Source organism: Tinamus guttatus, unplaced genomic scaffold, assembly GCF_059628265.1.
Source record: "Tinamus guttatus ecotype Peru unplaced genomic scaffold, ASM5962826v1 Tinamus_guttatus_pri_ptg000035l, whole genome shotgun sequence".
NCBI classification, from domain to species: domain Eukaryota; kingdom Metazoa; phylum Chordata; class Aves; order Tinamiformes; family Tinamidae; genus Tinamus; species Tinamus guttatus.
Window position 1 is genome coordinate 9,902,154 of NW_028288569.1, and position 109,997 is coordinate 10,012,150.

Below are 109,997 nucleotides of genomic sequence, written 5' to 3' on the forward strand. Positions count from 1 at the left end.
TGCGGCCGCCACTGCCGGAGCGACGGTCGGCGCGTGCCTCGCTGGGAGCCTCGCTGCGTCCCGGCCCTCGGAGCGCGCCTCTGCTCCCGGCGCGGGGGCTCCGAGCCCGCGACCCCCGCTCTCGCAGCCCGCCGGGGCTCAGCCCCGCCGCAGCTGTCCCGGGCCGCGGCCCCTGCTCGGGGCTCGGCTCCTCTGCCCCGCCCGAGGCGGGGCCGTCTCTCTGGCCGTATCCGCGTCCGCGCCGCAGCATGAAGAGGTTCCTGGCGCTCTTCGGCAGGGGGCAGAGGGCGGCGCCGCCCGGCGGCGCTTCCCTGGCCTGCGTGGGCGCTCGCTACGAGCTTCGCGAGGAGGAGCTGAGCGAGCCGCACCGGGCGGCTGCCCGCGGAGACCTGGCTGCGCTGCGGCGGCTGCCGAGACGCGGCCTCGACGGGCGCGACAAGGCGAAGCGGTGAGGGGGGCGGCGCCGGCCGGGGCTTTGCCGGCACTTAGCGAGGGCCTGCTCAGGCGTGGAGGGCGCGTGTGCGCCGCTGGGGGAAGGCCGGGTGGCAGGCCCTGCCCCACCAGCACCGCCCAAGGCTGCTGTGCTGCTCTTGGAAAGCCCGTGTCCCCGGCGCGCGGCACTCAGTTGGCACGCAAGCGGTGCTGGCGCACGCTGGAGGGTCCCTTGGCGGAGGCTGGAGGTGGCCAAGCCAAGCCTTGGTCCTTGCCGGGCAGCGTGGGTGGTGCTGTTGGAGGCAGCGGGCGGTCGCGTGGGCAGAGGGATGGAGGGCAGCCGCTTGCGCCCGGCAGCGTGGGGCTGCGTGACCAGACTCGTGTGCCTGGGCGCGGGAGCCCCTTTGCAGGGAAGCAGGTGCAGAGCTGCGGGAAGCGGGAACTGTGTGGGGTGGGGGTGGCTGCTGCCATTGGTGCAGGAAGGAGCGACTCTTTGTAAGCTGGCTTTGTGTCTCCGGACAGCGGTGGCCCTAGGCCCGGGACAGAGGCAGGAGCGGTGGGTGCAGCTCGGCGTGTGTGTGCTTGTTAATGGAATGTGTTGCCTTTGTAGGACACCCCTGCATCTGGCTTGCGCTAATGGGCACTCGGAGATCGGGTCCTATTTAGTAGAGAAGAAGTGCAAGCTCGATGCGCGGGACAGCTACAAGAGATCTCCACTGCTGAAGGTACGTGGAGCACGGGAGAACTGTTGAGGGAGGGCTTCCAAGTTCCACCCCGAGCGCTGCGTCTCTGGGGTGATGCGTGACGTGGGGACAGGTGGAGACTGTGTTGTGATTGGCGCAGAATGGGCCCGCGTTGTCTCCTCTGGGAAAGCCGGGGTTGTTTTCTGAGGTTGGCCGGCTGTGGGAGCACTGAGGGATGGAAACGTAGTTGCTGGAAAGGCTTCCTTTTCTTTGCTGTGTTGCTTGCAGGCAGTGCAGTGCCAGCAAGAAGAATGCGTGGCCATTCTGCTGGCGCATGGTGCCAGGCCTAATGTTGCTGATGTTACCGGCAACACTGCCCTTCACCTGGCTGCCCTTGGTTGTAACACCTCTCTAGCAGGGCAGCTACTGGAGCACAATGCCCTTCTTGAGGCTCAGGATAAGGTAAGCGTAGAATGTGGGTGAGGCTGCTCTTGGAAGGAGAGAGTGGCTTCCCTTGCCTGTTTGGTTCTGACTGGGGGCGGTTTATGCTTGCAGATGGGCTGCACGCTCCTTGCCCTTGCTGTGTCCAGTCGTCACGGCGAGATGGTGGAGTTCCTGCTTCAAAAAGGAGCTAATGTGCACGCTCGAGACCAGTCTGCCAGGTGAAGGGCTTGTCCAAAGAGCGTGTCCGGAGGCCCCCTGCTTTCCCAGTTGTCCTGTGCTTCCATGTAGCTGCCTTTGCTTTGCTTTGCTTTTCCCACAGCTCTGGCTGTGGGAAAGGGGGAAGCAATTGTTGTGGGAGCAAATAGGGCTGAAAAGCATGCGAGTGAAATGTCTGTGTTGGCTCCTAGCTTTCCTCTCCTCTTTCGGGTGTTCTAGGACCCCTTTAATGCGGGCTGCTTCGACTGGGGACAGGAGCATCCTAGACATTCTTCTTCGCCACGGTGCTGATCTTTCCCAGAAAGATGTTGCTGGGTGGACGGCGGAGGAGTATGCTAGGACTTTTCGACATGCTCGGTAAGTGCTTGAGGTGACCGTTAGAGTTGTTAAGGCGTGTGAATGTCCGTGTTGGCTTATGGGCGCCCTTCTTAAGGTTTACTGATGTGTGGAGACGTCTGTAGAAGCAGGGCAAAAGGGCATGATGTGGTACCTATTGTGTCGAGTGTGAATTGGGACGGGTGTGCTCACATATGTGTAACTAGCCACCGTGTGTCACCTTGCCAGTTGGCTCTGAATAGGCGTAGCGTGGAGAAGCAATGGCTCGGTGTGTCCTAGAAGAGCCGTGTACAAGGATGCCGTTGGTTTTGGTGCCAACCTTCCTTTCTTCCTGTCCGTAGTGTTAGTGAAGAGCTGGCAGAGTGCGCGCAGAGAGCACGTGCAGGCGGCCCAGTAGGCCTGGCAGTACTCAGCTCGCCTCCCGGAGCAGGAGCTGCTGCCTTTGCATCGGGTGCCTGTGCTGCGGCCAGCGGAGGTAGGATCCTTGAGCGCGGAGGAACTGATGGGGCTCTGCGTGTGGCGTGCGCATGTGCATGTGTGTGTGGTGGGAGTAGCTGAGCACTTCATTAGCTTCCTATCCCGTCAGCGCCCCGCAGCGTTTGCTAACTGTCTGCTCCCCAAGCGTATTTGTCCCATGCTAGTATTTTGTTGAGGAAGCTTAGAGGAAGTGTAAGGGCAGTGTTGATTTTCTTTGCTAATGTCCTTTTAGGGGAGGGGGTTAGAATCCAGTAGGGCGCGAGATGTCCGGGGTTGTGGCCTGCTTTGTTCCTGCTGTCTTGCGTGACTGTTCCCCTGCAGTGTGGCCTGTAGAACTGCCTGTGTTAGTTGCTTGTGGGCAGTGTTGACTTCTGAAGGTCTGACATGCTAAGAATTAATCACGTCAATTAATATTTTCGCAGTGGGAGAGGAGCTTTCCCGCGAATGCTTTGTAAGGTGAGGCTTGAACAACGGCTTTCCGCCAATCCTTTCCCGTGCCTCAGAAGAGGAGAGCCTGGAGAGAGACACGGTCCTTTTTGTCTTCACTTTTCAAGCATTCAAGACATTGATGATGAGGAGAGTGAGGAGAACTCTATTCCTGCCTCCGAATTAGAAAGACGCCGTTTAGCTGCCAAGGTGAAGTGGCCCAAGAGGCAGAATTTCTCTGGAATGAGTGAGTGGTTTGGAGGGCTGAGCTGTGTGGATTTGAGCGAAAGGGCGTTTGCAGCGCGGTGGCTTTTCTCCTGCAAGGCTGTTTCCTGCCTGGCCCCCCTTCTCCTGCTGTGAGCTATTTCCTCCAAGCCTGGTAGCTGTGACAGGGCGTGCAGCAGCCTGGTGGTCTGGGGCAGAAGAGCACTAGGTGACAAGAGAAATGACCGCATAGTGTTGATGTGCGTGAGATTTCTAGAGAATAAAAGCTGATGAGCTCCTAGATTACCTGTTCCTTTGTCCTGCAGACCTTGCGCTCAGTTTCCAGGAACAAAGGGGTGATAGAGTTCTGACTGATACGGGAGAAAGGCATTTATTGTTCAAAGCGTGCTGAGATGCTTCATCCCCTGTCTCTCCTGTCCTCCTTGTGAGGTTCCTCAAGGGTCCTCAGCAGGGAGCTGCTGTAGTGGGTGTTTTTTCCTCCTGGCACATGCGAATGGCATTCCAGGCTCGCGTGTGACTGATCTCCCACTGCCCGTTTCCGCTCTGATGGTCTCTTTTTATTTTTGCTGTTTCTCCTGCAGAAGAGGTGTTTGGCACTGGGACTGTGCAGTGATTCTGAGGATTCCGAGGATGATGCTGGAAGGCACCCTGCAGTGCTGGAGATGCAGGCAAGATTTCCTTCTTCTCCTGGTCGCCCTCTTGTCAGTGAGCTTTGAGAGAGTGTCGCAGATGCCGTCTGCGAAGAGCTACTGCAGCACAGTGAGATGTGCTAGTGGTTTGAAGAGTGCCCGTGAGGAAAGGGAAGGAGGCTGGACTAAGGCTGTGGGAGGAGCAGGCAGCTGTTGCTTGTCCTGGGTGTAAAGAAGGGGGAGATGGGGAGCGTGCTCGTGTGTGTCGCCGTGTTGTTGAAGCTGGGGTCAGAGTGTGTCTAGGCCGTGCTTGTGAGGGGCAGTGCAGCATGTCTGTGATGCTGGGTATTGCCGTCTGCCCAAAGGCATTCCTGTGGGAAACCCGCAGGCCTTCCTTGCAGCAGACAAGAGAGAAGTCTCCTGTGTAGTTAGCCAGGGAAATGAAGTATTTAGCAAAGGGTGGGTGACCGGTGCAGAAGATGCTTCTTTCTGTTCTTTGCAACTCTTTCTTTTTTTTTTTTTTCCTGACCTCTGTTAGGAAGCATCACCCGAAAAGGATGGAGAGGGAGGTGCCGGTGGTCCTCAGGATAAAGATGCTGCAGGATCAGTGGCTGGTGAGAAAGGTGAGTTAGTAAACATGGATCCCGCTGTGTGTTTGCTCGTTGGGGCTTGCCTGATGGAGGAGAGCAGCAGAGTGAAGGAAGCACTCATGGTGTGCCATTCCTTATTTCCCTTGCAGATGTTTCCTTGGCAGCGGGAGCGAAGCAGGAGGAAGACGGAGACCCCCTCTTGGATTCTGAGGTGCTCTCTGTTGGTTTTTGTTGTTGCAGAGGAGCGGGGGAAAGGGTGTGTGTGCTCCTGCATACCTGAATGTAGGTGAATGTAGGCTCAGACCGTGTCCAGGCTGCACTTCTGAGGGCCTCTATTTCAGAGGAACAGCGTGTCTGTGACACTGGGTACTGCTGTGCGCTGAAACATCCTCCTAAGGGAGGAGTGCAGGCCTTGTAAAAGAAAAGTCAGAACATTTCCCCCTGTCCAAGTACAGAGAAGAGAAGTATGTTGCCAGGTGTCCTTTCCTGTGCAGCGGGTTCTTCTTTCTGTTTCTTCCAACTCTTTTGGCTGGCCTCTTTCAGGAGGAATCACCTGCACGGGATGGGGAGGAAACAGCGGGTGGTCCTCAAGTAGCAAATGCTGCAGCAGCCCTCCCTGATGTTAGAGGTGAGTTCAGAAGCGTTGCGCCCCTGTGCTTGTTTGCTCCTTGTGCTGAGTCAGTGAATGCCAGTGATGACCTGCTGGTGAGATGGGAAAGCCCCTAATTCTGCCCTTGCCAGCAAATGCCAGGGCAGAGGGAACGTCAGCTGAGGGAGATGTTGTGTGGTAGTGCTGGAGTGCAAGGAGCACTGTTTCTTGGTGACTCACTGCGCATGCGAGGATATTTTGTGTAGTGCTTTGAGGGTCCCTCCCTTGCGATGCGAACGGACTGTGGGTGCCAGATGCTGGAGTGCAAGTTTGGGAGAGCAGCTGCCCGCAAGGCTCCGTCCTCCAGGCCTCGGGCATTGCAGAGCCGCGTTTGGATGCTCGCTGCCCCTCTGTTGGGTGTTGGTTGTAGCTGTGTGAGCTGTCATGCTGGGCTTGGGCAGCTTGTGCTGCAAAGAAGGCAGGGGAAGGGGTGAGAACACAGTGGTGTGGCTGAGAGTGAGGATGCTCTTGAGTGACGCTGATTTATTTTCTTTTTAAAAACACTCTAGTAGAAGCATTATCTGTCCCTTGGCTGTGGGTGTTGCGTGATGGAGGAGAGCAGCAGAGTGAGAGAAGCACTCATGGTGTGTCCTTCCTTATTTCCCTTGCAGATGTTCCATCGGCAGCAGGAGCAGAGCCGGAGGAGGACAACGATTCTCCTTGGGATGCTGAGGTGCTTTCCATGGGGACACAGTGGTTTTCCTGTGGGGGGATCCTCTTAGGAGGTTGCTCTGGGTGTGGGCCCAGCACTGAGGAGGCTCTGCTCCTTCTTTGGCTACTCCTGCCATACGTTTGTTCCTGCGAACTAGAGCAGCTTATCTGTGTGCAAGCTGCTCCACGAGGTGCTGCCTTTCGGCTTCAATTGCAGGTACATCCGAACTTATATAGGGTGCCTGTGTGCGGAAGCGCGCTCCGTAGCCAATAGCGTTAACATTGCCTTATACGGGCACGTGCCCATCTCCCCTGCACGTGCCCATCTCCCCTGCACGTGCCCATCTCCCCTATTCTTTCCGCATAGCACGAGATCTTCCGACCGCCGTACCCTACATCTCCCCCTCCCCTAGACATCCTATGTCAACGTAAACGTCCCATGTTAACCCAAACATCCTATGTTAACCTAAACATCACTACTTTGAACGAATTAGGCACGACAAAACGGGCATGCCGCAAAAGATGCCTACTAACGCTATTATAGCTATTAATCCAAACCTCCATTACCAATCCCAATTGAACAATAACAGGATAACACACAAGTGCGGCGGCCTTTTCCCATCACGTCTACGAGGGTTTCGCTCCTCCGGCTTCCTCGTCTCCTCCAGACGGGCGTACGGGTTGCGAGGATGTCCCACAATTCGGTCCTGTAAGAGAAGACTTGCAGCCGCTATTAGTCTTAAGGTCCGGCCTCACCCATCTTGCCGGCACCCATTTGATTATTCCCTGCCGTCGCACAGCTGCATAACCCCTTCCCTGGGTTACCAGGTCCCAGCCGGGTTCCCAAACCGCCTGTTCCGGGAATCCGACCAGAACTGGAGGTCCGTCCTCCATAGCCGCGACCGCCCAATGTTTATCTATTGTCGTCTTGTTCTCGTCACCCCGGACAAAGTGGTTTAGCGAGTATAACGCTCGCATTAAAATTTCTGGTTGCTTCACCACGGGGATTCCTTGGGGATGTCCTTCCCCCTCCCCTAGAACCCTAATCTTCTCTTTGAGTGTTTGGTTCGCTCTCTCAACAATAGCCTGCCCCTGACTGTTGTATGGGATTCCATGTACCAGACGGATGCCCCACTTCTCGGCCCAGTCCTGTGTGGACTGAGCCGTGAAGCAAGAGCCGTTGTCTGTCTTGATGGTGTGTGGAACACCTACCCAGGCAATGACAGTAGTCCAGTGTTGCTGTGCGGCACGTGCAGTCACCTTGCGGTGCTGCGTAGCCATGATTATCCCACTGTGCGTATCCACCGTGACGGCCAGCCATAGTTGTGGCTTCAAGAGAGGGCAGAGGGTAAAGTCAGACTGCCATATTTGATTCGCCTGCAGCCCTCGTGGGTTGACTCCTGCTCCCCAAAGGCTTGACCGCTGGCAGTACGGGCAAGCTGCCACCACGTCTCTAGCCGCCACTAGTGGGATCCCGCAATGCTTTGCTAACGCTTTTGCTCCTATATGAGGGTACTCGTGCACCTCTCGGGCACGTGCAGCAGTCCAAACCCCTTTTGCAGCCTCATCAGCTTTCTGATTGCCTTCTTGGTAGTATCCCGCTAGGGAGTCATGGCTTCTTACATGCACAATGGAGGCCGTGGCCGTTCTATACTGTAACGCTTCCTCCAGCATGATTGCTGTTGGAGTTCCTGCCCATCTGGGGGCAGCCATGTTAAGCAGTAGATGTCCATTACCACGACCGGCCATCCTCGAGGGATCGCCGCGGGTAGTGGAAGCCCCGGCTGAAGAGCCCCCATGTCCCTCATTCTCTTATTTACCTCTCTTAAGTCGTGTAGCAATCTAAACTTACTTTTATCCTTCTTTAGAATGACAAAGATAGGCGTATTCCATGGGCTCAGGCTCGGCTCTAAATGTCCTTGATCTAATTCGCGTTGTATAATGGCCCGTGCGGCCACCAGCTTCTCTTGAGTTAAGGGCCACTGCTCTACCCACACCGGCTCCTCTGTTTTCCATTTCAAGGGAATGGCCTTGTTAGGGCTCAGCAGGTAAGCAGTGGCCCCTACGCTAAATTTGTCAGGCGAATGCCGAGTTGAGCCAATACGTCACGCCCGATTAGGGATTCCTGTATTGTCACTATGAATGGGCGGACAATCGCTTGCATGGGGGACCTTCCCGGGTCCTCTAATTCACACACCAGAGGCACAGCACTGCATCGCGCATCCGTTGTTCCCCCCACCCCATCTAGCAAACCCGCTGGGGATGCCGGCCAGGTGGCCGGCCAGTTGCTTTCTGGTATGCACGTTACATCTGCCCCTGTATCAATTAACATTGTGAGCTCTAATATCCTTGGGGTCACCAGCGGGGGGCCGTGAAGGCGCACCTTAACACGGGGTCTCTGCTGGCAGCCTAGGACCAGGGCCACCTGGCTTCGTTCTCCTCTTGTTGTCCTTGTCCTCCCTCCCCAGGGTGCCCCGTCGGATACGCCCTGGGGCTCTGCTTCCACCCTCCTTGGGGGGGGGCGCGCACTCGCAGAGAAGGGCGGCCCCCCCTCGCCCGGAGTTTCCCTGCGACCTCCGGCAGTCTCGGGCCCGATGCCCTTTGGCCGTCAGCTCCCCCACGGAGTCCCCCCCCCGGGAGGAGGAGTCGTCTGACCCCTCCCCCGCCTCCTCTCTCAACATCGACAAAGGCGCTGGCCGTCTCCCGGCGGCGCCATGAACCCTCTGGGGTGCCCTCCGAGGCGGTTCATCCTCTTCTGGAGGGTATTGAGGTCGCAGGAGCATCCCTGGAACCCAATCTCTGGGGTCGTCCACTACTATCGGCATCGGTGGGGCTGACGGGACTAGACGTTCCCCTTGATTTACGTGGCCACCACCTCCCGGATCGTGCTCAGTAGGGGACTGGTCTAACCGCCGCCCCGCGGCCTGCAGTTCCTCCCAAGGGTATGCAGGGGGCCTCCCCTCCCCCTCCTTGGCTGCCGGATAGACTTGTGGCGCTTCTTCCGCCCCCCCCATTCTCGGCTCTCCGGCCCCGGACTCCTTTCCACCGGCCTCTTCCCCTTCCCTGACCACGTGTCTCGGAGCCCCCGCAGTATCGGTCACGCCCTCTGCCTCCCACGCGGTTTCCCAGGACTCGCTCTCTTCCCGAGTTCTTTTTAAAAGTTGCCTGATAGTTCCCCAAGTCTTCAATTCTTTTGCCGATTTACTACTCATACTGTACTCCGCTAGTGCAGTAGTACAGTCTGCTCAATGCTGGGAAAACACAACATTCCCGGCATTGTGAATCGCCGCATCCTTTCAGGAGCCGCTCGATGCAGTTTCACAGAAACATCTCATTCCCGAGCACACACTAACACGACCTTCACTGTCGCGCCTCCATGGAGTTCTCGCCGCTTCCCGGCCGCCCCGTCTTTCAGGAGTCGCCCGCCGAATCACGTCGGGGTCACCACTTGCTGCCTTTCGGCTTCAATTGCCTCGTCGTTACCTCGAGCGAGCACGGGCGCCACCACCCAGGAACCCGGGCCAAATGAGCACAGACACCAATATGGTGAATGCAGCAAATGGCGTTTATTGCAGGTACATCCGAACTTATATAGGGTGCCTGTGTGCGGAAGCGCGCTCCGTAGCCAATAGCGTTAACATTGCCTTATACGGGCACGTGCCCATCTCCCCTGCACGTGCCCATCTCCCCTGCACGTGCCCATCTCCCCTATTCTTTCCGCATAGCACGAGATCTTCCGACCGCCGTACCCTACAACGAGGCTTGTGAGGAAGCCGGGTCTGGGAATGTCTGAGCTCTCATAGTAAGTGGCCCTTGCATGGGATTCATAGTGCAATACTGAAAGGTGCAGATTCTGGCTCTGCAAGTGCTTGCTGCGATTGCTGCTTCTTTGCCAAAGTATCCATTAAAAGGACAGTGTATGGAATCCTGCAGCCAACTAAAAAGGCCAACAGCAATAATGTGGGTTTTGTCTTGGAGCCCTTTTTTGGGTCAAAAAGTGCAAGGGGGGAAAGAGCAGGAATTGGACTAAGGTTTCTGAAAAGCAGGCAACTGTTGGTTTTCATTGGTACAAAGGAGGAGGGAAAGGGTGTGCGTGCTCCTGCATATGGGAATGCGGGTGAAGGCAGCTGAGGCTGTGCACAGGCTGCACTTGTAAGGGTCTCTTCAGAAGCAGAACAGCACATCCGTGTCATTGGGTACTGCTGTCTACTCAAACATCTTCTCAAGGGAGGAGTTGCAAGCCTCAAAGAAAGGAAGTCATAACATTTTCCCTGTGTGGGTACAGAGAAGTAGCTTGCAAGGTGTCAGTTGCCTGCGTAGGGAGTGCTTCTTTCTGTTCTTTGCAAGTCTTTTGGCTGGCCTCTTTCAGGATGAAGCTCCTGCAAGGGATGGAGAGGAGGCCGCTGATGGTCCTCAGGATACAGATGCTGCAGGAGCCACAGCTTGTGTGCGAGGTGAGTTAAAGCCCCCATTGAAGCCCACGTCTTGTTTGGTGGCTGTGAGCGCCAATGCATGGAAACGGTGACGTGACTGTGAGACGGGACAGCCCCGACTCTGCCCTTGCCAGCAAATGCCAGGGCAGAGGGAATGTCAGCCGAGGGAGACGTTGTGTGGTAGTGCTGGAGTGCAAGGAGCACTGTTTCTTGGTGACTTGCTGCACGTGCGAGGATATTTTGTGTAGTGCTTTGAGGGTCCCTCCTTTGCGATGCGAATGGAGGAGAGCAGCAGAGTGAGAGAAGCACTCATGGTGTGTCCTTCCTTATTTCCCTTGCAGATGTTCCATCGGCAGTAGGAGCAGAGCTGGAGGAGGACAACGATTCTCCTTGGGATTCTGAGGTGCTTTCCATGGGGGCAGAGTAGTTTTCCTGTGGGGGGATCCTCTTAGGAGGTTGCTCTGGGTGTGGGCCCAGCACTGAGGAGGCTCTGCTCCTTCTTTGGCTACTCCTGCCATACGTTTGTTCCTGCGAACTAGAGCAGCTTATCTGTGTGCAAGCTGCTCCACGAGGCTTGTGAGGAAGCAGGGTCTGGGAATGTCTCTGTGAGCTCTCATAGCAAGTGCCCTACTAGAAGTGCATGGTGCGTGCTCCAAGCTTTTTCTTCCTCTGTGTGTGACTATTTCATTAGGATAGTATTGGAGAGCTGGGTGAGGAGCTTGCTGATGCTCCCAAAAAGCAGTCGCTGCCAGAAACCTTGCTGGCAGCTGCCCCACGTTGTCACCAGGACATGGAGGAAGAGCAAGGGCAGCTGCAGAAGGAGTTGGCCAGGGTTAAAGGCAAGGTAGGCAAATGCCATAACAACTGTAATGATGGTAACAGCGCTGCTTTTCCCCCGTAAATGATGAGAAGGACAAGGCAGCATTCTGAGCACAGGTACAAGTGGGATGTGATCAAGTCATTAATTCTATGCTGCCGTAACCCATGAGGGCAGTGGAGCCTTGAGCAGAACGACATGCTCTTCTTCGTGTGCTGTGCTGTGCAGGCACTGTAGTTTGAGACGTGCAGAAAGCGCTCTTTTCCCTTGTCGGTCGGAGCCGGCTGCTTGCAGAAAATCGGGATGGGGACAGGAGAGGCCAGCAGGAAAGAGGGTGAAGCAAAAGGGTTCGGGAGATTTGAGTTGGGAGTCAAAGCAGTCAACTTGTGTGTATGATGCTGACGATGAAGCTGAGTACCATGGGTCCTGGTTTGACAGTTGCAGGAATCGGAAGAGCGGCGTCTTCAGGCTGAGCGGAGTGTTGAGGAGTTGAAGAGAGCCCTGGCAGAGAAGCAAAGCGAAGCAGTGGCCGCTTCCAAGCAAGAACAAGACCGTGCCTCCCTGCTATTCACCATAAGGCTCTTGAGGGAAAAAGCTGGACGGTGAGGAAGTGCCAGAGTGAAACAAGGCTTTGCTTTGTGGGCTGGTGTAAAGGCAACAGGATTACCTTGCTGCATCACAGCAACGGAATATGGGCCTTGGAGGGAGGCTTTAGCTTGAGATGTTGTTAGTCCACAGTGTGGAGTGGGTGTGTGTGCTCTTTGGGTTCCCATACTGAGCCCTATGTTTCCTTTGAAGGCTGGAGCTTGAAAAAACGGGGCTGGAGGTGACAGCGCGACAACAGACTGCGAAGATGGAAGCTCTTCAGAAGGAGCTGCACAGCTCTGCCTCTGTCAGCGACTCCTGCCCTTTCCTTTTCACGAGCTCCTGAGCCTACTTGTGTGTGTATGTGGGGCCAGCTAGAGAAGAGATTTTCCTGGGGAGCCCAGGGGAGAGCGTTTGTGGCAGTGTGCAGGCGATCGGCTGCTGGTTCCTTCCGAGGCTTTCTGGTCTTGGGCGTTTTCACGGGGTCCTGTGCTGCATCTTCCTTAAGCCTGTCTGAGGGGAGGCTTTGGCACTGCTGTGCTGCTTGGAATGTGTGCCACTCTCAGTGAGGAGAAACTGCTTAGGCTCTGCAGAATGACTTTGCTTTGGCACGCTGGTGCGTGCTGTTTTCTGTGAAGTGCTGAAGAGGAGTCCCTGTGGTATCATTTGCAGAACTGTGTGCGATGCTGGCTTGGAATTTGTAGGTGTCCCAGGTTCAGTGATTGAGAGCGGCTGGGAAAGGCGCTTTCATCTGCGGGCTGCGTGAAGCCAGGGATTTTGGTGCCTTCTCTAGCGAGCGAGGGTGCTCTGTGCCGTGCCGTGTCCCTGGAGTTGTTTCTAGTTAGGGCTGGTTTTAGTTTGGTTTACGATGGCGCGGCCTTTGAGTGTCCCATGGAAGGGGAAGCTCCTCTTGCCCGTGTTCATTGCTGCCTCTTCATACTCCGCATGGTTCTGTCTTTCTCCCTGAAGGGAATGGCTCAGGCAATGGTTGCTAACAATTTGGGAGTCTTCTCTGCATATCACAGAAATATTTGCAAGTGATGAGAGAGAGCAGGATCTGTAGTAGAAAATCAATGAGTGCAAGAAGGCATTTCTGTACTAAGCCTAAAGGTTGAGCAAGTAAGACCCAGGAGCCAGCGGGAAGGAGTGAAATATTTAGGGGACAAGGAAAGTTTGAATGAAGATCTTGAAACAGAGCTGAAAGTAAACGAGGGAGCTTTAAGAGAAACTGTTCTGCAATGCAATGCACAGCTGAACGTGAAGGACAGAGTGGTCAGTACTGTCCCCCAACCTGGAGCAGCCAAGGGAAAGCAAAGATAGATGAGGGGCAGAAATTGATTCATTCTGCTCACACTTGGGCTCCGCTCTTCAGGAACTTGAACATCATGAGGCATTGAGAAGCGTTGTTGAGCCAAGATAATTGTAATGACACCAAAAGAATGAAGTGAGGCCCCATGTGAGGCAAATGCTTTTGGTTCTGCTTGAGGGCCTGTGCAAGGTGAAGTAAGCAAATCAATGTATGATAAGACAAGAATCTATGAAGGAAAGATTGGCTCAGCTCAGCTCCTTTTGCTCAGCTCTTTTTATTTGTTGCACAAGTAGAAGATGTGCAGAACAAGGCAGGTCATCAGAGAGGAAGTAGTGAGGGCTGTCCAGGAGAGTATTAATGATCTTGCCAAGAACCTCAGCGCTGACCCTGAAAAGCAAGCCTACCTGAAGGAGGGGAGAGACAAGGGATCCCGTGCCAAATGTCCTGACTTAAGAGAAGGAGCCTTTCCATATGAGACTGACAAAGTAGAAAAAGAGGACAAGAGACCTCTCTTTTTTGTAAAGGAGTATAAAGAACAAGTAAAGATTTGTCAGTTCTTGAAATAATTGTACTTTTCTGAAGGCCCCAGGTATACGCTGCATGCGTGGGAATGCACCGTGCAGGGTTTGGTCTGCTTTGTGGTGTTTCTCTTGCAATTTTGGAGGGTTTTGGCAAAGAGGAGGAAAGGCTGCAATGCGAGCAGAGATCAGAGGATGATAGCCCAGTCTAAACTGTGGTTTAAAACTATTCAGGATTTTTCTTTTCATTTCTTCCACCTAATCCTTTTGGTGTCACAGCGGGCGAGTCATTTTATTTGATGTCCATCTGTTGCACTGGTGACACAAAGGAGTGTTTCAAAAGCAGGAAGCACCCAGTGTGCAAGAGCTGAGAAGAGGAGAGGCAGGGAAGTGAAGTGATTGGGGAAGGAGGGGAGAGTATGCTGAGGAAAACTGCTGCTAAGGAGGCCTGAGAGGAGGAGCGGGATCAAGCTGACTGTAGCTGAGTGGAGAGAGGCAAAGGAAGGGAAGGAGAAGAGCTGACAAGAGACTGTGGACAGAGTGCCAAGCAAAGGCCAAAGAGGGTTCTTTGGTCTTCTGATGAGAAAGGCTCAATTCTCCATAAGTTGGTATGGAAAGTGAAGAGCATCAGTATTGTGCAGGTGTTTGTTAATCTCTGTGTGTGTGGAGGGCTCTAAGGGGGCTGCAGTTGCTCAGGAAGCTGGTTTTGCTCACAGTCCTGAGCTTTTTCTTCCCCCTCTCCTGATGCGGTCCTATTTCTTCCTCTGAGGCTTGGCAAAAGATGACCCAAGCGAGAGAATGACTGCTTGGCAAATCAGTCCAAGTATCTGCCTACAAATGGACACGGTGCCCAAGTATGCACTGTGCTGCTCTGCAGAGTGTCATAGTAGTCATTTGGGGAGCTACTTCTAGGGACAGTTGTATAATGTAGCAGGAAAAAGCAAACGCACAGTGCATGGTGCACGGCTTTTCTTGCGATGCGTGTAATTATTTCATCAGGGCAGGGTCAGAGAGCTGGAGCAGGAGCTTGCCGATGCCCGCAGAAAGCAGGCGTTGTCCCAAGCCTCGCTGGAAGCTGCCACACGTGCTCGCCGGGAGCTGCAAGAAGAGAAAATGCAGTTGCAAAAGGAGTTGGACAGGGTTAAAGGCAAGGTAGGCAAAGGCTGTGACTACCCCGAGGACCCTGACAACCCGGTTTTCCCCTGTAACCAAGGAAAAAGCACAGGGCACTATTCTGAGAACAGGTGCCAGGGGGACGTGAGCAAGTCAGTCCATAAACCCTGTTGTAACCTGTGAGGTCGGTGAAAGCTTGAACCTAATGACCTGCGCCGCTTCCTGTGGTGTGTGGGGTCCTGTAGTTTGGGACCTGCAGAACCTGCTGTTTTCCCTTGCCAGTGAGCGCTGATACGGTGGTAGTTCTTAAGGCTGCTCCTAGGAAACCAAGATGGGGATGGGAGAGGCCAGTATGAAAGAGGACAAAGCAACAGGGCTTTTCAGAGGTGACCTGCGAGTGCAAGCAGGTGGCTTGACTGTATGAAGAGGAAGCTGAGTAGCGTGGGTCCTGGTTTGACAGTTGCAGGAGTTGGAAGAGCAACTTCTCCAGTCTGAGCAAAGTGTTCAGGATTTGAAGAGAGCCCTGTCAGAAAAGCAAAGGGAAGCATTGGCTCTTTCTCAGCAACTGCAAGAATGTGAGAAGGCCCGCTTGGAAATGGAGAGCCTAAAACTGCTGGAAGAAAAAGTGGAAAGGTAAGGAGTTGCCACAGTGAAGCCAGGCTGTGCTTTGTGGGATGGTGTAAAGGCAAGGGTGTAAAGGGTTAGCTTGCTGCTTGGCAGCTAGCAAATATGGGATTTGGAGGGAGGTTTTTGCTTGAGATGTTGTTAATCCACAGTTTGGAGTGGGTATCTGTGCTCTGTTGGGTTCCCATACTGAGACCTATGTTTCCTTTGAAGGCTCGAACTTGAGAATGGGAGGCTGGAAGGCAGAGCTCAACAACAGACAGCTAAATTCGAAGCTCTTCAGAAAGAGCTGCACAAGCTGCACAGCTCTGCCTCTGTAAGCTACTCCTAAGCTTTCATTTTCACAGGATCTGATATGAAGCCCTGGCTTTGTGGATCACAGTCGTGTGTGCAGTCAAATAACACCACGTGCATCTGAGCAGAGTGCTGGCATTTTCTTAAACATAGATGCACGTGGGTGCCTGCAGTCTGTGTTTATGTGCTGTTCCAAGAAGAACAGTACTTGGCCATTTTTAACTCATAGGAAGCCACGGGCTAAAAGAAGAGATGGCAAAGCTTAGCTGTTCCCAGCAGACAGAGAGCAGACCTCAGCTGTGCAGAGGCGCACTGGTGTGGCCAAAATACGTTATGTTTAGGTTCCCTCTGAAGCCTGAAGCAGCTCTGTAATGTAAGAGCAAAGAAGGGAAAGTGGAATCTGTGGTCCAAGCCTTTTCTTCCTGTGCATGTAACTATGTCCACAGGCCACGGCCAGACAACTGGAGCAGGAGCTTGCTGAGGCTCGTAGAAAGCAGCTGATGTCAGAAGCCTCTCTGGAAGCTGCCACCCGTGTTTGCAAGGACCTGGAGGAAGAGAAAGGACAGTTGCTAAAAGAGTTGGTCAGGCTTAAAGGCAAGGTAGGCAAAAAGAGTAACTACTTTAATGAGCCTGACAAGGTTGTTTTTCCCCTGCAAATGATGAACAAGCAGAGGGCAGTATTCTGAGAAGAGGTGCCAGGGGCACGTGAGCAAGTCAGTCACTACAGCCTGTCGTAACCCGTGAAGGCAGTGGAAGTTTGGACCAAATGACCTGCTCTTCCTCCTCCACCGGGCAGGGTGCTGCAGTGTGAAAGCTGCAGAAAGCAGCATCCCTCCTTGCTAGATGGGGGTCTGCACTGTCCACGTGAAGCAGCATCTCAGGCAGGTGTTCTGAATGGTCGCGCAGGCTGAGCCTGCACTGGGCCTCACGTCCACACGGGAGATCGAAGGGCCTCAAAGTGACTGACTTGCCTGGTGTAATAGCCCCGGTGCCTAAGGTTGGCAGGGTCTTTGCTGTGCGCTTCCTGTGTCCTCCCTTGGACAAAGGGGAGTGTAGTTCCTTGGAAAGGCCCTGACCAATCTGTGGCACGTACGGGTGTTCTTGCCTTTGTTTAGGCAAAGGAGGGTGTCCACTCCCGGAGAAACAGTGGAGATCCTGGCTTCTTGGCTTGGGGCCTTTTTGCATTCTCTGCCCTTTTCCTTCCCAAGAAGGAAGGAACCTGCATTCTGCTCTGACGTTTTGGGCCACTTGCTCTGTTTAGGGACTGTCTCTGCACCGTTTGTGTAAGAATAAGGTAGAGGTGCCTGCACAGTGTTGGAATTGCAGCCTCCCCGTTTGGCCATGGGTGGACTTTGCAACTAATGCTTCCCACGGAGGAGTGACCGCCCGGACGCCAGGAGCGTCACAAGTGCCAGAAGGAAGAGGATTGGTGTTGGGGCGGTTTTGGGGACTGCTTGTAGGAAGACAAGATGGGGATGGAAGAAAGAGGCTAGTAGGAAAGAGAGCAAAGCAAGAGGATTTGGGAGAGATGAGTTGGGAGTCAAAGCACTTGACTTGTCTGTATGCAAACGCAGCTGAGTACCGTGGGGGCTGGTTTGACAGTTGCAGGAGTCGGAAGAGCAGCGTCTTCAGACTGCGCGTTGCGTTGAGGAGTTGCAGGCGGCCCTGTCAGAAAAGCAGAGGGAAGCAATGTCTTCTTCGAAGCAACTGCAAGACCTTGTGGAAGCCTCCTTGGAAAGAGTTAGCCTAAAGCACCTGGAAGAACGAGTGGGGCGGTAAGGAAGTGGCACGGTGAAGCAAGGCTTTGCCTTCCGGGGTGGTGTAAAAGCAAGAGGAGGAGCTGGCTGCATCGCAGCAAGCCCATCCAGAATTTGGAGGGCCATTACTTCACAGTGCTGTCTCCCTGTGTTTCCTTTCAAGGCTTGAGCTTGAAAACGTGAGGCTGGAAGGCAGAAGTGACCAACACACGGCTCGAATTGAAGCCCTGCAGGAAGAACTGCACAGCTCTGCCACTGTAGGCTACTCCTAAGCTTTCTTCTTCCTGAGCTCCTGAGCCTAGCTGTGTGTGTATGTGGGGACTTGTGGGAAGAGATTTTCCTGGGGAGCCCAGGGGAACATCATTTCCGACAGTCCACAGGGGATCAACTCTAGTTTGTCCCTTTCCAAGGCCTTCTGGTGTTGAGAGTTTCCCTGGCTACTGTGCAGCCTTAGCACTGTGCGAGGAGAGGCTTTGACACTCATGTGCTGCTTGGAGCGTCTGCTGCTTTTTAGCAGTGCTGGTGCTTAAGCCCTCAGGCAGTAGCACTTGTTGCTGTCCTAAGAGCGAGTTAGCTCGTGGAATCGCTTTGGTGCCAAGCAAAGCCCAAAGCGGCATCCTCAGGCTGTGACAAGGGAGACTTCATTGCCAAAGCTCTGACACCTTTCCTGTTTACTGACTGTGGATTACTTGGCTCGAAGGCGTCATTCCATAAAGTAACTCCGAAAACTGCCGAAGGCCAAGGTGCAGCTGCTAAAGCAATGTCACAGGCCTAGGCAGTGTTGTGTGCTTGGGCCGAGTTAGGAGACAAGTCCTTAATGAAGGAGAACTGCTCCAGGGCTCAAACTGGGGGTAGATTGTAAAGGAGTAGTGAGATGGAGAAATGTTGGTGGCATTTCCCTTTGCTAATACCCCTTGAATGAGGTGCGAGCATGAGTCCGGAAAGCATCAGTGTGGCTTTTTTGTTCCATATGTTCATAAGAGCCTGGAAGATCTGCTCTCTGCCTTACGGACAAGGCACGTGCCTTTGAAAGAAGACAAATATCAGCAGGTACATCAAGAGTTGCTTGACTTCCCTCTTCCAGTCGATGATTTCTGCTGCCTACTGATTGCGGCTGATTCCCCTGAAGCTTTAAGTTAAGCTCTGCTGTCCACTGATGTGGATAGCTAAGTACCACCTGCTGGTGCCAGGGGGACAGAGGAAGCTGTTTCTCAGGCTCTTTTGCACCTTTCTCCCCAGAGCCCCTCGTAGCAGGTGGCCTTCAGTTTTGAGGGGTGCAGGGCAGGGCAATTGTGGCTGCCCCTAGGCTAGCATAGAGAGACATCCTGCAAGTTCTTTGTGAGGAACACCCTGTGCAGCTGGTGCTTACGCATGGCGTTACTGAGCTGTGTATGCCCTTTCTCCTTCCTGTGTGGAAAGTGTGAGAGTGAAGAAAAGGCAGAGAAGGAGGAGGCAGAGAAGAAACAAGCAGCAGAAGCCCAGCTGGAGGAAGCAGTGAAGAAAAGCATGGAACTGCAGAAAGAATGCAGCAGGTATGGCTTTTTAGCATTTAGCATTTTATCGGTTAAGCTGGGAGTCAAGGTTGCTTTAATTGACGCTGAGACAATGGTTTGTGAGCAACTTCAAGGGGAATGCTTTTTTTTTTTTTTTCCTATGGCTTTTCTAAGTCACTCCCTAAATGGCTGTGCAGGTCCAAGAGGCTTCTGGAGAAAGCTCTGAAGAAACTAAGGACCTACGAGAGGCGCGAGAGCGAGTCCCAGTTGAATTTACAGGAGAAACTGAAGGACGCACCTTCTGGAGGGGGCAGTGAAGAGGCCCTATTAAGAACAAAGGTGAGCTGTGGTCTGCTTGTTTCTGTGTGTTTGTTCTGGAAAGTTCTTGGAAAGAATCTGCCACGTTGATCCAGAGCGAATAGGGCTTCTTCCTCCATGGCTTAGAAAGCTGCTTTCTGGAGCGGTGTTGACGAAGTCAGGCAGCGCTGACTGTGAGGCAAGCCTGGAAGACCGCTGGCAGCCCCGCTGCATGCAGAACACCCCGCATGATGTATGTTCCTGAGGAAAGGAGAAGGAGGATTGTTGCAGATAGTTAGGGAACGGCGGCCGGAAGATATCGTGCTGTACGGAAAGATAGGGCCCCTAATAGCCAATAGTGTTTAGTCTATGGTGTAAGCAGACGGATGTGACGTTGTAAACCTAGCTATATAACACCTTGTTACCCATCAATAAACGCCATTTGCCGTCCACCACATTGGTGTCAACTAGCTGATAGCCCGAGTGGTTTGGGGGTGGTCGCCGTGCCGTCCCTGAACCAGGTCGCTGCAGCCGTTTGAACTGCAACAAGTGGTGCCGAAACCCGGGAACGTCATCGCCTGGATGAGCGAGCAGCGTGAGCAGCAGCCAGAGCAAGTGGACCACCCCGGCGAAGGGGACACTACCGAATCAACAAGGAGGATGGAAGCCCTCATAAAGGTCGTATCGCAATTACATAACTACTGGGGGATTGATTGTAAGCCAGAAGATTTTACTCTTGCAGTTACAAGGCTTTTGAAAATTAAGGCTATAGACCAGCCGGTGGATATTCTCCACCCTGAACTGTGGGACAAATGTACTAAGGCATTAGCTGAGGAGACAATGTTCTCAGGTTGTGGGAAAAACCTTAAGGCTTGGGGAAAAGTTGTACAAGCCTTACAGAAAGCTATGAAAGAGCAGGAGACTTGGGTAGCAGTAAAAGACTGTTTATTGGCCACGTCCAAAGTGGGAATCGGGACAACTGCGCAGACTTTGGACCCCCCAGATGATGGCAATTCTGCTGAGCCTAAAGGTCAGCAAGAGGGTGAAACATCCCCTCCATCCCCGAACCCCGCCCCGCTTACAGAAGAGCAGAAACAGCCGAAATCTGTTTGGAGCGAGCTAGCCGAGGAAGCTAGGAACATTGAAAAGAAGTCAGAGCATGGTGACGTCTGGGACAGGCCACCACCCTATGCCCATCAAAATGGCGCCGAGCCGCAGGGGGTAGGGCGGGGCGAGGGTGCCCCCGGCGCGAGTGAGGCGCCGGAAACCAATGGGAGTGACCGGACAGCTGAGGGCGGCCCGAGGGAGGGGCGAAGAAAAGACCCGAGGGAGGGGTCGAGAAGAAGTCCGAGTGAGGGGCGGAGAGAAGACCCGAGGGAGGGGTCTAGAGCAAGTCCGAGTGAGGGGCGAAGAGAAGACCCGAGGGAGGGGTCGAGAGCAAGTCCGAGTGAGGGGCGGAGAGAAGACCCGAGGGAGGGGTCGAGAAGAAGTCCGAGTGAGGGGCGGAGAGGAGGTCCGAGTGAGGGGCCTGGAGCGAGCCCGAGGGAGGGGCGGAGAACCGATCAGAGCGGACATTTCAAAAAACGCCGAAGCCCAACGAAAAAGTACCGGAGCCCGGAAGTGACCAGTCAGTCGAGTTCCGACTCCGGATCAGACACTAGTCAGGACGAGTGGCTCACAACCGATTCAAACTTAAGGAAGGAGAAAAAGAAGGTAAACATCCGAATTAAAGAAAAACCGGCGGGAACATTCATGATTAAGCATGTTGGAAAGGAAGAGCATCTGACCCCAATTCAGGTGGCTGTTACCTTCAAAATAAAACTAATCAAAATTGTGAGTTTCTGTTCACAGGACCGGATCATCGGACACCCCCGTAACCCGTACACCCCGGTGACAAGCGTCCCGCCCGAGCCTGCGAGTTCCACGCTGACCGAATCCAGAAAACAACAAAACAGCCTCCGCAAGAGGGGGCCGCGATGCCTTTGCGTTATCTTAATTTTGCAGCTTGTCACTATAGGACAGGTAGAGTCACACCAGCCCTTTAAATGGGGTACTTGAACAGATCGAACAATCTCGAGCAATTAGTACAAAAATAACTACAGGGCCACCAGTTTTCAGTGCCATGCCTTGCCAACTAGCATCCATTGAACCCTGTTCCAAACGCAGCTGGTACAAAAATTTGTTCACCGGTTCGCCGTGGTTAACCACCCTGATATCCACCTTGATAGGGCCGATCACAATGATCATGATGACGCTAATCTTTGGACCCTGTATATTGAATAAGCTCATGCCGTTTGTCAAGAATCGGCTAGAGAAGGTTAACATCATGTTAGTAGAACACCAACAACTGCTTTAAGAATATATCCACTCAGTATTACCCCCAAGTTATCCCAAGGTACACCCTGTTCCTACACCCTGGTATTACCTGTCATCCCCTACCTTCTACGCGCCGCCTTCTTTGTGCCTTATGTTTTATGTCAAGTTTATGATATGTAATTTTAAGATTGGTATAACTATAAGAATAGAATAAGATAGTAATAAGAATAAGATAGTTGTATTTTAGCTAGTTTTGTTATGCATAGGGAGGGGGGAAGTTGTTGCAGATAGTTAGGGAACGGCGGCCGGAAGATATCGTGCTGTACGGAAAGATAGGGCCCCTAATAGCCAATAGTGTTTAGTCTATGGTGTAAGCAGACGGATGTGACGTTGTAAACCTAGCTATATAACACCTTGTTACCCATCAATAAACGCCATTTACCGTCCACCACATTGGTGTCAACTAGCTGATAGCCCGAGTGGTTTGGGGGTGGTCGCCGTGCCGTCCCTGAACCAGGTCGCTGCAGCCGTTTGAACTGCAACAGAGGATATGTGGATATGTGATCTCCTGGGAGTGTATGAGTCGCTCCCTGAAGAAGAACCCTGGTGCTTTGGAACCTGTCCTCAGGGGTGCAAAACTCCTAGCCATTATTGGCTAGGGGACTGCTGGAGTTAACCTGAGAAGGGTGGGAAACTTGAGGTGGTCTTCTGAGACACCTTTAAAAGAGGTGGTTCTTTTAGCAGAGGAGCATGGCTTTCACTTGGTTTTAAAACTGAGTGAGCTGGTGACAAACAGTCTCAGCGCCCAGCCTGCCTGGTTTGCAAAGGACTGCGTATGCTTAAGCCTCTCTGCCTGTCCCTTGGCTGTGTGCAGGTGCATGAACTTTGCAACCGGCTCTCTGCAGAGCAGAGAAACTCGAGGCAGCTCAAGAGAGCAAACGAAGGTTTGCGAGAAGAGCTGACTTGCATGCATGGGAGCCAGGCAAAGCTGCGGAAGAGGAAGCGGCAGCTGGAAGAAGAGGTGGCTGCCCTCAGGTGCCATGTAGAGACCAGCGCGCCAGATCTCAGCCACATCAAAGACTATAAAAGAGGGATTGAAGAAAAGGCCGAGCGAGAACTAAGGAAAAAACTACGGGAAGTCAATCTCTTTTCTGCAGGTAACGTACTTGGCACTGGCATGCTCAGTCCATTTGTGCCTTGTCCTTCATCTCTTCTGCACCGCTGTCCTTTTTCAGTGTTTCCTGCTTGTGCTGGTCAGGGCTGTGGGCTCATGGGCTCTTTATATCTGGAGGAGTCTGTTGAAGGCCATGAGCTTGTGGAATGCTTGTCCTCAGCCATTTTGTGCATCATCATCTTTACGCACATTAGTCCCTGGAGAATCGGGGAACTGCATTAAGAGAAGGGGCTAGTGTCTTGGTGAGAGAGAGGTGACTTCTTAGTCCGAGCTTTGATTGGAAACCAAAATACATAAAGGTTGTGCTTAGAGCAGGTTTCTATCTGTGAACAGAAAGCGCTGTGTAACGTGGTGCTTCTGGCTTTGGCCGTGGATTCTTGAGGGCAGTGAGGAGGCGCCTGAGTAAGGCTGTGCTCTTCCAAGGGGGTGTGTGGAAACTGTCGTCGGGTGTCGGGGGAAAGTTGTTCTTCCCTGGAGGCTGAAATCACACAATCTGCTTCAGACACAGGCAGCCACCCTGGAGCAGGTGGAACAAAGAAGAGCCGCTGCTGAAGCTTCCCTGGTAGGGCAACTACAGCAGAAAATCAGGGATTTGGAAAATGAATTGGCTCTCAGCAGACGCCTGCAGCAAGGCAGAGTTATTGGAGGCCTTGCGGAAGCCGCTGCTGCCTACCCTCCTGAGCTGGACAGGAGCCACTCTTTGATGGTGAGCGCAGCGGGCAATGCTTCCTGTGTGGCAGAGCGACTGGAAGCTCGGATGGCTGAGGTAAGGCATTGGACATGCATGATGTGCTTGAATGAGCTGCCCACAGAGTATGAATGAGAAGGGTTCAGCTTTTAAGGGGAAAAGGAGCATGCATTCATGCCTAGTTCCAGGACACCCAGTCTGCTAGTGCGGACAGCATTGGTGACCCTCACAATTGGGCGAGCACAGTCCCCTGGATCACCCTGAGAGAATCTGTGAGGCAATGCTCAGAGCCTGCTGCAAGCTCAGCAATAGCTCTGGTCCGAGTGTGCCCCAGCCTTTGCAGTGTGTGTGGAGAGCACGTTCCTCACGGAATGGTGAGGTTTGTGGCCCGCGTGGCAAGAGCTGGAGAAGGGGGCAAATAATTCTTCACTGAATGCCATGATCCATTCCCTGCTTTGCACAGAGTGGAGGCAAGGGCAAGCTGTGCTCTTCACTGCTTTTTAATGCTGGGAAGGATTCAGGCAGCTCTAATTGTGACTCAATGCTGTGGTGCCCGCAACGTAGCAGGGTCCTATTGAAAGGAGATGCCTGCGGACTGTAGCTGTGGCCATGCCTGTAGTGTTCTGAAGCCGAGCTCCTCGGCTTTGGGCATTGTCTTGTGGGGTCTCAGAGGGGTGATCCAGATGACTGTCCTCGGGCACCCCTGTGCCTAAACAGTAAGTCGGCAGCGCTGCCATGAAAAAGGGTTGTCTAAAATGTGGCTGCTGCAGGGAAAGGCAGCTCGTTCTGGCCTGAATCCTTTGCTACTGAGTAAATTAAAGAGAGTTTTGGTTTGTAATGAGAAAAAAAAGCAGGCATCCCAAGTCGGATTACTCACTGTAAACAGTGTAAATATGCTGCTTGTGGCTTTGGGACTAGCGCTCTGGCCATGTGTGGTTATATCCCCTTGCATTTGCACGGATGGGCACAAGTGCCTTGGGTTGAATGTGTCTGCATTGTGAGCAGAGGTGCCTGTCTACTGGGATTAATGGGGTTGGTTCCTCTGGTTTGGGACCTCCTCCCTTTTCCTCCTGTAGCACTAACAGAAGGCCTTTTATTCCTCCTCCCACGCGGGGCTACCTCAGAAGTGGCTTTCTGGAGTGGGGACTGCCAAGAGTGGATATCTCGAGAGAAAGGAAGTCTGGGGAAACGTGCCCTCCAGATCTTGGCGGAGTGGTGTGTAGATGGCATTCAGCTGCATTCAAGTGAAGGTGTTCGTCCAATGCTCTATTTAATAAAGCTTGTAGCCTGGGACATCTCTGTTTTATTCCTGTCCCCTTCCTGACTTGGCCCGCCCTGCGCACGTACCTATTCCCTCTTCCTCCCGCTGCTTGTGCCTCTTACAGAATAGGAGCGGCGGGATTGCTGCCAAGGGGGGAACACTGGTCGGAGTCTGACCGCTTGCTGGCAGCGTGCAGCCTGTGTCCTTTTCCTCAGTGGAGGTTGAAAGCTCCGCTGGGTTTTTTAGACAGGGGCCTGGAGTTGGCTGCTCTGTTTGCCTCCTGCTGCCTTTTAGGACAAGGCTTCCCATGGCCTGGGCAGGAGGGAGGGGGAGAGCTGCTGCTAGCCATGCAAGGTTGCAAGGCCCCTGGGTCTGGAAGAGTATTTGCTCTGTGTGGAGTCTGTGAAGGCGAAAGGGCTGAAGAAATGTCTGTGCCCTGCAGCCTTCTTAGCAAGACTGACCTTCTGTTCAGTGATGGGCACTTGCTTTTCTCTCTGCAATGCAAAAGCAAGTGGAGAAAGTCTTTCACTTCAGCTTGTGGTGCCCTTTGGGAGACGGGCATGAACGCTTTGCATATGGTCCCCAGCGTGTTTTGATCCTGCAGAACATGAGTGAGAGCGAGGAGAAAAGCAGGACTGCAATTCAGCACTTGCATCTGGCCTAAGAGGAGCTGTTAATGGTGACAGTGCGGGTAGAGAGCAGTCCCCTTGGCTCCTGCCCTTCAGAGTGCTCCTGCACTGCCAGGGGGAGGCCGCTCTCAAAGATGGAGGGCAGGTGCTGCCAATGGCGGGAGGCTCCTGAGGCCTGGCCAACAGCAGCTGTCCCCCTTGCCTAGAAGCGGGCAAGAAGGACGATCATGGAGTCACAAACGGGTCGGCAGCAGCTCGAAGCCTGGCAAGCTGATGGAGCACAGCCTCCCAGAAGCCCTTTCCAAAGATGAGAAGGAACAAGAAAGTGTGTGGGGGTAGTCGGCAGGGATTCCCAAAGTGGGAAGCAAAACCCTGCTGTAAGATCACAAAGGCCTTTGTAAGAATCTCAGTTTACCTGAACTAAGGGTGGCTGGTCTGAACACACTTGATAAGGAGAGGTTTGCTGAGTGACAACAGTGCCACAAACTCCCAAGGATGTTCAAAGGCAGAAGATGTAGTAACGTCTGTGCTAATGTGTTATGAAAGCAAGCATGTTGGCTGCTTACCAGGCCATTTAAGGACTATGCAATACCAGAGGACATCACCTGTGCACATGTACGTATGTACATCACTCATATGTTTATTTATTAATCTATATATGATAACTTGGTGTTGGCTTTGTTTTGCTTGGTGCTGTTTTGATTTTAAACACCTGGTGTACGTAAATAGCTCCAAAACGTCTCAGTCTTCATAAAAATAAGCTAGTTTGAACTTTAAGAAGAAAGCTGGCCATCTGTATGCGAGGGCTGTGGAAGATGCATTTAGCAGCGGAAACCTTCAGAGCACTTCCCAGGGAACATTCACGGCTCTCTCCACAAGAGATCCCCACCACACAAGCCTGCTCCATCCTCCTCTTCATGTGCCTTTGAAATGTAGCTGGAGCAAGCACGCAGTACAAGCACTATCCACAGCAGCAGCCTAGGTGTATATAATACATTTAAAGCTTTCTGCCTCCTGACTTCTTTGCTAGCGTGTTCTACTGCTCTCCAGCAGAAGGCTTCTGGGCAGCGCTTTGTGATTAGCGCTCTGGACTTGCAGTGCTTGATGGCACATCCACTGTGAGGACGCAGCAAACCTTGCTGGGAGATGACTGGCATTTAGGAGACACCTGTAGCCTTAAGCTAAGACCAGGAACAATGTGGAGATGACAGCCTCCTGGTTGCTTCCTGTAATTCAACAGATCATAGAATCATGGAATGCTTAGGGTTGGAAGGGACCTCTAGAGATCATCTAGTCCAACCCCCCTGCATACGCAGGGTCACCTAGAGCATGTGGCACAGGACTGCATCCAAGCGGGTTTTGAAGATCTCCAGAGAAGGAGACTCCACAACCTCTCTGGGCAGCCTGTTCCAGTGCTCTGTCAACCTCACTGTTAAGAAATTTTTCCTTAAGTTCCTGTGGAACTTGTGGTGCTTCAGTTTGCGGCCATTTCCTCTAGTCCTATCAGTGGCCACCACTGAAAAGAGACCAGCACTATCCTCTGCACTCCCTCCCTTGAGGTAGTTGTAGACACTGATTAGATCCCCTCTCAGCCTTCTCTTCTCCAGGCTGAACAGGCCCAGCTCCCTCAGCCTCTCCTCGTAGGGCAGATGTTCCAGGCCCCTGATCATCCTTGTGGCCCTGCGCTGGACTCTCTCCAGCAGCTCCACATCCCTCTTGTACTGTGGAGCCCAGAACTGGACACAATACTCCAGATGCGGCCTCACCAGGGCTGAGTAGAGGGGCAGGATCACCTCCCTCGATCTGCTGGAGACGCTCTTCTTAATGCCCCCCAGGATCCCATTGGCCTTCTTGGCCACAAGAGCACACTGCTGCCTCATGGTCAACTTGTCATCCACCATGACACCCAGGTCTTTCTCCGCAGAGCTGCTCGCCAGAAGGTTGGTCCCCAGCCTATACTGGTGTCTAGGGTTATTCCTCCCCAGGTGCAGAACCTTGCACTTGGCCTTGTTGAATTTCATGAGGTTTTTCACCGCCCAGTTGTCCAGTCTTTCCAGGTCCCTCTGGATGGCAGCGCAGCCCTCTGGGGTATCGGCTACTCCTCCCAGTTTCGTGTCATCAGCAAATTTGCTGAGGGAGCACTCTGTGCCTTCATCCAGGTCATTGATGAATAAATTGAACAGGACTGGACCAAGGACTGGTCCCCTGGGGGACCCTGCTAGCTACAGGTCTCCAACTAGACTCTGCACCACTGATCACCACTCTCTGGGCCCTGCCATCCAGCCAGTTCCTAATCCACCTCACTGTCCACTCATCTATCCCACACTTCCGGAGCTTGCCCAGGAGGATATTGTGAGGGACGGTGTCAAAAGCCTTGGTGAAGTCGAGATAGACGACATCCACCGCTCTCTCCTCGTCTATCCAGCCGGTCATTTCATCATAGAAGGCTATCAGGTTAGTCAAGCAAGATTTCCCCTTGGTGAATCCATGCTGACTACTCTTGAGCACCTTCTTGTCCTCCATGTGCCTGGAGACAACGGCCGGTATGAGCCGTTCCATCACTTTTCTGGGGACGGAGGTGAGGCTCACTGGCCTGTAGTTGCCTGGGTCCTCCTTCTTGCCTTTTTTGAAGACTGGCGTGACATTGGCCTTCCAGTCTTCCGGCACCTCCCCTGTTCTCCAGGATCTTTCAAAGATGATGGAGAGCGGCTTAGATATGACCTCTGCCAGCTCACGCAGCACTCTGAGGTGCATCCCATCAGGACCCATGGATTTGTGGGTATCGAGGTTCCTTAGGTGCTCTCTGACCCAATCTTCCTCTACCCAGGGTAGGTCTTCCTCTCCACCAGCTTCTTCTCTTGTCCCTGGGGCCTGGGGCTCTAATGGGCTGCCCTTGGTAAACACCGAAGCAAAGAAGGCATTCAGCAACTCTGCTTTTTCTGTGTTATTTGTAACCAGGGTGCCCATCCCGTCTGCCAGCGGACCCACGTTTTCCCTGATTTTCCTTTTGCTGTTAATGTATTTAAAGAAATTTTTCTTGTTATTTTTACCGTCCCTTGCCAGATTGCGTTCCAACCGTGCCTTAGCTTTCCTTGCTGCATCTCTGCATTCCCTGACCAAGTTCCTGTATGTCGACTCCTTCACAACCTGTGTCAAAAAGTTATCGTCGACGCGCTGCAGGAACCTCCAGGACTGCTTGTGCCTGGCTGTGTTGTCCTTCCAGTTGATGTCGGGGTAGTTGAAGTCCCCCATGAGAACCAGGGCCTGTGACCGTGAGGCAATATCCAGCTGCCTACAGAAGGCCTCATCAACCTCCTCGTCTTGTCCAGGTGGCCTGTAGCAGACACCCACCACAGTGTCTCCCACATTAGCCTGCCCTCTAATCCTTACCCACAAACTCTCAACTCGCTCATCCTCCACTCCCAGGTTGAGCTCCATGCATTCCAGTTGCTCTCTCACATAAAGAGCAACTCCACCACCTCGCCTTCCCAGCCTGTCCTTCCTAAAGAGCACATAGCCTTCCATGGCAGCGCTCCAGTCGTGCGAGCTATCCCACCACGTCTCTGTGATACCAATAAGATCATGACGCTGGGACCGCACACACATCTCCAGTTCATCCTGCTTATTCCCCTTGCTTCGCGCATTGGTGTACAGGCATTTCAGGGAAGCAACAGAGGCCACAGGTTTCCCAGGAGGGGTGAAAGAGGACCCTCCGTGATCATTTCCTATCCTCCCTTCCCCACTAGCATACTCCCACTGGACGCCATCTGACCTAGGCTGCGCGGTACTGCTTGCCATGTCTGTGTGACACTCCCCTTCCCCCTTCTTGCCTAGTTTAAAGCCCTCCTAACCAGGTTGGCCAGCCTTTTGGCAAAGAGACGTGTGCCCCTCTTGCTGAGATGGGTCCCATCATTCCCCACTAGCTGGTGGTCATCAAACAGAGTCCCATGGTCACAGAAGCCAAAACCCTGTTGCCAAGCCCAGCGGCGCAGCCAGTTGTTAAGATGCCATATCCACCTTCTCTTCCTTGAATCCATTCCCCTCATTGACAGAATAGAGGAGAACACTACCTGGGCACCCGTACCTTTGATGGCCATCCCTAGGGCTCTGAAGTCCTGCTTGATATCCCTCATTTTCCCCATGGCATCATTAGCGCCCACATGAAACAATACTAGAGGATAATAGTCCGACTCCTGAACAATCCTTGGGAGCCTTTCTGTAACATCCTTTATTTTGGCCCCTGGCAAGCAGCAGACCTCTCTGGATGAGGGGTCCGGTCTACATATCGGTGCCTCCGTGCCCTGTAGCGTGGAGTCACCCACGACGATCACCCGCCGCTTCTTCCGGGTGCTCCTTTTCTCTTTAGGGGGAGCAGCCTTGCAGCATGGACCAGACTGCCTCTCTGGAGAGAGCCCCTAGATGGGCCTTGGTTCAAGGCCTCCTCTATCTGATCCACAAGTTCAGGGCCTCGTACCTGTTGAATGTGGTTACAGGTGGAGGTGAGGTGGGCCGTGGAGGGGATCTTCTGCCACCTCGAGTGGGGACCCGTTTCCATTGTTGATTGTCCCTGGATACTGTTAATTCTGCCCGCTCTGCCCTAGGGCAAGAGGGCACTGGATTTTCTGACGGAACTGGGGGGTTCTCAGGGTGGCTTTCCTGGGAAGACTGCAGGATGCAGCTCCACCAGTCTATTTCTCTTTCGCATTCCCTGATGGCCCTCAGGCCTTCTACCTCCTCCTTTAGCTCTGCCACCAGGCTGAGCAGGTCATCCACCTGCTCACACCTAAGGCGGACGGTGTTTTCGCCACTCCCTGGTAACGTGGAGAGGCTCAGACATTCCCCGCAGCCAGAAACCTGGACCGCTGCATGTTTCTGTGGCGGTTCCGTCTAGGTCGCCACAGTCTTCCTGGTGGAAGCTCTCTGCCGAGTGGAGACCATGGCTTTACCTGATCTCCCGCGCCAGATATTTGGACATCTGTCAGGGTTTGGCTCCAAAAATCTGGGAATGCTCAATGACTGTGTGAACAGTACACTCACACTGCTAGCTGCCCTTCAAAGTTAAAGAGCTAATTAGGAGTTAAAGAATGCGGTACGCAGGATGTCCCAGCAATGTGTGCAAGTTACAATGTGTGCGTTGACAAGCTACAAAAAAAAAAGTCCCAATTAGAAGAATCCCATTCATTTGGAACAGTAATGTACGTTGCAATTCAAGGATGGTTTCCAAGTAAGTGAGAAGTCAGTGCTTATCTGGTGGCCACTTCAGTTACATCCCCAAGAGAAAGATCTCTATCCTCCACACCAGAGAAGCCCCCTCTTCCACTGAGGGGGAACGAGGCTGCTCACGCTGGAGTCCTCATTTAGGAACTTGAGGTACAGGCTTCGAGTTCCATTGCACAGATCCCGGTTTCTGTCTGTATCACTATGGCAGGTAATACTTAACGGCTAACCGCACAGTATCAGCTATATACATGGCTTGTAAGGCAGTGTTGGACTTGCAACCTCACTGCAAAAAGAGAGGTGACCTTCCTTATCAGGGATAGTGACATCAGTAACAGAGCCTGTTTTGAGCGTGTTATTGGTATATATGGAGCACAAATAGCACTGTAATCCACAGCCAACTGCACGCTCCTTTGATCAAATACAAGCTTTGCTATTTTTCCTCCCGCTAAGGCATACAGCACACATGCAGAAGTGGAGGGAAAAAATCTTCATTTAATCATCTTATGGAAGTATTCTGCTGCTGCTCAGTAGCATAAGAGCACCTGGGCCCTTCTGGTGAACTTCTTCCTGCCTCGATTCTACAAGTAGTAAAATCCAGACTCTTCATGAAGGGCACATATCAATATACAAACTAACAGCTCCACCCTACTCATGCACTTCAAACATGTAATGGCAATCTATACAATGAGTGTGGTTGGGAATTATATTTTTTTGCATGGTTCTGCTTTTCTGCTCAGTTCAGTTGAGCAAATACCGTCAACCTGTAAATGGGGATTTTTGTGAAACGAAACATGACTTTCTACTAATGATAGTAACTGGCAGCGTTGGCAAATCTGCAACAAGTAGCAGATTTACAATCACAGGGCACCACTGAAAAAGAAAGTTGCGCGACAACCACACTAACAGCGACGGTGCTCTTTCTTGGGGAGCTGCAGCCCCTCCTCCGTGCGCTGCAGCCCCACGTCTAGGAGCCCTCTGTGGCGCGTGGCAGCGTCACCCCGCGGCGTCACCCCGCCGCCCTGTGACGCCCTCGCCGCGGCTGTTGCGCCTGGCGCCGTCGCCGCGCGGCCTCAGAGCTGCGGCCGCCACTGCCGGAGCGACGGTCGGCGCGTGCCTCGCTGGGAGCCTCGCTGCGTCCCGGCCCTCGGAGCGCGCCTCTGCTCCCGGCGCGGGGGCTCCGAGCCCGCGACCCCCGCTCCCGCAGCCCGCCGGGGCTCAGCCCCGCCGCAGCTGTCCCGGCCGCGGCCCCTGCTCGGGGCTCGGCTCCTCTGCCCCGCCCGAGGCGGGGCCGTCTCTCTGGCCGTGTCCGCGTCCGCGCCGCAGCATGAAGAGGTTCCTGGCGCTCTTCGGCAGGGGGCAGAGGGCGGCGCCGCCCGGCGGCGCTTCCCTGGCCTGCGTGGGCGCTCGCTACGAGCTTCGCGAGGAGGAGCTGAGCGAGCCGCACCGGGCGGCTGCCCGCGGAGACCTGGCTGCGCTGCGGCGGCTGCCGAGACGCGGCCTCGACGGGCGCGACAAGGCGAAGCGGTGAGGGGGGCGGCGCCGGCCGGGGCTTTGCCGGCTCTTAGCGAGGGCCTGCCCAGGCGTGGAGGGCGCGTGTGCGCCGGGGGGGGAAGGCCGGGTGGCAGGCCCTGCCCCACCAGCACCGCCCAAGGCTGCTGTGCTGCTCTTGGAAAGCCCGTGTCCCCGGCGCGCGGCACTCTGTTGGCACGCAAGCGGTGCTGGCGCACGCTGGAGGGTCCCTTGGCGGAGGCTGGAGGTGGCCAAGCCAAGCCTTGGTGGTCCTTGCCGGGCAGCGTGGGTGGTGCTGTTGGAGGCAGCGGGCGGTCGCGTGGGCAGAGGGATGGAGGGCAGCCGCTTGCGCCCGGCAGCGTGGGGCTGTGTGGCCAGACTCGTGTGCCTGGGCGCGGGAGCCCCTTTGCAGGGAAGCAGGTGCAGAGCTGCGGGAAGCGGGAACTGCGTGGGGTGGGGGTGGCTGCTGCCGTTGGTGCAGGAAGGAGCGACTCTTTGTAAGCTGGCTTTGTGTCTCCGGACAGCGGTGGCCCTAGGCCCGGGACAGAGGCAGGAGCGGTGGGTGCAGCTCGGCGTGTGTGTGCTTGTTAATGGAATGTGTTGCCTTTGTAGGACACCCCTGCATCTGGCTTGCACTAATGGGCACTCGGAGATCGTGTCCTATTTAGTAGAGAAGAAGTGCAAGCTCGATGCGCGGGACAGCTACAAGAGATCTCCACTGCTGAAGGTACGTGGAGCACGGGAGAACTGTTGAGGGAGGGCTTCCAAGTTCCACCCCGAGCGCTGCGTCTCTGGGGTGATGCGTGACGTGGGGACAGGTGGAGACTGTGTTGTGATTGGCGCAGAATGGGCCCGCGTTGCCTCCTCTGGGAAAGTCGGGGTTGTTTTCTGAGGTTGGCCGGCTGTGGGAGCACTGAGGGATGGAAACGTAGTTGCTGGAAAGGCTTCCTTTTCTTTGCTGTGTTGCTTGCAGGCAGTGCAGTGCCAGCAAGAAGAATGCGTGGCCATTCTGCTGGCGCATGGTGCCAGGCCTAATCTTGCTGATGTTACCGGCAACACTGCCCTTCACCTGGCTGTCCTTGGTCGTAGCACCTCTCTAGCAGGGCAGCTACTGGAGCACAATGCCCTTCTTGAGGCTCAGGATAAGGTAAGCGTAGAACGTGGGTGAGGCTGCTCTTGGAAAGAGAGAGTGGCTTCCCGTGCCTGTTTGGTTCTGACTGGGGGCGGTTTATGCTTGCAGATGGGCTGCACGCCCCTTGCCCTTGCTGTGTCCGGTCGTCACGGCGAGATGGTGGAGTTCCTGCTTCAAAAAGGAGCTAATGTGCACGCTCGAGACCAGTCTGCCAGGTGAAGGGCTTGTCCAAAGAGCGTGTCCGGAGGCCCCCTGCTTTCCCAGTTGTCCTGTGCTTCCATGTAGCTGCCTTTGCTTTGCTTTGCTTTTCCCACAGCTCTGGCTGTGGGAAAGGGGGAAGCAATTGTTGTGGGAGCAAATAGGGCTGAAAAGCATGCGAGTGAAATGTCTGTGTTGGCTCCTAGCTTTCCTCTCCTCTTTCGGGTGTTCTAGGACCCCTTTAATGCGGGCTGCTTCGACTGGGGACAGGAGCATCCTAGAAATTCTTCTTCGCCACGGTGCTGATCTTTCCCAGAAAGATGTTGCTGGGTGGACGGCGGAGGAGTATGCTAGGAGTTTTCGACATGCTCGGTAAGTGCTTGAGGTGACCGTTAGAGTTGTTAAGATGTGTGAATGTCCGTGTTGGCTTATGGGCGCCCTTGTTAAGGTTTACTGATGTGTGGAGACGTCTGTAGAAGCAGGGCAAAAGGGCATGATGTGGTACCTATTGTGTCGAGTGTGAATTGGGACAGGTGTGCTCACATATGTGTAACTAGCCACCGTGTGTCACCTTGCCAGTTGGCTCTGAGTAGGCGTAGCGTGGAGAAACAATGGCTCGGTGTGTCCTAGAAGAGCCGTGTACAAGGATGGCGTTGGTTTTGGTGCCAGTCCTTCCTTTCTTCCTGTCCGTAGTGTTAGTGAAGAGCTGGCAGAGTGCGCGCAGAGAGCACGTGCAGGCGACCCAGTAGGCCTGGCAGTACTCAGCTCGCCTCCCGGAGCAGGAGCTGCTGCCTTTACATCGGGTGCCTGTGCTGCGGCCAGCGGAGGTAGGATCCTTGAGCGCGGAGGAACTGATGGGGCTCTGCGTGTGGCGTGCGCGTGTGCACGTGTGTGTGGTGGGAGTAGCTGAGCACTTCATTAGCTTCCTATCCCGTCAGCGCCCCGCAGCGTTTGCTAACTGTCTGCTCCCCAAGCGTATTTGTCCCATGCTAGTATTTTGTTGAGGAAGCTTAGAGGAAATGTAAGGGCAGTGTTGATTTTCTTTGCTAATGTCCTTTGAGGGGAGGGGGTTAGAATTCAGCAGGGTGCGAGATGTCCGGGGTTGGGGCCTGCTGTTGTTCCTGCTGTCTTGCGTGACTGTTCCCCTGCAGCGTGGCCTGTAGAACTGCCTGTGTTAGTTGCTTGTGGGCAGTGTTGACTTCTGAAGGTCTGACATGCTAAGAATTAATCGTGTCAATTAATATTTTCGCAGTGGGAGAGGAGCTTTCCCGCGAATGCTTTGTAAGGTGAGGCTTGAACAACGGCTTTCCGCCAATCCTTTCCCGTGCCTCAGAAGAGGAGAGCCTGGAGAGAGACACAGTCCTTTTTGTCTTCACTTTTCAAGCATTCAAGACATTGATGATGAGGAGAGCGAGGAGAACTCTATTCCTGCCTCCGAATTAGAAAGACGCCGTTTAGCTGCCAAGGTGAAGTGGCCCAAGAGGCAGAATTTCTCTGGAATGAGTGAGTGGTTTGGAGGGCTGAGCTGTGTGGATTTGAGCGAAAGGGCGTTTGCAGTGCAGTGGCTTTTCTCCTGCAAGGCTGTCTCCTGCCTGGCCCCCCTTCTCCTGCTGTGAGCTATTTCCTCCAAGCCTGGTAGCTGTGACAGGGCGTGCAGCAGCCTGGTGGTCGGGGGCAGAAGAGCACTAGGTGACAAGAGAAATGACCGCATAGTGTTGATGTGCGTGAGATTTCTAGAGAATAAAAGCTGATGAGCTCCTAGATTACCTGTTCCTTTGTCCTGCAGACCTTGCGCTCAGTTTCCAGGAACAAAGGGGTGATAGAGTTCTGACTGATACGGGAGAAAGGCATTTATTGTTCAAAGCGTGCTGAGATGCTTCATCCCCTGGCTCTCCTGTCCTCCTTGTGAGGTTCCTCAAGGGTCCTCAGCAGGGAGCTGCTGTAGTGGGTGTTTTTTCCTCCTGGCACATGCGAATGGCATTCCAGGCTCGCGTGTGACTGATCTCCCACTGCCCGTTTCCCCTCTGATGGTCTCTTTTTATTTTTGCTGTTTCTCCTGCAGAAGAGGTGTTTGGCACTGGGACTGTGCAGTGATTCTGAGGATTCCGAGGATGATGCTGGAAGGCACCCTGCAGTGCTGGAGATGCAGGCAAGATTTCCTTCTTCTCCTGGTCGCCCTCTTGTCAGTGAGCTTTGAGAGAGTGTCGCAGATGCTGTCTGCGAAGAGCTACTGCAGCACAGTGAGATGTGCTAGTGGTTTGAAGAGTGCCCGTGAGGAAAGGGAAGGAGGCTGGACTAAGGCTGTGGGAGGAGCAGGCAGCTGTTGCTTGTCCTGGGTGTAAAGAAGGGGGAGATGGGGAGCGTGCTCGTGTGTGTCGCCGTGTTGTTGAAGCTGGGGTCAGAGTGTGTCTAGGCCGTGCTTGTGAGGGGCAGTGCAGCATGTCTGTGATGCTGGGTATTGCTGTCTGCCCAAAGGCATTCCTGTGGGAAACCTGCAGGCCTTCCTTGCAGCAGACAAGAGAGAAGTCTCCTGTGTAGTTAGCCAGGGATATGAAGTATTTAGCAAAGCATGGGTGACCGGTGCAGAAGATGCTTCTTTCTGTTCTTTGCAACTCTTTCTTTTTTTTTTTTTTCCTGACCTCTGTTAGGAAGCATCACCCGAAAAGGATGGAGAGGGAGGTGCCGGTGGTCCTCAGGATAAAGATGCTGCAGGATCAGTGGCTGGTGAGAAAGGTGAGTTAGTAAACATGGATCCCGCTGTGTGTTTGCTCGTTGGGGCTTGCCTGATGGAGGAGAGCAGCAGAGTGAAAGAAGCACTCATGGTGTGCCATTCCTTATTTCCCTTGCAGATGTTTCCTTGGCAGCGGGAGCGAAGCAGGAGGAAGACGGAGACCCCCTCTTGGATTCTGAGGTGCTCTCTGTTGGTTTTTGTTGTTGCAGAGGAGCGGGGGAAAGGGTGTGTGTGCTCCTGCATACCTGAATGTAGGTGAACGTAGGCTCAGACCGTGTCCAGGCTGCACTTCTGAGGGCCTCTATTTCAGAGGAACAGCGTGTCTGTGACACTGGGTACTGCTGTGCGCTGAAACATCCTCCTAAGGGAGGAGTGCAGGCCTTGTAAAAGAAAAGTCAGAACATTTTCCCCTGTCCAAGTACAGAGAAGAGAAGTACGTTGCCAGGTGTCCTTTCCTGTGCAGCGGGTTCTTCTTTCTGTTTCTTCCAACTCTTTTGGCTGGCCTCTTTCAGGAGGAATCACCTGCACGGGATGGGGAGGAAACAGCGGGTGGTCCTCAAGTAGCAAATGCTGCAGCAACCCTCCCTGATGTTAGAGGTGAGTTCAGAAGCGTTGCGCCCCTGTGCTTGTTTGCTCCTTGTGCTGAGTCAGTGAATGCCAGTGATGACCTACTGGTGAGATGGGAAAGCCCCTAATTCTGCCCTTGCCAGCAAATGCCAGGGCAGAGGGAACGTCAGCTGAGGGAGATGTTGTGTGGTAGTGCTGGAGTGCAAGGAGCACTGTTTCTTGGTGACTCACTGCGCATGCGAGGATATTTTGTGTAGTGCTTTGAGGGTCCCTCCTTTGTGATGCAAACGGACTGTGGGTGCCAGATGCTGGAGCGCGAGTTTGGGAGAGCAGCTGCCCACAAGGCTCCGTCCTCCAGGCCTCGGGCATTGCAGAGCCGCGTTTGGATGCTCGCTGCCCCTCTGTTGGGTGTTGGTTGTAGCTGTGTGAACTGTCATGCTGGGCTTGGGCAGCTTGTGCTGCAAAGAAGGCAGGGGAAGGGGTGAGAACACAGTGGTGTGGCTGAGAGTGAGGATGCTGAGAGTGAGTGACGCTGATTTATTTTCTTTTTTTAAAACACTCTAGTAGAAGCATTATCTGTCCCTTGGCTGTGGGTGTTGCGTGATGGAGGAGAGCAGCAGAGTGAGAGAAGCACTCATGGTGTGTCCTTCCTTATTTCCCTTGCAGATGTTCCATCGGCAGCAGGAGCAGAGCTGGAGGAGGACAAGGATTCTCCTTGGGATGCTGAGGTGCTTTCCATGGGGGACACAGTGGTTTTCCTGTGGGGGGATCCTCTTAGGAGGTTGCTCTGGGTGTGGGCCCAGCACTGAGGAGGCTCTGCTCCTTCTTTGGCTACTCCTGCCATATGTTTGTTCCTGCGAACTAGAGCAGCTTATCTGTGTGCAAGCTGCTCCATGAGGCTTGTGAGGAAGCAGGGTCTGGGAATGTCTGAGCTCTCATAGCAAGTGGCCCTTGCATGGGATTCATAGTGCAATACTGAAAGGTCCAGATTCTGGCTCTGCAAGTGCTTGCTGCGATTGCTGCTTCTTTGCCAAAGTATCCATTAAAAGGACAGTGTATGGAATCCTGCAGCCAACTAAGAAGGCCAACAGCAATAATGTGGGTTTTGTCTTGGAGCCCTTTTTTTGGGTCAAAAAGTGCAAGGGGGGAAAGAGCAGGAATTGGACTAAGGTTTCTGAAAAGCAGGCAACTGTTGGTTTTCATTGGTACAAAGGAGGAGGGAAAGGGTGTGCGTGCTCCTGCATATGGGAATGCAGGTGAAGGCAGCTGAGGCTGTGCACAGGCTGCACTTGTAAGGGTCTCTTCAGAAGCAGAACAGCACATCCGTGTCATTGGGTACTGCTGTCTACTCAAACATCTTCTCAAGGGAGGAGTTGCAAGCCTCAAAGAAAGGAAGTCATAACATTTTCCCTGTGTGGGTACAGAGAAGTAGCTTGCAAGGTGTCAGTTGCCTGCCTAGGGAGTGCTTCTTTCTGTTCTTTGCAAGTCTTTTGGCTGGCCTCTTTCAGGATGAAGCTCCTGCAAGGGATGGAGAGGAGGCCGCTGATGGTCCTCAGGATACAGATGCTGCAGGAGCCACAGCTTGTGTGCGAGGTGAGTTAAAGCCCACATTGAAGCCCACGTCTTGTTTGGTGGCTGTGAGCGCCAATGCATGGAAACGGTGACGTGACTGTGAGACGGGACAGCCCCGATTCTGCCCTTGCCAGCAAATGCCAGGGCAGAGGGAACGTCAACCGAGGGAGACATTGTGTGGTAGTGCTGGAGTGCAAGGAGCACTGTTTCTTGGTGACTTGCTGCACGTGCGAGGATATTTTGTGTAGTGCTTTGAGGGTCCCTCCTTTGCGATGCGAATGGAGGAGAGCAGCAGAGTGAGAGAAGCACTCATGGTGTGTCCTTCCTTATTTCCCTTGCAGATGTTCCATCGGCAGTAGGAGCAGAGCTGGAGGAGGACAACGATTCTCCTTGGGATTCTGAGGTGCTTTCCATGGGGGCAGAGTAGTTTTCCTGTGGGGGGATCCTCTTAGGAGGTTGCTCTGGGTGTGGGCCCAGCACTGAGGAGGCTCTGCTCCTTCTTTGGCTACTCCTGCCATACGTTTGTTCCTGCGAACTAGAGCAGCTTATCTGTGTGCAAGCTGCTCCACGAGGCTTGTGAGGAAGCAGGGTCTGGGAATGTCTCTGTGAGCTCTCATAGCAAGTGCCCTACTAGAAGTGCATGGTGCGTGCTCCAAGCTTTTTCTTCCTCTGTGTGTGACTATTTCATTAGGATAGTATTGGAGAGCTGGGTGAGGAGCTTGCTGATGCTCCCAAAAAGCAGTCGCTGCCAGAAACCTTGCTGGCAGCTGCCCCACGTTGTCACCAGGACATGGAGGAAGAGCAAGGGCAGCTGCAGAAGGAGTTGGCCAGGGTTAAAGGCAAGGTAGGCAAATGCCATAACAACTGTAATGATGGTAACAGCGCTGCTTTTCCCCCGTAAATGATGAGAAGGACAAGGCAGCATTCTGAGCACAGGTACAAGTGGGATGTGATCAAGTCATTAATTCTATGCTGCCGTAACCCATGAGGGCAGTGGAGCCTTGAGCAGAATGACATGCTCTTCTTCGTGTGCTGTGCTGTGCAGGCACTGTAGTTTGAGACGTGCAGAAAGCGCTCTTTTCCCTTGTCGGTCGGAGCCGGCTGCTTGCAGGAAATCGGGATGGGGACAGGAGAGGCCAGCAGGAAAGAGGGTGAAGCAAAAGGGTTCGGGAGATTTGAGTTGGGAGTCAAAGCAGTCAACTTGTGTGTATGATGCTGACGATGAAGCTGAGTACCATGGGTCCTGGTTTGACAGTTGCAGGAATCGGAAGAGCGGCGTCTTCAGGCTGAGCGGAGTGTTGAGGAGTTGAAGAGAGCCCTGGCAGAGAAGCAAAGCGAAGCAGTGGCCGCTTCCCAGCAAGAACAAGACCGTGCCTCCCTGCTATTCACCATAAGGCTCTTGAGGGAAAAAGCTGGACGGTGAGGAAGTGCCAGAGTGAAACAAGGCTTTGCTTTGTGGGCTGGTGTAAAGGCAACAGGATTACCTTGCTGCATCACAGCAACGGAATATGGGCCTTGGAGGGAGGCTTTAGCTTGAGATGTTGTTAGTCCACAGTGTGGAGTGGGTGTGTATGCTCTTTGGGTTCCCATACTGAGCCCTATGTTTCCTTTGAAGGCTGGAGCTTGAAAAAACGGGGCTGGAGGTGACAGCGCGACAACAGACTGCGAAGATGGAAGCTCTTCAGAAGGAGCTGCACAGCTCTGCCTCTGTAAGCGACTCCTGCCCTTTCCTTTTCACAAGCTCCTGAGCCTACTTGTGTGTGTATGTGGGGCCAGCTAGAGAAGAGATTTTCCTGGGGAGCCCAGGGGAGAGCGTTTGTGGCAGTGTGCAGGCGATCGGCTGCTGGTTCCTTCTGAGGCTTTCTGGTCTTGGGCGTTTTCACGGGGTCCTGTGCTGCATCTTCCTTAAGCCTGTCTGAGGGGAGGCTTTGGCACTGCTGTGCTGCTTGGAATGTGTGCCACTCTCAGTGAGGAGAAACTGCTTAGGCTCTGCAGAATGACTTTGCTTTGGCACGCTGGTGCGTGCTGTTTTCTGTGAAGTGCTGAAGAGGAGTCCCTGTGGTATCATTTGCAGAACTGTGTGCGATGCTGGCTTGGAATTTGTAGGTGTCCCAGGTTCAGTGATTGAGAGCGGCTGGGAAAGGCGCTTTCATCTGCGGGCTGCGTGAAGCCAGGGATTTTGGTGCCTTCTCTAGCGAGCGAGGGTGCTCTGTGCCGTGCCGTGTCCCTGGAGTTGTTTCTAGTTAGGGCTGGTTTTAGTTTGGTTTACGATGGCGCGGCCTTTGAGTGTCCCATGGAAGGGGAAGCTCCTCTTGCCCGTGTTCATTGCTGCCTCTTCATACTCTGCATGGTTCTGTCTTTCTCCCTGAAGGGAATGGCTCAGGCAATGGTTGCTAACAATTTGGGAGTCTTCTCTGCATATCACAGAAATATTTGCAAGTGATGAGAGAGAGCAGGATCTGTAGTAGAAAATCAATGAGTGCAAGAAGGCATTTCTGTACTAAGCCTAAAGGTTGAGCAAGTAAGACCCAGGAGCCAGCGGGAAGGAGTGAAATATTTAGGGGACAAGGAAAGTTTGAATGAAGATCTTGAAACAGAGCTGAAAGTAAACGAGGGAGCTTTAAGAGAAACTGTTCTGCAATGCAATGCACAGCTGAACGTGAAGGACAGAGTGGTCAGTACTGTCCCCCAACCTGGAGCAGCCAAGGGAAAGCAAAGATAGATGAGGGGCAGAAATTGATTCATTCTGCTCACACTTGGGCTCCGCTCTTCAGGAACTTGAACATCATGAGGCATTGAGAAGCGTTGTTGAGCCAAGATAATTGTAATGACACCAAAAGAATGAAGTGAGGCCCCATGTGAGGCAAATGCTTTTGGTTCTGCTTGAGGGCCTGTGCAAGCTGAAGTAAGCAAATCAATGTATGATAAGACAAGAATCTATGCAGGAAAGATTGGCTCAGCTCAGCTCCTTTTGCTCAGCTCTTTTTATTTGTTGCACAAGTAGAAGATGTGCAGAACAAGGCAGGTCATCGCAGAGGAAGTAGTGAGGGCTGCCCAGGAGAGTATTAATGATCTTGTCAAGAAACTCAGCGCTGACCCTGAAAAGCAAGCCTACCTGAAGGAGGGGAGAGACAAGGGATCTCGTGCCAAATGTCCTGACTTAAGAGAAGGAGCCTTTCCATATGAGACTGACAAAGTAGAAAAAGAGGACAAGAGACCTCTCTTTTTTGTAAAGGAGTATAAAGAACAAGTAAAGATTTGTCAGTTCTTGAAATAATTGTACTTTTCTGAAGGCCCCAGGTATACGCTGCATGCGTGGGAATGCACCGTGCAGGGTTTGGTCTGCTTTGTGGTGTTTCTCTTGCAATTTTGGAGGGTTTTGGCAAAGAGGAGGAAAGGCTGCAATGCGAGCAGAGATCAGAGGATGATAGCCCAGTCTAAACTGTGGTTTAAAACTATTCAGGATTTTTCTTTTCATTTCTTCCACCTAATCCTTTTGGTGTCACAGCGGGCGAGTCATTTTATTTGATGTCCATCTGTTGCACTGGTGACACAAAGGAGTGTTTCAAAAGCAGGAAGCACCCAGTGTGCAAGAGCTGAGAAGAGGAGAGGCAGGGAAGTGAAGTGATTGGGGAAGGAGGGGAGAGTATGCTGAGGAAAACTGCTGCTAAGGAGGCCTGAGGGGAGGAGCGGGATCAAGCTGACTGTAGCTGAGTGGAGAGAGGCAAAGGAAGGGAAGGAGAAGAGCTGACAAGAGACTGTGGACAGAGTGCCAAGCAAAGGCCAAAGAGGGTTCTTTGGTCTTCTGATGAGAAAGGCTCAATTCTCCATAAGTTGGTATGGAAAGTGAAGAGCATCAGTATTGTGCAGGTGTTTGTTAATCTCTGTGTGTGTGGAGGGCTCTAAGGGGGCTGCAGTTGCTCAGGAAGCTGATTTTGCTCACAGTCCTGAGCTTTTTCTTCCCCCTCTCCTGATGCGGTCCTATTTCTTCCTCTGAGGCTTGGCAAAAGATGACCCAAGCGAGAGAATGACTGCTTGGCAAATCAGTCCAAGTATCTGCCTACAAATGGACACGGTGCCCAAGTATGCACTGTGCTGCTCTGCAGAGTGTCATAGTAGTCATTTGGGGAGCTACTTCTAGAGACAGTTGTATAATGTAGCAGGAAAAAGCAAACGCACAGTGCATGGTGCACGGCTTTTCTTGCGATGCGTGTAATTATTTCATCAGGGCAGGGTCAGAGAGCTGGAGCAGGAGCTTGCCGATGCCCGCAGAAAGCAGGCGCTCTCCCAAGCCTCGCTGGAAGCTGCCACACGTGCTCGCCGGGAGCTGCAAGAAGAGAAAATGCAGTTGCAAAAGGAGTTGGACAGGGTTAAAGGCAAGGTAGGCAAAGGCTGTGACTACCCCGAGGACCCTGACAACCCGGTTTTCCCCTGTAACCAAGGAAAAAGCACAGGGCACAATTCTGAGAACAGGTGCCGGGGGACGTGAGCAAGTCAGTCCATAAACCCTGTTGTAACCTGTGAGGTCGGTGAAAGCTTGAACCTAATGACCTGCGCCGCTTCCTGTGGTGTGTGGGGTCCTGTAGTTTGGGACCTGCAGAACCTGCTGTTTTCCCTTGCCAGTGGGCGCTGATATGGTGGTAGTTCTTAAGGCTGCTCCTAGGAAACCAAGATGGGGATGGGAGAGGCCAGTATGAAAGAGGACAAAGCAACAGGGCTTTTCAGAGGTGACCTGCGAGTGCAAGCAGGTGGCTTGACTGTATGAAGAGGAAGCTGAGTAGCGTGGGTCCTGGTTTGACAGTTGCAGGAGTTGGAAGAGCAACTTCTCCAATCTGAGCAAAGTGTTCAGGATTTGAAGAGAGCCCTGTCAGAAAAGCAAAGGGAAGCATTGGCTCTTTCTCAGCAACTGCAAGAATGTGAGAAGGCCCGCTTGGAAATGGAGAGCCTAAAACTGCTGGAAGAAAAAGTGGAAAGGTAAGGAGTTGCCACAGTGAAGCCAGGCTGTGCTTTGTGGGATGGTGTAAAGGCAAGGGTGTAAAGGGTTAGCTTGCTGCTTGGCAGCTAGCAAATATGGGATTTGGAGGGAGGTTTTTGCTTGAGATGTTGTTAATCCACAGTTTGGAGTGGGTATCTGTGCTCTGTTGGGTTCCCATACTGAGACCTATGTTTCCTTTGAAGGCTCGAACTTGAGAATGGGAGGCTGGAAGGCAGAGCTCAACAACAGACAGCTAAATTCGAAGCTCTTCAGAAAGAGCTGCACAAGCTGCACAGCTCTGCCTCTGTAAGCTGCTCCTAACCTTTCATTTTCACAGGATCTGATATGAAGCCCTGGCTTTGTGGATCACAGTCGTGTGTGCAGTCAAATAACACCACGTGCATCTGAGCAGAGTGCTGGCATTTTCTTAAACATAGATGCACGTGGGTGCCTGCAGTCTGTGTTTATGTGCTGTTCCAAGAAGAACAGTACTTGGCCATTTTTAACTCATAGGAAGCCACGGGCTAAAAGAAGAGATGGCAAAGCTTAACTGTTCCCAGCGGACAGAGAGCAGGCCTGAGCTGTGCAGAGGCGCACTGGTGTGGCCAAAATACGTTATGTTTAGGTTCCCTCTGAAGCCTGAAGCAGCTCTGTAATGTAAGAGCAAAGAAGGGAAAGTGGAATCTGTGGTCCAAGCCTTTTCTTCCTGTGCATGTAACTATGTCCACAGGCCACGGCCAGACAGCTGGAGCAGGAGCTTGCTGAGGCTCGTAGAAAGCAGCTGATGTCAGAAGCCTCTCTGGAAGCTGCCGCCCGTGTTTGCAAGGACCTGGAGGAAGAGAAAGGACAGTTGCTAAAAGAGTTGGACAGGCTTAAAGGCAAGGTAGGCAAAAAGAGTAACTACTTTAATGAGCCTGACAAGGTTGTTTTTCCCCTGCAAATGATGAACAAGCAGAGGGCAGTATTCTGAGAAGAGGTGCCAGGGGCACGTGAGCAAGTCAGTCACTACAGCCTGTCGTAACCCGTGAAGGCAGTGGAAGTTTGGACCAAATGACCTGCTCTTCCTCCTCCACCGGGCAGGGTGCTGCAGTGTGAAAGCTGCAGAAAGCAGCATCCCTCCTTGCTAGATGGGGGTCTGCACTGTCCATGTGAAGCAGCATCTCAGGCAGGTGCTCTGAATGGTCGCGCAGGCTGAGCCTGCACTGGGCCTCATGTCCACACAGGAGATCGAAGGGCCTCAAAGTGACTGACTTGCCTGGTGTAATAGCCCCAGTGCCTAAGGTTGGCAGGGTCTTTGCTGTGCGCTTCCTGTGTCCTCCCTTGGACAAAGGGGAGTGTAGTTCCTTGGAAAGGCCCTGACCAATCTGTGGCACGTACGGGTGTTCTTGCCTTTGTTTAGGCAAAGGAGGGTGTCCACTCCCGGAGAAACGGTGGAGATCCTGGCTTCTTGGCTTGGGGCCTTTTTGCATTCTCTGCCCTTTTCCTTCCCAAGAAGGAAGGAACCTGCATTCTGCTCTGAAGTTTTGGGCCACTTGCTCTGTTTAGGGACTGTCTCTGCACCATTTGTGTAAGAATAAGGTAGAGGTGCCTGCACAGTGTTGGAATTGCAGCCTCCCCATTTGGCCATGGGTGGACTTTGCAACTAATGCTTCCCACGGAGGAGTGACCGCCCGGACGCCAGGAGCGTCACAAGTCCCAGAAGGAAGAGGATTGGTGTTGGGGCGGTTTTGGGGACTGCTTGTAGGAAGACAAGATGGGGATGGAAGAAAGAGGCTAGTAGGAAAGAGAGCAAAACAAGAGGATTTGGGAGAGATGAGTTGGGAGTCAAAGCACTTGACTTGTCTGTATGCAAACGCAGCTGAGTACCGTGGGGGCTGGTTTGACAGTTGCAGGAGTCGGAAGAGCAGCGTCTTCAGACTGCGCGTTGCGTTGAGGAGTTGCAGGCGGCCCTGTCAGAAAAGCAGAGGGAAGCAATGTCTTCTTCGAAGCAACTGCAAGACCTTGTGGAAGCCTCCTTGGAAAGAGTTAGCCTAAAGCACCTGGAAGAACGAGTGGGGCGGTAAGGAAGTGGCACGGTGAAGCAAGGCTTTGCCTTCCGGGATGGTGTAAAAGCAAGAGGAAGAGCTGGCTGCATCGCAGCAAGCCCATCCAGAATTTGGAGGGCCGTTACTTCACAGTGCTGTCTCCCTGTGTTTCCTTTCAAGGCTTGAGCTTGAAAACGTGAGGCTGGAAGGCAGAAGTGACCAACACACGGCTCGAATTGAAGCCCTGCAGGAAGAACTGCACAGCTCTGCCACTGTAGGCTACTCCTAAGCTTTCTTCTTCCTGAGCTCCTGAGCCTAGCTGTGTGTGTATGTGGGGACTTTGTGGGAAGAGATTTTCCTGGGGAGCCCAGGGGAACATCATTTCCGACAGTCCACAGGGGATCAGCTCTAGTTTGTCCCTTTCCAAGGCCTTCTGGTGTTGAGAGTTTCCCTGGCTACTGTGCAGCCTTAGCACTGTGCGAGGAGAGGCTTTGACACTCATGTGCTGCTTTGAGCGTCTGCTGCTTTTTAGCAGTGCTGGTGCTTAAGCCCTCAGGCAGTAGCGCTTGTTGCTGTCCTAAGAGCGAGTTAGCTCGTGGAATCGCTTTGGTGCCAAGCAAAGCCCAAAGCGGCATCCTCAGGCTGTGACAAGGGAGACTTCATTGCCAAACCTCTGACACCTTTCCTGTTTCCTGGCTGTGGATTCCTTGGCTCGAAGGTGTCGTTCCATAAAGTAACTCCGAAAACTGCCGAAGGCCAAGGTGCAGCTGCTAAAGCAATGTCACAGGCCTAGGCAGTGTTGTGTGCTTGGGCCGAGTTAGGAGACAAGTCCTTAATGAAGGAGAACTGCTCCAGGGCTCAAACTGGGGGTAGATTGTAAAGGAGTAGTGAGATGGAGAAATGCTGGTGGCATTTCCCTTTGCTAATACCCCTTGAATGAGGTGCGAGCATGAGTCCGGAAAGCATCAGTGTGGCTTTTTTGTTCCATAGGTTCATAAGAGCCTGGAAGATCTGCTCTCTGCCTTACGGACAAGGCACGTGCCTTTGAAAGAAGACAAATATCAGCAGGTACATCAAGAGTTGCTTGACTTCCCTCTTCCAGTCGATGATTTCTGCTGCCTACTGATTGCGGCTGATTCCCCTGAAGCTTTAAGTTAAGCTCTGCTGTCCACTGATGTGGATAGCTAAGTACCACCTGCTGGTGCCAGGGGGACAGAGGAAGCTGTTTCTCAGGCTCTTTTGCACCTTTCTCCCCAGAGCCCCTCGTAGCAGGTGGCCTTCAGTTTTGAGGGGTGCAGGGCAGGGCAATTGTGGCTGCCCCTAGGCTAGCATAGAGAGACATCCTGCAAGTTCTTTGTGAGGAACACCCTGTGCAGCTGGTGCTTACGCATGGCGTTACTGAGCTGTGTATGCCCTTTCTCCTTCCTGTGTGGAAAGTGTGAGAGTGAAGAAAAGGCAGAGAAGGAGGAGGCAGAGAAGAAACAAGCAGCAGAAGCCCAGCTGGAGGAAGCAGTGAAGAAAAGCATGGAACTGCAGAAAGAATGCAGCAGGTATGGCTTTTTAGCATTTAGCATTTTATCGGTTAAGCTGGGAGTCAAGGTTGCTTTAATTGACGCTGAGACAATGGTTTGTGAGCAACTTCAAGGGGAATGCTTTCTTTTTTTTTTTTTTTTTTTCCTATGGCTTTTCTAAGTCACTCCCTAAATGGCTGTGCAGGTCCAAGAGGCTTCTGGAGAAAGCTCTGAAGAAACTAAGGACCTACGAGAGGCGCGAGAGCGAGTCCCAGTTGAATTTACAGGAGAAACTGAAGGACGCACCTTCTGGAGGGGGCAGCGAAGAGGCCCTATTAAGAACAAAGGTGAGCTGTGGTCTGCTTGTTTCTGTGTGTTTGTTCTGGAAAGTTCTTGGAAAGAATCTGCCACGTTGATCCAGAGCGAATAGGGCTTCTTCCTCCACGGCTTAGAAAGCTGCTTTCTGGAGCGGTGTTGACAAAGTCAGGCAGTGCTGACTGTGAGGCAAGCCTGGAAGACCGCTGGCAGCCCCGCTGCATGCAGAACACCCCGCATGATGTATGTTCCTGAGGAAAGGAGAAGGAGGATATGTGGATATGTGATCTCCTGGGAGTGTATGAGTCACTCCCTGAAGAAGAACCCTGGTGCTTTGGAACCTGTCCTCAGGGGTGCAAAACTCCTAGCCATTATTGGCTAGGGGACTGCTGGAGTTAACCTGAGAAGGGTGGGAAACTTGAGGTGGTCTTCTGAGACACCTTTAAAAGAGGTGGTTCTTTTAGCAGAGGAGCATGGCTTTCACTTGGTTTTAAAACTGAGTGAGCTGGTGACAAACAGTCTCAGCGCCCAGCCTGCCTGGTTTGCAAAGGACTGCGTATGCTTAAGCCTCTCTGCCTGTCCCTTGGCTGTGTGCAGGTGCATGAACTTTGCAACCGGCTCTCTGCAGAGCAGAGAAACTCGAGGCAGCTCAAGAAAGCAAACGAAGGTTTGCGAGAAGAGCTGACTTGCATGCATGGGAGCCAGGCAAAGCTGCGGAAGAGGAAGCGGCAGCTGGAAGAAGAGGTGGCTGCCCTCAGGTGCCATGTAGAGACCAGCACGCCAGATCTCAGCCACATCAAAGACTATAAAAGAGGGATTGAAGAAAAGGCCGAGCGAGAACTAAGGCAAAAACTACGGGAAGTCAATCTCTTTCTGCAGGTAACGTACTTGGCAATGGCATGCTCAGTCCATTTGTGCCTTGTCCTTCATCTCTTCTGTACTGCTGTCCTTTTTCAGTGTTTCCTGCTTGTGCTGGTCAGGGCTGTGGGCTCATGGGCTCTTTATATCTGGAGGAGTCTGTTGAAGGCCATGAGCTTGTGGAATGCTTGTCCTCAGCCATTTTGTGCATCATCATCTTTACGCACATTAGTCCCTGGAAAATCAGGGAACTGCATTAAGAGAAGGGGCTAGTGTCTTGGTGAGAGAGAGGTGACTTCTTAGTCTGAGCTTTGATTGGAAACCAAAATACATAAAAGATTGTGCTAAGAGCAGGTTTCCATCTGTGAACAGAAAGCGCTGTGTAACGTGGTGCTTCTGGCTTTGGCCGTGGATTCTTGAGGGCAGTGAGGAGGCGCCTGAGTAAGGCTGTGCTCTTCCAAGGGGGTGTGTGGAAACTGTCGTCGGGTGTCGGGGGAAAGTTCTTCTTCCCTGGAGGCTGAAATCACACAATCTGCTTCACACACAGGCAGCCACCCAGGAGCAGGTGGAACAAAGAAGAGCCGCTGCTGAAGCTTCCCTGGTAGGGCAACTACAGCAGAAAATCAGGGATTTGGAAAATGAATTGGCTCTCAGCAGATGCCTGCAGCAAGGCAGAGTTATTGGAGGCCTTGCGGAAGCCGCTGCTGCCTACCCTCCTGAGCTGGACAGGAGCCACTCTTTGATGGTGAGCGCAGCGGGCAATGCTTCCTGTGTGGCAGAGCGACTGGAAGCTCGGATGGCTGAGGTAAGGCATTGGACATGCATGATGTGCTTGAATGAGCTGCCCACAGAGTATGAATGAGAAGGGTTCAGCTTTTAAGGGGAAAAGGAGCACGCATTCATGCCTAGTTCCAGGACACCCAGTCTGCTAGTGCAAACAGCACTGATAACCCTCACAATTGGGCGAGCACAGTCCCCTGGATCACCCTGAGAGAATCTGTGAGGCAATGCTCAGAGCCTGCTGCAAGCTCAGCAATAGCTCTGGTCCGAGTGTGCCCCAGCCTTTGCAGTGTGTGTGGAGAGCACGTTCCTCACGGAATGGTGAGGTTTGTGGCCCGTGTGGCAAGAGTTGGAGAAGGGGGCGAATAATTCTTCACTGAATGCCATGATCCATTCCCTGCTTTGCACAGAGTGGAGGCAAGGGCAAGCTGTGCTCTTCACTGCTTTTTAATCCAGGGAAGGATTCAGGCAGCTCTAATTGTGACTCAGTGCTGTGGTGCCCGCAACGTAGCAGGGTCCTATTGAAAGGAGATGCCTGCAGACTGTAGCTGTGGCCATGCCTGTAGTGTTCTGAAGCCGAGCTCCTCGGCTTTGGGCATTGTCTTGTGGGGTCTCAGAGGGGTGATCCAGATGACTGTCCTCGGGCACCCCTGTGTCTAAACAGTAAGTCGGCAGCGCTGCCATGAAAAAGGGTTGTCTAAAATGTGGCTGCTGCAGGGAAAGGCAGCTCGTTCTGGCCTGAATCCTTTGCTACTGAGTAAATTAAAGAGAGTTTTGGTTTGTAATGAGAAAAAAAAGCGGGCATCCCAAGTCGGATTACTCGCTGTAAACAGTGTAAATATGCTGCTTGTGGCTTTGGGACTAGCGCTCTGGCCATGTGTGGTTATATCCCCTTGCATTTGCACGGATGGGCACAAGTGCCTTGGGTTGAATGTGTCTGCATTGTGAGCAGAGGTGCCTGTCTACTGGGATTAATGGGGTTGGTTCCTCTGGTTTGGGACCTCCTCCCTTTTCCTCCTGTAGCACTAACAGAAGGCCTTTTGTTCCCCCTCCCGCGCGCGGCTTCCTCAGAAGTGGCTTTCTGGAGTGGGGACTGCCAAGAGTGGATATCTCGAGAGAAAGGAAGTCTGGGGAAACGTGCCCTCCAGATCTTGGCGGAGTGGTGTGTAGATGGCATTCAGCTGCATTCAAGTGAAGGTGTTCTCGTCCAATACTCTATTTAATAAAGCTTGTAGCCTGGGACATCTCTGTTTTATTCTCGTCCCCTTCCTGACTTGGCCTGCCCTGCGCACGTACCTGTTCCCTCTTCCTCCCGCTACTTGTCCCTCTTACAGAATAGGAGCGGCGGGATTGCTGCCAAGGGGGGACCACTGGTCGGAGTCTGGCCGCTTGCTGGCAGCGTGCAGCCTGTGTCCTTTTCCTCAGTGGAGGTTGAAAGCTCCGCTGGGTTTTTTAGACAGGGGCCTGGAGTTGGCTGCTCTGTTTGCCTCCTGCTGCCTTTTAGGACAAGGCTTCCCATGGCCTGGGCAGGAGGGAGGGGGAGAGCTGCTGCTAGCCATGCAAGGTTGCAAGGCCCCTGGGTCTGGAAGGGTATTTGCTTTGTGTGGAGTCTGTGAAGACGAAAGGGCTGAAGAAATGTCTGTGCCCTGCAGCCTTCTTGGCAAGACTGACCTTCTGTTCAGTGATGGGCACTTGCTCTTCTCTCTGCAAAGCAAAAGCAAGTGGAGAAAGTCTGTCACTTCGGCTTGTGGTGCCCTTTGGTAGTCGGGCATGAACCCTTTGCATATGGTCCCCAGCGTGTTTTGATCCTGCAGAACATGAGTGAGAGCGAGGAGAAAAGCAGGACTGCAATTCAGCACTTGCATCTGGCCTAAGAGGAGCTCTTAATGGTTACAGTGCGGGGAGAGAGCAGTCCCCTTGGCTCCTGCCCTTCAGAGTGCTCCTGCACTGCCAGGGGGAGGCCGCTCTCAAAGATGGAGGGCACGTGCTGCCAATGGCGGGAGGCTCCTGAGGCCTGGCCAACAGCAGCTGTCCCCCTTGCCTAGAAGCGGGCAAGAAGGACGATCATGGAGTCGCAAACGGGTCGGCAGCAGCTCGAGGCCTGGCAAGCTGATGGAGCACAGCCTCCCAGAAGGCCTTTCCAAAGATGAGAAGGAACAAGAAAGTGTGTGGGGGTAGTCGGCAGGGATTCCCAAAGTGGAAAGCAAAACCCTGCTGTAAGATCACAAAGGCCTTTGCAAGAATCTCAGTTTACCTGATCTAAGGGTGGCTGGTCTTAATGCACTTGATAAGGAGAGGTATGCTGAGTGACAACAGTACCACAAACTCCCAAGGATGTTCAAAGGCAGAAGAAGATGTAGTAACGTCTGTGCTAATGTGTTATGAAAGCAAGCATGTTGGCTGCTTACCAGGCCATTTAAGGACTATGCAATACCAGAGGACATCACCTGTGCACATGTACGTATGTATATCACTCATATGTTTATTTATTAATCTATATATGATAACTTGGTGTTGGCTTTGTTTTGCTTGGTGCTGTTTTGATTTTAAACACCTGGTGTACGTAAATAGCTCCAAAACGTCTCAGTCTTCATAAAAATAAGCTAGTTTGAACTTTAAGAAGAAAGCTGGCCATCTGTATGCGAGGGCTGTGGAAGATGCATTTAGCAGCGGAAACCTTCAGAGCACTTCCCAGGGAACATTCACGGCTCTCTCCACAAGAGATCCCCACCACACAAGCCTGCTCCATCCTCCTCTTCATGTGCCTTTGAAATGTAGCTGGAGCAAGCACGCAGTACAAGCACTATCCACAGCAGCAGCCTAGGTGTATATAATACATTTAAAGCTTTCTGCCTCCTGACTTCTTTGCTAGAGTGTTCTACTGCTCTCCAGCAGAAGGCTTCTGGGCAGCGCTTTGTGATTAGCGCTCTGGACTTGCAGTGCTTGATGGCACATCCACTGTGAGGACGCAGCAAACCTTGCTGGGAGATGACTGGCATTTAGGAGACACCTGTAGCCTTAAGCTAAGACCAGGAACAATGTGGAGATGACAGCCTCCTGGTTGCTTCCTGTAATTCAACAGATCATAGAATCATGGAATGCTTAGGGTTGGAAGGGACCTCTAGAGATCATCTAGTCCAACCCCCCTGCATACGCAGGGTCACCTAGAGCATGTGGCACAGGACTGCATCCAAGCGGGTTTTGAAGATCTCCAGAGAAGGAGACTCCACAACCTCTCTGGGCAGCCTGTTCCAGTGCTCTGTCCACCTCACTGTTAAGAAATTTTTCCTTAAGTTCCTGTGGAACTTTTGGTGCTTCAGTTTGCGGCCATTTCCTCTAGTCCTATCAGTGGCCACCACTGAAAAGAGACCAGCACCATCCTCTGCACTCCCTCCCTTAAGGTAGTTATAGACACTGATTAGATCCCCTCTCAGCCTTCTCTTCTCCAGGCTGAACAGGCCCAGCTCCCTCAGCCTCTCCTCGTAGGGCAGATGTTCCAGGCCCCTGATCATCCTTGTGGCCCTGCGCTGGACTCTCTCCAGCAGCTCTACATCCCTCTTGTACTGTGGAGCCCAGAACTGGACACAATACTCCAGATGCGGCCTCACCAGGGCTGAGTAGAGGGGCAGGATCACCTCCCTCGACCTGCTGGAGACGCTCTTCTTAATGCACCCCAGGATCCCATTGGCCTTCTTGGCCACGAGGGCACACTGCGGCCTCATGGTCAACTTGTCATCCACCATGACACCCAGGTCTTTCTCCGCAGAGCTGCTCGCCAGAAGGTTGGTCCCCAGCCTATACTGGTGTCTAGGGTTATTCCTCCCCAGGTGCAGAACCTTGCACTTGGCCTTGTTGAATTTCATGAGGTTTTTCACTGCCCAGTTGTCCAGTCTGTCCAGGTCCCTCTGGATGGCAGCGCAGCCCTCTGGGGTATCGGCTACTCCTCCCAGTTTCGTGTCATCAGCAAACTTGCTGAGGGAGCACTCTGTGCCTTCATCCAGGTCATTGATGAATAAATTGAACAGGACTGGACCAAGGACTGGTCCCCTGGGGGACCCTGCTAGCTACAGGTCTCCAACTAGACTCTGCACCACTGATCACCACTCTCTGGGCCCTGCCATCCAGCCAGTTCCTAATCCACCTCACTGTCCACTCATCTATCCCACACTTCTGGAGCTTGCCCAGGAGGATATTGTGAGGGACGGTGTCAAAAGCCTTGGTGAAGTCGAGATAGACGACATCCACCGCTCTCTCCTCGTCTATCCAGCCGGTCATTTCATCATAGAAGGCTATCAGGTTAGTCAAGCAAGATTTCCCCTTGGTGAATCCATGCTGACTACTCTTGAGCACCTTCTTGTCCTCCATGTGCCTGGAGACAACGGCCGGTATGAGCCGTTCCATCACTTTTCTGGGGATGGAGGTGAGGCTCACTGGCCTGTAGTTGCCTGGGTCCTCCTTCTTGCCTTTTTTGAAGACTGGCGTGACATTGGCCTTCCAGTCTTCCGGCACCTCCCCTGTTCTCCAGGATCTTTCAAAGATGATGGAGAGCGGCTTAGATATGACCTCTGCCAGCTCACGCAGCACTCTGAGGTGCATCCCATCAGGACCCATGGATTTGTGGGTATCGAGGTTCCTTAGGTGCTCTCTGACCCAATCTTCCTCTACCCAGGGTAGGTCTTCCTCTCCACCAGCTTCTTCTCTTGTCCCTAGGGCCTGGGGCTCTAATGGGCTGCCCTTGGTAAACACCGAAGCAAAGAAGGCATTCAGCAACTCTGCTTTTTCTGTGTTATTAGTAACCAGGGTGCCCATCCCGTCTGCCAGCGGACCCACGTTTTCCCTGATTTTCCTTTTGCTGTTAATGTATTTAAAGAAATTTTTCTTGTTATTTTTACCGTCCCTTGCCAGATTGCGTTCCAACCGTGCCTTAGCTTTCCTTGCTGCATCTCTGCATTCCCTGACCAAGTTCCTGTATTTCTCCCAGGGGACCTGTCCTTTTTTCCACATTCTGTATACCGCTGCCTTCTGCTTGAGCATTGCCACAAGCTCCCTGCTCCTCCACACAGGTCTCCTGCCCCCTCTGCCTGCCTTCCTACACACAGGGATGCACTGTTGCTGGGCGTGGAGGAAATGCCGCTTGAAAACTAACCAGCTCTCTTGGGCCCCCCTGCCTGCTAGAGCTCTAGCCTATGGCATTCTACCGAGGAGGTCTCTGAAGAGGCTAAAGTTGGCCCTCCTGAAGTCCATGATTGCAAGGCTGCTTACAGCCCTGCCTCCTCCTCATTGAATCCTGAACTCCACCAACTCATGGTCACTGCAGCCGAGGCTACCCCCCACCTTAACATCTCCTGCTAGGCCCTCCCTATTTGATAGCACGAGGTCCAGTAGCCCACCTCTCCTCGTCGACTCCTCCACAACCTGTGTCAAAAAGTTATCGTCGACGCGCTGCAGGAACCTCCAGGACTGCTTGTGCCTGGCTGTGTTGTCCTTCCAGTTGATGTCGGGGTAGTTGAAGTCCCCCATGAGAACCAGGGCCTGTGACCGTGAGGCAATATCCAGCTGCCTACAGAAGGCCTCATCAACCTCCTCGTCTTGGTCAGGTGGCCTGTAGCAGACACCCACCACAGTGTCTCCCACATTAGCCTGCCCTCTAATCCTTACCCACAAACTCTCAACTCGCTCATCCTCCACTCCCAGGTTGAGCTCCATGCATTCCAGTTGCTCTCTCACATAAAGAGCAACTCCACCACCTCGCCTTCCCAGCCTGTCCTTCCTAAAGAGCACATAGCCTTCCATGGCAGCGCTCCAGTCGTGCGAGCTATCCCACCACGTCTCTGTGATACCAGTAAGATCATGACGCTGGGACCGCACACACATCTCCAGTTCATCCTGCTTATTCCCCTTGCTTCGCGCATTGGTGTACAGGCATTTCAGGGAAGCAACAGAGGCCACAGGTTTCCCAGGAGGGGTGAAAGAGGACCCTCCGTGATCATTTCCTATCCTCCCTTCCCCACTAGCATACTCCCACTGGACGCCATCTGACCTAGGCTGCGCGGTACTGCTTGCCATGTCTGTGTGACACTCCCCTTCCCCCTTCTTGCCCAGTTTAAAGCCCTCCTAACCAGGTTGGCCAGCCTTTTGGCAAAGAGACGTGTGCCCCTCTTGCTGAGATGGGTCCCATCATTCCCCACTAGCTGGTGGTCATCAAACAGAGTCCCATGGTCACAGAAGCCAAAACCCTGTTGCCAAGCCCAGCGGCGCAGCCAGTTGTTAAGATGCTATATCCACCTTCTCCTCCTTGAATCCATTCCCCTCATTGACAGAATAGAGGAGAACACTACCTGGGCACCCGTACCTTTGATGGCCATCCCTAGGGCTCTGAAGTCCTGCTTGATATCCCTCATTTTCCCCATGGCATCATTAGCGCCCACATGAAACAATACTAGAGGATAATAGTCTGACTCCTGAACAATCCTTGGGAGCCTTTCTGTAACATCCTTTATTTTGGCCCCTGGCAAGCAGCAGACCTCTCTGGATGAGGGGTCCGGTCTACATATCGGTGCCTCCGTGCCCTGTAGCGTGGAGTCACCCACGACGATCACCCGCCGCTTCTTCCGGGTGCTCCTTTTCTCTTTAGGGGGAGCAGCCTTGCAGCATGGACCAGACTGCCTCTCTGGAGAGAGCCCCCTAGATGGGCCTTGGTTCAAGGCCTCCTCTATCTGATCCACAAGTTCCAGGGCCTCGTACCTGTTGAATGTGGTTACAGGTGGAGGTGAGGTGGGCTGTGGAGGGGATCTTCTGCCACCTCGAGTGGGGACCCGTTTCCATTGTTGATTGTCCCTGGATACTGTTAATTCTGCCCCCTCTGCCCTAGGGCAAGAGGGCACTGGATTTTCTGACGGAACCGGGGGGTTCTCAGGGTGGCTTTCCTGGGAAGACTGCAGGATGCAGCTCCACCAGTCTATTTCTCTTTCGCATTCCCTGATGGCCCTCAGCCGTTCTACCTCCTCCTTTAGCTCCGCCACCAGGCCGAGCAGGTCATCCACCTGCTCACACCTAAGGCAGACAGTGTTTTCGCCACTCCCTGGTAACGTGGAGAGGCTCAGACATTCCCCGCAGCCAGAAACCTGGACCGCTGCATGTTTCTGTGGCGGTTCCGTCTGGGTCGCCACAGTCTTCCTGGTGGAAGCTCTCTGCCGAGTGGAGACTGTTGCAGTTCAAATGGCTGCAGCGACCTGGTTCAGGGACGGCACGGCGACCACCCCCAAGCCACTCGGGCTATCAGCTAGTTGACAGCAATGTGGTGGACGGCAAATGGCGTTTATTGATGGGAAACAAGGTGTTATATATCTAGGTTTACAACGTCACATCCGTCTGCTTACACCATAGACTAAACACTATTGGCTACTAGGGGTCCTATCTTTCCGTACAGCACGATATCTTCCGGCCGCCGTTCCCTAACTATCTGCAACAACTTCCCCCCTCCCTATGCATAACAAAACTAGCTAAAATACAACTATCTTATTCTTATTACTATCTTATTCTATTCTTACAGTTATACCAATCTTAAAATTACATATCATAAACTTGACATAAAACATAAGGCACAAAGAAGAAGGCGCGTAGAAGGTAGGGGATGACAGGTAATACCAGGGTGTAGGAATAGGGTGTACCTTGGGATAACTTGGGGGTAATACTGAGTGGATATATTCTTAAAGCAGTTGTTGGTGTTCTACTAACATGATGTTAACCTTCTCTAGCTGATTCTTGACAAACGGCATGAGCTTATTCAATATACAGGGTCCAAAGATTAGCGTCATCATGATCATTGTGATCGGCCCTATCAAGGTGGATATCAGGGTGGTTAACCACGGCGAACCGGTGAACAAATTTTTGTACCGGCTGCGTTTGGAACAGGGTTCAATGGGTGCTAGTTGGCAAGGCATGGCACTGAAAACTGGTGGCCCTGTAGTTATTTTTGTACTAATTGCTTGAGATTGTTCGATCTGTTCAAGTACCCCATTTAAAGGGCTGGTGTGACTCTACCTGTCCTATAGTGACAAGCTGCAAAATTAAGATAACGCAAAGGCATCGCGGCCCCCTCTTGCGGAGGCTGTTTTGTTGTTTTCTGGATTCGGTCAGCGTGGAACTCGCAGGCTCGGGCGGGATGCTTGCCACCGGGGTGTACGGGTTACGGGGGTGTCCGATGATCCGGTCCTGTGAACAGAAACTCACAATTTTCATTAGTTTTATTTTGAAGGTAACAGCCACCTGAATTGGGGTCAGATGCTCTTCCTTTGCAACATGCTTAATCATGAATGTTCCCGCCGGTTTTTCTTTAATTCGGATGTTTACCTTCTTTTTCTCCTTCCTTAAGTTTGAATCGGTTGTGAGCCACTCGTCCTGACTAGTGGCTGATCCGGAGTCGGAACTCGACTGACTGGTCACTTCCGGGCTCCGGTACTTTTTCGTTGGGCTTCGGCGTTTTTTGAAATGTCCGCTCTGATCGGTTCTCCGCCCCTCCCTCGGGCTCGCTCCAGGTCCCTCACTCGGACTTGCTCTCGACCCCTCCCTCGGGTCTTCTCTTTGTCCCTCGCTCGGACCTCCTCTCGACCCCTCACTCGGGTCTTCCCTTTGTCCCTCACTCGGACTTGCTCTCGACCCCTCACTCGGGTCTTCTCTTTGTCCCTCACTCGGACTTGCTCTCGACCCCTCACTCGGGTCTTCTCTTTGTCCCTCGCTCGGACCTCCTCTCGACCCCTCACTCGGGTCTTCTCTTTGTCCCTCACTCGGACTTGCTCTCGACCCCTCACTCGGGTCTTCCCTTTGTCCCTCGCTCGGACCTCCTCTCGACCCCTCCCTCGGGTCTTCTCTCCGCCCCTCACTCGGACTTGCTCTCGGCCCCTCCCTCGGGCCGCCCTCAGGTGTCCGGTTACTCCCATTGGTTTCCGGTTCCGGTTCCGGCGCCTCACTCGCGCCGGGGGCACCCTCGCCCCGCCCTTCCCCTTGTGGCTCGGCGCCATCTTGAGGGGCATAGGGTGGTGGCCTGGCCCAGACGTCATTATGCTCTGACTTCTTTTCAATGTTCCTGGCTTCCTCGGCTAGCTCGCTCCAAACAGATTTCGGCTGTTTCTGCTCCTCTGTAAGCGGGGCGGGGCTCGGGGATGGAGGGGATGTTTCACCCTCTTGCTGACCTTTAGGCTCAGCAGAATTGCCATCATCTGGGGGGTCCAAAGTCTGCGCAGTTGTCCCGATTCCCACTTTGTACGTGGCCAATAAACAGTCTTTTACTGCTACCCAAGTCTCCTGCTCTTTCATAGCTTTCTGTAAGGCTTGTACAACTTTTCCCCAAGCCTTAAGGTTTTTCCCACAACCTGAGAACATTGTCTCCTCAGCTAATGCCATAGTACATTTGTCCCACAGTTCAGGGTGGAGAATATCCACCGGCTGGTCTATAGCCTTAATTTTCAAAAGCCTTGTAACTGCAAGAGTAAAATCTTTTGGCTTACAATCAATCCCCCAGTACTTATGTAATTGCGATACGACCTTTATGAGGGCTTCCATCCTCCTTGTTGATTCGGTAGTGTCCCCTTCGCCGGGGTGGTCCACTTGCTCTGGCTGCTGCTCACGCTGCTCGCTCATCCAGGCGATGACGTTCCCGGGTTTCGGCACCACTTGTTGCAGTTCAAATGGCTGCAGCGACCTGGTTCAGGGACGGCACGGCGACCACCCCCAAGCCACTCGGGCTATCAGCTAGTTGACAGCAATGTGGTGGACGGCAAATGGCGTTTATTGATGGGAAACAAGGTGTTATATATCTAGGTTTACAACGTCACATCCGTCTGCTTACACCATAGACTAAACACTATTGGCTACTAGGGGTCCTATCTTTCCGTACAGCACGATATCTTCCGGCCGCCGTTCCCTAACTATCTGCAACAGGAGACCATGGCTTTACCTGATCTCCCGCGCCAGATATTTGGACATCTGTCAGGGTTCGACTCCAAAAATCTGGGAATGCTCAATGACTGTGTGAACAGTACACTCACACTGCTAGCTGCCCTTCAAAGTTAAAGAGCTAATTAGGAGTTAAAGAATGCGGTACGCAGGATGTCCCAGCAATGTGTGCAAGTTACAATGTGTGCGTTGACAAGCTACAAAAAAAAAAAGTCCCAATTAGAAGAATCCCATTCATTTGGAACAGTAATGTACGTTGCAATTCAAGGATGGTTTCCAAGTAAGTGAGAAGTCAGTGCTTATCTGGTGGCCACTTCAGTTACATCCCCAAGAGAAAGATCTCTATCCCCCACACCAGAGAAGCCCCCTCTTCCACTGAGGGGGAACGAGGCTGCTCACGCTGGAGTCCTCATTTAGGAACTTGAGGTACAGGCTTCGAGTTCCATTGCACAGATCCCGGTTTCTGTCTGTATCACTATGGCAGGTAATACTTAACGGCTAACCACACAGTATCAGCTATATACATGGCTTGTAAGGCAGTGCTGGACAGGAGCAGGTGCCATTAAAGACTTGCAACCTCACTGCAAAAAGAGAGGTGACCTTCCTTATCAGGGATAGTGACATCAGTAACAGAGCCTGTTTTGAGCGTGTTATTGGTATATATGGAGCACAAATAGCACTGTAATCCACAGCCAACTGCACGCTCCTTTGATCAAATACAAGCTTTGCTATTTTTCCTCCCGCTAAGGCATACAGCACACATGCAGAAGTGGAGGGAAAAAATCTTCATTTAATCATCTTATGGAAGTATTCTGCTGCTGCTGCTCAGTAGCATAAGAGCACCTGGGCCCTTCTGGTGAATTTCTTCCTGCCTCGATTCTACAAGTAGTAAAATCCAGACTCTTCATGAAGGGCACATATCAATATACAAACTAACAGCTCCACCCTACTCATGCACTTCAAACATGTAATGGCAATCTATACAATGAGTGTGGCTGGGAATTATATTTTTTTTGCATGGTTCTGCTTTTCTGCTCAGTTCAGTTGAGCAAATACCGTCAACCCGTAAATGGGGATTTTTGTGAAACGAAACATGACTTTCTACTAATGATAGTAACTGGCAGCGTTGGCAAATCTGCAACAAGTAGCAGATTTACAATCACAGGGCACCACTGAAAAAGAGAAAGAAAGTTGCACGACAACCACACTAACAGCGACGGTGCTCTTTCTTGGGGAGCTGCAGCCCCTCCTCCGTGCGCTGCAGCCCCACGTCTAGGAGCCCTCTGTGGCGCGTGGCAGCGTCACCCCGCGGCGTCACCCCGCCGCCCTGTGACGCCCTCGCCGCGGCTGTTGCGCCTGGCGCCGTCGCCGCGCGGCCTCAGAGCTGCGGCCGCCACTGCCGGAGCGACGGTCGGCGCGTGCCTCGCTGGGAGCCTCGCTGCGTCCCGGCCCTCGGAGCGCGCCTCTGCTCCCGGCGCGGGGGCTCCGAGCCCGCGACCCCCGCTCCCGCAGCCCGCCGGGGCTCAGCCCCGCCGCAGCTGTCCCGGCCGCGGCCCCTGCTCGGGGCTCGGCTCCTCTGCCCCGCCCGAGGCGGGGCCGTCTCTCTGGCCGTGTCCGCGTCCGCGCCGCAGCATGAAGAGGTTCCTGGCGCTCTTCGGCAGGGGGCAGAGGGCGGCGCCGCCCGGCGGCGCTTCCCTGGCCTGCGTGGGCGCTCGCTACGAGCTTCGCGAGGAGGAGCTGAGCGAGCCGCACCGGGCGGCTGCCCGCGGAGACCTGGCTGCGCTGCGGCGGCTGCCGAGACGCGGCCTCGACGGGCGCGACAAGGCGAAGCGGTGAGGGGGGCGGCGCCGGCCGGGGCTTTGCCGGCTCTTAGCGAGGGCCTGCCCAGGCGTGGAGGGCGCGTGTGCGCCGGGGGGGGAAGGCCGGGTGGCAGGCCCTGCCCCACCAGCACCGCCCAAGGCTGCTGTGCTGCTCTTGGAAAGCCCGTGTCCCCGGCGCGCGGCACTCTGTTGGCACGCAAGCGGTGCTGGCGCACGCTGGAGGGTCCCTTGGCGGAGGCTGGAGGTGGCCAAGCCAAGCCTTGGTGGTCCTTGCCGGGCAGCGTGGGTGGTGCTGTTGGAGGCAGCGGGCGGTCGCGTGGGCAGAGGGATGGAGGGCAGCCGCTTGCGCCCGGCAGCGTGGGGCTGTGTGGCCAGACTCGTGTGCCTGGGCGCGGGAGCCCCTTTGCAGGGAAGCAGGTGCAGAGCTGCGGGAAGCGGGAACTGCGTGGGGTGGGGGTGGCTGCTGCCGTTGGTGCAGGAAGGAGCGACTCTTTGTAAGCTGGCTTTGTGGCTCCGGACAGCGGTGGCCCTAGGCCCGGGACAGAGGCAGGAGCGGTGGGTGCAGCTCGGCGTGTGTGTGCTTGTTAATGGAATGTGTTGCCTTTGTAGGACACCCCTGCATCTGGCTTGCGCTAATGGGCACTCGGAGATCGTGTCCTATTTAGTAGAGAAGAAGTGCAAGCTCGATGCGCGGGACAGCTACAAGAGATCTCCACTGCTGAAGGTACGTGGAGCACGGGAGAACTGTTGAGGGAGGGCTTCCAAGTTCCACCCCGAGCGCTGCGTCTCTGGGGTGATGCGTGACGTGGGGACAGGTGGAGACTGTGTTGTGATTGGCGCAGAATGGGCCCGCGTTGTCTCCTCTGGGAAAGCCGGGGTTGTTTTCTGAGGTTGGCCGGCTGTGGGAGCACTGAGGGATGGAAACGTAGTTGCTGGAAAGGCTTCCTTTTCTTTGCTGTGTTGCTTGCAGGCAGTGCAGTGCCAGCAAGAAGAATGCGTGGCCATTCTGCTGGCGCATGGTGCCAGGCCTAATGTTGCTGATGTTACCGGCAACACTGCCCTTCACCTGGCTGCCCTTGGTTGTAACACCTCTCTAGCAGGGCAGCTACTGGAGCACAATGCCCTTCTTGAGGCTCAGGATAAGGTAAGCGTAGAACGTGGGTGAGGCTGCTCTTGGAAGGAGAGAGTGGCTTCCCTTGCCTGTTTGGTTCTGACTGGGGGCGGTTTATGCTTGCAGATGGGCTGCACGCCCCTTGCCCTTGCTGTGTCCAGTCGTCACGGCGAGATGGTGGAGTTCCTGCTTCAAAAAGGAGCTAATGTGCACGCTCGAGACCAGTCTGCCAGGTGAAGGGCTTGTCCAAAGAGCGTGTCCGGAGGCCCCCTGCTTTCCCAGTTGTCCTGTGCTTCCATGTAGCTGCCTTTGCTTTGCTTTGCTTTTCCCACAGCTCTGGCTGTGGGAAAGGGGGAAGCAATTGTTGTGGGAGCAAATAGGGCTGAAAAGCATGCGAGTGAAATGTCTGTGTTGGCTCCTAGCTTTCCTCTCCTCTTTTGGGTGTTCTAGGACCCCTTTAATGCGGGCTGCTTCGACTGGGGACAGGAGCATCCTAGAAATTCTTCTTCGCCACGGTGCTGATCTTTCCCAGAAAGATGTTGCTGGGTGGACGGCGGAGGAGTATGCTAGGACTTTTCGACATGCTCGGTAAGTGCTTGAGGTGACCGTTAGAGTTGTTAAGGTGTGTGAATGTCCGTGTTGGCTTATGGGCGCACTTGTTAAGGTTTACTGATGTGTGGAGACGTCTGTAGAAGCAGGGCAAAAGGGCATGATGTGGTACCTATTGTGTCGAGTGTGAATTGGGACGGGTGTGCTCACATATGTGTAACTAGCCACCGTGTGTCACCTTGCCAGTTGGCTCTGAGTAGGCGTAGCGTGGAGAAGCAATGGCTCGGTGTGTCCTAGAAGAGCCGTGTACAAGGATGGCGTTGGTTTTGGTGCCAGTCCTTCCTTTCTTCCTGTCCGTAGTGTTGGTGAAGAGCTGGCAGAGTGCGCGCAGAGAGCGCGTGCAGGCGGCCCAGTAGGCCTGGCAGTACTCAGCTCGCCTCCCGAAGCAGGAGCTGCTGCCTTTGCATCGAGTGCCTGTGCTGCGGCCAGCGGAGGTAGGATCCTTGAGCGCGGAGGAACTGATGGGGCTCTGCGTGTGGCGTGCGCGTGTGCATGTGTGTGTGGTGGGAGTAGCTGAGCACTTCATTAGCTTCCTATCCCGTCAGCGCCCCGCAGCGTTTGCTAACTGTCTGCTCCCCAAGCGTATTTGTCCCATGCTAGTATTTTGTTGAGGAAGCTTAGAGGAAATGTAAGGGCAGTGTTGATTTTCTTTGCTAATGTCCTTTGAGGGGAGGGGGTTAGAATTCAGCAGGGTGCGAGATGTCCGGGGTTGTGGCCTGCTTTGTTCCTGCTGTCTTGCGTGACTGTTCCCCTGCAGTGTGGCCTGTAGAAGTGCCTGTGTTAGTTGCTTGTGGGCAGTGTTGACTTCTGAAGGTCTGACATGCTAAGAATTAATCGTGTCAATTAATATTTTCGCAGTGGGAGAGGAGCTTTCCCGCGAATGCTTTGTAAGGTGAGGCTTGAACAACGGCTTTCCGCCAATCCTTTCCCGTGCCTCAGAAGAGGAGAGCCTGGAGAGAGACACGGTCCTTTTTGTCTTCACTTTTCAAGCATTCAAGACATTGATGATGAGGAGAGTGAGGAGAACTCTATTCCTGCCTCCGAATTAGAAAGACGCCGTTTAGCTGCCAAGGTGAAGTGGCCCAAGAGGCAGAATTTCTCTGGAATGAGTGAGTGGTTTGGAGGGCTGAGCTGTGTGGATTTGAGCGAAAGGGCGTTTGCAGTGCGGTGGCTTTTCTCCTGCAAGGCCGTCTCCTGCCTGGCCCCCCTTCTCCTGCTGTGAGCTATTTCCTCCAAGCCTGGTAGCTGTGACAGGGCGTGCAGCAGCTTGGTGGTCGGGGGCAGAAGAGCACTAGGTGACAAGAGAAATGACCGCATAGTGTTGATGTGCGTGAGATTTCTAGAGAATAAAAGCTGATGAGCTCCTAGATTACCTGTTCCTTTGTCCTGCAGACCTTGCGCTCAGTTTCCAGGAACAAAGGGGTGATAGAATTCTGACTGATACGGGAGAAAGGCATTTATTGTTCAAAGCGTGCTGAGATGCTTCATCCCCTGGCTCTCCTGTCCTCCTTGTGAGGTTCCTCAAGGGTCCTCAGCAGGGAGCTGCTGTAGTGGGTGTTTTTTCCTCCTGGCACATGCGAATGGCATTCCAGGCTCGCGTGTGACTGATCTCCCACTGCCCGTTTCCCCTCTGATGGTCTCTTTTTATTTTTGCTGTTTCTCCTGCAGAAGAGGTGTTTGGCACTGGGACTGTGCAGTGATTCTGAGGATTCCGAGGATGATGCTGGAAGGCACCCTGCAGTGCTGGAGATGCAGGCAAGATTTCCTTCTTCTCCTGGTCGCCCTCTTGTCAGTGAGCTTTGAGAGAGTGTCGCAGATGCCGTCTGCGAAGAGCTACTGCAGCACAGTGAGATGTGCTAGTGGTTTGAAGAGTGCCCGTGAGGAAAGGGAAGGAGGCTGGACTAAGGCTGTGGGAGGAGCAGGCAGCTGTTGCTTGTCCTGGGTGTAAAGAAGGGGGAGATGGGGAGCGTGCTCGTGTGTGTCGCCGTGTTGTTGAAGCTGGGGTCAGAGTGTGTCTAGGCCGTGCTTGTGAGGGGCAGAGCAGCATGTCTGTGATGCTGGGTATTGCTGTCTGCCCAAAGGCATTCCTGTGGGAAACCTGCAGGCCTTCCTTGCAGCAGACAAGAGAGAAGTCTCCTGTGTAGTTAGCCAGGGATATGAAGTATTTAGCAAAGCATGGGTGACCGGTGCAGAAGATGCTTCTTTCTGTTCTTTGCAACTCTTTCTTTTTTTTTTTTTTTCCTGACCTCTGTTAGGAAGCATCACCCGAAAAGGATGGAGAGGGAGGTGCCGGTGGTCCTCAGGATAAAGATGCTGCAGGATCAGTGGCTGGTGAGAAAGGTGAGTTAGTAAACATGGATCCCGCTGTGTGTTTGCTCGTTGGGGCTTGCCTGATGGAGGAGAGCAGCAGAGTGAAAGAAGCACTCATGGTGTGCCATTCCTTATTTCCCTTGCAGATGTTTCCTTGGCAGCGGGAGCGAAGCAGGAGGAAGATGGAGACCCCCTCTTGGATTCTGAGGTGCTCTCTGTTGGTTTTTGTTGTTGCAGAGGAGCGGGGGAAAGGGTGTGTGTGCTCCTGCATACCTGAATGTAGGTGAACGTAGGCTCAGACCGTGTCCAGGCTGCACTTCTGAGGGCCTCTATTTCAGAGGAACAGCGTGTCTGTGACACTGGGTACTGCTGTGCGCTGAAACATCCTCCTAAGGGAGGAGTGCAGGCCTTGTAAAAGAAAAGTCAGAACATTTTCCCCTGTCCAAGTACAGAGAAGAGAAGTACGTTGCCAGGTGTCCTTTCCTGTGCAGCGGGTTCTTCTTTCTGTTTCTTCCAACTCTTTTGGCTGGCCTCTTTCAGGAGGAATCACCTGCACGGGATGGGGAGGAAACAGCGGGTGGTCCTCAAGTAGCAAATGCTGCAGCAGCCCTCCCTGATGTTAGAGGTGAGTTCAGAAGCGTTGCGCCCCTGTGCTTGTTTGCTCCTTGTGCTGAGTCAGTGAATGCCAGTGATGACCTGCTGGTGAGATGGGAAAGCCCCTAATTCTGCCCTTGCCAGCAAATGCCAGGGCAGAGGGAACGTCAGCTGAGGGAGATGTTGTGTGGTAGTGCTGGAGTGCAAGGAGCACTGTTTCTTGGTGACTCACTGCGCATGCGAGGATATTTTGTGTAGTGCTTTGAGGGTCCCTCCCTTGCGATGCGAACGGACTGTGGGTGCCAGATGCTGGAGCGCGAGTTTGGGAGAGCAGCTGCCCGCAAGGCTCCGTCCTCCAGGCCTCGGGCATTGCAGAGCCGTGTTTGGATGCTCGCTGCCCCTCTGTTGGGTGTTGGTTGTAGCTGTGTGAACTGTCATGCTGGGCTTGGGCAGCTTGTGGTACAAAGAAGGGCAGGGGAAGGGGTGAGAACACAGTGGTGTGGCTGAGAGTGAGGATGCTCTTGAGTGACGCTGATTTATTTTCTTTTTTTAAAACACTCTAGTAGAAGCATTATCTGTCCCTTGGCTGTGGGTGTTGCGTGATGGAGGAGAGCAGCAGAGTGAGAGAAGCACTCATGGTGTGTTCTTCCTTATTTCCCTTGCAGATGTTCCATCGGCAGCAGGAGCAGAGCTGGAGGAGGACAAGGATTCTCCTTGGGATGCTGAGGTGCTTTCCATGGGGGGCACAGTGGTTTTCCTGTGGGGGGGATCCTCTTAGGAGGTTGCTCTGGGTGTGGGCCCAGCACTGAGGAGGCTCTGCTCCTTCTTTGGCTACTCCTGCCATATGTTTGTTCCTGCGAACTAGAGCAGCTTATCTGTGTGCAAGCTGCTCCACAAGGCTTGTGAGGAAGCAGGGTCTGGGAATGTCTGAGCTCTCATAGCAAGTGGCCCTTGCATGGGATTCATAGTGCAATACTGAAAGGTCCAGATTCTGGCTCTGCAAGTGCTTGCTGCGATTGCTGCTTCTTTGCCAAAGTATCCATTAAAAGGACAGTGTATGGAATCCTGCAGCCAACTAAGAAGGCCGACAGCAATAATGTGGGTTTTGTCTTGGAGCCCTTTTTTTGGGTCAAAAAGTGCAAGGGGGGAAAGAGCAGGAATTGGACTAAGGTTTCTGAAAAGCAGGCAACTGTTGGTTTTCATTGGTACAAAGGAGGAGGGAAAGGGTGTGCGTGCTCCTGCATATGGGAATGCGGGTGAAGGCAGCTGAGGCTGTGCACAGGCTGCACTTGTAAGGGTCTCTTCAGAAGCAGAACAGCACATCCGTGTCATTGGGTACTGCTGTCTACTCAAACATCTTCTCAAGGGAGGAGTTGCAAGCCTCAAAGAAAGGAAGTCATAACATTTTCCCTGTGTGGGTACAGAGAAGTAGCTTGCAAGGTGTCAGTTGCCTGCATAGGGAGTGCTTCTTTCTGTTCTTTGCAAGTCTTTTGGCTGGCCTCTTTCAGGATGAAGCTCCTGCAAGGGATGGAGAGGAGGCCGCTGATGGTCCTCAGGATACAGATGCTGCAGGAGCCACAGCTTGTGTGCGAGGTGAGTTAAAGCCCCCATTGAAGCCCACGTCTTGTTTGGTGGCTGTGAGCGCCAATGCATGGAAACGGTGACGTGACTGTGAGACGGGACAGCCCCGACTCTGCCCTTGCCAGCAAATGCCAGGGCAGAGGGAATGTCAGCCGAGGGAGACGTTGTGTGGTAGTGCTGGAGTGCAAGGAGCACTGTTTCTTGGTGACTTGCTGCACGTGCGAGGATATTTTGTGTAGTGCTTTGAGGGTCCCTCCTTTGCGATGCGAATGGAGGAGAGCAGCAGAGTGAGAGAAGCACTCATGGTGTGTCCTTCCTTATTTCCCTTGCAGATGTTCCATCGGCAGTAGGAGCAGAGCTGGAGGAGGACAACGATTCTCCTTGGGATTCTGAGGTGCTTTCCATGGGGGCAGAGTAGTTTTCCTGTGGGGGGATCCTCTTAGGAGGTTGCTCTGGGTGTGGGCCCAGCACTGAGGAGGCTCTGCTCCTTCTTTGGCTACTCCTGCCATACGTTTGTTCCTGCGAACTAGAGCAGCTTATCTGTGTGCAAGCTGCTCCACGAGGCTTGTGAGGAAGCAGGGTCTGGGAATGTCTCTGTGAGCTCTCATAGCAAGTGCCCTACTAGAAGTGCATGGTGCGTGCTCCAAGCTTTTTCTTCCTCTGTGTGTGACTATTTCATTAGGATAGTATTGGAGAGCTGGGTGAGGAGCTTGCTGATGCTCCCAAAAAGCAGTCGCTGCCAGAAACCTTGCTGGCAGCTGCCCCACGTTGTCACCAGGACATGGAGGAAGAGCAAGGGCAGCTGCAGAAGGAGTTGGCCAGGGTTAAAGGCAAGGTAGGCAAATGCCATAACAACTGTAATGATGGTAACAGCGCTGCTTTTCCCCCGTAAATGATGAGAAGGACAAGGCAGCATTCTGAGCACAGGTACAAGTGGGATGTGATCAAGTCATTAATTCTATGCTGCCGTAACCCATGAGGGCAGTGGAGCCTTGAGCAGAACGACATGCTCTTCTTCGTGTGCTGTGCTGTGCAGGCACTGTAGTTTGAGACGTGCAGAAAGCGCTCTTTTCCCTTGTCGGTCGGAGCCGGCTGCTTGCAGGAAATCGGGATGGGGACAGGAGAGGCCAGCAGGAAAGAGGGTGAAGCAAAAGGGTTCAGGAGATTTGAGTTGGGAGTCAAAGCAGTCAACTTGTGTGTATGATGCTGACGATGAAGCTGAGTACCATGGGTCCTGGTTTGACAGTTGCAGGAATCGGAAGAGCGGCGTCTTCAGGCTGAGCGGAGTGTTGAGGAGTTGAAGAGAGCCCTGGCAGAGAAGCAAAGCGAAGCAGTGGCCGCTTCCCAGCAAGAACAAGACCGTGCCTCCCTGCTATTCACCATAAGGCTCTTGAGGGAAAAAACTGGACGGTGAGGAAGTGCCAGAGTGAAACAAGGCTTTGCTTTGTGGGCTGGTGTAAAGGCAACAGGATTACCTTGCTGCATCACAGCAACGGAATATGGGCCTTGGAGGGAGGCTTTAGCTTGAGATGTTGTTAGTCCACAGTGTGGAGTGGGTGTGTATGCTCTTTGGGTTCCCATACTGAGCCCTATGTTTCCTTTGAAGGCTGGAGCTTGAAAAAACGGGGCTGGAGGTGACAGCGCGACAACAGACTGCGGAGATGGAAGCTCTTCAGAAGGAGCTGCACAGCTCTGCCTCTGTAAGCGACTCCTGCCCTTTCCTTTTCACGAGCTCCTGAGCCTACTTGTGTGTGTATGTGGGGCCAGCTAGAGAAGAGATTTTCCTGGGGAGCCCAGGGGAGAGCGTTTGTGGCAGTGTGCAGGCGATCGGCTGCTGGTTCCTTCCGAGGCTTTCTGGTCTTGGGCGTTTTCACGGGGTCCTGTGCTGCATCTTCCTTAAGCCTGTCTGAGGGGAGGCTTTGGCACTGCTGTGCTGCTTGGAATGTGTGCCGCTCTCAGTGAGGAGAAACTGCTTAGGCTCTGCAGAATGACTTTGCTTTGGCACGCTGGTGCGTGCTGTTTTCTGTGAAGTGCTGAAGAGGAGTCCCTGTGGTATCATTTGCAGAACTGTGTGCGATGCTCCCTTGGAATTTATAGGTGTCCCAGGTTCAGTGATTGAGAGCGGCTGGGAAAGGCGCTTTCATCTGCGGGCTGCGTGAAGCCAGGGATTTTGGTGCCTTCTCTAGCGAGCGAGGGTGCTCTGTGCCGTGCCGTGTCCCTGGAGTTGTTTCTAGTTAGGGCTGGTTTTAGTTTGGTTTACGATGGCGCGGCCTTTGAGTGTCCCATGGAAGGGGAAGCTCCTCTTGCCCGTGTTCATTGCTGCCTCTTCATACTCCGCATGGTTCTGTCTTTCTCCCTGAAGGGAATGGCTCAGGCAATGGTTGCTAACAATTTGGGAGTCTTCTCTGCATATCACAGAAATATTTGCAAGTGATGAGAGAGAGCAGGATCTGTAGTAGAAAATCAATGAGTGCAAGAAGGCATTTCTGTACTAAGCCTAAAGGTTGAGCAAGTAAGACCCAGGAGCCAGCGGGAAGGAGTGAAATATTTAGGGGACAAGGAAAGTTTGAATGAAGATCTTGAAACAGAGCTGAAAGTAAACGAGGGAGCTTTAAGAGAAACTGTTCTGCAATGCAATGCACAGCTGAACGTGAAGGACAGAGTGGTCAGTACTGTCCCCCAACCTGGAGCAGCCAAGGGAAAGCAAAGATAGATGAGGGGCAGAAATTGATTCATTCTGCTCACACTTGGGCTCCGCTCTTCAGGAACTTGAACATCATGAGGCATTGAGAAGCGTTGTTGAGCCAAGATAATTGTAATGACACCAAAAGAATGAAGTGAGGCCCCATGTGAGGCAAATGCTTTTGGTTCTGCTTGAGGGCCTGTGCAAGCTGAAGTAAGCAAATCAATGTATGATAAGACAAGAATCTATGCAGGAAAGATTGGCTCAGCTCAGCTCCTTTTGCTCAGCTCTTTTTATTTGTTGCACAAGTAGAAGATGTGCAGAACAAGGCAGGTCATCGCAGAGGAAGTAGTGAGGGCTGCCCAGGAGAGTATTAATGATCTTGTCAAGAAACTCAGCGCTGACCCTGAAAAGCAAGCCTACCTGAAGGAGGGGAGAGACAAGGGATCTCGTGCCAAATGTCCTGACTTAAGAGAAGGAGCCTTTCCATATGAGACTGACAAAGTAGAAAAAGAGGACAAGAGACCTCTCTTTTTTGTAAAGGAGTATAAAGAACAAGTAAAGATTTGTCAGTTCTTGAAATAATTGTACTTTTCTGAAGGCCCCAGGTATACGCTGCATGCGTGGGAATGCACCGTGCAGGGTTTGGTCTGCTTTGTGGTGTTTCTCTTGCAATTTTGGAGGGTTTTGGCAAAGAGGAGGAAAGGCTGCAATGCGAGCAGAGATCAGAGGATGATAGCCCAGTCTAAACTGTGGTCTAAAACTATTCAGGATTTTTCTTTTCATTTCTTCCACCTAATCCTTTTGGTGTCACAGCGGGCGAGTCATTTTATTTGATGTCCATCTGTTGCACTGGTGACACAAAGGAGTGTTTCAAAAGCAGGAAGCACCCAGTGTGCAAGAGCTGAGAAGAGGAGAGGCAGGGAAGTGAAGTGATTGGGGAAGGAGGGGAGAGTATGCTGAGGAAAACTGCTGCTAAGGAGGCCTGAGGGGAGGAGCGGGATCAAGCTGACTGTAGCTGAGTGGAGAGAGGCAAAGGAAGGGAAGGAGAAGAGCTGACAAGAGACTGTGGACAGAGTGCCAAGCAAAGGCCAAAGAGGGTTCTTTGGTCTTCTGATGAGAAAGGCTCAATTCTCCATAAGTTGGTATGGAAAGTGAAGAGCATCAGTATTGTGCAGGTGTTTGTTAATCTCTGTGTGTGTGGAGGGCTCTAAGGGGGCTGCAGTTGCTCAGGAAGCTGATTTTGCTCACAGTCCTGAGCTTTTTCTTCCCCCTCTCCTGATGCGGTCCTATTTCTTCCTCTGAGGCTTGGCAAAAGATGATCCAAGCGAGAGAATGACTGCTTGGCAAATCAGTCCAAGTATCTGCCTACAAATGGACACGGTGCCCAAGTATGCACTGTGCTGCTCTGCAGAGTGTCATAGTAGTCATTTGGGGAGCTACTTCTAGGGACAGTTGTATAATGTAGCAGGAAAAAGCAAACGCACAGTGCATGGTGCACGGCTTTTCTTGCAATGCATGTAATTATTTCATCAGGGCAGGGTCAGAGAGCTGGAGCAGGAGCTTGCCGATACCCGCAGAAAGCAGGCGCTGTCCCAAGCCTCGCTGGAAGCTGCCACACGTGCTCGCCGGGAGCTGCAAGAAGAGAAAATGCAGTTGCAAAAGGAGTTGGACAGGGTTAAAGGCAAGGTAGGCAAAGGCTGTGACTACCCCGAGGACCCTGACAACCCGGTTTTCCCCTGTAACCAAGGAAAAAGCACAGGGCACTATTCTGAGAACAGGTGCCAGGGGGACGTGAGCAAGTCAGTCCATAAACCCTGTTGTAACCTGTGAGGTCGGTGAAAGCTTGAACCTAATGACCTGCGCCGCTTCCTGTGGTGTGTGGGGTCCTGTAGTTTGGGACCTGCAGAACCTGCTGTTTTCCCTTGCCAGTGGGCGCTGATATGGTGGTAGTTCTTAAGGCTGCTCCTAGGAAACCAAGATGGGGATGGGAGAGGCCAGTATGAAAGAGGACAAAGCAACAGGGCTTTTCAGAGGTGACCTGCGAGTGCAAGCAGGTGGCTTGACTGTATGAAGAGGAAGCTGAGTAGCGTGGGTCCTGGTTTGACAGTTGCAGGAGTTGGAAGAGCAACTTCTCCAATCTGAGCAAAGTGTTCAGGATTTGAAGAGAGCCCTGTCAGAAAAGCAAAGGGAAGCATTGGCTCTTTCTCAGCAACTGCAAGAATGTGAGAAGGCCCGCTTGGAAATGGAGAGCCTAAAACTGCTGGAAGAAAAAGTGGAAAGGTAAGGAGTTGCCACAGTGAAGCCAGGCTGTGCTTTGTGGGATGGTGTAAAGGCAAGGGTGTAAAGGGTTAGCTTGCTGCTTGGCAGCTAGCAAATATGGGATTTGGAGGGAGGTTTTTGCTTGAGATGTTGTTAATCCACAGTTTGGAGTGGGTATCTGTGCTCTGTTGGGTTCCCATACTGAGACCTATGTTTCCTTTGAAGGCTCGAACTTGAGAATGGGAGGCTGGAAGGCAGAGCTCAACAACAGACAGCTAAATTCGAAGCTCTTCAGAAAGAGCTGCACAAGCTGCACAGCTCTGCCTCTGTAAGCTGCTCCTAACCTTTCATTTTCACAGGATCTGATATGAAGCCCTGGCTTTGTGGATCACAGTCGTGTGTGCAGTCAAATAACACCACGTGCATCTGAGCAGAGTGCTGGCATTTTCTTAAACATAGATGCACGTGGGTGCCTGCAGTCTGTGTTTATGTGCTGTTCCAAGAAGAACAGTACTTGGCCATTTTTAACTCATAGGAAGCCACGGGCTAAAAGAAGAGATGGCAAAGCTTAACTGTTCCCAGCGGACAGAGAGCAGGCCTGAGCTGTGCAGAGGCGCACTGGTGTGGCCAAAATACGTTATGTTTAGGTTCCCTCTGAAGCCTGAAGCAGCTCTGTAATGTAAGAGCAAAGAAGGGAAAGTGGAATCTGTGGTCCAAGCCTTTTCTTCCTGTGCATGTAACTATGTCCACAGGCCACGGCCAGACAGCTGGAGCAGGAGCTTGCTGAGGCTCGTAGAAAGCAGCTGATGTCAGAAGCCTCTCTGGAAGCTGCCGCCCGTGTTTGCAAGGACCTGGAGGAAGAGAAAGGGCAGTTGCTAAAAGAGTTGGACAGGCTTAAAGGCAAGGTAGGCAAAAAGAGTAACTACTTTAATGAGCCTGACAAGGTTGTTTTTCCCCTGCAAATGATGAACAAGCAGAGGGCAGTATTCTGAGAAGAGGTGCCAGGGGCACGTGAGCAAGTCAGTCACTACAGCCTGTCGTAACCCGTGAAGGCAGTGGAAGTTTGGACCAAATGACCTGCTCTTCCTCCTCCACCGGGCAGGGTGCTGCAGTGTGAAAGCTGCAGAAAGCAGCATCCCTCCTTGCTAGATGGGGGTCTGCATTGTCCACGTGAAGCAGCATCTCAGGCAGGTGCTCTGAATGGTCGCGCAGGCTGAGCCTGCACTGGGCCTCATGTCCACACAGGAGATCGAAGGGCCTCAAAGTGACTGACTTGCCTGGTGTAATAGCCCCAGTGCCTAAGGTTGGCAGGGTCTTTGCTGTGCGCTTCCTGTGTCCTCCCTTGGACAAAGGGGAGTGTAGTTCCTTGGAAAGGCCCTGACCAATCTGTGGCACGTACGGGTGTTCTTGCCTTTGTTTAGGCAAAGGAGGGTGTCCACTCCCGGAGAAACGGTGGAGATCCTGGCTTCTTGGCTTGGGGCCTTTTTGCATTCTCTGCCCTTTTCCTTCCCAAGAAGGAAGGAACCTGCATTCTGCTCTGAAGTTTTGGGCCACTTGCTCTGTTTAGGGACTGTCTCTGCACCATTTGTGTAAGAATAAGGTAGAGGTGCCTGCACAGTGTTGGAATTGCAGCCTCCCCATTTGGCCATGGGTGGACTTTGCAACTAATGCTTCCCACGGAGGAGTGACCGCCCGGACGCCAGGAGCGTCACAAGTGCCAGAAGGAAGAGGATTGGTGTTGGGGCGGTTTTGGGGACTGCTTGTAGGAAGACAAGATGGGGATGGAAGAAAGAGGCTAGTAGGAAAGAGAGCAAAACAAGAGGATTTGGGAGAGATGAGTTGGGAGTCAAAGCACTTGACTTGTCTGTATGCAAACGCAGCTGAGTACCGTGGGGGCTGGTTTGACAGTTGCAGGAGTCGGAAGAGCAGCGTCTTCAGACTGCGCGTTGCGTTGAGGAGTTGCAGGCGGCCCTGTCAGAAAAGCAGAGGGAAGCAATGTCTTCTTCGAAGCAACTGCAAGACCTTGTGGAAGCCTCCTTGGAAAGAGTTAGCCTAAAGCACCTGGAAGAACGAGTGGGGCGGTAAGGAAGTGGCACGGTGAAGCAAGGCTTTGCCTTCCGGGATGGTGTAAAAGCAAGAGGAAGAGCTGGCTGCATCGCAGCAAGCCCATCCAGAATTTGGAGGGCCGTTACTTCACAGTGCTGTCTCCCTGTGTTTCCTTTCAAGGCTTGAGCTTGAAAACGTGAGGCTGGAAGGCAGAAGTGACCAACACACGGCTCGAATTGAAGCCCTGCAGGAAGAACTGCACAGCTCTGCCACTGTAGGCTACTCCTAAGCTTTCTTCTTCCTGAGCTCCTGAGCCTAGCTGTGTGTGTATGTGGGGACTTTGTGGGAAGAGATTTTCCTGGGGAGCCCAGGGGAACATCATTTCCGACAGTCCACAGGGGATCAGCTCTAGTTTGTCCCTTTCCAAGGCCTTCTGGTGTTGAGAGTTTCCCTGGCTACTGTGCAGCCTTAGCACTGTGCGAGGAGAGGCTTTGACACTCATGTGCTGCTTTGAGCGTCTGCTGCTTTTTAGCAGTGCTGGTGCTTAAGCCCTCAGGCAGTAGCGCTTGTTGCTGTCCTAAGAGCGAGTTAGCTCGTGGAATCGCTTTGGTGCCAAGCAAAGCCCAAAGCGGCATCCTCAGGCTGTGACAAGGGAGACTTCATTGCCAAAGCTCTGACGCCTTTCCTGTTTACTGACTGTGGATTACTTGGCTCGAAGGTGTCATTCCATAAAGTAACTCCGAAAACTGCCGAAGGCCAAGGTGCAGCTGCTAAAGCAATGTCACAGGCCTAGGCAGTGTTGTGTGCTTGGGCCGAGTTAGGAGACAAGTCCTTAATGAAGGAGAACTGCTCCAGGGCTCAAACTGGGGATAGATTGTAAAGGAGTAGTGAGATGGAGAAATGTTGGTGGCATTTCCCTTTGCTAATACCCCTTGAATGAGGTGCGAGCATGAGTCCGGAAAGCATCAGTGTGGCTTTTTTGTTCCATAGGTTCATAAGAGCCTGGAAGATCTGCTCTCTGCCTTACGGACAAGGCACGTGCCTTTGAAAGAAGACAAATATCAGCAGGTACATCAAGAGTTGCTTGACTTCCCTCTTCCAGTCGATGATTTCTGCTGCCTACTGATTGCGGCTGATTCCCCTGAAGCTTTAAGTTAAGCTCTGCTGTCCACTGATGTGGATAGCTGAGTACCACCTGCTGGTGCCAGGGGGACAGAGGAAGCTGTTTCTCAGGCTCTTTTGCACCTTTCTCCCCAGAGCCCCTCGTAGCAGGTGGCCTTCAGTTTTGAGGGGTGCAGGGCAGGGCAATTGTGGCTGCCCCTAGGCTAGCATAGAGAGACATCCTGCAAGTTCTTTGTGAGGAACACCCTGTGCAGCTGGTGCTTATGCATGGCGTTACTGAGCTGTGTATGCCCTTTCTCCTTCCTGTGTGGAAAGTGTGAGAGTGAAGAAAAGGCAGAGAAGGAGGAGGCAGAGAAGAAACAAGCAGCAGAAGCCCAGCTGGAGGAAGCAGTGAAGAAAAGCATGGAACTGCAGAAAGAATGCAGCAGGTATGGCTTTTTAGCATTTAGCATTTTATCGGTTAAGCTGGGAGTCAAGGTTGCTTTAATTGACGCTGAGACAATGGTTTGTGAGCAACTTCAAGGGGAATGCTTGCTTTTTTTTTTTTTTTTTCCCTATGGCTTTTCTAAGTCACTCCCTAAATGGCTGTGCAGGTCCAAGAGGCTTCTGGAGAAAGCTCTGAAGAAACTAAGGACCTACGAGAGGCGCGAGAGCGAGTCCCAGTTGAATTTACAGGAGAAACTGAAGGACGCACCTTCTGGAGGGGGCAGCGAAGAGGCCCTATTAAGAACAAAGGTGAGCTGTGGTCTGCTTGTTTCTGTGTGTTTGTTCTGGAAAGTTCTTGGAAAGAATCTGCCACGTTGATCCAGAGCGAATAGGGCTTCTTCCTCCACGGCTTAGAAAGCTGCTTTCTGGAGCGGTGTTGACGAAGTCAGGCAGTGCTGACTGTGAGGCAAGCCTGGAAGACCGCTGGCAGCCCCGCTGCATGCAGAACACCCCGCATGATGTATGTTCCTGAGGAAAGGAGAAGGAGGATATGTGGATATGTGATCTCCTGGGAGTGTATGAGTCGCTCCCTGAAGAAGAACCCTGGTGCTTTGGAACTTGTCCTCAGGGGTGCAAAACTCCTAGCCATTATTGGCTAGGGGACTGCTGGAGTTAACCTGAGAAGGGTGGGAAACTTGAGGTGGTCTTCTGAGACACCTTTAAAAGAGGTGGTTCTTTTAGCAGAGGAGCATGGCTTTCACTTGGTTTTAAAACTGAGTGAGCTGGTGACAAACAGTCTCAGCGCCCAGCCTGCCTGGTTTGCAAAGGACTGCGTATGCTTAAGCCTCTCTGCCTGTCCCTTGGCTGTGTGCAGGTGCATGAACTTTGCAACCGGCTCTCTGCAGAGCAGAGAAACTCGAGGCAGCTCAAGAAAGCAAACGAAGGTTTGCGAGAAGAGCTGACTTGCATGCATGGGAGCCAGGCAAAGCTGCGGAAGAGGAAGCGGCAGCTGGAAGAAGAGGTGGCTGCCCTCAGGTGCCATGTAGAGACCAGCGCGCCAGATCTCAGCCACATCAAAGACTATAAAAGAGGGATTGAAGAAAAGGCCGAGCGAGAACTAAGGCAAAAACTATGGGAAGTCAATCTCTTTCTGCAGGTAACGTACTTGGCAATGGCATGCTCAGTCCATTTGTGCCTTGTCCTTCATCTCTTCTGTACTGCTGTCCTTTTTCAGTGTTTCCTGCTTGTGCTGGTCAGGGCTGTGGGCTCATGGGCTCTTTATATCTGGAGGAGTCTGTTGAAGGCCATGAGCTTGTGGAATGCTTGTCCTCAGCCATTTTGTGCATCATCATCTTTACGCACATTAGTCCCTGGAAAATCAGGGAACTGCATTAAGAGAAGGGACTAGTGTCTTGGTGAGAGAGAGGTGACTTCTTAGTCCGAGCTTTGATTGGAAACCAAAATACATAAAAGGTTGTGCTAAGAGCAGGTTTCCATCTGTGAACAGAAAGCGCTGTATAACGTGGTGCTTCTGGCTTTGGCCGTGGATTCTTGAGGGCAGTGAGGAGGCGCCTGAGTAAGGCTGTGCTCTTCCAAGGGGGTGTGTGGAAACTGTCGTCGGGTGTCGGGGGAAAGTTCTTCTTCCCTGGAGGCTGAAATCACACAATCTGCTTCAGACACAGGCAGCCACCCAGGAGCAGGTGGAACAAAGAAGAGCCGCTGCTGAAGCTTCCCTGGTAGGGCAACTACAGCAGAAAATCAGGGATTTGGAAAATGAATTGGCTCTCAGCAGACGCCTGCAGCAAGGCAGAGTTATTGGAGGCCTTGCGGAAGCCGCTGCTGCCTACCCTCCTGAGCTGGACAGGAGCCACTCTTTGATGGTGAGCGCAGCGGGCAATGCTTCCTGTGTGGCAGAGCGACTGGAAGCTCGGATGGCTGAGGTAAGGCATTGGACATGCATGATGTGCTTGAATGAGCTGCCCACAGAGTATGAATGAGAAGGGTTCAGCTTTTAAGGGGAAAAGGAGCACGCATTCATGCCTAGTTCCAGGACACCCAGTCTGCTAGTGCAAACAGCACTGATAACCCTCACAATTGGGCGAGCCCAGTCCCCTGGATCACCCTGAGAGAATCTGTGAGGCAATGCTCAGAGCCTGCTGCAAGCTCAGCAATAGCTCTGGTCCGAGTGTGCCCCAGCCTTTGCAGTGTGTGTGGAGAGCACGTTCCTCACGGAATGGTGAGGTTTGTGGCCCGTGTGGCAAGAGTTGGAGAAGGGGGCGAATAATTCTTCACTGAATGTCATGATCCATTCCCTGCTTTGCACAGAGTGGAGGCAAGGGCAAGCTGTGCTCTTCACTGCTTTTTAATCCAGGGAAGGATTCAGGCAGCTCTAATTGTGACTCAGTGCTGTGGTGCCCGCAACGTAGCAGGGTCCTATTGAAAGGAGATGCCTGCAGACTGTAGCTGTGGCCATGCCTGTAGTGTTCTGAAGCCGAGCTCCTCGGCTTTGGGCATTGTCTTGTGGGGTCTCAGAGGGGTGATCCAGATGACTGTCCTCGGGCACCCCTGTGCCTAAACAGTAAGTCGGCAGCGCTGCCATGAAAAAGGGTTGTCTAAAATGTGGCTGCTGCAGGGAAAGGCAGCTCGTTCTGGCCTGAATCCTTTGCTACTGAGTAAATTAAAGAGAGTTTTGGTTTGTAATGAGAAAAAAAAGCAGGCATCCCAAGTCGGATTACTCGCTGTAAACAGTGTAAATATGCTGCTTGTGGCTTTGGGACTAGCGCTCTGGCCATGTGTGGTTATATCCCCTTGCATTTGCATGGATGGGCACAAGTGCCTTGGGTTGAATGTGTCTGCATTGTGAGCAGAGGTGCCTGTCTACTGGGATTAATGGGGTTGGTTCCTCTGGTTTGGGACCTCCTCCCTTTTCCTCCTGTAGCACTAACAGAAGGCCTTTTGTTCCCCCTCCCGCGCGCGGCTTCCTCAGAAGTGGCTTTCTGGAGTGGGGACTGCCAAGAGTGGATATCTCGAGAGAAAGGAAGTCTGGGGAAACGTGCCCTCCAGATCTTGGCGGAGTGGTGTGTAGATGGCATTCAGCTGCATTCAAGTGAAGGTGTTCTCGTCCAATACTCTATTTAATAAAGCTTGTAGCCTGGGACATCTCTGTTTTATTCTCGTCCCCTTCCTGACTTGGCCTGCCCTGCGCACGTACCTGTTCCCTCTTCCTCCCACTGCTTGTCCCTCTTACAGAATAGGAGCGGTGGGATTGCTGCCAAGGGGGGACCACTGGTCGGAGTCTGGCCGCTTGCTGGCAGCGTGCAGCCTGTGTCCTTTTCCTCAGTGGAGGTTGAAAGCTCCGCTGGGTTTTTTAGACAGGGGCCTGGAGTTGGCTGCTCTGTTTGCCTCCTGCTGCCTTTTAGGACAAGGCTTCCCATGGCCTGGGCAGGAGGGAGGAGGAGAGCTGCTGCTAGCCATGCAAGGTTGCAAGGCCCCTGGGTCTGGAAGGGTATTTGCTTTGTGTGGAGTCTGTGAAGGCGAAAGGGCTGAAGAAATGTCTGTGCCCTGCAGCCTTCTTGGCAAGACTGACCTTCTGTTCAGTGATGGGCACTTGCTTTTCTCTCTGCAAAGCAAAAGCAAGTGGAGAAAGTCTGTCACTTCAGCTTGTGGTGCCCTTTGGTAGTCGGGCATGAACCCTTTGCATATGGTCCCCAGCGTGTTTTGATCCTGCAGAACATGAGTGAGAGCGAGGACAAAAGCAGGACTGCAATTCAGCACTTGCATCTGGCCTAAGAGGAGCTGTTAATGGTTACAGTGCGGGGAGAGAGCAGTCCCCTTGGCTCCTGCCCTTCAGAGTGCTCCTGCACTGCCAGGGGGAGGCCGCTCTCAAAGATGGAGGGCAGGTGCTGCCAATGGCGGGAGGCTCCTGAGGCCTGGCCAACAGCAGCTGTCCCCCTTGCCTAGAAGCGGGCAAGAAGGACGATCATGGAGTCGCAAACGGGTCGGCAGCAGCTCGAGGCCTGGCAAGCTGATGGAGCACAGCCTCCCAGAAGGCCTTTCCAAAGATGAGAAGGAACAAGAAAGTGTGTGGGGGTAGTCGGCAGGGATTCCCAAAGTGAGAAGCAAAACCCTGCTGTAAGATCACAAAGGCCTTTGCAAGAATCTCAGTTTACCTGATCTAAGGGTGGCTGGTCTTAATGCACTTGATAAGGAGAGGTTTGCTGAGTGACAACAGTACCACAAACTCCCAAGGATGTTCAAAGGCAGAAGAAGATGTAGTAACGTCTGTGCTAATGTGTTATGAAAGCAAGCATGTTGGCTGCTTACCAGGCCATTTAAGGACTATGCAATACCAGAGGACATCACCTGTGCACATGTACGTATGTATATCACTCATATGTTTATTTATTAATCTATATATGATAACTTGGTGTTGGCTTTGTTTTGCTTGGTGCTGTTTTGATTTTAAACACCTGGTGTACGTAAATAGCTCCAAAACGTCTCAGTCTTCATAAAAATAAGCTAGTTTGAACTTTAAGAAGAAAGCTGGCCATCTGTATGCGAGGGCTGTGGAAGATGCATTTAGCAGCGGAAACCTTCAGAGCACTTCCCAGGGAACATTCACGGCTCTCTCCACAAGAGATCCCCACCACACAAGCCTGCTCCATCCTCCTCTTCATGTGCCTTTGAAATGTAGCTGGAGCAAGCACGCAGTACAAGCACTATCCACAGCAGCAGCCTAGGTGTATATAATACATTTAAAGCTTTCTGCCTCCTGACTTCTTTGCTAGAGTGTTCTACTGCTCTCCAGCAGAAGGCTTCTGGGCAGCGCTTTGTGATTAGCGCTCTGGACTTGCAGTGCTTGATGGCACATCCACCGTGAGGACGCAGCAAATCTTGATGGGAGATGACTGGCATTTAGGAGACACCTGTAGCCTTAAGCTAAGACCAGGAACAATGTGGAGATGACAGCCTCCTGGTTGCTTCCTGTAATTCAACAGATCATAGAATCATGGAATGCTTAGGGTTGGAAGGGACCTCTAGAGATCATCTAGTCCAACCCCCCTGCATACGCAGGGTCACCTAGAGCATGTGGCACAGGACTGCATCCAAGCGGGTTTTGAAGATCTCCAGAGAAGGAGACTCCACAACCTCTCTGGGCAGCCTGTTCCAGTGCTCTGTCCACCTCACTGTTAAGAAATTTTTCCTTAAGTTCCTGTGGAACTTTTGGTGCTTCAGTTTGCGGCCATTACCTCTAGTCCTATCAGTGGCCACCACTGAAAAGAGACCAGCACCATCCTCTGCACTCCCTCCCTTAAGGTAGTTATAGACACTGATTAGATCCCCTCTCAGCCTTCTCTTCTCCAGGCTGAACAGGCCCAGCTCCCTCAGCCTCTCCTCGTAGGGCAGATGTTCCAGGCCCCTGATCATCCTTGTGGCCCTGCGCTGGACTCTCTCCAGCAGCTCTACATCCCTCTTGTACTGTGGAGCCCAGAACTGGACACAATACTCCAGATGCGGCCTCACCAGGGCTGAGTAGAGGGGCAGGATCACCTCCCTCGATCTGCTGGAGACGCTCTTCTTAATGCACCCCAGGATCCCATTGGCCTTCTTGGCCACGAGGGCACACTGCGGCCTCATGGTCAACTTGTCATCCACCATGACACCCAGGTCTTTCTCCGCAGAGCTGCTCGCCAGAAGGTTGGTCCCCAGCCTATACTGGTGTCTAGGGTTATTCCTCCCCAGGTGCAGAACCTTGCACTTGGCCTTGTTGAATTTCATGAGGTTTTTCACTGCCCAGTTGTCCAGTCTGTCCAGGTCCCTCTGGATGGCAGCGCAGCCCTCTGGGGTATCGGCTACTCCTCCCAGTTTCGTGTCATCAGCAAACTTGCTGAGGGAGCACTCTGTGCCTTCATCCAGGTCATTGATGAATAAATTGAACAGGACTGGACCAAGGACTGGTCCCCTGGGGGACCCTGCTAGCTACAGGTCTCCAACTAGACTCTGCACCACTGATCACCACTCTCTGGGCCCTGCCATCCAGCCAGTTCCTAATCCACCTCACTGTCCACTCATCTATCCCACACTTCTGGAGCTTGCCCAGGAGGATATTGTGAGGGACGGTGTCAAAAGCCTTGGTGAAGTCGAGATAGACGACATCCACCGCTCTCTCCTCGTCTATCCAGCCGGTCATTTCATCATAGAAGGCTATCAGGTTAGTCAAGCAAGATTTCCCCTTGGTGAATCCATGCTGACTACTCTTGAGCACCTTCTTGTCCTCCATGTGCCTGGAGACAACGGCCGGTATGAGCCGTTCCATCACTTTTCTGGGGATGGAGGTGAGGCTCACTGGCCTGTAGTTGCCTGGGTCCTCCTTCCTGCCTTTTTTGAAGACTGGCGTGACATTGGCCTTCCAGTCTTCCGGCACCTCCCCTGTTCTCCAGGATCTTTCAAAGATGATGGAGAGCGGCTTAGATATGACCTCTGCCAGCTCACGCAGCACTCTGAGGTGCATCCCATCAGGACCCATGGATTTGTGGGTATCGAGGTTCCTTAGGTGCTCTCTGACCCAATCTTCCTCTACCCAGGGTAGGTCTTCCTCTCCACCAGCTTCTTCTCTTGTCCCTAGGGCCTGGGGCTCTAATGGGCTGCCCTTGGTAAACACCGAAGCAAAGAAGGCATTCAGCAACTCTGCTTTTTCTGTGTTATTTGTAACCAGGGTGCCCATCCCGTCTGCCAGCGGACCCACGTTTTCCCTGATTTTCCTTTTGCTGTTAATGTATTTAAAGAAATTTTTCTTGTTATTTTTAACGTCCCTTGCCAGATTGCGTTCCAACCGTGCCTTAGCTTTCCTCGTCGCATCTCTGCATTCCCTGACTACGTTCCTGTATTTCTCCCAGGGGACCTGTCCTTTTTTCCACATTCTGTATACCGCTGCCTTCTGCTTGAGCATTGCCACAAGCTCCCTGCTCCTCCACACAGGTCTCCTGCCCCCTCTGCCTGCCTTCCTACACACAGGGATGCACTGTTGCTGGGCGTGGAGGAAATGCCGCTTGAAAACTAACCAGCTCTCTTGGGCCCCCCTGCCTGCTAGAGCTCTAGCCTATGGCATTCTACAGAGGAGGTCTCTGAAGAGGCTAAAGTTGGCCCTCCTGAAGTCCATGATTGCAAGGCTGCTTACAGCCCTGCCTCCTCCTCATTGAATCCTGAACTCCACCAACTCATGGTCACTGCAGCCGAGGCTACCCCCCACCTTAACATCTCCTGCTAGGCCCTCCCTATTTGATAGCACGAGGTCCAGTAGCCCACCTCTCCTCGTCGACTCCTCCACAACCTGTGTCAAAAAGTTATCGTCGACGCGCTGCAGGAACCTCCAGGACTGCTTGTGCCTGGCTGTGTTGTCCTTCCAGTTGATGTCGGGGTAGTTGAAGTCCCCCATGAGAACCAGGGCCTGTGACCGTGAGGCAATATCCAGCTGCCTACAGAAGGCCTCATCAACCTCCTCGTCTTGGTCAGGTGGCCTGTAGCAGACACCCACCACAGTGTCTCCCACATTAGCCTGCCCTCTAATCCTTACCCACAAACTCTCAACTCGCTCATCCTCCACTCCCAGGTTGAGCTCCATGCATTCCAGTTGCTCTCTCACATAAAGAGCAACTCCACCACCTCGCCTTCCCAGCCTGTCCTTCCTAAAGAGCACATAGCCTTCCATGGCAGCGCTCCAGTCGTGCGAGCTATCCCACCACGTCTCTGTGATACCAGTAAGATCATGACGCTGGGACCGCACACACATCTCCAGTTCATCCTGCTTATTCCCCTTGCTTCGCGCATTGGTGTACAGGCTTTTCAGGGAAGCAACAGAGGCCACAGGTTTCCCAGGAGGGGTGAAAGAGGACCCTCCGTGATCATTTCCTATCCTCACTTCCCCACTAGCATACTCCCACTGGACGCCATCTGACCTAGGCTGCGCGGTACTGCTTGCCATGTCTGTGTGACACTCCCCTTCCCCCTTCTTGCCTAGTTTAAAGCCCTCCTAACCAGGTTGGCCAGCCTTTTGGCAAAGAGACGTGTGCCCCTCTTGCTGAGATGGGTCCCATCATTCCCCACTAGCTGGTGGTCATCAAACAGAGTCCCATGGTCATAGAAGCCAAAACCCTGTTGCCAAGCCCAGCGGCGCAGCCAGTTGTTAAGATGCTATATCCACCTTCTCCTCCTTGAATCCATTCCCCTCATTGACAGAATAGAGGAGAACACTACCTGGGCACCCGTACCTTTGATGGCCATCCCTAGGGCTCTGAAGTCCTGCTTGATATCCCTCATTTTCCCCATGGCATCATTAGCGCCCACATGAAACAATACTAGAGGATAATAGTCTGACTCCTGAACAATCCTTGGGAGCCTTTCTGTAACATCCTTTATTTTGGCCCCTGGCAAGCAGCAGACCTCTCTGGATGAGGGGTCCGGTCTACATATCGGTGCCTCCGTGCCCTGTAGCGTGGAGTCACCCACGACGATCACCCGCCGCTTCTTCCGGGTGCTCCTTTTCTCTTTAGGGGGAGCAGCCTTGCAGCATGGACCAGACTGCCTCTCTGGAGAGAGCCCCCTAGATGGGCCTTGGTTCAAGGCCTCCTCTATCTGATCCACAAGTTCCAGGGCCTCGTACCTGTTGAATGTGGTTACAGGTGGAGGTGAGGTGGGCTGTGGAGGGGATCTTCTGCCACCTCGAGTGGGGACCCGTTTCCATTGTTGATTGTCCCTGGATACTGTTAATTCTGCCCCCTCTGCCCTAGGGCAAGAGGGCACTGGATTTTCTGACGGAACCGGGGGGTTCTCAGGGTGGCTTTCCTGGGAAGACTGCAGGATGCAGCTCCACCAGTCTATTTCTCTTTCGCATTCCCTGATGGCCCTCAGCCGTTCTACCTCCTCCTTTAGCTCCGCCACCAGGCCGAGCAGGTCATCCACCTGCTCACACCTAAGGCAGACGGTGTTTTCGCCACTCCCTGGTAACGTGGAGAGGCTCAGACATTCCCCGCAGCCAGAAACCTGGACCGCTGCATGTTTCTGTGGCGGTTCCGTCTGGGTCGCCACAGTCTTCCTGGTGGAAGCTCTCTGCCGAGTGGAGACCATGGCTTTACCTGATCTCCCGCGCCAGATATTTGGACATCTGTCAGGGTTTGGCTCCAAAAATCTGGGAATGCTCAATGACTGTGTGAACAGTACACTCACACTGCTAGCTGCCCTTCAAAGTTAAAGAGCTAATTAGGAGTTAAAGAATGCGGTACGCAGGATGTCCCAGCAATGTGTGCAAGTTACAATGTGTGCGTTGACAAGCTACAAAAAAAAAAGTCCCGATTAGAAGAATCCCATTCATTTGGAACAGTAATGTACGTTGCAATTCAAGGATGGTTTCCAAGTAAGTGAGAAGTCAGTGCTTATCTGGTGGCCACTTCAGTTACATCCCCAAGAGAAAGATCTCTATCCCCCACACCAGAGAAGCCCCCTCTTCCACTGAGGGGGAACGAGGCTGCTCACGCTGGAGTCCTCATTTAGGAACTTGAGGTACAGGCTTCGAGTTCCATTGCACAGATCCCGGTTTCTGTCTGTATCACTATGGCAGGTAATACTTAACGGCTAACCACACAGTATCAGCTATATATATGGCTTGTAAGGCAGTGTTGGACAGGAGCAGGTGCCATTAAAGACTTGCAACCTCACTGCAAAAAGAGAGGTGACCTTCCTTATCAGGGATAGTGACATCAGTAACAGAGTCTGTTTTGAGCGTGTTATTGGTATATATGGAGCACAAATAGCACTGTAATCCACAGCCAACTGCACGCTCCTTTGATCAAATACAAGCTTTGCTATTTTTCCTCCCGCTAAGGCATACAGCACACATGCAGAAGTGGAGGGAAAAAATCTTCATTTAATCATCTTATGGAAGTATTCTGCTGCTGCTCAGTAGCATAAGAGCACCTGGGCCCTTCTGGTGAATTTCTTCCTGCCTCGATTCTACAAGTAGTAAAATCCAGACTCTTCATGAAGGGCACATATCAATATACAAACTAACAGCTCCACCCTACTCATGCACTTCAAACATGTAATGGCAATCTATACAATGAGTGTGGCTGGGAATTATATTTTTTTTGCATGGTTCTGCTTTTCTGCTCAGTTCAGTTGAGCAAATACCGTCAACCCGTAAATGGGGATTTTTGTGAAACGAAACATGACTTTCTACTAATGATAGTAACTGGCAGCGTTGGCAAATCTGCAACAAGTAGCAGATTTACAATCACAGGGCACCACTGAAAAAGAGAAAGAAAGTTGCACGACAACCACACTAACAGCGACGGTGCTCTTTCTTGGGGAGCTGCAGCCCCTCCTCCGTGCGCTGCAGCCCCACGTCTAGGAGCCCTCTGTGGCGCGTGGCAGCGTCACCCCGCGGCGTCACCCCGCCGCCCTGTGACGCCCTCGCCGCGGCTGTTGCGCCTGGCGCCGTCGCCGCGCGGCCTCAGAGCTGCGGCCGCCACTGCCGGAGCGACGGTCGGCGCGTGCCTCGCTGGGAGCCTCGCTGCGTCCCGGCCCTCGGAGCGCGCCTCTGCTCCCGGCGCGGGGGCTCCGAGCCCGCGACCCCCGCTCCCGCAGCCCGCCGGGGCTCAGCCCCGCCGCAGCTGTCCCGGCCGCGGCCCCTGCTCGGGGCTCGGCTCCTCTGCCCCGCCCGAGGCGGGGCCGTCTCTCTGGCCGTGTCCGCGTCCGCGCCGCAGCATGAAGAGGTTCCTGGCGCTCTTCGGCAGGGGGCAGAGGGCGGCGCCGCCCGGCGGCGCTTCCCTGGCCTGCGTGGGCGCTCGCTACGAGCTTCGCGAGGAGGAGCTGAGCGAGCCGCACCGCGCGGCCGCCCGCGGAGACCTGGCTGCGCTGCGGCGGCTGCCGAGACGCGGCCTCGACGGGCGCGACAAGGCGAAGCGGTGAGGGGGGCGGCGCCGGCCGGGGCTTTGCCGGCTCTTAGCGAGGGCCTGCCCAGGCGTGGAGGGCGCGTGTGCGCCGGGGGGGGAAGGCCGGGTGGCAGGCCCTGCCCCACCAGCACCGCCCAAGGCCGCTGTGCTGCTCTTGGAAAGCCCGTGTCCCCGGCGCGCGGCACTCTGTTGGCACGCAAGCGGTGCTGGCGCACGCTGGAGGGTCCCTTGGCGGAGGCTGGAGGTGGCCAAGCCAAGCCTTGGTGGTCCTTGCCGGGCAGCGTGGGTGGTGCTGTTGGAGGCAGCGGGCGGTCGCGTGGGCAGAGGGATGGAGGGCAGCCGCTTGCGCCCGGCAGCGTGGGGCTGCGTGGCCAGACTCGTGTGCCTGGGCGCGGGAGCCCCTTTGCAGGGAAGCAGGTGCAGAGCTGCGGGAAGCGGGAACTGCGTGGGGTGGGGGTGGCTGCTGCCGTTGGTGCAGGAAGGAGCGACTCTTTGTAAGCTGGCTTTGTGGCTCCGGACAGCGGTGGCCCTAGGCCCGGGACAGAGGCAGGAGCGGTGGGTGCAGCTCGGCGTGTGTGTGCTTGTTAATGGAATGTGTTGCCTTTGTAGGACACCCCTGCATCTGGCTTGCGCTAATGGGCACTCGGAGATCGTGTCCTATTTAGTAGAGAAGAAGTGCAAGCTCGATGCGCGGGACAGCTACAAGAGATCTCCACTGCTGAAGGTACGTGGAGCACGGGAGAACTGTTGAGGGAGGGCTTCCAAGTTCCACCCCGAGCGCTGCGTCTCTGGGGTGATGCGTGACGTGGGGACAGGTGTAGACTGTGTTGTGATTGGCGCAGAATGGGCCCGCGTTGTCTCCTCTGGGAAAGCCGGGGTTGTTTTCTGAGGTTGGCCGGCTGTGGGAGCACTGAGGGATGGAAACGTAGTTGCTGGAAAGGCTTCCTTTTCTTTGCTGTGTTGCTTGCAGGCAGTGCAGTGCCAGCAAGAAGAATGCGTGGCCATTCTGCTGGCGCATGGTGCCAGGCCTAATGTTGCTGATGTTACCGGCAACACTGCCCTTCACCTGGCTGCCCTTGGTTGTAACACCTCTCTAGCAGGGCAGCTACTGGAGCACAATGCCCTTCTTGAGGCTCAGGATAAGGTAAGCGTAGAACGTGGGTGAGGCTGCTCTTGGAAGGAGAGAGTGGCTTCCCTTGCCTGTTTGGTTCTGACTGGGGGCGGTTTATGCTTGCAGATGGGCTGCACGCCCCTTGCCCTTGCTGTGTCCAGTCGTCACGGCGAGATGGTGGAGTTCCTGCTTCAAAAAGGAGCTAATGTGCACGCTCGAGACCAGTCTGCCAGGTGAAGGGCTTGTCCAAAGAGCGTGTCCGGAGGCCCCCTGCTTTCCCAGTTGTCCTGTGCTTCCATGTAGCTGCCTTTGCTTTGCTTTGCTTTTCCCACAGCTCTGGCTGTGGGAAAGGGGGAAGCAATTGTTGTGGGAGCAAATAGGGCTGAAAAGCATGCGAGTGAAATGTCTGTGTTGGCTCCTAGCTTTCCTCTCCTCTTTCGGGTGTTCTAGGACCCCTTTAATGCGGGCTGCTTCGACTGGGGACAGGAGCATCCTAGAAATTCTTCTTCGCCACGGTGCTGATCTTTCCCAGAAAGATGTTGCTGGGTGGACGGCGGAGGAGTATGCTAGGACTTTTCGACATGCTCGGTAAGTGCTTGAGGTGACCGTTAGAGTTGTTAAGGTGTGTGAATGTCCGTGTTGGCTTATGGGCGCACTTGTTAAGGTTTACTGATGTGTGGAGACGTCTGTAGAAGCAGGGCAAAAGGGCATGATGTGGTACCTATTGTGTCGAGTGTGAATTGGGACAGGTGTGCTCACATATGTGTAACTAGCCACCGTGTGTCACCTTGCCAGTTGGCTCTGAGTAGGCGTAGCATGGAGAAGCAATGGCTCGGTGTGTCCTAGAAGAGCCGTGTACAAGGATGCCGTTGGTTTTGGTGCCAGTCCTTCCTTTCTTCCTGTCCGTAGTGTTAGTGAAGAGCTGGCAGAGTGCGCGCAGAGAGCGCGTGCAGGCGGCCCAGTAGGCCTGGCAGTACTCAGCTCGCCTCCCGAAGCAGGAGCTGCTGCCTTTGCATCGAGTGCCTGTGCTGCGGCCAGCGGAGGTAGGATCCTTGAGCGCGGAGGAACTGATGGGGCTCTGCGTGTGGCGTGCGCGTGTGCATGTGTGTGTGGTGGGAGTAGCTGAGCACTTCATTAGCTTCCTATCCCGTCAGCGCCCCGCAGCGTTTGCTAACTGTCTGCTCCCCAAGCGTATTTGTCCCATGCTAGTATTTTGTTGAGGAAGCTTAGAGGAAATGTAAGGGCAGTGTTGATTTTCTTTGCTAATGTCCTTTGAGGGGAGGGGGTTAGAATTCAGCAGGGTGCGAGATGTCCGGGGTTGTGGCCTGCTTTGTTCCTGCTGTCTTGCGTGACTGTTCCCCTGCAGTGTGGCCTGTAGAAGTGCCTGTGTTAGTTGCTTGTGGGCAGTGTTGACTTCTGAAGGTCTGACATGCTAAGAATTAATCGTGTCAATTAATATTTTCGCAGTGGGAGAGGAGCTTTCCCGCGAATGCTTTGTAAGGTGAGGCTTGAACAACGGCTTTCCGCCAATCCTTTCCCGTGCCTCAGAAGAGGAGAGCCTGGAGAGAGACACGGTCCTTTTTGTCTTCACTTTTCAAGCATTCAAGACATTGATGATGAGGAGAGTGAGGAGAACTCTATTCCTGCCTCCGAATTAGAAAGACGCCGTTTAGCTGCCAAGGTGAAGTGGCCCAAGAGGCAGAATTTCTCTGGAATGAGTGAGTGGTTTGGAGGGCTGAGCTGTGTGGATTTGAGCGAAAGGGCGTTTGCAGTGCGGTGGCTTTTCTCCTGCAAGGCTGTCTCCTGCCTGGCCCCCCTTCTCCTGCTGTGAGCTATTTCCTCCAAGCCTGGTAGCTGTGACAGGGCGTGCAGCAGCTTGGTGGTCGGGGGCAGAAGAGCACTAGGTGACAAGAGAAATGACCGCATAGTGTTGATGTGCGTGAGATTTCTAGAGAATAAAAGCTGATGAGCTCCTAGATTACCTGTTCCTTTGTCCTGCAGACCTTGCGCTCAGTTTCCAGGAACAAAGGGGTGATAGAATTCTGACTGATACGGGAGAAAGGCATTTATTGTTCAAAGCGTGCTGAGATGCTTCATCCCCTGGCTCTCCTGTCCTCCTTGTGAGGTTCCTCAAGGGTCCTCAGCAGGGAGCTCCTGTAGCGGGTGTTTTTTTCTCCTGGCACATGCGAATGGCATTCCAGGCTCGCGTGTGACTGATTTCCCACTGCCCGTTTCCCCTCTGATGGTCTCTTTTTATTTTTGCTGTTTCTCCTGCAGAAGAGATGTTTGGCACTGGGACTGTGCAGTGATTCTGAGGATTCCGAGGATGATGCTGGAAGGCACCCTGCAGTGCTGGAGATGCAGGCAAGATTTCCTTCTTCCCCTGGTCGCCCTCTTGTCAGTGATCTTTGAGAGAGTGTCGCAGATGCCGTCTGCGAAGAGCTACTGCAGCACAGTGAGATGTGCTAGTGGTTTGAAGAGTGCCCGTGAGGAAAGGGAAGGAGGCTCGACTAAGGCTGTGGGAGGAGCAGGCAGCTGTTGCTTGTCCTGGGTGTAAAGAAGGGGGAGACGGGGAGCGTGCTCGTGTGTGTCGCCGTGTTGTTGAAGCTGGGGTCAGAGTGTGTCTAGGCCGTGCTTGTGAGGGGCAGAGCAGCATGTCTGTGATGCTGGGTATTGCTGTCTGCCCAAAGGCATTCCTGTGGGAAACCTGCAGGCCTTCCTTGCAGCAGACAAGAGAGAAGTCTCCTGTGTAGTTAGCCAGGGATATGAAGTATTTAGCAAAGCATGGGTGACCGGTGCAGAAGATGCTTCTTTCTGTTCTTTGCAACTCTTTCTTTTTTTTTTTTTTTCCTGACCTCTGTTAGGAAGCATCACCCGAAAAGGATGGAGAGGGAGGTGCCGGTGGTCCTCAGGATAAAGATGCTGCAGGATCAGTGGCTGGTGAGAAAGGTGAGTTAGTAAACATGGATCCCGCTGTGTGTTTGCTCGTTGGGGCTTGCCTGATGGAGGAGAGCAGCAGAGTGAAAGAAGCACTCATGGTGTGCCATTCCTTATTTCCCTTGCAGATGTTTCCTTGGCAGCGGGAGCGGAGCAGGAGGAAGATGGAGACCCCCTCTTGGATTCTGAGGTGCTCTCTGTTGGTTTTTGTTGTTGCAGAGGAGCGGGGGAAAGGGTGTGTGTGCTCCTGCATACCTGAATGTAGGTGAACGTAGGCTCAGACCGTGTCCAGGCTGCACTTCTGAGGGCCTCTATTTCAGAGGAACAGCGTGTCTGTGACACTGGGTACTGCTGTGCGCTGAAACATCCTCCTAAGGGAGGAGTGCAGGCCTTGTAAAAGAAAAGTCAGAACATTTTCCCCTGTCCAAGTACAGAGAAGAGAAGTACGTTGCCAGGTGTCCTTTCCTGTGCAGCGGGTTCTTCTTTCTGTTTCTTCCAACTCTTTTGGCTGGCCTCTTTCAGGAGGAATCACCTGCACGGGATGGGGAGGAAACAGCGGGTGGTCCTCAAGTAGCAAATGCTGCAGCAGCCCTCCCTGATGTTAGAGGTGAGTTCAGAAGCGTTGCGCCCCTGTGCTTGTTTGCTCCTTGTGCTGAGTCAGTGAATGCCAGTGATGACCTGCTGGTGAGATGGGAAAGCCCCTAATTCTGCCCTTGCCAGCAAATGCCAGGGCAGAGGGAACGTCAGCTGAGGGAGATGTTGTGTGGTAGTGCTGGAGTGCAAGGAGCACTGTTTCTTGGTGACTCACTGCGCATGCGAGGATATTTTGTGTAGTGCTTTGAGGGTCCCTCCCTTGCGATGCGAACGGACTGTGGGTGCCAGATGCTGGAGCGCGAGTTTGGGAGAGCAGCTGCCCGCAAGGCTCCGTCCTCCAGGCCTCGGGCATTGCAGAGCCGTGTTTGGATGCTCGCTGCCCCTCTGTTGGGTGTTGGTTGTAGCTGTGTGAACTGTCATGCTGGGCTTGGGCAGCTTGTGCTGCAAAGAAGGCAGGGGAAGGGGTGAGAACACAGTGGTGTGGCTGAGAGTGAGGATGCTCTTGAGTGACGCTGATTTATTTTCTTTTTTTAAAACACTCTAGTAGAAGCATTATCTGTCCCTTGGCTGTGGGTGTTGCGTGATGGAGGAGAGCAGCAGAGTGAGAGAAGCACTCATGGTGTGTTCTTCCTTATTTCCCTTGCAGATGTTCCATCGGCAGCAGGAGCAGAGCTGGAGGAGGACAAGGATTCTCCTTGGGATGCTGAGGTGCTTTCCATGGGGGGCACAGTGGTTTTCCTGTGGGGGGGATCCTCTTAGGAGGTTGCTCTGGGTGTGGGCCCAGCACTGAGGAGGCTCTGCTCCTTCTTTGGCTACTCCTGCCATATGTTTGTTCCTGCAAACTAGAGCAGCTTATCTGTGTGCAAGCTGCTCCACAAGGCTTGTGAGGAAGCAGGGTCTGGGAATGTCTGAGCTCTCATAGCAAGTGGCCCTTGCATGGGATTCATAGTGCAATACTGAAAGGTCCAGATTCTGGCTCTGCAAGTGCTTGCTGCGATTGCTGCTTCTTTGCCAAAGTATCCATTAAAAGGACAGTGTATGGAATCCTGCAGCCAACTAAGAAGGCCGACAGCAATAATGTGGGTTTTGTCTTGGAGCCCTTTTTTTGGGTCAAAAAGTGCAAGGGGGGAAAGAGCAGGAATTGGACTAAGGTTTCTGAAAAGCAGGCAACTGTTGGTTTTCATTGGTACAAAGGAGGAGGGAAAGGGTGTGCGTGCTCCTGCATATGGGAATGCGGGTGAAGGCAGCTGAGGCTGTGCACAGGCTGCACTTGTAAGGGTCTCTTCAGAAGCAGAACAGCACATCCGTGTCATTGGGTACTGCTGTCTACTCAAACATCTTCTCAAGGGAGGAGTTGCAAGCCTCAAAGAAAGGAAGTCATAACATTTTCCCTGTGTGGGTACAGAGAAGTAGCTTGCAAGGTGTCAGTTGCCTGCGTAGGGAGTGCTTCTTTCTGTTCTTTGCAAGTCTTTTGGCTGGCCTCTTTCAGGATGAAGCTCCTGCAAGGGATGGAGAGGAGGCCGCTGATGGTCCTCAGGATACAGATGCTGCAGGAGCCACAGCTTGTGTGCGAGGTGAGTTAAAGCCCCCATTGAAGCCCACGTCTTGTTTGGTGGCTGTGAGCGCCAATGCATGGAAACGGTGACGTGACTGTGAGACGGGACAGCCCCGACTCTGCCCTTGCCAGCAAATGCCAGGGCAGAGGGAATGTCAGCCGAGGGAGACATTGTGTGGTAGTGCTGGAGTGCAAGGAGCACTGTTTCTTGGTGACTTGCTGCACGTGCGAGGATATTTTGTGTAGTGCTTTGAGGGTCCCTCCTTTGCGATGCGAATGGAGGAGAGCAGCAGAGTGAGAGAAGCACTCATGGTGTGTCCTTCCTTATTTCCCTTGCAGATGTTCCATCGGCAGTAGGAGCAGAGCTGGAGGAGGACAACGATTCTCCTTGGGATTCTGAGGTGCTTTCCATGGGGGCAGAGTAGTTTTCCTGTGGGGGGATCCTCTTAGGAGGTTGCTCTGGGTGTGGGCCCAGCACTGAGGAGGCTCTGCTCCTTCTTTGGCTACTCCTGCCATACGTTTGTTCCTGCGAACTAGAGCAGCTTATCTGTGTGCAAGCTGCTCCACGAGGCTTGTGAGGAAGCAGGGTCTGGGAATGTCTCTGTGAGCTCTCATAGCAAGTGCCCTACTAGAAGTGCATGGTGCGTGCTCCAAGCTTTTTCTTCCTCTGTGTGTGACTATTTCATTAGGATAGTATTGGAGAGCTGGGTGAGGAGCTTGCTGATGCTCCCAAAAAGCAGTCGCTGCCAGAAACCTTGCTGGCAGCTGCCCCACGTTGTCACCAGGACATGGAGGAAGAGCAAGGGCAGCTGCAGAAGGAGTTGGCCAGGGTTAAAGGCAAGGTAGGCAAATGCCATAACAACTGTAATGATGGTAACAGCGCTGCTTTTCCCCCGTAAATGATGAGAAGGACAAGGCAGCATTCTGAGCACAGGTACAAGTGGGATGTGATCAAGTCATTAATTCTATGCTGCCGTAACCCATGAGGGCAGTGGAGCCTTGAGCAGAACGACATGCTCTTCTTCGTGTGCTGTGCTGTGCAGGCACTGTAGTTTGAGACGTGCAGAAAGCGCTCTTTTCCCTTGTCGGTCGGAGCCGGCTGCTTGCAGGAAATCGGGATGGGGACAGGAGAGGCCAGCAGGAAAGAGGGTGAAGCAAAAGGGTTCAGGAGATTTGAGTTGGGAGTCAAAGCAGTCAACTTGTGTGTATGATGCTGACGATGAAGCTGAGTACCATGGGTCCTGGTTTGACAGTTGCAGGAATCGGAAGAGCGGCGTCTTCAGGCTGAGCGGAGTGTTGAGGAGTTGAAGAGAGCCCTGGCAGAGAAGCAAAGCGAAGCAGTGGCCGCTTCCCAGCAAGAACAAGACCGTGCCTCCCTGCTATTCACCATAAGGCTCTTGAGGGAAAAAACTGGACGGTGAGGAAGTGCCAGAGTGAAACAAGGCTTTGCTTTGTGGGCTGGTGTAAAGGCAACAGGATTACCTTGCTGCATCACAGCAACGGAATATGGGCCTTGGAGGGAGGCTTTAGCTTGAGATGTTGTTAGTCCACAGTGTGGAGTGGGTGTGTATGCTCTTTGGGTTCCCATACTGAGCCCTATGTTTCCTTTGAAGGCTGGAGCTTGAAAAAACGGGGCTGGAGGTGACAGCGCGACAACAGACTGCGAAGATGGAAGCTCTTCAGAAGGAGCTGCACAGCTCTGCCTCTGTAAGCCACTCCTGCCCTTTCCTTTTCACGAGCTCCTGAGCCTACTTGTGTGTGTATGTGGGGCCAGCTCGAGAAGAGATTTTCCTGGGGAGCCCAGGGGAGAGCGTTTGTGGCAGTGTGCAGGCGATCTGCTGCTGGTTCCTTCCGAGGCTTTCTGGTCTTGGGCGTTTTCACGGGGTCCTGTGCTGCATCTTCCTTAAGCCTGTCTGAGGGGAGGCTTTGGCACTGCTGTGCTGCTTGGAATGTGTGCCGCTCTCAGTGAGGAGAAACTGCTTAGGCTCTGCAGAATGACTTTGCTTTGGCACGCTGGTGCGTGCTGTTTTCTGTGAAGTGCTGAAGAGGAGTCCCTGTGGTATCATTTGCAGAACTGTGTGCGATGCTCCCTTGGAATTTATAGGTGTCCCAGGTTCAGTGATTGAGAGCGGCTGGGGAAGGCGCTTTCATCTGCGGGCTGCGTGAAGCCAGGGATTTTGGTGCCTTCTCTAGCGAGCGAGGGTGCTCTGTGCCGTGCCGTGTCCCTGGAGTTGTTTCTAGTTAGGGCTGTTTTTAGTTTGGTTTACGATGGCGCGGCCTTTGAGTGTCCCATGGAAGGGGAAGCTCCTCTTGCCCGTGTTCATTGCTGCCTCTTCATACTCCGCATGGTTCTGTCTTTCTCCCTGAAGGGAATGGCTCAGGCAATGGTTGCTAACAATTTGGGAGTCTTCTCTGCATATCACAGAAATATTTGCAAGTGATGAGAGAGAGCAGGATCTGTAGTAGAAAATCAATGAGTGCAAGAAGGCATTTCTGTACTAAGCCTAAAGGTTGAGCAAGTAAGACCCAGGAGCCAGCGGGAAGGAGTGAAATATTTAGGGGACAAGGAAAGTTTGAATGAAGATCTTGAAACAGAGCTGAAAGTAAACGAGGGAGCTTTAAGAGAAACTGTTCTGCAATGCAATGCACAGCTGAACGTGAAGGACAGAGTGGTCAGTACTGTCCCCCAACCTGGAGCAGCCAAGGGAAAGCAAAGATAGATGAGGGGCAGAAATTGATTCATTCTGCTCACACTTGGGCTCCGCTCTTCAGGAACTTGAACATCATGAGGCATTGAGAAGCGTTGTTGAGCCAAGATAATTGTAATGACACCAAAAGAATGAAGTGAGGCCCCATGTGAGGCAAATGCTTTTGGTTCTGCTTGAGGGCCTGTGCAAGCTGAAGTAAGCAAATCAATGTATGATAAGACAAGAATCTATGAAGGAAAGATTGGCTCAGCTCAGCTCCTTTTGCTCAGCTCTTTTTATTTGTTGCACAAGTAGAAGATGTGCAGAACAAGGCAGGTCATCGCAGAGGAAGTAGTGAGGGCTGCCCAGGAGAGTATTAATGATCTTGTCAAGAAACTCAGCGCTGACCCTGAAAAGCAAGCCTACCTGAAGGAGGGGAGAGACAAGGGATCTCGTGCCAAATGTCCTGACTTAAGAGAAGGAGCCTTTCCATATGAGACTGACAAAGTAGAAAAAGAGGACAAGAGACCTCTCTTTTTTGTAAAGGAGTATAAAGAACAAGTAAAGATTTGTCAGTTCTTGAAATAATTGTACTTTTCTGAAGGCCCCAGGTATACGCTGCATGCGTGGGAATGCACCGTGCAGGGTTTGGTCTGCTTTGTGGTGTTTCTCTTGCAATTTTGGAGGGTTTTGGCAAAGAGGAGGAAAGGCTGCAATGCGAGCAGAGATCAGAGGATGATAGCCCAGTCTAAACTGTGGTTTAAAACTATTCAGGATTTTTCTTTTCATTTCTTCCACCTAATCCTTTTGGTGTCACAGCGGGCGAGTCATTTTATTTGATGTCCATCTGTTGCACTGGTGACACAAAGGAGTGTTTCAAAAGCAGGAAGCACCCAGTGTGCAAGAGCTGAGAAGAGGAGAGGCAGGGAAGTGAAGTGATTGGGGAAGGAGGGGAGAGTATGCTGAGGAAAACTGCTGCTAAGGAGGCCTGAGGGGAGGAGCGGGATCAAGCTGACTGTAGCTGAGTGGAGAGAGGCAAAGGAAGGGAAGGAGAAGAGCTGACAAGAGACTGTGGACAGAGTGCCAAGCAAAGGCCAAAGAGGGTTCTTTGGTCTTCTGATGAGAAAGGCTCAATTCTCCATAAGTTGGTATGGAAAGTGAAGAGCATCAGTATTGTGCAGGTGTTTGTTAATCTCTGTGTGTGTGGAGGGCTCTAAGGGGGCTGCAGTTGCTCAGGAAGCTGATTTTGCTCACAGTCCTGAGCTTTTTCTTCCCCCTCTCCTGATGCGGTCCTATTTCTTCCTCTGAGGCTTGGCAAAAGATGATCCAAGCGAGAGAATGACTGCTTGGCAAATCAGTCCAAGTATCTGCCTACAAATGGACACGGTGCCCAAGTATGCACTGTGCTGCTCTGCAGAGTGTCATAGTAGTCATTTGGGGAGCTACTTCTAGGGACAGTTGTATAATGTAGCAGGAAAAAGCAAACGCACAGTGCATGGTGCACGGCTTTTCTTGCAATGCATGTAATTATTTCATCAGGGCAGGGTCAGAGAGCTGGAGCAGGAGCTTGCCGATGCCCGCAGAAAGCAGGCGCTGTCCCAAGCCTCGCTGGAAGCTGCCACACGTGCTCGCCGGGAGCTGCAAGAAGAGAAAATGCAGTTGCAAAAGGAGTTGGACAGGGTTAAAGGCAAGGTAGGCAAAGGCTGTGACTACCCCGAGGACCCTGACAACCCGGTTTTCCCCTGTAACCAAGGAAAAAGCACAGGGCACTATTCTGAGAACAGGTGCCAGGGGGACGTGAGCAAGTCAGTCCATAAACCCTGTTGTAACCTGTGAGGTCGGTGAAAGCTTGAACCTAATGACCTGCGCCGCTTCCTGTGGTGTGTGGGGTCCTGTAGTTTGGGACCTGCAGAACCTGCTGTTTTCCCTTGCCAGTGGGCGCTGATATGGTGGTAGTTCTTAAGGCTGCTCCTAGGAAACCAAGATGGGGATGGGAGAGGCCAGTATGAAAGAGGACAAAGCAACAGGGCTTTTCAGAGGTGACCTGCGAGTGCAAGCAGGTGGCTTGACTGTATGAAGAGGAAGCTGAGTAGCGTGGGTCCTGGTTTGACAGTTGCAGGAGTTGGAAGAGCAACTTCTCCAATCTGAGCAAAGTGTTCAGGATTTGAAGAGAGCCCTGTCAGAAAAGCAAAGGGAAGCATTGGCTCTTTCTCAGCAACTGCAAGAATGTGAGAAGGCCCGCTTGGAAATGGAGAGCCTAAAACTGCTGGAAGAAAAAGTGGAAAGGTAAGGAGTTGCCACAGTGAAGCCAGGCTGTGCTTTGTGGGATGGTGTAAAGGCAAGGGTGTAAAGGGTTAGCTTGCTGCTTGGCAGCTAGCAAATATGGGATTTGGAGGGAGGTTTTTGCTTGAGATGTTGTTAATCCACAGTTTGGAGTGGGTATCTGTGCTCTGTTGGGTTCCCATACTGAGACCTATGTTTCCTTTGAAGGCTCGAACTTGAGAATGGGAGGCTGGAAGGCAGAGCTCAACAACAGACAGCTAAATTCGAAGCTCTTCAGAAAGAGCTGCACAAGCTGCACAGCTCTGCCTCTGTAAGCTACTCCTAACCTTTCATTTTCACAGGATCTGATATGAAGCCCTGGCTTTGTGGATCACAGTCGTGTGTGCAGTCAAATAACACCACGTGCATCTGAGCAGAGTGCTGGCATTTTCTTAAACATAGATGCACGTGGGTGCCTGCAGTCTGTGTTTATGTGCTGTTCCAAGAAGAACAGTACTTGGCCATTTTTAACTCATAGGAAGCCACGGGCTAAAAGAAGAGATGGCAAAGCTTAACTGTTCCCAGCGGACAGAGAGCAGGCCTGAGCTGTGCAGAGGCGCACTGGTGTGGCCAAAATACGTTATGTTTAGGTTCCCTCTGAAGCCTGAAGCAGCTCTGTAATGTAAGAGCAAAGAAGGGAAAGTGGAATCTGTGGTCCAAGCCTTTTCTTCCTGTGCATGTAACTATGTCCACAGGCCACGGCCAGACAGCTGGAGCAGGAGCTTGCTGAGGCTCGTAGAAAGCAGCTGATGTCAGAAGCCTCTCTGGAAGCTGCCGCCCGTGTTTGCAAGGACCTGGAGGAAGAGAAAGGGCAGTTGCTAAAAGAGTTGGACAGGCTTAAAGGCAAGGTAGGCAAAAAGAGTAACTACTTTAATGAGCCTGACAAGGTTGTTTTTCCCCTGCAAATGATGAACAAGCAGAGGGCAGTATTCTGAGAAGAGGTGCCAGGGGCACGTGAGCAAGTCAGTCACTACAGCCTGTCGTAACCCGTGAAGGCAGTGGAAGTTTGGACCAAATGACCTGCTCTTCCTCCTCCACCGGGCAGGGTGCTGCAGTGTGAAAGCTGCAGAAAGCAGCATCCCTCCTTGCTAGATGGGGGTCTGCATTGTCCACGTGAAGCAGCATCTCAGGCAGGTGCTCTGAATGGTCGCGCAGGCTGAGCCTGCACTGGGCCTCATGTCCACACAGGAGATCGAAGGGCCTCAAAGTGACTGACTTGCCTGGTGTAATAGCCCCAGTGCCTAAGGTTGGCAGGGTCTTTGCTGTGCGCTTCCTGTGTCCTCCCTTGGACAAAGGGGAGTGTAGTTCCTTGGAAAGGCCCTGACCAATCTGTGGCACGTACGGGTGTTCTTGCCTTTGTTTAGGCAAAGGAGGGTGTCCACTCCCGGAGAAACGGTGGAGATCCTGGCTTCTTGGCTTGGGGCCTTTTTGCATTCTCTGCCCTTTTCCTTCCCAAGAAGGAAGGAACCTGCATTCTGCTCTGAAGTTTTGGGCCACTTGCTCTGTTTAGGGACTGTCTCTGCACCATTTGTGTAAGAATAAGGTAGAGGTGCCTGCACAGTGTTGGAATTGCAGCCTCCCCATTTGGCCATGGGTGGACTTTGCAACTAATGCTTCCCACGGAGGAGTGACCGCCCGGACGCCAGGAGCGTCACAAGTCCCAGAAGGAAGAGGATTGGTGTTGGGGCGGTTTTGGGGACTGCTTGTAGGAAGACAAGATGGGGATGGAAGAAAGAGGCTAGTAGGAAAGAGAGCAAAACAAGAGGATTTGGGAGAGATGAGTTGGGAGTCAAAGCACTTGACTTGTCTGTATGCAAACGCAGCTGAGTACCGTGGGGGCTGGTTTGACAGTTGCAGGAGTCGGAAGAGCAGCGTCTTCAGACTGCGCGTTGCGTTGAGGAGTTGCAGGCGGCCCTGTCAGAAAAGCAGAGGGAAGCAATGTCTTCTTCGAAGCAACTGCAAGACCTTGTGGAAGCCTCCTTGGAAAGAGTTAGCCTAAAGCACCTGGAAGAACGAGTGGGGCGGTAAGGAAGTGGCACGGTGAAGCAAGGCTTTGCCTTCCGGGATGGTGTAAAAGCAAGAGGAAGAGCTGGCTGCATCGCAGCAAGCCCATCCAGAATTTGGAGGGCCGTTACTTCACAGTGCTGTCTCCCTGTGTTTCCTTTCAAGGCTTGAGCTTGAAAACGTGAGGCTGGAAGGCAGAAGTGACCAACACATGGCTCGAATTGAAGCCCTGCAGGAAGAACTGCACAGCTCTGCCACTGTAGGCTACTCCTAAGCTTTCTTCTTCCTGAGCTCCTGAGCCTAGCTGTGTGTGTATGTGGGGACTTTGTGGGAAGAGATTTTCCTGGGGAGCCCAGGGGAACATCATTTCCGACAGTCCACAGGGGATCAGCTCTAGTTTGTCCCTTTCCAAGGCCTTCTGGTGTTGAGAGTTTCCCTGGCTACTGTGCAGCCTTAGCACTGTGCGAGGAGAGGCTTTGACACTCATGTGCTGCTTTGAGCGTCTGCTGCTTTTTAGCAGTGCTGGTGCTTAAGCCCTCAGGCAGTAGCGCTTGTTGCTGTCCTAAGAGCGAGTTAGCTCGTGGAATCGCTTTGGTGCCAAGCAAAGCCCAAAGCGGCATCCTCAGGCTGTGACAAGGGAGACTTCATTGCCAAAGCTCTGACGCCTTTCCTGTTTACTGACTGTGGATTACTTGGCTCGAAGGTGTCATTCCATAAAGTAACTCCGAAAACTGCCGAAGGCCAAGGTGCAGCTGCTAAAGCAATGTCACAGGCCTAGGCAGTGTTGTGTGCTTGGGCCGAGTTAGGAGACAAGTCCTTAATGAAGGAGAACTGCTCCAGGGCTCAAACTGGGGGTAGATTGTAAAGGAGTAGTGAGATGGAGAAATGTTGGTGGCATTTCCCTTTGCTAATACCCCTTGAATGAGGTGCGAGCATGAGTCCGGAAAGCATCAGTGTGGCTTTTTTGTTCCATAGGTTCATAAGAGCCTGGAAGATCTGCTCTCTGCCTTACGGACAAGGCACGTGCCTTTGAAAGAAGACAAATATCAGCAGGTACATCAAGAGTTGCTTGACTTCCCTCTTCCAGTCGATGATTTCTGCTGCCTACTGATTGCGGCTGATTCCCCTGAAGCTTTAAGTTAAGCTCTGCTGTCCACTGATGTGGATAGCTAAGTACCACCTGCTGGTGCCAGGGGGACAGAGGAAGCTGTTTCTCAGGCTCTTTTGCACCTTTCTCCCCAGAGCCCCTCGTAGCAGGTGGCCTTCAGTTTTGAGGGGTGCAGGGCAGGGCAATTGTGGCTGCCCCTAGGCTAGCATAGAGAGACATCCTGCAAGTTCTTTGTGAGGAACACCCTGTGCAGCTGGTGCTTATGCATGGCGTTACTGAGCTGTGTATGCCCTTTCTCCTTCCTGTGTGGAAAGTGTGAGAGTGAAGAAAAGGCAGAGAAGGAGGAGGCAGAGAAGAAACAAGCAGCAGAAGCCCAGCTGGAGGAAGCAGTGAAGAAAAGCATGGAACTGCAGAAAGAATGCAGCAGGTATGGCTTTTTAGCATTTAGCATTTTATCGGTTAAGCTGGGAGTCAAGGTTGCTTTAATTGACGCTGAGACAATGGTTTGTGAGCAACTTCAAGGGGAATGCTTGCTTTTTTTTTTTTTTCCCTATGGCTTTTCTAAGTCACTCCCTAAATGGCTGTGCAGGTCCAAGAGGCTTCTGGAGAAAGCTCTGAAGAAACTAAGGACCTACGAGAGGCGCGAGAGCGAGTCCCAGTTGAATTTACAGGAGAAACTGAAGGACGCACCTTCTGGAGGGGGCAGCGAAGAGGCCCTATTAAGAACAAAGGTGAGCTGTGGTCTGCTTGTTTCTGTGTGTTTGTTCTGGAAAGTTCTTGGAAAGAATCTGCCACGTTGATCCAGAGCAAATAGGGCTTCTTCCTCCACGGCTTAGAAAGCTGCTTTCTGGAGCGGTGTTGACGAAGTCAGGCAGTGCTGCCTGTGAGGCAAGCCTGGAAGACCACTGGCAGCCCCGCTGCATGCAGAACACCCCGCATGATGTATGTTCCTGAGGAAAGGAGAAGGAGGATATGTGGATATGTGATCTCCTGGGAGTGTATGAGTCGCTCCCTGAAGAAGAACCCTGGTGCTTTGGAACCTGTCCTCAGGGGTGCAAAACTCCTAGCCATTATTGGCTAGGGGACTGCTGGAGTTAACCTGAGAAGGGTGGGAAACTTGAGGTGGTCTTCTGAGACACCTTTAAAAGAGGTGGTTCTTTTAGCAGAGGAGCATGGCTTTCACTTGGTTTTAAAACTGAGTGAGCTGGTGACAAACAGTCTCAGCGCCCAGCCTGCCTGGTTTGCAAAGGACTGCGTATGCTTAAGCCTCTCTGCCTGTCCCTTGGCTGTGTGCAGGTGCATGAACTTTGCAACCGGCTCTCTGCAGAGCAGAGAAACTCGAGGCAGCTCAAGAAAGCAAACGAAGGTTTGCGAGAAGAGCTGACTTGCATGCATGGGAGCCAGGCAAAGCTGCGGAAGAAGAAGCGGCAGCTGGAAGAAGAGGTGGCTGCCCTCAGGTGCCATGTAGAGACCAGCGCGCCAGATCTCAGCCACATCAAAGACTATAAAAGAGGGATTGAAGAAAAGGCCGAGCGAGAACTAAGGCAAAAACTACGGGAAGTCAATCTCTTTCTGCAGGTAACGTACTTGGCAATGGCATGCTCAGTCCATTTGTGCCTTGTCCTTCATCTCTTCTGTACTGCTGTCCTTTTTCAGTGTTTCCTGCTTGTGCTGGTCAGGGCTGTGGGCTCATGGGCTCTTTATATCTGGAGGAGTCTGTTGAAGGCCATGAGCTTGTGGAATGCTTGTCCTCAGCCATTTTGTGCATCATCATCTTTACGCACATTAGTCCCTGGAAAATCAGGGAACTGCATTAAGAGAAGGGGCTAGTGTCTTGGTGAGAGAGAGGTGACTTCTTAGTCCGAGCTTTGATTGGAAACCAAAATACATAAAAGGTTGTGCTAAGAGCAGGTTTCCATCTGTGAACAGAAAGCGCTGTATAACGTGGTGCTTCTGGCTTTGGCCGTGGATTCTTGAGGGCAGTGAGGAGGCGCCTGAGTAAGGCTGTGCTCTTCCAAGGGGGTGTGTGGAAACTGTCGTCGGGTGTCGGGGGAAAGTTCTTCTTCCCCGGAGGCTGAAATCACACAATCTGCTTCAGACACAGGCAGCCACCCAGGAGCAGGTGGAACAAAGAAGAGCCGCTGCTGAAGCTTCCCTGGTAGGGCAACTACAGCAGAAAATCAGGGATTTGGAAAATGAATTGGCTCTCAGCAGACGCCTGCAGCAAGGCAGAGTTATTGGAGGCCTTGCGGAAGCCGCTGCTGCCTACCCTCCTGAGCTGGACAGGAGCCACTCTTTGATGGTGAGCGCAGCGGGCAATGCTTCCTGTGTGGCAGAGCGACTGGAAGCTCGGATGGCTGAGGTAAGGCATTGGACATGCATGATGTGCTTGAATGAGCTGCCCACAGAGTATGAATGAGAAGGGTTCAGCTTTTAAGGGGAAAAGGAGCACGCATTCATGCCTAGTTCCAGGACACCCAGTCTGCTAGTGCAAACAGCACTGATAACCCTCACAATTGGGCGAGCCCAGTCCCCTGGATCACCCTGAGAGAATCTGTGAGGCAATGCTCAGAGCCTGCTGCAAGCTCAGCAATAGCTCTGGTCCGAGTGTGCCCCAGCCTTTGCAGTGTGTGTGGAGAGCACGTTCCTCACGGAATGGTGAGGTTTGTGGCCCGTGTGGCAAGAGTTGGAGAAGGGGGCGAATAATTCTTCACTGAATGCCATGATCCATTCCCTGCTTTGCACAGAGTGGAGGCAAGGGCAAGCTGTGCTCTTCACTGCTTTTTAATCCAGGGAAGGATTCAGGCAGCTCTAATTGTGACTCAGTGCTGTGGTGCCCGCAACGTAGCAGGGTCCTATTGAAAGGAGATGCCTGCAGACTGTAGCTGTGGCCATGCCTGTAGTGTTCTGAAGCCGAGCTCCTCGGCTTTGGGCATTGTCTTGTGGGGTCTCAGAGGGTTGATCCAGATGACTGTCCTCGGGCACCCCTGTGCCTAAACAGTAAGTCGGCAGCGCTGCCATGAAAAAGGGTTGTCTAAAATGTGGCTGCTGCAGGGAAAGGCAGCTCGTTCTGGCCTGAATCCTTTGCTACTGAGTAAATTAAAGAGAGTTTTGGTTTGTAATGAGAAAAAAAAGCAGGCATCCCAAGTCGGATTACTCGCTGTAAACAGTGTAAATATGCTGCTTGTGGCTTTGGGACTAGCGCTCTGGCCATGTGTGGTTATATCCCCTTGCATTTGCACGGATGGGCACAAGTGCCTTGGGTTGAATGTGTCTGCATTGTGAGCAGAGGTGCCTGTCTACTGGGATTAATGGGGTTGGTTCCTCAGGTTTGGGACCTCCTCCCTTTTCCTCCTGTAGCACTAACAGAAGGCCTTTTGTTCCCCCTCCCGCGCGCGGCTTCCTCAGAAGTGGCTTTCTGGAGTGGGGACTGCCAAGAGTGGATATCTCGAGAGAAAGGAAGTCTGGGGAAACGTGCCCTCCAGATCTTGGCGGAGTGGTGTGTAGATGGCATTCAGCTGCATTCAAGTGAAGGTGTTCTCATCCAATACTCTATTTAATAAAGCTTGTAGCCTGGGACATCTCTGTTTTATTCTCGTCCCCTTCCTGACTTGGCCTGCCCTGCGCACGTACCTGTTCCCTCTTCCTCCCACTGCTTGTCCCTCTTACAGAATAGGAGCGGCGGGATTGCTGCCAAGGGGGGACCACTGGTCGGAGTCTGGCCGCTTGCTGGCAGCGTGCAGCCTGTGTCCTTTTCCTCAGTGGAGGTTGAAAGCTCCGCTGGGTTTTTTAGACAGGGGCCTGGAGTTGGCTGCTCTGTTTGCCTCCTGCTGCCTTTTAGGACAAGGCTTCCCATGGCCTGGGCAGGAGGGAGGAGGAGAGCTGCTGCTAGCCATGCAAGGTTGCAAGGCCCCTGGGTCTGGAAGGGTATTTGCTTTGTGTGGAGTCTGTGAAGGCGAAAGGGCTGAAGAAATGTCTGTGCCCTGCAGCCTTCTTGGCAAGACTGACCTTCTGTTCAGTGATGGGCACTTGCTTTTCTCTCTGCAAAGCAAAAGCAAGTGGAGAAAGTCTGTCACTTCAGCTTGTGGTGCCCTTTGGTAGTCGGGCATGAACCCTTTGCATATGGTCCCCAGCGTGTTTTGATCCTGCAGAACATGAGTGAGAGCGAGGAGAAAAGCAGGACTGCAATTCAGCACTTGCATCTGGCCTAAGAGGAGCTGTTAATGGTTACAGTGCGGGGAGAGAGCAGTCCCCTTGGCTCCTGCCCTTCAGAGTGCTCCTGCACTGCCAGGGGGAGGCCGCTCGCAAAGATGGAGGGCACGTGCTGGCAATGGCGGGAGGCTCCTGAGGCCTGGCCAACAGCAGCTGTCCCCCTTGCCTAGAAGCGGGCAAGAAGGACGATCATGGAGTCGCAAACGGGTCGGCAGCAGCTCGAGGCCTGGCAAGCTGATGGAGCACAGCCTCCCAGAAGGCCTTTCCAAAGATGAGAAGGAACAAGAAAGTGTGTGGGGGTAGTCGGCAGGGATTCCCAAAGTGAGAAGCAAAACCCTGCTGTAAGATCACAAAGGCCTTTGCAAGAATCTCAGTTTACCTGATCTAAGGGTGGCTGGTCTTAATGCACTTGATAAGGAGAGGTTTGCTGAGTGACAACAGTACCACAAACTCCCAAGGATGTTCAAAGGCAGAAGAAGATGTAGTAACGTCTGTGCTAATGTGTTATGAAAGCAAGCATGTTGGCTGCTTACCAGGCCATTTAAGGACTATGCAATACCAGAGGACATCACCTGTGCACATGTACGTATGTATATCACTCATATGTTTATTTATTAATCTATATATGATAACTTGGTGTTGGCTTTGTTTTGCTTGGTGCTGTTTTGATTTTAAACACCTGGTGTACGTAAATAGCTCCAAAACGTCTCAGTCTTCATAAAAATAAGCTAGTTTGAACTTTAAGAAGAAAGCTGGCCATCTGTATGCGAGGGCTGTGGAAGATGCATTTAGCAGCGGAAACCTTCAGAGCACTTCCCAGGGAACATTCACGGCTCTCTCCACAAGAGATCCCCACCACACAAGCCTGCTCCATCCTCCTCTTCATGTGCCTTTGAAATGTAGCTGGAGCAAGCACGCAGTACAAGCACTATCCACAGCAGCAGCCTAGGTGTATATAATACATTTAAAGCTTTCTGCCTCCTGACTTCTTTGCTAGAGTGTTCTACTGCTCTCCAGCAGAAGGCTTCTGGGCAGCGCTTTGTGATTAGCGCTCTGGACTTGCAGTGCTTGATGGCACATCCACCGTGAGGACGCAGCAAATCTTGATGGGAGATGACTGGCATTTAGGAGACACCTGTAGCCTTAAGCTAAGACCAGGAACAATGTGGAGATGACAGCCTCCTGGTTGCTTCCTGTAATTCAACAGATCATAGAATCATGGAATGCTTAGGGTTGGAAGGGACCTCTAGAGATCATCTAGTCCAACCCCCCTGCATACGCAGGGTCACCTAGAGCATGTGGCACAGGACTGCATCCAAGCGGGTTTTGAAGATCTCCAGAGAAGGAGACTCCACAACCTCTCTGGGCAGCCTGTTCCAGTGCTCTGTCCACCTCACTGTTAAGAAATTTTTCCTTAAGTTCCTGTGGAACTTTTGGTGCTTCAGTTTGCGGCCATTACCTCTAGTCCTATCAGTGGCCACCACTGAAAAGAGACCAGCACCATCCTCTGCACTCCCTCCCTTAAGGTAGTTATAGACACTGATTAGATCCCCTCTCAGCCTTCTCTTCTCCAGGCTGAACAGGCCCAGCTCCCTCAGCCTCTCCTCGTAGGGCAGATGTTCCAGGCCCCTGATCATCCTTGTGGCCCTGCGCTGGACTCTCTCCAGCAGCTCTACATCCCTCTTGTACTGTGGAGCCCAGAACTGGACACAATACTCCAGATGCGGCCTCACCAGGGCTGAGTAGAGGGGCAGGATCACCTCCCTCGATCTGCTGGAGACGCTCTTCTTAATGCACCCCAGGATCCCATTGGCCTTCTTGGCCACGAGGGCACACTGCGGCCTCATGGTCAACTTGTCATCCACCATGACACCCAGGTCTTTCTCCGCAGAGCTGCTCGCCAGAAGGTTGGTCCCCAGCCTATACTGGTGTCTAGGGTTATTCCTCCCCAGGTGCAGAACCTTGCACTTGGCCTTGTTGAATTTCATGAGGTTTTTCACTGCCCAGTTGTCCAGTCTGTCCAGGTCCCTCTGGATGGCAGCGCAGCCCTCTGGGGTATCGGCTACTCCTCCCAGTTTCGTGTCATCAGCAAACTTGCTGAGGGAGCACTCTGTGCCTTCATCCAGGTCATTGATGAATAAATTGAACAGGACTGGACCAAGGACTGGTCCCCTGGGGGACCCTGCTAGCTACAGGTCTCCAACTAGACTCTGCACCACTGATCACCACTCTCTGGGCCCTGCCATCCAGCCAGTTCCTAATCCACCTCACTGTCCACTCATCTATCCCACACTTCTGGAGCTTGCCCAGGAGGATATTGTGAGGGACGGTGTCAAAAGCCTTGGTGAAGTCGAGATAGACGACATCCACCGCTCTCTCCTCGTCTATCCAGCCGGTCATTTCATCATAGAAGGCTATCAGGTTAGTCAAGCAAGATTTCCCCTTGGTGAATCCATGCTGACTACTCTTGAGCACCTTCTTGTCCTCCATGTGCCTGGAGACAACGGCCGGTATGAGCCGTTCCATCACTTTTCTGGGGATGGAGGTGAGGCTCACTGGCCTGTAGTTGCCTGGGTCCTCCTTCCTGCCTTTTTTGAAGACTGGCGTGACATTGGCCTTCCAGTCTTCCGGCACCTCCCCTGTTCTCCAGGATCTTTCAAAGATGATGGAGAGCGGCTTAGATATGACCTCTGCCAGCTCACGCAGCACTCTGAGGTGCATCCCATCAGGACCCATGGATTTGTGGGTATCGAGGTTCCTTAGGTGCTCTCTGACCCAATCTTCCTCTACCCAGGGTAGGTCTTCCTCTCCACCAGCTTCTTCTCTTGTCCCTAGGGCCTGGGGCTCTAATGGGCTGCCCTTGGTAAACACCGAAGCAAAGAAGGCATTCAGCAACTCTGCTTTTTCTGTGTTATTTGTAACCAGGGTGCCCATCCCGTCTGCCAGCGGACCCACGTTTTCCCTGATTTTCCTTTTGCTGTTAATGTATTTAAAGAAATTTTTCTTGTTATTTTTACCGTCCCTTGCCAGATTGCGTTCCAACCGTGCCTTAGCTTTCCTTGCTGCATCTCTGCATTCCCTGACCAAGTTCCTGTATTTCTCCCAGGGGACCTGTCCTTTTTTCCACATTCTGTATACCGCTGCCTTCTGCTTGAGCATTGCCACAAGCTCCCTGCTCCTCCACACAGGTCTCCTGCCCCCTCTGCCTGCCTTCCTACACACAGGGATGCACTGTTGCTGGGCGTGGAGGAAATGCCGCTTGAAAACTAACCAGCTCTCTTGGGCCCCCCTGCCTGCTAGAGCTCTAGCCTATGGCATTCTACAGAGGAGGTCTCTGAAGAGGCTAAAGTTGGCCCTCCTGAAGTCCATGATTGCAAGGCTGCTTACAGCCCTGCCTCCTCCTCATTGAATCCTGAACTCCACCAACTCATGGTCACTGCAGCCGAGGCTACCCCCCACCTTAACATCTCCTGCTAGGCCCTCCCTATTTGATAGCACGAGGTCCAGTAGCCCACCTCTCCTCGTCGACTCCTCCACAACCTGTGTCAAAAAGTTATCGTCGACGCGCTGCAGGAACCTCCAGGACTGCTTGTGCCTGGCTGTGTTGTCCTTCCAGTTGATGTCGGGGTAGTTGAAGTCCCCCATGAGAACCAGGGCCTGTGACCGTGAGGCAATATCCAGCTGCCTACAGAAGGCCTCATCAACCTCCTCGTCTTGGTCAGGTGGCCTGTAGCAGACACCCACCACAGTGTCTCCCACATTAGCCTGCCCTCTAATCCTTACCCACAAACTCTCAACTCGCTCATCCTCCACTCCCAGGTTGAGCTCCATGCATTCCAGTTGCTCTCTCACATAAAGAGCAACTCCACCACCTCGCCTTCCCAGCCTGTCCTTCCTAAAGAGCACATAGCCTTCCATGGCAGCGCTCCAGTCGTGCGAGCTATCCCACCACGTCTCTGTGATACCAGTAAGATCATGACGCTGGGACCGCACACACATCTCCAGTTCATCCTGCTTATTCCCCTTGCTTCGCGCATTGGTGTACAGGCATTTCAGGGAAGCAACAGAGGCCACAGGTTTCCCAGGAGGGGTGAAAGAGGACCCTCCGTGATCATTTCCTATCCTCCCTTCCCCACTAGCATACTCCCACTGGATGCCATCTGACCTAGGCTGCGCGGTACTGCTTGCCATGTCTGTGTGACACTCCCCTTCCCCCTTCTTGCCTAGTTTAAAGCCCTCCTAACCAGGTTGGCCAGCCTTTTGGCAAAGAGACGTGTGCCCCTCTTGCTGAGATGGGTCCCATCATTCCCCACTAGCTGGTGGTCATCAAACAGAGTCCCATGGTCATAGAAGCCAAAACCCTGTTGCCAAGCCCAGCGGCGCAGCCAGTTGTTAAGATGCTATATCCACCTTCTCCTCCTTGAATCCATTCCCCTCATTGACAGAATAGAGGAGAACACTACCTGGGCACCCGTACCTTTGATGGCCATCCCTAGGGCTCTGAAGTCCTGCTTGATATCCCTCATTTTCCCCATGGCATCATTAGCGCCCACATGAAACAATACTAGAGGATAATAGTCTGACTCCTGAACAATCCTTGGGAGCCTTTCTGTAACATCCTTTATTTTGGCCCCTGGCAAGCAGCAGACCTCTCTGGATGAGGGGTCCGGTCTACATATCGGTGCCTCCGTGCCCTGTAGCGTGGAGTCACCCACGACGATCACCCGCCGCTTCTTCCGGGTGCTCCTTTTCTCTTTAGGGGGAGCAGCCTTGCAGCATGGACCAGACTGCCTCTCTGGAGAGAGCCCCCTAGATGGGCCTTTTGGTTCAAGGCCTCCTCTATCTGATCCACAAGTTCCAGGGCCTCGTACCTGTTGAATGTGGTTACAGGTGGAGGTGAGGTGGGCCGTGGAGGGGATCTTCTGCCACCTCGAGTGGGGACCCGTTTCCATTGTTGATTGTCCCTGGATACTGTTAATTCTGCCCCCTCTGCCCTAGGGCAAGAGGGCACTGGATTTTCTGACGGAACCGGGGGGTTCTCAGGGTGGCTTTCCTGGGAAGACTGCAGGATGCAGCTCCACCAGTCTATTTCTCTTTCGCATTCCCTGATGGCCCTCAGCCGTTCTACCTCCTCCTTTAGCTCCGCCACCAGGCCGAGCAGGTCATCCACCTGCTCACACCTAAGGCAGACGGTGTTTTCGCCACTCCCTGGTAACGTGGAGAGGCTCAGACATTCCCCGCAGCCAGAAACCTGGACCGCTGCATGTTTCTGTGGCGGTTCCGTCTGGGTCGCCACAGTCTTCCTGGTGGAAGCTCTCTGCCGAGTGGAGACCATGGCTTTACCTGATCTCCCGCGCCAGATATTTGGACATCTGTCAGGGTTTGGCTCCAAAAATCTGGGAATGCTCAATGACTGTGTGAACAGTACACTCACACTGCTAGCTGCCCTTCAAAGTTAAAGAGCTAATTAGGAGTTAAAGAATGCGGTACGCAGGATGTCCCAGCAATGTGTGCAAGTTACAATGTGTGCGTTGACAAGCTACAA

At 53.0% G+C, this 109,997-nt stretch overlaps 4 protein-coding genes across 4 annotated transcripts; all 4 read left to right on the forward strand.

The window, feature by feature from the left end:
• Window positions 1-248: 248 nt before the first annotated feature.
• On the forward strand, window positions 249-24,612 carry LOC148596029 (uncharacterized). The gene is made up of 14 exons (XM_088534492.1): window positions 249-448; window positions 1,043-1,157; window positions 1,404-1,577; window positions 1,671-1,777; window positions 1,995-2,132; window positions 4,407-4,491; window positions 15,898-16,050; window positions 17,054-17,226; window positions 17,372-17,465; window positions 18,628-18,740; window positions 18,899-19,040; window positions 22,189-22,464; window positions 22,985-23,254; window positions 24,562-24,612. Exons 1-14 carry the CDS (start codon window positions 249-251, stop codon window positions 24,610-24,612), a joined length of 2,091 nt encoding a protein of 696 aa, XP_088390618.1.
• A 5,875-nt stretch (window positions 24,613-30,487) lies between these two features.
• On the forward strand, window positions 30,488-50,332 carry LOC148596030 (uncharacterized). The gene is made up of 16 exons (XM_088534502.1): window positions 30,488-30,494; window positions 31,278-31,553; window positions 31,591-31,810; window positions 32,408-32,522; window positions 32,769-32,942; window positions 33,036-33,142; window positions 33,360-33,497; window positions 34,459-34,591; window positions 43,701-43,853; window positions 44,857-45,029; window positions 45,175-45,268; window positions 46,432-46,544; window positions 46,711-46,852; window positions 47,418-47,699; window positions 48,220-48,483; window positions 50,273-50,332. The coding sequence occupies exons 1-16, from the start codon at window positions 30,488-30,490 to the stop codon at window positions 50,330-50,332; spliced, it is 2,451 nt and encodes an 816-aa protein (XP_088390628.1).
• An 8,071-nt stretch (window positions 50,333-58,403) lies between these two features.
• LOC148596031 (uncharacterized) lies at window positions 58,404-78,765 on the forward strand. The gene is made up of 16 exons (XM_088534512.1): window positions 58,404-58,494; window positions 59,712-59,987; window positions 60,025-60,244; window positions 60,842-60,956; window positions 61,203-61,376; window positions 61,470-61,576; window positions 61,794-61,931; window positions 66,365-66,449; window positions 72,135-72,287; window positions 73,291-73,463; window positions 73,609-73,702; window positions 74,866-74,978; window positions 75,144-75,285; window positions 75,851-76,132; window positions 76,653-76,916; window positions 78,706-78,765. Exons 1-16 carry the CDS (start codon window positions 58,404-58,406, stop codon window positions 78,763-78,765), a joined length of 2,487 nt encoding a protein of 828 aa, XP_088390638.1.
• A 5,817-nt stretch (window positions 78,766-84,582) lies between these two features.
• On the forward strand, window positions 84,583-104,451 carry LOC148596032 (uncharacterized). The gene is made up of 15 exons (XM_088534522.1): window positions 84,583-84,589; window positions 85,402-85,677; window positions 85,715-85,934; window positions 86,532-86,646; window positions 86,893-87,066; window positions 87,160-87,266; window positions 87,484-87,621; window positions 96,390-96,498; window positions 98,980-99,152; window positions 99,298-99,391; window positions 100,555-100,667; window positions 100,830-100,971; window positions 101,537-101,818; window positions 102,339-102,602; window positions 104,392-104,451. The coding sequence occupies exons 1-15, from the start codon at window positions 84,583-84,585 to the stop codon at window positions 104,449-104,451; spliced, it is 2,274 nt and encodes a 757-aa protein (XP_088390648.1).
• The last annotated feature ends 5,546 nt before the right edge of the window (window positions 104,452-109,997 follow it).

Coding starts and splice junctions, on each gene's coding strand:
- LOC148596029 (XM_088534492.1), top strand. CDS start 249: ATGAAGAGGTTCCTGGCGCTCTTCGGCAGGGGGCAGAGGGCGGCGCCG. Junction 17,466..18,627: donor AACTGCACAGCTCTGCCACT/GTAGGCTACTCC, acceptor CTGTGTGGAAAG/TGTGAGAGTGAAGAAAAGGC. Junction 18,741..18,898: donor CTGCAGAAAGAATGCAGCAG/GTATGGCTTTTT, acceptor ATGGCTGTGCAG/GTCCAAGAGGCTTCTGGAGA.
- LOC148596030 (XM_088534502.1), top strand. Junction 32,523..32,768: donor AGAGATCTCCACTGCTGAAG/GTACGTGGAGCA, acceptor TGTTGCTTGCAG/GCAGTGCAGTGCCAGCAAGA. Junction 45,030..45,174: donor CTGGAAGAACGAGTGGGGCG/GTAAGGAAGTGG, acceptor TTTCCTTTCAAG/GCTTGAGCTTGAAAACGTGA.
- LOC148596031 (XM_088534512.1), top strand. CDS start 58,404: ATGGCTTTACCTGATCTCCCGCGCCAGATATTTGGACATCTGTCAGGG. Junction 60,957..61,202: donor AGAGATCTCCACTGCTGAAG/GTACGTGGAGCA, acceptor TGTTGCTTGCAG/GCAGTGCAGTGCCAGCAAGA. Junction 76,917..78,705: donor TGGAAGCTCGGATGGCTGAG/GTAAGGCATTGG, acceptor TTGATCCTGCAG/AACATGAGTGAGAGCGAGGA.
- LOC148596032 (XM_088534522.1), top strand. Junction 99,153..99,297: donor CTGGAAGAACGAGTGGGGCG/GTAAGGAAGTGG, acceptor TTTCCTTTCAAG/GCTTGAGCTTGAAAACGTGA. Junction 100,972..101,536: donor AGGCCCTATTAAGAACAAAG/GTGAGCTGTGGT, acceptor GGCTGTGTGCAG/GTGCATGAACTTTGCAACCG.